General features: G+C 49.0%; 2 protein-coding genes and 5 non-coding genes across 12 annotated transcripts; all 7 read left to right on the top strand.

The window, feature by feature from the left end:
* The first annotated feature begins 36,040 nt into the window (after positions 1-36,040).
* On the top strand, positions 36,041-60,653 carry TBRG4 (transforming growth factor beta regulator 4). 4 transcript variants are annotated; one of them, XM_073551180.1, is made up of 12 exons: positions 36,042-36,196; positions 42,970-43,105; positions 53,656-54,113; positions 54,215-54,538; positions 55,432-55,603; positions 56,743-56,900; positions 57,869-57,979; positions 58,233-58,377; positions 58,458-58,706; positions 59,769-59,880; positions 60,188-60,302; positions 60,393-60,653. In XM_073551180.1, the coding sequence occupies exons 3-12, from the start codon at positions 53,721-53,723 to the stop codon at positions 60,492-60,494; spliced, it is 1,881 nt and encodes a 626-aa protein (XP_073407281.1). In that variant the 5' UTR covers positions 36,042-36,196; positions 42,970-43,105; positions 53,656-53,720; the 3' UTR covers positions 60,495-60,653. The 4 variants fall into 4 exon arrangements, with proteins under 4 accessions (XP_073407282.1, XP_073407281.1, XP_073407284.1 ...); XM_073551183.1 differs by having other exon boundaries at positions 58,233-58,365; XM_073551181.1 differs by lacking the exon at positions 42,970-43,105 and having other exon boundaries at positions 36,041-36,196.
* LOC141054079 (small nucleolar RNA SNORA5) lies at positions 55,633-55,770 on the top strand. The gene has a single exon (XR_012221351.1). It is a non-coding gene; the product is annotated as a small nucleolar RNA SNORA5 (small nucleolar RNA).
* LOC141054069 (small nucleolar RNA SNORA5) lies at positions 56,931-57,061 on the top strand. Its single transcript, XR_012221342.1, has one exon. It is a non-coding gene; the product is annotated as a small nucleolar RNA SNORA5 (small nucleolar RNA).
* LOC141054075 (small nucleolar RNA SNORA5) lies at positions 58,022-58,156 on the top strand. Its single transcript, XR_012221348.1, has one exon. It is a non-coding gene; the product is annotated as a small nucleolar RNA SNORA5 (small nucleolar RNA).
* Positions 58,817-58,949, top strand: LOC141054076 (small nucleolar RNA SNORA5). The gene has a single exon (XR_012221349.1). It is a non-coding gene; the product is annotated as a small nucleolar RNA SNORA5 (small nucleolar RNA).
* A 9,553-nt stretch (positions 60,654-70,206) lies between the features above and the next one.
* Positions 70,207-100,228, top strand: SMARCC1 (SWI/SNF related BAF chromatin remodeling complex subunit C1). 3 transcript variants are annotated; one of them, XM_073551184.1, is made up of 28 exons: positions 70,207-70,649; positions 75,887-76,006; positions 76,198-76,283; positions 76,829-76,910; positions 78,418-78,510; positions 78,592-78,661; positions 80,895-80,964; positions 81,612-81,687; positions 81,769-81,894; positions 82,018-82,133; positions 82,736-82,860; positions 83,005-83,064; positions 83,466-83,503; positions 83,616-83,737; positions 83,815-83,886; positions 83,991-84,104; positions 84,197-84,350; positions 84,432-84,545; positions 84,624-84,683; positions 85,395-85,653; positions 86,248-86,409; positions 88,242-88,303; positions 89,105-89,225; positions 89,493-89,638; positions 89,895-90,029; positions 90,429-90,696; positions 98,088-98,255; positions 98,378-100,228. In XM_073551184.1, the coding sequence occupies exons 1-28, from the start codon at positions 70,233-70,235 to the stop codon at positions 98,473-98,475; spliced, it is 3,534 nt and encodes a 1,177-aa protein (XP_073407285.1). In that variant the 5' UTR covers positions 70,207-70,232; the 3' UTR covers positions 98,476-100,228. The 3 variants fall into 3 exon arrangements, with proteins under 3 accessions (XP_073407285.1, XP_073407286.1, XP_073407287.1); XM_073551185.1 differs by having other exon boundaries at positions 98,088-98,249; XM_073551186.1 differs by lacking the exons at positions 98,088-98,255; positions 98,378-100,228 and adding an exon at positions 96,154-96,177 and having other exon boundaries at positions 90,429-90,725.
* LOC141054078 (small nucleolar RNA SNORA5) lies at positions 77,239-77,371 on the top strand. The gene has a single exon (XR_012221350.1). It is a non-coding gene; the product is annotated as a small nucleolar RNA SNORA5 (small nucleolar RNA).
* Positions 100,229-104,039: the final 3,811 nt, after the last annotated feature.

Raw genomic sequence — 104,039 nt, forward strand, 5'->3', positions numbered from 1 at the left:
ATCACACAGGATAGGATTAGATACAAGGCTCAGCAGTCAGTATCACACAGGATAGGATTAGATACACAGCTCAGCCAACAGTATCACACAGGAGAGGATTAGATACACGGCTCAGCAGTCAGTATCACACAGGAGAGGATTAGGTACATGGCTCAGCAGTCAGTATCACACAGGAGAGGATTAGATACACAGCTCAGCAGTCAGTATCACAGGATAGGATTAGATACACAGCTCAGCAGTCAGTATCACAGGATAGGATTAGATACACAGCTCAGCAGTCAGTATCACACATGATTGGATTGGATACAGCAGCACATCTGCCCAGGGTTCCAGGAAACGTGGAGAGCCGTCACTATTGTTTGGTGCCGTCGGGGATTTGTCCTCTTGACTACACTGAGATATTGACGGATCTTGTGTTTCCTGCGTTACTATGACAACTAATGACTGATTAACCCGGAGCAACGATCCAGAAGATCAGCCGGTCACTGCAGAGATCCCTGTGCCCCTCCGTCCCCATACACCCGCCATATACCCCCTGGTGCCGCCCTCCATAGCCGCGTACACACCTGTCTATGGCCTGGGGGGCAGCACTGCGGACAGACCCCTGAGTTAGCGGCCATCGGCTCACACAGGGGTATTAAGGGGCAACTCAGAAAACAGCTCCAACAGCTGAGGGTTTGCTACAATTGTATCCTGAATAGCTCGGACTGCAGACTGATACATTGTAACAAATTCTCAGTACAGGATGTATTCAGCTCCACAGAGAGCTGCCCACGCTGGACACATTGTAACAAACCCTCTGCTGTCAGAAATGGGTACTGGATAAAGAAAGGTTCCTGGTCACTGACAGCAAGTAGTGATCTGGGAAAGGTGAGAAAGTGATGTCCAAAGTGAAAATAGTGTCACGTGCATCTGGGGGTCATATGTGGGGGTGACTCACAGCGACCCATAAAGGGGAGCTAGGGAACTATAGGGGGAGTTCTTACAAGCAACATTCCCTTTAACACTACATGTAAGTCAATAGTGCAACTCTTAAAGGGGATGTTCATGGGTAAAAAACCAACAGCAACAACATGGCTGCTTGCTCCCATGTCAGTGGGATGTAGCACTCATAATGCGACTAGGGCAGATCTGCGGCACCACCCTGAGGACAACTGCACCAGGGATTCTGCAACTGAACATTGTAATGCCTCACTTCTCCTCTGGAGGCGCTGCAGTGGTTCTGAGAACTTGATGGTTTGGCTTCTCCAAAGACCTACAGATACTGTAGCTGGAGTACAGAAGACTGATTGAGGAGAGCAGATAGATGGATGACAGCAGATCTCTGGAGGACAGAGATAGATGGAGTACAGACCTACAGACAGATGGAGGACAGCAGATCGTTGGAGGACAGACCTCTGAGACTTCTTGTGTTCAGCTTGTTGATGGGACACCGACTGCCTCATTAGTAATTGCTACTTAAGCACTTGCCCCACCTAAGCAGGGCCGGCCCGAACATATAGGCGAACTAGGTGGCCGCCTAGGGAGCCGACCCAAAGGGGGCGCCAGAGAAAAAATAGTAAAAATTATAAAAAATCTTTTCAAAAGGCAAAAAGTTATAGGGATGGAAAGAAAAGTGTACATAAATTTTTTTACCATAAATTTAAAAGAAAAACCGTTGAGCTTCAATTTATGCACGGAAAGGAGGCGCTAAACTACGGACGTGAGTCGTTTGCATCGTCTGCTGACAGGTGTTTGATCCCGCGCATTTATTTTGCTCCTAAGTTTTCAAATGTTGGCAAAGCAAAGCAAACAACCAAAAATGCACACTTAGCACACACTACACTAAGGGGGCGCCCGAGAGGAAAAAAAAGGTAGGTGTACCATATGGCCTATTTATACGTAGTTTGGACTTTAGGTACTAGTTGGCGATTATATTGATAGATGTCATCAGCAGTCGATGCGGCTAGTGGGAGGAGTCTGTTTTGACGCATTGGCATAGACTGCCTGGCTGGACTGCTCCTAAGTTTATATCCCAAGTTTTCATCTACTGCCAAGAATAGTAGGGGCGCAACAAAATAGTTTCGCCTAGGGCGCCGTAATCTCTCGGGCCGGCCCTGCACATAAGCCTGTCCCTGCCCCCTCATTACAGTGGAGATCCTGCTCTTCTGATGGATCTGGTAACAGGATGATGTAATAAAGGTTTGTGTCCTCACAAAGCAGCAGAGCCCCAGATCTGATGCCCCTGCACTGGTACTAGGGCAATCATGGGGCCTTAATCGCACCTTACTGGTGTCCTCACTCAACTACCTGCTCATTATCATGTTGCCCTAAAATATCGGCCCATTAATTATAACAGAGTGCGGGGGAAGGGAACAAGGTAACGTGTGAGCGACACCGGACTGATCGGAGAACAGTAATGGTCCCACGTCCTCATCACTGAGCGCAGGCTTCTCATTCAGTCACAACCCCGGTGTAGAACAACCGGCCCCATTGTCCATACAGACATGGGGGGAGAACATGAGCGGCCGCACAGAGCCCAGACCCCTATAATGGAGATTGTGAATCTGGCCTCCCCCAACATCAGCGTCTGACCCCACAAATGGGCCAACATTTGCACAGACGCCTCCAAATCTTGCAGAAATCTTTCCCAGATGAGCGAGAGCCGATATACTGTATCTGCAAAGGATTATGTCTATGGGTGTAGGATGGGAGGTCAGACTATGGGGGGCACATACTTTTCTCTATATTATGTCTATGGGTGTAGGATGGGAGGTCAGACTATGAGGGGCACATACTTTTCTCTATATTATGTCTATGGGTGTAGGATGGGAGGTCAGACTATGGGGGGCACAGACTTTTCTCTATATTATGTCTATGGGTGTAGGATGGGAGGTCAGACTATGGGGGCCACATACTTTTCTCTATATTATGTCTATGGGTGTAGGATGGGAGGTCAGACTATGGGGGGCACAGACTTTTCTCTATATTTTGTCTATGGGTGTAGGATGGGAGGTCAGACTATGGGGGGCACATACTTTTCTCTATATTATGTCTATGGGTGTAGGATGGGAGGTCAGACTATGGGGGCCACATACTTTTCTCTATATTATGTCTATGAGTGTAGGATGGGAGGTCAGACTATGGGGGGCACAGACTTTTCTCTATATTATGTCTATGGGTGTAGGATGGGAGGTCAGACTATGGGGGGCACAGACATTTCTCTATATTATGTCTATGGGTGTAGGATGGGAGGTCAGACTATGGGGGGCACATACTTTTCTCTATATTATGTCTATGGGTGTAGGATGGGAGGTCAGACTATGGGGGGCACATACTTTTCTCTATATTATGTCTATGGGTGTAGGATGGGAGGTCAGACTATGGGGGGCACATACTTTTCTCTATATTATGTCTATGGGTGTAGGATGGGAGGTCAGACTATGAGGGGCACATACTTTTCTCTATATTATGTCTATGTGTGTAGGATGGGAGGTCAGACTATGGGGGGCACATACTTTTCTCTATATTATGTCTATGGGTGTAGGATGGGAGGTCAGACTATGGGGGCACAGACTTTTCTCTATATTATGTCTATGGGTGTAGGATGGGAGGTCAGATAATGGGGGCACAGACTTTTCTCTATATTATGTCTATGGGTGTAGGATGGGAGGTCAGATAATGGGGGGCACATACTTTACTCCATATAGTGTTGATAGATATGAGAGAGAGAAAGGTAAGAATATAGAAGACTAGCTGAAGAGCCCGGCGCTGCCGGGCATAGTAACTACGGTTAATTATAACAAATTATAATGATTATATCTATATATCTAAAGCTGAGTGTATAGCACCGCCCACTCCACATAGCTACATTCACTATAATATCCCTCATCATCCCGTCAGCCAGATCTACCGGACTACTACCCCTAATATCCCACATCCCATCAGCCAGAGCCACCGGACTACTGCCCCTAATATCCCACATCCCATCAGCCAGAGCTACCGGACTACTGCCCCTAATATCCCACATCATCCCGTCAGCCAGAGCCACCGGACTACTACCCCTAATATCACACATCAACCCATCAGCCAGAGCCGCCTGACTACTACCCCTAATATCACACATCAACCCATCAGCCAGAGCCGCCTGACCACTACCCCTAATATCCCACATCATCCCGTCAGCCAGAGCCGCTGGACCACTACCCCTAATATCCCACATCATCCCGTCAGCCAGAGCCACCGGACTACTACCCCTAATATCCCACATCATCCCTTCAGCCAGAGCCACCGGACTACTACCCCTAATATCCCACATCATCCCGTCAGCCAGAGCCACCGGACTACTACCCCTAATATCCCACATCATCCCGTCAGCCAGAGCCACCGGACTACTACCACTAATATCCCACATCATCCCGTCAGCCAGAGCCACCGGACTACTACCCCTAATATCCCACATCATCCCGTCAGCCAGAGACACCGGACTACTACCCCTAATATCCCACATCATCCCGTCAGCCAGAGCCACCGGACTACTACCCCTAATATCCCACATCATCCCATCAGAGACACCGGACTACTACCACTAATATCACACATCATCCCGTCAGCCAGAGCCACCGGACTACTACCCCTAATATCCCACATCATCCCGTCAGCCAGAGCCACTGGACTACTACCCCTAATATCCCACTTCATCCCATCAGCCAGAGCTACCGGACTACTACCCCTAATATCCCACATCATCCCGTCAGCCAGAGCCACCGGACTACTATCCCTAATATCCCACATCATCCCTTCAGCCAGAGCCACCGGACTACTACCCCTATTTTCCCACATCATCCCGTCAGCCAGAGCCACCGGACTACTATCCCTAATATCCCACATCATCCCTTCAGCCAGAGCCACCGGACTACTACCCCTAATATCCCACATCATCCCGTCAGCCAGAGCCACCGGACTACTACCCCTAATATCCCACATCATCCAATCAGCCAGAGCCACCGGACTACTGCCCCTAATATCCCACATCATCCAGTCAGCCAGAGCCACCAGACTACTACCCCTAATATCCCACATCATCCAATCAGCCAGAGCCACCAGACTACTACCCCTAATATCCCACATCATCCAGTCAGCCAGAGCCACCGGACTACTACCCCTAATATCCCACATCATCCAATCAGCCAGAGCCACCAGACTACTACCCCTAATATCCCACATCATCCAGTCAGCCAGAGCCACTGGACTACTACCCCTAATATCCCACATCATCCAATCAGCCAGAGCCACCGGACTACTACCCCTAATATCCCACATCATCCTGTCAGCCAGAGCCACCGGACTACTGCCCCTAATATCCCACATCATCCCGTCAGCCAGAGCCACTGGACTACTACCCCTAATATCCCTCATCATCCCGTCAGCCAGAGCCACCGGACTACTACCACTAATATCCCACATCATCCCGTCAGCCAGAGCCACCGGACTACTACCCCTAATATCCCACATCATCCAGTCAGCCAGAGCCACCGGACTACTACCCCTATTATCCCACATCATCCTGTCAGCCAGAGCCACCGGACTACTGCCCCTAATATCCCACATCATCCCGTCAGCCAGAGCCACTGGACTACTACCCTTAATATCCCACATCATCCAGTCAGCCAGAGCCACCGGACTACTACCCCTAATATCCCACATCATCCCGTCAGCCAGAGTCACCGGACTACTACCCCTAATATCCCACATCATCCCGTCAGCCAGAGCCACCGGACTACTACCCCTAATATCCCACATCAACCCGTCAGCCAGAGCCACCGGACTACTACCCCTAATATCCCACATCATCCCGTCAGCCAGAGTCACCGGACTACTACCCCTAATATCCCACATCATCCCGTCAGCCAGAGCCACCGGACTACTACCCCTAATATCCCACATCATCCCGTCAGCCAGAGCCACCGGACTACTACCACTAATATCCCACATCATCCCGTGAACCAGAGCTACCGGAGTACTACCCCTAATATCCCACATCATCCCGTCAGCCAGAGCCACCGGACTACTACCACTAATATCCCACATCATCCAGTCAGCCAGAGCCACCGGACTACTACCCCTAATATCCCACATCATCCCGTCAGCCAGAGCCACCGGACTACTACCACTAATATACCACATCCCATCAGCCAGAGCTACCGGACTACTACCCCTAATATCCCACATCATCCCGTCAGCCAGAGCCACCGGACTACTACCACTAATATACCACATCCCATCAGCCAGAGCCACCGGACTACTACCCCTAATATCCCACATCATCCCGTCAGCCAGAGCCACCGGACTACTACCCCTAATATCCCACATCATCCCATCAGCCAGAGCCACCGGACTACTACCACTAATATCCCACATCATCCCATCAGCCAGAGCTACCGGACTACTACCCCTAATATCCCACATCATCCCATCAGCCTGGGGTGAGAACCAGAGCGCTGAGTGGAACGGTCCTGACTTCCATACCAGGGATCCCTTTAATAGAAGCCTGGGGTGAGAATCAGAGTGCTGAGGGATTTACCCTAACTTCCATGCAGGAGATCCCTTTAAGAACCCTGGGGTGAGAACCAAAGCACTGGATGGATTTGCCCTGACTTCCATACCGGAGATCCCTTCAAGAGAGCCTGGGGTCAGTACCAAAGCGCTGAGCGGATTTGCCCTGACTTTCATACCAATGATCCCTTTAATAGAACCATGGGGTCAGAATCAGAGCGCCAAGGGATTTACCCTAACTTCCATGCAGGAGATCCCTTTAAGAGAGCCTGGGGTCAGAATTAAAGCGCTGGATGGATTTGCCGTGACTTCCATACCGGAGATCCCTTTAAGAAGGGCCTGGGGTCAGTACCAAAGCGCAGAGTGGATTTGCCCTAACTTCCATACCAATGATCCCTTTAAGAGACCCTGGGGTCAGAACCACAGAGCTGAGTGGAATGGTCCTAACTTCCATACTGGGGATCGCTTTAAGAGAGGCCTGGGGTCAAAACCAAAGCGCTGGATGGATTTGCTCTGACTTCCATACCAATGATCCCTTTAAGAGGAAAGATGTGCCTATAGGATGGAGAATGTGTGATGTGTGTATGGGCACAGGAGGGGGAATCATTTCTTCATTCCTGTTATGTGCTCTGTGCTCCTTTCAGGGGGGCAGACAATGGCTGGGAGCTTATGTTCCCGGGGATGCTAGATTTCTCCCACCAGTGTCTGCTAAGGTGTTGTCAAGTGGGAAAACTTGCTCATAGCAACCAATCACAGCTCAGCTTCTTTAAACCAGCTCTGGTGAAATTAGAGATGCTTAGTGATTGGTTGCAAGGAAAACTGTTGCTCATAGCAACCAATCACAGCTCAGCTTCTTTTGAACAGCTCTGGTGAAATGAAAGATGCTTCGTGATTGGTTGGTGATACACACACACACATTCAGTTTAATATATATAGATGATCCCACCACCCTATGAATAAACAGTAAATGAGAAATCTATGGAGATAATGAATAATCCAGTAATTGTGAATCTACGACACAAGTCACTGAAGGTGCTGATCAGTAAGGGACTGTTCACACAATGAGTTGTTGATTACTTTTTTTATGCTTTTATGTGCAGGAAAAAAGTTCGAATTTTACAATAACAGAAAAATTCATGAGATTTCTAACATCTCATTCACAGTGTGGATTTTATCTTTTGACCTGTGATATATTTTCTCATTAAAAAGCAGCAAGTGAATTATTTCAATGTTTTTCCCCATTAAGATCACAATTTGTTTTTAGGCAAAAAATGCCCCAAACCCCGCGCGGTTTCTGGTAACTCGCCTTATTCTGCATTTTTCTGGGGGGTTTTTTACAGTTTATTTTTTGGGGTGTCAGACATTTGGTCCACAACATAAAAAACATGTGAAAATGCAAACTGATTGTAATGGATCCATGATCTATCTGCAAAATCAATGCCGTGCCGAAAAGGTTGCTGTATCAGAGCCCGGGCTCCGGAGGGGTCCTGCTGCGATCGGGCTGTGTCAGAGCCGGGTCTCCGGCGGGGTCCTGCTGCTCTCGGGCTGTGTCAGAGCCCGGGCTCCGGAGGGGTCCTGCTGCTCTCGGGCTGTGTCAGAGCCCGGGCTCCGGCGGGGTCCTGCTGCTCTCGGGCTGTGTCAGAGCCCGGGCTCCGGAGGGGTCCTGCTGTGATCGGGCTGTGTCAGAGCCCGGGCTCCGGCGGTGTCCTGCTGCGATCGGGCTGTGTCAAAGCCCGGGCTTCGGCGGGGTCCTGCTGCGATCGGGCTGTGTCAGAGCTCGGGCTCCGGTGGGGTCCCGCTGCTCTCGGGCTGTGTCAGAGCCCGGGCCCAGGCGGTGTCCTGCTGCTCTCGGGCCGTGTCAGAGCCCCGGGCTCCGGCGGGGTCCTGCTGCTCTCGGGCCGTGTCAGAGCCCGGGCTCCGGCGGGGTCCTGCTGCTCTCGGGCTGGGGGGTTTTACGTTTTTTTTTGTTTGTGGCAATCTTTTTTTCCTGCTGATATTACGAGTTATTTTAATGCCTTTTTTCCGGCCATTTTTCCGCTTTCTCGCCATATTTCCATTTTTGATGCATTTTCACCCTTATTTTTGGTGCTTTAGCTACAGGTTTGACATAGGAGTTTTTTAATGTGTTTTTTTTTTTGTAGTGATGCTGGGATTCTGCACTTACAAGAACAATGGTGTTTTTTTCTTTCTCGCAGTTTTTCGGGTTCGCCATAAACGCCTTTAGGAAACTGTGACCATAAACCTGCAGATCTGAGCAGCGTCTCTAAAGCTATGTGCCCACATAAGCGTTTTTTTCGCGTTTTTTCCATGCAAAAACGCTTAAAAAACGCATACATTAAGCATCCCATTCTTGTAAAAAAACGCAGCATGTTCATTAATTTTGCGGTAAAAAACGCATTTCCAACTATATTCTATGAAAATGTGGATGATCCGGAAAAATAACCAAGTTTTTCCTGGGAAGGAGTCGGGTTTTTAGTCAGGAATTTTCTGCATACGTGTGCACGTAGCCTAAGGGTCGGAGGCCATCAGATCACAGCCGCTTAGTGCATCTACCCTGAGTGTGAACGCAGCCTCAACAGACGGAGCAGAAACTCCATCACGTCTGGCTCAGGGAATGACCCGGACCCTCGGTGCAGCCTCACTCATCTGTCTCCTGTCCTGAGGGTTTGTTACAATGTATCAGAGATTGGCCGCCAGGTGCCATCCGCCTGACACATCCCCCCGGAGAGCTGGGACCCCCTAACACATGGCATCTAGGAATGACCCCCCTGCCAGGACAAAAGTCACTGTACCTTGCCCTGTGTCCCGGGGGACAGACCCTGCGTCTGGGCAGGTGACATGCTGCTGCCGCCGCTGCTGCTGCTCCGCTTTGTGCTGCCCGCAGACAGAAGCCCCAGACGTCTCCTGGAGCCACACACTTCCTGCACAGGCCACACACACGGGGACAGCCGGGGGCCACAGACACCTGTCACACCGGATCGATCACATCCCGCACCTCTCCGTCATTAGCTGGTTGCTCTGGAGCCGAATTACTACATGAGGGACGATCGCCCCTAATTATAAGAGCTGCTCCGTGCAAAGTCACCGGAGGTCAAGCACGTCTAGGAGCAGCAATAGGCGTTTGTTACAATGTATCAGTGTAGAATGGGGAGTTTAGATTGGAAACATTTATAACAAGACCTCAGATGTTGCCATGAGTTGAATAGTTTGGAAACACATATGCCAGACCACTGCACTGCAGCAGAGCAGGACCCCCTTACTAGAGATAGAAGGTGGTCTCTGCAATATGTCCTCTCTCTCCTGTAGAGTGTAAGCTCTTATGGTCAGTGGGGTCCTCTCTCTCTCTCCTGTAGAGTGTAAACTCTTATGGTCAGTGGGGTCCTCTCTCTCTCCTGTAGAGTGTAAGCTCTTATGGTCAGTGGGGTCCTCTCTCCTGTAGAGTGTAATCTATTATGGTCAGTGGGGTCCTCTCTCTCCTGTAGATTGTAAGCTCTTATGGTCAGTGGGGTCCTCTCTCTCTCCTGTAGAGTGTAAGCTCTTATGGTCAGTGGGGTCCTCTCTCTCTCCTGTAGAGTGTAAGCTCTTATGGTCAGTGGGGTCCTCTCTCTCTCCTGTAGAGTGTAAGCTCTTATGATCAGCGGGGTCCTCTCTCCTGTAGAGTTTAAGCTCTTATGATCAGTGGGGTCCTCTCTTTCCTGTAGAGTGTAAGCTCTTATGATCAGTGGGGTCCTCTCTCCTGTAGAGTGTAAGCTCTTATGGTCAGTGGGTCCTCTCTCTCTCCTGTAGAGTGTAAGCTCTTATGATCAGTGGGGTCCTCTCTCTCTCCTGTAGAGTGTAAGCTCTTATACTCAGTGGGGTCCTCTCTCCTGTAGAGTGTAAGCTCTTATGGTCAGTGGGGTCCTCTCTCTCCTGTAGAGTGTAAGCTCTTATGGTCAGTGGGGTCCTCTCTCCTGTAAAGTGTAAGCTCTTATGGTCAGTGGGGTCCACTCTCTCTCCTGTAGAGTGTAAGCTCTTATGGTCAGTGGGGTCCTCTCTCCTGTAAAGTGTAAGCTCTTATGGTCAGTGGGGTCCTCTCTCTCTCCTGTAGAGTGTAAGCTCTTATACTCAGTGGGGTCCTCTCTCCTGTAGAGTGTAAGCTCTTATGGTCAGTGGGGTCATCTCTCTCCTGTAGAGTGTAACCTCTTATAGTTAGTGGGGTCCTCTCTCTCTCGTGTAGAGTGTAAGCTCTTATGGTCAGTGGGGTCCTCTCTCTCCTGTAGAGTGTAAGCTCTTATGGTCAGTGGGGTCCTCTCTCCTGTAAAGTGTAAGCTCTTATGGTCAGTGGGGTCCACTCTCTCTCCTGTAGAGTGTAAGCTCTTATGGTCAGTGGGGTCCTCTCTCTTTCCTGTAGAGTGTAAGCTCTTATGATCAGTGGGGTCCTCTCTTTCCTGTAGAGTGTAAGCTCTTATGGTCAGTGGGGTCCTCTCTCCTGTAGAGTGTAAGCTCTTATGATCAGTGGGGTCCTCTCTCCTGTAGAGTGTAAGCTCTTATGATCAGTGGGGTCCTCTCTCTCTCCTGTAGAGTGTAAGCTCTTATACTCAGTGGGGTCCTCTCTCCTGTAGAGTGTAAGCTCTTATGGTCAGTGGGGTCCTCTCTCTCCTGTAGAGTGTAACCTCTTATAGTTAGTGGGGTCCTCTCTCTCTCCTGTAGAGTGTAAGCTCTTATGGTCAGTGGGGTCCTCTCTCTCTCTCCTGTAGAGTGTAAGCTCTTATGGTCAGTGGGGTCCTCTCTCCTGTAAAGTGTAAGCTCTTATGGTCAGTGGGGTCCACTCTCTCTCCTGTAGAGTGTAAGCTCTTATGGTCAGTGGGGTCCTCTCTCTTTCCTGTAGAGTGTAAGCTCTTATGGTCAGTGGGGTCCTCTCTCTTTCCTGTAGAGTGGAAGCTCTTATGGTCAGTGGGGTCCTCTCTCTTTCCTGTAGAGTGGAAGCTCTTATGGTCAGTGGGGTCCTCTCTCTTTCCTGTAGAGTGTAAGCTCTTATGGTCAGTGGGGTCCTCTCTCTCTCCTGTAGAGTGTAAGCTCTTATGGTCAGTGGGGTCCTCTCTCTTTCCTGTAGAGTGTAAGCTCTTATGGTCAGTGGGGTCCTCTCTCTCTCCTGTAGATTGTAAGCTCTTATAATCAGTGGGATCATGGTCAGACACCTCTCACACAGCCAAACCAGATCCCACACTTTGCACTGATGAGGGGCAGTACCCCGAAACACAGTGTATGCAAATTGAGATTCTGGTTTGGCTTTTATCCTAAGTCATGTGACAAGGCTCCTTAAAGGGTTGACACTGACTTTTAGGATTGCTACTTCCAATAGGTGGCACTAAAGTTCTAGTCCTCTTCCTCTCTGAAGAGACTATTTGCAAAGTTAATTGGCAAAGCAAGGCAAAATTATGATTGCTACAATCTTATAATGACCGATGAACCTGGGATCCAGTTTCCAAGATGAAACCTTCAATTTAATGTCCTTTGAGGACAAAACCACACCAAGTCACCAACACACAGGTCCGCACCCACCAAACGTCTACGATCAGCCACACTTATATTTGGACCCTCAAATTATCCAGAACCTCGTGCCATACAGATGTAATAGATGATGAAAATAGTTCAGGTAATCCAGAAGAACAATACCTATTAAATGAGCTGAACTGAAGATGAAACCCATACGCCCTGAAGAAAGGGGACTTACCAGTAGACTCATGACAATGATTATTTGCCGCATATTAAGCTAGAGGTAAGTACGAAACCCAATTCTGTTTCTCAGACACAAAACACCTCAAGATTCTGGTTAACCTGTTCAGTTTGCCCATTAGACTGCGGGTGAAATGCTGAAGAGAAAGACATGGATCCCCAGACCGGTGCAAAACACCCTCTAAAACTTAAATAAACACGGTCAGGAACAATATCGGTAGGAATCCCATGTAATTTTACAATTTTCCCAATGAAATTCTGCCCTAACCACCCCTTTTTGTAGAAAAGGTGTGACACTAGTCAGTACTCACAGACAGGCTGTGAGGCAGAAGAGTCAAACGTTCCGGGGTCAATACCGAGAGAGTACGGAGATAACCAAGGAAAAGACAAAGGCGCAAGTCAGGTCACAGTCCAGGGTCAATAACAAGAGATAGCGGCTCAATAGCCGAAAGGACAAGACAAACGGGTAGTCAGAACACGGTCCAAAGGGTCAGACAACAGAAGATCACTTCAGAGCAACAGAATCAGGCTAACACTCACCAAGAAGCACAAACTACGTCTGGCAGGGATCAGGGGTAGACAGCTCAGTTAAGTAGCTATGCTCTTCTGAATTCCCTGGCTCAGGCTTCTGAGCCGAAGCTCCCCCTGCTCCCTTCGGTGGTTACTGGAGGTAGTGGAGCTGGCCAGATTGACAGAGGTCTGCCACCTTATGATGATGATGATGACGATTGGAGATCTGGGGTTACTGACTGGAGTATTTAAGTCTGCAGACTTCCTGAAATCCCTGCTGGTGATTGCTTTCCTGTGCATTCAGAGGTCTGATGTCTCCTGCCCTGATCCTGCATTGTCAGCTAAGTGGTTCATTTGCTAATTCTTTGCCTCTGATCTGGTTTTGTGTCTCTCTGCTTGTTGCAGGTTCAGCTTGCTCCTCTGGGGGCTGTGCTGGACCACCACTCCATATATTACAGCCTGTGTCAGTTTGTTCAGTCCCCTGTTATATTGGTCTCTTTTGCTTTGCTCCCAGTCCATACCGGAGTGCTGATATGGTGGGGGCGAAGTCGTGTGACTTCAGTGTTTTTTTGTACATCAAACGTGTTGGAATTTTGAGGGTTTTTGCGTGATTGCAGACAGTGTCTTTCCTTTCCTGTCCTGTCTAGTCAGTGTGGGCCCCATCGTTTGCTCAGTCTATTTTTCTGCCCGTGTTTGTGTTTCATCTTGTCTCACCGACAATATATGTTTGGGGGCTATCTATTCCTTTTGGGGTCTGCTCCGGGGCAGTTTAGATTTCGCCTTTCTTGCTTTAGGCTTAGTTAGCTTTCCGGCTGTGCCGAGACATCTAGGGCATCGTAGGTACGCCCCACGGCTACTGCTAGTTGTGTGGATAGGATCAGGTGTCTGCAATATGCTTAGTTACCAACCTTTCTGGATTTCTGGTGGCTTAGCCTGTTTCTGCCATCCTGCTCGGTGATGCATTCATAACACTATGCCATTACCAGAACACTGAACACCTGCAGATAGTCTCTCACACCCCAGTCACAGATTGGACAGCAGAGCTGTCAATCAAGGCACCGCCAGCCCAGCAAACCCATCCCAGTATTGGACAACCAAGCTGTCAATTAAGACACAGCTCAGCAAGATAGTTCCCATAGAACAGCATAGCAATCATTCACTGAGTGGAGCAATCATGACAGTACCCACTCTTCTAGGGGGGGGCCACCGGACCCCCAGGTTTCCCAGGAAACCTGCGATGGAAGGCCCTGACCAGATGATCGGCATTGACAGCTCAAGCAGGGACCCAAAATCTCTCTTGCGGTCTGCAACCTCTCCAATGAATGAGGTACTGGACAGTATTACGGACTTTCCGGGAATCAACAATCCTTTGAACGTCAAACTTAAAACTGTCATTGACAGAAACCGGTGGCAGTTGAGATGAAGGAGCCAAAACGGAAGGGAAAAACTCTTAGCAGTGATTTATGAAATACATTTGGAATGTGAAAAGATGTAGGGAGTTTTAATCTGAAAGTTACTGGGTTAACTAACTCCAAAATCACATATGGACCAATAAACTTAGGACCCAACTTGGCTGATGGCACTTTCAATTTAAAATTTTTGGAAGAAAGCCAGACCTTATCTGAATGTTTCCTATCGGCCTTCCATTTCTGGCGACTCTGGGCTACCTCAATATTCCTCTGAACCTCTCTCCAGACCTCCCCCAGTTTTTGTATAGCAACCTCTACTCCCGGACAATCAGAACTCATCCTTGAGAATTCACCAAAATGAGGATGAAAACCATAACTACAAAAAAACATTGAGGTTCCCATAGACTAGTTAACCCGACTGTTAAGGCGAATTCAGCAAGAGGTAAGAATGAGGACCAGTCTTTCTGCTGAGCCGTAACAAAACACCTTAGAATTTGCTCCAATGACTGATTTTGTCCTCTCGCTCTGACCGTTGATTTCAGGATGGTAAGCAGAGGAAAATGACAGGTCAATCCCCAATCTCTCCAGAATTTAGAGACAAACTGCGTCCCCTATCAGATACAATGTTCAGAGGAATGCCATGCAATCTCACCACATGATTGATGAATAACCTGGAAAGCTTCTCCGCATTAGGTAACCCAGATAACGGAACAAAGTGGGCTTGTTTACTGAATCGGTCAACCACCACCCAAATAATGGTTTTCCCGCTAGACTGAGGCACATTAGTGATGAAATCCATGGATAAATGAGTCTACGGTCTTTCTGGAATAGGCAATGAAGTCAATTCCCCGGACGGCCGGTTATGACAAACTTTAGCGCGTGCTCAATCCACACAAGTGGATACAAAACTTTTAATGACATGACGCATAGATGGTCACCAAAGAAGTCTACATATACCTTTCTGTGTAGCAGTGACCCCTGGGTGACCACTCAAGATAGAGTCATGAATTTCTTGCAACAGACGTAATCTGAGATACACGGGCACAAATAATTAAGCTCGAGGAGTAGCAGAAGGAGCCAAAGATAGGACTTGGCGAATCTCGGCTTCCAATTCTGAGGTTACCATAGAAATTACTATACCCTGAGGAAGAACGGAGGAAGGCTTGTCTGGAGGAGAAACTGAATCAAGGATGCGTGACAAAGCATCAGCCCTAACATTCTGAGACCCCAGCCTGAACGTGATGGAAAGATTGAATCTAGAAAAAAATAAGGACCACCTGGCCTGTCTAGGCGTTAAACATTTAGAAGATTCAATATAAGCTAAAATTTTATGATCAGTCACAACCGTGAGCTGATGTGTAGCTCTCTCCAAAAAATGCCTCCATTCCTCCAACGCTAACTTGACAGCAAGAAGTTCACAATTTCCAACATCATAGTTTCTCTCAGCAGATGAAAATTTCCTAGAAAAAAAATGAACATGGCCTTAAGTTCATCAGGGTTTTAGGACCTTGAGACAAAACAGCTCCCACCCCAACCTCTGATGCATCCACCTCTACGATAAACGGTTTCTGAAGATCAGATTGAATCAAAACTGGAGCAGACATGAAGCACTCTTTTAGTCTTCTAAAGGCCTTAATGGCATCTGACGACCAAACCTTTAGATTATTATTATTATTTTTTATTATAGCGCCATTTATTCCATGGCGCTTTACATGTGAGGAGGGGTATATATAATACATACATGTACAGTAATCTTAAACAATACAAGTCACGACTGGTACAGGATGAGAGAGGACCCTGCCCACGAGGGCTCACAATCTACAAGGGATGGGTGAGAATACAGTAGGCGAGGGTAGAGCTGGTCGTGCAGCGGTTTGGTGGATCGGTGGTTACTGCAAGTTGTAGGCTTGTCGGAAGAGGTAGGTCTTAAAGTTCTTTTTGAAGGTTTCCATGGTAGGCGAGAGTCTGATATGTTGTGGTAGAGAGTTCCAGAGTAGAGGGGATGCGCAGGAGAAATCTTGTATGCGATTGTGGGAAGAGGGGAGTACAGAGGGAGATCTTGTGAGGATCGGAGGTTTTGTGGAGGTAAGTACCGGGAGACTAGGTCACAGATGTACGGAGTACTCAGGTTGTGGATGGCTTTGTATGTCATGGTTAGGGTTTTGAACTGGAGTCTTTGGGTAATGGGGAGCCAGTGCAGGGATTGACAGAGGAGAGAGGCCAGGGAATAGCGGGGGGGACAGGTGGATTAGTCGGGCAGCAGAGTTAAGAATAGATTGGAGGGGTGCGAGAGTGTTAGAGGGGAGGCCACAGAGCAGGAGGTTGCAGTAGTAAAGGCGGGAGATGATGAGGACATGGACTAGGGTTTTTGCAGATTCTTGGTTGAGGAATGTACGGATCCGTGAAATATTTTTGAGTTGAAGTCGGCAGGAAGCGGAAAGGGCTTGGATATGTGGTTTGAAGGAGAGATCAGTGTCAAGGATAACCCCGAGGCAGCGAACTTGTGGGACTGGAGAGAGTGGGCAGCCGTTTACTTTAATGGATAGGTCTGTTGGGGGGTCACGTGAGATGGGCGAACGATGATTAATTCTGTTTTGTCCATATTAAGTTTTAGAAATCTAGCGGAGAAGAAGGATGAAATAGCAGACAGACATTGAGGGATTCTGTTCAGTAGGGAGGTGATATCTGGTCCAGAGATGTAGATCTGTGTGTCATCAGCATAGAGATAAAACTGAAAGCCATGAAATTCTATGAGCTGTCCGAGGCCGAAGGTGTAAACGGAGAAGAGCAGGGGCCCAAGGACTGAACCTTGCGGGACTCCGAAGGATAGGGGGCGAGGTGAGGAGGTGGTGTGCGAATGGGAGACGCTGAATGTCCGGTCTGCTAGGTATGATGCAATCCAAGATAGGGCCAAGTCTGTGATACCAAGAGATGAGAGGGTCTGTAGTAATAGGGAATGGTCCACTGTGTCAAAGGCAGAAGACAGGTCCAGGAGGAGGAGGACAGAGTAGTGTCGCTTGGCCTTGGCGGCTAGTAGGTGTCAGGATTCGTACCGGGGTCTAGTTTGTGTTCCACAGCAAGTCTCGCTGCCTTACTTGCTGTGCCACACAACCATTCTTTATATACAGTTTCTGATCAACTAGTTCTTTTTCGTTCATTGTTCTTCCTCCGTTCTGGTGATTGGCTGCTTCACTGTTTCCTGTGCTTATGTCCCGCCTTTTTCCTATTTAGCACTCCACAGGGCTCTCACTCCTTGCCGGTGATTCTTCTGTGGTACGGATTCCTGTCTTCCCTACAGCGCTGTCCGGTACAACCTCTGACAGCCTCCCGGTCTCTCTTTCGTTGAGTACCTCTGGGACTCCAGCTTTCCGCTTTGGTCTTTGCTGAAATCTTAGTATTTTTTGTGTTAGCTTGGGGTTTCGTGGTTTTACCCTTCAGGTCCATTCACTCTTTAGTTTCACTCTAGGAGTCCTCCTTGCTGCTGCTTGTCTCCCTTAGGTTGTCCTGCACTCATTCCACCCTCGGTTTACCCTCACTGTAGCTCCCTGCACTTACGCCGAGGTAGGGACCGCCACCCAGTTGTCGCCCACCGGCTAGGGTGGGACCGGCAAGTAGGTAGGGTCAGTGGTGGGTGGAGCTCAGTGGCACCCTCTTCCCCTGCCGTGTGGTGGAATCATAACAGAATCACCGGCCTTCCCTATGGACGCTATGACCTCTTTAGTCAATCAAATGCAGGGTCTTACTCAGCTGGTGCAAGATCTTGCTGCGCAGGTCCAGCGTCAGGAGCAAATTCAAGCAGCTGCCGTTGCAGGGACAACTAATTCTGAGCCTAGAGTTAACTTACCCGAGCCATTTTTCGGAGATAGAAGCCAATTTGCTTCTTTTAGAGAAAATTGTAAATTATATTTTCAATTACGACCTATTTCTTCTGGCCCCCCAGCTCAAAGAGTCCGTATCATAATCTCTCGCTTACGGGAGGGTCCCCAAGAGTGGGCCTTCTCTCTGCCGCCAGATTCAAATCTCCGTGATTCTGTAGACAACTTCTTTCAAGCCTTAGGGAATATTTATGATGAGCCTGACCAAGTCGCTCTGGCCGAGGCAAACCTTACCTCCCTGACCCAGGGTGATAAGGAGGTAGAGGTTTATTGCACCCAGTTTCGTAGATGGAGCTTAGCTACCCGTTGGAATGATCCCGCACTTCGGAATCAATTTCAGCGGGGCCTTTCACCAGCCCTAAAGGATGAATTGGTACACTACACTCTGCCCCAGTCCCTGGAGGAGCTGATGGCTTTAATGGTCAGAATAGATCGCAGGTTAAGGGCGAGGAGATCGGAGCAGGCAGCAGCACAAGTTTCCGTTTTCTCTAGGGTCACTCCGGCTGTTCCGAATCTGCCAGCTGCCAAACCTATGGAATTGGGAGCCATGCAAGCTACCACAGATCCAAGTCCTTACCGTCCACGCCACGCACTTGGAACCTGTTTTTACTGCGGAGATCCTCGGCACTGGATAAAGGATTGCCCGCGGCGCCCTGGCACTCCACAGGAATCTTCTCGGAATACACCACCTAGGCCTGTGGGTGGACAGGTAATTCCTTTAAGTTCTAAGAGACTCTTAGTGCCAATTTCTATTGCTTTCACCTCCTCTAAGGGAGAAGGAGTTGCCATGATTGATTCAGGGGCTACTGCTAATTTTATGTGTTATGAGTTTGCTGTCTCATTGGGTATTTCTTTAATTCCACTCGCTCACCCCACTAAATTAGTTGGTATTGATAACACCCCACTAGCAAATGGGGAGATTAGTCTCTGTACTCCATTGCTATCATTTCAGGTTGGTGTACTGCATGTGGAACAGCTGTCATTTTTGGTTATGCATGACCTCCCAACTAGTGTCATACTGGGGCTTCCATGGCTCCAGCTCCATAACCCCAACATTAACTGGGTTTCTGGTGAATTGGAGAAGTGGGGTGCAGATTGTTCACAGAAATGCTTGTTAACAAACGTTTGTGGTATCGTCTCCGTACAAGCTTCTCTTCAGAATCTTTTGGGCCAATTCGCAGATGTCTTTTCTATGAAGGAGTCTGAGCGGTTGCCACCTCATCGCTCCTATGACTGTACTATCAATTTGGTTCCCAATTGTAAATTCCCTAAGGGACGCCTATATAATTTATCACCTCCTGAAAGAGAAGCTTTACGTGAATATGTACAAGAGGCTCTAGGAAAGGGGCATATCCGTCCGTCCACCTCACAGAAATAACTGTCCGTAACCAATATCCTCTACCGTTGATTCCGGACCTGTTTAACCAGGTTCAGGGGGCTCGATGGTTCTCGAAGTTGGACCTGAGAGGGGCGTATAATCTCATTCGTGTAAAGGCTGGCGACGAGTGGAAGACCGCCTTCAATACCCCCGAGGGCCACTTCGAGTGTCTAGTTATGCCCTTTGGGCTGTGCAATGCTCCGGCGATTTTTCAAAATTTCACCAATGATATTTTCCAACATGCTATTGGCCGCTATGTAATTGTCTATCTGGATGATATTTTAGTGTTCTCTCCTGACTGGGACTCACATTTAAATCATGTAAGGGATGTTCTCCAGGTACTCCGCAATAACCAACTTTTCGCCAAGCAAGAAAAGTGTATTTTCGGGGTCCAAAGTCTATCTTTTTTGGGTCATATTTTGACACCCCAGGCCATCACAATGGAGCCGGAGAAGGTAAAAGCGGTTCTTAATTGGGCTCGTCCTGCATCTTTGAAAGCTCTTCAAAGATTTCTGGGGTTTGCCAATTTTTACCGCAAGTTTATAAAAAACTTCTCCATTGTGGTGAATCCTCTCACAGATCTTACTGTGAAAGGTTCCGACTTGGTAAACTGGAGTAAAGATGCTGTGGATGCCTTCACGTTTCTTAAGGAGAGCTTTGCCACTGCTCCTGTTCTTACCCAGCCCGATCAGGAGAGACCCTTTATTGTTGAGGTTGACGCCTCGGAGGCAGGGGTAGGGGCAGTACTTTCACAGGGGACTTCGTCTTTGACTCGTTTGAAACCCTGCGCGTTCTTCTCAAAGAAGTTTTCCCCAGCTGAAAAAAATTATGATATTGGGAATAGGGAACTGCTCGCTATAAAATTGGCCTTTGAGGAATGGCGACATTTCCTGGAGGGGGCCAAACATCCTGTTACTGTCCTCACCGACCATAAAAATCTTGAATATCTCAAAACGGCAAAACGGCTTAATCCAAGACAGGCAAGGTGGGCGTTGTTCTTTTCACGTTTTAATTTTGTGATTTCTTTCAGACCCGGCTGCAAAAACGCCAGAGCAGACGCGCTATCTAGAAGCTTCTTGCCTGAACAACCGTCAAACATCCCACCTGTTCCCATTTTACCTGATAAAGTATTTTTGGCTGCTAATTCCTCTGATTTGTTTGCTGAAGTTAATCAATTTCAACATTTGTCTCCGTCCGGCTCTCCTGATAATAAATGGTTCTTTCCCTGTCATTTGCGTTTGAGACTGCTGAATGAACACCACAACTCTCCTCTTTCAGGTCACCCTGGTATCTCTGGTACTATGGAGTCAATCTCCAGAAATTTTTGGTGGCCGACTTTACGCCGGGATGCCACTGCCTATGTCAAGGCGTGTGACATTTGTGCCCGGTCTAAGGTTAACCGCTCACGGCCTTGGGGTGAACTATGTCCTCTACCTGTTCCCTCCAAGCCATGGACCCATCTTTCCATGGACTTTGTTACTGATTTACCTTCCTCCCTGGGAATGACTACCTTGTGGGTTGTGGTGGATCGCTTTAGTAAGATGGCGCACTTTATTCCTTTACCCAAATTGCCATCCGCCAAGCAATTGGTCCCCTTGTTTCTAAATCATGTGGTGCGGCTGCATGGAATTCCTTCTAATATTGTGTCAGATAGGGGTACCCAATTTGTCTCCAAATTCTGGAGAGCTTTCTGTAGTAAAATTGGCGTTTCCCTTGCTTTCTCATCGGCCTTTCACCCGGAGACCAATGGGCAGACAGAACGGGCCAATCAAGCCCTTGAACAATTCTTACGTTGCTATGTGGCTGATAAGCAAGAGACCTGGGCATCTCCCTTCTTCTGCAACATGGGATTTCACCCTAAATCCAGCTCTTTCTCTGAGGACCCCTCGGACAATCCTGAGGTAGAGATTGTTTCCTCTGATCTGCGGTCAGTTTGGGAGCAAGTCCAAAGCAACATCAAAAAGGCTCATGAGTCACAATGCCACTTTGCTAATATGAAAAGGAGAAGTCCTTCCTTTGAAGTTGGGCAGAAAGTGTGGCTTTCTACTAAAAATCTGAAACTAAGAGTCCCCTCTGGTAAACTGGCTCCCCAGTACATTGGTCCTTTTAAAATATCTCAGATAATCAACTCTGTTTCTGTCAAATTGGATCTCCCCCAGGCGATGAGAGTGCATAAGGTATTCCATGTCTCTCTCCTAAAACCTTATGTACCTCCAGTTTGTCCGGCTGACACACCTCCTGCTCCTGTTGTTGTACTTGGTCACCCCGAGTTTGAGGTAAAAAAGATCTTGGATTCCAGGAAAGTTCGTGGGGTCCTGCAGTACCTGGTGGACTGGAAGGGGTATGGCCCTGAGGAGAGGTCGTGGGTGTCTCATTCTGAGGTTCATGCTCCCAGGTTATGTAAGAGGTTCCATATCAATTTTCCTGAGAAGCCTTCCCTGTGTGAGGGTCCAGGGGCCCCTCATAAAGGAGGGGGTAATGTCAGGATTCGTACCGGGGTCTAGTCTGTGTTCCACAGCAAGTCTCGCTGCCTTACTTGCTGTGCCACACAACCATTCTTTATATACAGTTTCTGATCAACTAGTTCTTTTTCGTTCATTGTTCTTCCTCCGTTCTGGTGATTGGCTGCTTCACTGTTTCCTGTGCTTATGTCCCGCCTTTTTCCTATTTAGCACTCCACAGGGCTCTCACTCCTTGCCGGTGATTCTTCTGTGGTACGGATTCCTGTCTTCCCTACAGCGCTGTCCGGTACAACCTCTGACAGCCTCCCGGTCTCTCTCTCGTTGAGTACCTCTGGAACTCCAGCTTTCCGCTTTGGTCTTTGCTGAAATCTTAGTACTTTTTGTGTTAGTTTGGGGTTTCGTGGTTTTACCCTTCAGGTCCATTCACTCTTTAGTTTCACTCTAGGAGTCCTCCTTGCTGCTGCTTGTCTCCCTTAGGTTGTCCTGCACTCATTCCACCCTCGGTTTACCCTCACTGTAGCTCCCTGCACTTACGCCGAGGTAGGGACCGCCGCCCAGTTGTCGCCCACCGGCTAGGGTGGGACCGGCAAGTAGGTAGGGTCAGTAGGGGGTGGAGCTCAGTGGCACCCTCTTCCCCTGCCGTGTGGTGGAATCATAACAGTAGGTCATTGGTGACCTTAGTTAGAGCAGTTTCAGTGGAGTGGTGTGGCCGGAAGCCGGATTGCAAGTGGTCAAGGAGGGAGCAAGAAGAGAGGTGGGAGGATAGTTCAAGATGGACGTGTTGTTCCAGTAGTTTTGAGGCATAGGGGAGAAGTGATATAGGGCGATAGCTAGATACAGAGGGTGGGTCAATAGAGGACTTTTTGAGGATAGTTGTGATTGAGGCATGTTTAAAGCTTGAGGGGAAAACATCAGTTGTTAGTGATAGGTTGAAGAGATGGGTTAGGGTTGGGATGAAGACTGTGGTGAGTTTTGGGATGAAGTGGGATGGGATCGGGTCAAGTGCACAGGTAGTGAGATGTGATCTTGAGAGTAGAGTGGAGAGTCGATCTTCTGTAATGGTGGAGAAGTTGGTTTTGGTGGAGGAGGGCAGGGCAGGTAGGAGGAAGGGCACTGGGGGTTGCTGACCAAAACTGTCTCTGATGTTATCAATCTTCTCCTTGAAAAATGAGGCAAAGTCTTCAGCTGAGATGAGTGGAGAGGGAGGAGGTGCTGGGGGGTGGAGGAGAGAATTGAAGGTGTTGAATAACTGTTTAGGGTTGCGAGACAGGGAGGATATGAGAGATGAGAAGTAGGTTTGTTTTGCTGCAGCGAGTGTGGCCTTGAAAGTAGTGAGGGACTGTTTGAATGTGATGAAGTCCTCATTGGAGTGGGATTTTTTCCATCTCCACTCAGCAGCCCTGGAAGCCCGCCTCAGTTCTTTGGTCAGACTGGTGTGCCAGGGCTGTCTGTTGATTTTGCGAGTTTTGGTATGTTTGAGAGGGGCAACTGATTTCAAAGCTACAGCTATTGTGGTGTTATATAGAGCGGCAGCGGCATCCGCATTGTGTAGGGAACTTATGTCTGTAAGAGGGAGGAGGGATTCAGACAGTGAGTGTAGATCGAGGTGTTGAAGATTTCTGCGAGGGTGTGCGAGTTTTTGAGGTGGGGATTGTGAACCTGAGGAGGAGAGGGAAGAGAATGTAAGTAGGTTGTGGTCAGAGAGAGGAAGAGGTGAGTTAGAGAGGCTAGATAGGGAGCAGAGGCAGGTGAAGATGAGGTCTAGTGTGTGGCCATCTTTGTGAGTGGCTGCAGAAGACCATTGAGTGAGGCCGAAGGAGGAAGTGAGAGACAGAAGTTAATGGCAGCTGAGAGGGAAGTGTCAATGGGGATGTTGAAGTTGTCCAAGATGATAGTGGGGATATCAGTGGAAAGGAAATGGAGTAGCCAGGTGGTGAAGTGGTCAAAGAAGGTGGTGGCTGACCCTGGAGGGCGGTATATGACAGCTAGTTGGAGGTTGGAGGGGGAGTAGATGCGCACAGAGTGCACCTCGAAGGAAGGGAGGGTAACAGAGGGCGGCAGTGGGATTGGGGTGAAGGAGCAGTTATCTGACAGGAGAAAACCAACTCCTCCACCATGCTTGCAGCTGGGGTGGGGGGTGTGGGAAAGATGGAATCCACCATATGAGAGTGCAGCAGGAGAGGCTGTGTCAGAGGAGGTGAGCCAGGTTTCGGTGATGGCGAGGAAGGAAAGTTTGTTAGCAATAAAAAGATCATGGATGAAAGAAAGTTTGTTGCAGACAGAGCGAGCGTTCCACAGAGCTCCTGTTAGTGGGACTGGGGAAGCTGGGGCTGGGCGAATGTGTATAAGGTTGGAGTGGTTACGGAAAGTTGTGATTGAGTGTGGATGGGAGGTAGAAATGACTGTAGGAATGTGGTGAGGAGGACCAGGATTTGGAGAGATATCGCCGGCAGTGTGGAGGAGCAGAGAGAGTGTTAGCAGGTGGGAGCAGGAGAGGGCATGAGGGGGCTGTCTGTGTTTGGAGACAGAGGATTGTATGTTGAGGAACAGATCTGAGGAAGAGGCGAGATGGATTGGAAGGAGTGAAGAAGAGATGAACAGTTCCTTACTAGGTGTAGGGATTAGTGGGGTTATCAGAAAGTGAAGGATTATAGGGGTTAGAGTGGAAACAAACAGAAACATTGTTTAAAGTGACTCTTTCCAGTTACCTTCTGTTCCAATTCTGGATTAATTCATATTTTCATATCATTTCACACTTTTAAGATACACACTCCTAGGATACACACTGCAGACTAAAGTCTTGGCAGACTTGTGCTATGCAATATATGTGCTACAAAGTGCATTCAGGTGTGAAGCTGAGAGGAGTGGTCTGTGCTCCTCTTGGTCAGATAATTAAGAGTGGAAAAGATGCATATGATCAAGCCAAAGTAAACAAGGTCATAAATAATACTGGGGTAAAGCAGGGGGTTAGTTGAGAGACATACCAAGTGAATGCTATGTGCAGAGGTAAGAAGTCTTTGTGGAAAGCTGAGTGACGTACCAAGTGAATGCTATGTGCAGAGGTAAGAAGTCTTTGTGGAAAGCTGAGTGACGTACCAAGTGAATGATATGTGCAGAGGTAAGAAGTCTTTGTGGAAAGCTGAGTGACGTACCAAGTGAATGCTATGTGCAGAGGTAAGAAGTCTTTGTGGAAAGCTGAGTGACGTACCAAGTGAATGCTATGTGCAGAGGTAAGAAGTCTTTGTGGAAAGCTGAGTGACGTACCTGTAAGGAGAATAGATAGACATGCTGGTTAGAGTGCGATGGTGGCAGATGAGAGGGCACAGTCTGTATGCATCATTCTGGATTAATTCATATTTTCATATCTCACACTTTTAAGATACACACTTCTAGGATACACACTGCAGACAGATCAGCCCCCTTACATGTGAGATCAGTAAGAGGTTTAACGATCTGTGGAAAAACCCCTAATAAATTTTCTATAATAATTGGAGAATCCTAAAAAACGCTGTAATGCTTTAAGGTCATGAAGTTGAACGCAATCAATTATAACTTGCACCTTCCCAGGATCCATCTTAAACCCTTCAGCAGATATGATGAACCCCAGAAATGATATTACCTGAACAGAGAAAATACATTTTTTTCTAATTTGGCAAGGAATTTTCCCTGAGTATTTGTAAAACATAACAAACATGCTCATAGTCCGAATCCAGATCAGATGAAAAAATTAGAATTTCATCTAGGTATACCACAATAAACCTTCCAATGATATCAGAAGAAATGTCATTCATAAAGTTCAGAAAGACAGCACGTGCATTGGTTAAACCAAAAAGCATGCCAAGGTTTTCGAATAAAACCTCAGATGTTAAAAACGCTGTCTTCCACTCATCACCCTTCCAGATCCGTATCATTATATGCCCACTAAGGTCAAGATTAGAAAACCATTTGGTCCCAGTAAGCTGATTATATAGGTCGGGGATGAGTGGAAGTGGGTAAGTATTTTTAACAGTAATTTTGTTTAGTTCACGGAAATCGAGGCAAGGGCGGAACCCCCCCATCCTTTTTCATATGAAAGAATCCAGCCGCTACAGGCGAGGAGGAGGGACGGATATGACCCTTCCGTAAACTTTCATTGTCATATATTCTTTCATATAGATCCGTTCTGGCCCTGACAAGTTGTATAGGCGAGCTTTAGACAATTTGGCATTAGGAACAAGATCGATAATACACGATGGGGAGGGAGTATCTCTGCCTCTTTTTCAGAGAACACATCTCCAAAGTCCTTCAGGTATGCCGGCAGACCCTCCAGACTAGCGGAGAAAATTTGCACAGAATGAAGACACTTTTTATGACAGTTGGAGCACCACTTAACAATATCCTTTTGCCACAAATCAATTACAGGATTATGAACATGCAGCCAAGGAAACCCCAACACCAACCCAGCAGGTAAATTATTCAAGACATAACAGGAGATGGACTGAGAGTGAAGTATTCCCTCTTTCAATGTGAATTCCACCGTTACCAGCTGGTCAAAGTTCTGGAGTAACGGTGTTTTGTCAATAGCAACGATCTGAATGGGACTTTCCAAACTAACTGTCTCTAATCCTAATTTAAGAACCAGTCCAGAATCAATAAAGTTCGCTGCAGACCCACAGTCAATGAAAGTAAGAGCAGATAACTACAGGTTTTGAAAATATAGTTCCACATTCAACAGCACTTTATCTGAGGAGTAAAAGTGTGCCTGGAAGTCTGGGTGACCTCCTCGAATATCACCCAGACTTAAGTGTTTTCTGATGGCTTGTTTGCTTGAGGGCAAATCGAGCAGTCCTTGAGACAGTGTCCAGCGCAACCACCGTAGAGGCAGAGTCCCAGGTCATACCGATGTCTCCTCTCCATGGCCCAAGAGCTAACGGTTCCAACCTCCACTGGTACCGTCTCAGGTAAGGAAACCGACTCGGGAAGAATGAATGAAGCCCCTTGTCGCTTATCACTTCTCTCCCAAATTCTATGATAAATACGAATGGGCTCAGTCATGGCCTCCCCCAAAGAACAGGGTGGAGAATGCAAAGCCCGAGCGCCTTAAGAGTATCAGAGCAGCATCGTTCCATAGAACCTCAGATGACAATTTCCGGAACTCTGAACTATAATCTTCAGCAGTGTGGCCCCTCTGCATCAGGTTCATGATTATAACCTCTGCGAACTGGACCTTATCAGGTTCATCATCTATCATCCCTAAAGCGTCAAAAAAAGCGTCAACAGAACAGCGTTCTGGGGCTAGTGGGGACAAAGATAATGCCCAAGTCTGAATACCCCCCACACAATAGGGACATAATTATACCCACCCTCTGGGACTCATCTCCAGAAGACCAGGGTCGTATAGTAAAAAATAATTTAAAGCTCTCCTTAAATACCCTAAATTGACCCCCCCCCTGAAATTTGTCAGGAAGTGACACAACTGGTTCGGGGGAGGTCAACTGTATGTGAGAGAGTCCAGGAGACATAACTACTGCTGATAGAGGAGCACTTTGGGAGCTGCCCAGAGTAATAAACTGACCCTGTATTTGGGACTGGGATGATTCTAGTCTCTGGTGATCCCTGGCCCGATCCTGAACCATCTGGGTCAGATCCGTCAACTGATGACAGAGTGCACGAACTGGATCCATTGTTCAGGAAAAAAAAAAGGTATAGGGCCAGATGTAATGTGACGCCAGTCACTACTCACAGACAGGCTGTGAGGCAGAAGAGTCAAACATTCCGGGGTCAATACCGAGAGAGTATGGAGATAACCAATGGAAAAGACAAAGGCGCAAGTCAGGTCACAGTCCAGGGTCAATAACAAGAGATAGCGGATCAAAAGCTGAAGGACAAGACAAATGGGTAGACATAACACAGTCCAAAGGATCAGGCAGCAGAAGATCAGAACTCAGAGCACCAGAATCAGGCTAACACTCACCAAAAAGCACAAGCTACATCTGGCAGGCATCAGGGGCAGACAGCTCAGTTAAGTAGCTATGCAATTACCAGAACACTGAACACCTGCAGAAAGTCCCACACACCCCAGTCACAGATTAGACAGCAGAACTGTCAAGCAAGGCACCGAGAGCCCAGCAAGCCCATCCCAATATTGGACAACTAAGCTGTCGATCAAGACAGACAGCTCAGCAAGACAATTTCCATCGAACAGTATAGCAATCATTCACTGAGAGAAGCAATCGTGACAATGGTTACCGATTCACACTTATCTCCTTTCCCAGGAAAACAACGAGATAAGGCATCCACCTTAATATTCTTGTCCCGCAGCCTATATGTGACAAAAAAGGTAAACCTGGTAAAGAACAATGCCCATCTTGCCTGACGAGCTGTTACACGTTGCACAGATTCTAAATATACTATATTCTTATGATCTGTGATTACCATAACAGGATGAACCGCTCCCTCCAGAAAATGACGCCACTCTTCAAAAGCCCACTTGATTGGCAAGAGTTCCCTGTTACCAATGTCATACTTTATTTCCGAAGATGACAGTTTCTTATAGAAATAAGCACATGGTTGCCATTTACCAAGAAATGCACTCTGTGACATCGCAGCCCCCACTCCCACCTCAGACGCATCGACCTCAATGATAAAAGGCTGAGAGACGTCAGACTGTATAAGGATCGGCGCAGAAGAAAAACACCTCTTCAACTTATCAAATGCCTCCCTGGCAGGACTGGACCACTTGGACAAGTCCGTCCCCTTCTTGGTCATATCTGTGAGAGGTTTATCTACTACTGAAAAGTTTTTGATGAACTTCCGGTAGTAGTTGGCGAAACCTAAAAACTTTTGTAACGCCTTCAAATCCTCAGGATGATCCCACTCAAATACCGCCCGGACTTTTGCCGGATCCATGCGAAAACTGGTGGACAATAACACATATCCTAGGAAAGGGATCTCCTCAACCGAGAACATACTCTTCTCTGGTTTGACATATAATTTATTGTCGCTGAGTATCTGTAAGACCTGCCTGACATGTACCTGATGGGACTCAAGGTCAGGTGAATAAATTAATGTCATCCAGATAGATAACCACAAATCTGCCTACCAGGTAACTAAAGACGTCATTTATAAAGTGCTGAAAGACGGCGGGAGCGTTTGTCAACCTAAATAATAATAATAAATTTTATTTTTATAGTGCCGACATATTCCGCAGCACTTTACATTTCAGAGGGGATTTGTACAGACAATAGACATTACAACATAACAATAATCACATACAGTAGATTATAACAAATACCAAGAGGAATGAGGGCCCTGCTCGCAAGCTTACAGTCTATGAGGAAAGAGGTAGACACGAAAGGTGGGTGGTAACAGTTGCCCTGATTGTATGGACCAGCCATAATGTTAAGTGTGTAACAGTACAGACACAGAGGGCTAATGGATGCATACAGCATGTGGGAACATGATGCGGGAAATCTGGTTATGGTAAAACTTTTGGCTCTGCCACACAGGGATAGATTAGGTTAATGTGTTGAGGCGGTAGGCCAGTCTGAATAAATGTGTTTTCAGGGCACGCTTAAAATTGTGGGGATTGGGGACTAATCGTATTGACCTGGGAAGTGCATTCCAAAGAATTGGCACGGCACGTGTAAAGTCTTGGAGACGGGAGTGGGAGGTTCTGACTATTGAGGATACTAACCTCAGGTCATCAGCAGAACGGAGGGTGCGGGTAGGGTGGTATACTGAAACAAGGGAGGAGATGTAGGGTGGTGCTGAGCCATGGAGGGCTTTGTGGGTGAGGGTAATAAGTTTATACTGAATTCTGGAGTGGATGGGTAGCCAGTGTAATGACTGGCACAAGGTAGAGGCATCGGTGTAACGATTGGTGAGGAATATGATCCTGGCTGCAGCATTCAAGACAGATTGGAGAGGGGAGAGTTTGGTAAGAGGGAGACCGATTAGAAGAGAGTTACAATAGTCGAGGCGAGAATGAATAAGAGAAACAGTAAGAGTTTTTGCAGAGTCAAAAGTAAGGAAAGGTCGAATTCTAGAAATGGCATCACCCGGTTCTCATAGTGTCCCTCGGGCATATTGAACACCTTCTTCCACTCATCCCCCTCTTTAATATGGATGAGGTTACACACACCCCTAAGGTCCATCTTAGAAAACCATTTTGCCCCTACAATTTGATTAAAGCGGTCAGGGATGAGAGGGAGCGGAAAAGGATCATGGACAGTGATTGCATTGAGTTCATGGAAATCCAGGCAAGGGTGTGACCCCCCATCTTTTTTCTGTACAAAAAGAACCCCGCAGCAATGGGGGATGAGGATGGTCTGATATGACCCTTAGCCAGACTTCCCGTGATATAGTCCTTCATGGGCTGCCTCTCTGGACCTGAGATATTATAGAGTCTGCTCTTGGGCAGCTTGGCACCAGGAAGGAGATTAATGGCGCAATCATAAAGATGATAGGGAGGGAGTTCTTGGTTCCCCTGCTCCGAGAACACATCCCCAAAGTCTGACAAGTAACTAGGCACAGACTGGGTATCCACCCTAACAAACTGGGTACCCAAACAGTGTCCTTGACAATACACATTACATTTTACTAATAATAATAATACATTTTATTTCTATAGCGCCGACATATTCCGCAGCACTTTACATTTCAGAGGGGACTTGTACAGACAATAGACATTACAGCATAACAATAATCACATAGATCATAATAATAATAATAAATTTTATTTTTATAGCGCCGACATATTCCGCAGCACTTTACATTTCAGAGGGGAATTGTACAGACAATAGACATTACAGCATAACAATAATCACATACAGTAGATTATAACAAATACCAAGAGGAATGAGGGCCCTGCTCGCAAGCTTACAGTCTATGAGGAAAGAGGTAGACACGGAAGGTGGGTGGTAACAGTTGCCCTGATTGTATGGACCAGCCATAATGTTAAGTGTGTAACAGTACAGACACAAAGGGCTAATGGATGCATAAAGCATGTGGGAACATGATGCTGGGAACCTGGTTATGGTAAAACTTTTGGCTCTGCCACACAGGGATAGGTTAGGTTAATGTGTTGAGGCGATAGGCCAGTCTGAATAAATGCGTTTTCAGGACACGCTTAAAATTGTGGGGATTGGGGACTAATCGTATTGACCTGGGAAGTGCATTCCAAAGAATTGGCGCGGCACGTGTAAAGTCTTGGAGACGGGAGTGGGAGGTTCTGACTATTGAGGATACTAACCTCAGGTCATCAGCAGAACGGAGGGCGCGGGTAGGGTGGTATACTGAAACAAGGGAGGAGATGTAGGGTGGTGCTGAGCCATGGAGGGCTTTGTGGGTGAGGGTAATAAGTTTATACTGGATTCTGGAGTGGATGGGTAGCCAGTGTAATGACTGGCACAAGGTAGAGGCATCGGTGTAACGATTGGTGAGGAATATGATCCTGGCTGCAGCATTCAAGACAGATTGGAGAGGGGAGAGTTTGGTAAGAGGGAGACCGATTAGAAGAGAGTTACAATAGTCGAGGCGAGAATGAATAAGAGAAACAGTAAGAGTTTTTGCAGAGTCAAAAGTAAGGAAAGGTCGAATTCTAGAAATGGCATCACCCGGTTCTCATAGTGTCCCTCGGGCATATTGAACACCTTCTTCCACTCATCCCCCTCTTTAATATGGATGAGGTTACACACACCCCTAAGGTCCATCTTAGAAAACCATTTTGCCCCTACAATTTGATTAAAGCGGTCAGGGATGAGAGGGAGCGGAAAAGGATCATGGACAGTGATTGCATTGAGTTCATGGAAATCCAGGCAAGGGTGTGACCCCCCATCTTTTTTCTGTACAAAAAGAACCCCGCAGCAATGGGGGATGAGGATGGTCTGATATGACCCTTAGCCAGACTTCCCGTGATATAGTCCTTCATGGGCTGCCTCTCTGGACCTGAGATATTATAGAGTCTGCTCTTGGGCAGCTTGGCACCAGGAAGGAGATTAATGGCGCAATCATAAAGATGATAGGGAGGGAGTTCTTGGTTCCCCTGCTCCGAGAACACATCCCCAAAGTCTGACAAGTAACTAGGCACAGACTGGGTATCCACCCTAACAAACTGGGTACCCAAACAGTGTCCTTGACAATACACATTACATTTTACTAATAATAATAATACATTTTATTTCTATAGCGCCGACATATTCCGCAGCACTTTACATTTCAGAGGGGACTTGTACAGACAATAGACATTACAGCATAACAATAATCACATAGATCATAATAATAATAATAAATTTTATTTTTATAGCGCCGACATATTCCGCAGCACTTTACATTTCAGAGGGGAATTGTACAGACAATAGACATTACAGCATAACAATAATCACATACAGTAGATTATAACAAATACCAAGAGGAATGAGGGCCCTGCTCGCAAGCTTACAGTCTATGAGGAAAGAGGTAGACACGGAAGGTGGGTGGTAACAGTTGCCCTGATTGTATGGACCAGCCATAATGTTAAGTGTGTAACAGTACAGACACAAAGGGCTAATGGATGCATAAAGCATGTGGGAACATGATGCTGGGAACCTGGTTATGGTAAAACTTTTGGCTCTGCCACACAGGGATAGATTAGGTTAATGTGTTGAGGCGATAGGCCAGTCTGAATAAATGCGTTTTCAGGACACGCTTAAAATTGTGGGGATTGGGGACTAATCGTATTGACCTGGGAAGTGCATTCCAAAGAATTGGCGCGGCACGTGTAAAGTCTTGGAGACGGGAGTGGGAGGTTCTGACTATTGAGGATACTAACCTCAGGTCATCAGCAGAACGGAGGGCGCGGGTAGGGTGGTATACTGAAACAAGGGAGGAGATGTAGGGTGGTGCTGAGCCATGGAGGGCTTTGTGGGTGAGGGTAATAAGTTTATACTGGATTCTGGAGTGGATGGGTAGCCAGTGTAATGACTGGCACAAGGTAGAGGCATCGGTGTAACGATTGGTGAGGAATATGATCCTGGCTGCAGCATTCAAGACAGATTGGAGAGGGGAGAGTTTGGTAAGAGGGAGACCGATTAGAAGAGAGTTACAATAGTCGAGGCGAGAATGAATAAGAGAAACAGTAAGAGTTTTTGCGGAGTCAAAAGTAAGTAAAGGTCGAATTCTAGAAATGTTTTTGAGGTGCAGATGACAAGAGCGAGCCAGTGATCGGATGTGGGGGACAAAGGAAAGCTCAGAGTCAAGTATGACCCCAAGACAGCGGGCATGTTGCTGGGGATTAATAGCGGAACCACACACAGAAATGGCAATGTCGGGTATAGGTACATTAGTAGCGGGAGGAAACACAAGGAGATCAGTCTTTGACAGGTTCAGTTTCAGATATAGTGAGGACATGATGTTAGACACAGCGTTTAGACAATCGCCGGTGTTTTCTAGAAAGGCAGGCGTGATGTCAGGAGAAGAAGCGTATAATTGGGTGCCGTCAGCATAGAGATGGTACTGGAAACCAAATCTACTGATTGTTTGACCAATAGAGGCAGTATACAAAGAGAAGAGGAGGAGGCCTAGAACCGATCCTTGAGGAACCCCAACAGTAAGGGGAAGGTAAGAGGAGGAGGAACCGGCAAAAGATACAGTAAAGGAGCGGTCAGAGAGATAGGAGGAGAACCAGGAGAGAACGGTGCCCTTGAGGCCAATGGAATGGAGCATAGTGAGGAGGAGCTGATGATCCACAGTGTCGATTGCTGCAGAGAGATCCAAGAGAATTAGCATGGAGTAATGACCATTTGATTTAGCTGTTAGTAGATCATTAGAGACTTTAGTGAGGGCAGTTTCAGTAGAGTGTAAAGAGTGGAAACCAGATTGGAGAGGGTCGAGAAGAGAGTTATTAAAGAGATAGAGGAAAAGACGGGAGTGGACCAGGCATTCCAGGAGTTTAGAGATGAAGGGAAGATTAGAGACAGGTCTATAGTTAGCGGCACAGTTTTGGTCGAGGGATGGTTTTTTAAGTAGTGGATGTATGATGGCATGCTTAAATGAGGAGGGAAAGATACCAGAAGAGAGAGAGAGGTTAAATATTTTAGTTAGGTGAGGGGTCACAGCAGGGGAAAGGGACTGGAGGAGATGTGACGGAAATGGGTCACTGGTGGAAGTGGTTGGGCGAGAAGATGCAAGGAGCCTGCTTACTTCTTCGTCTGTGACTGGTTCAAAATCAGAGTGAGCTAGATGCAGTGGGGGAGGGAGGACAGTGCATGGTGTGAGGGGATTGGGAGATAATTTCCTGTCGAATCTGGTCAATTTTTTCTTCGAAGTAATTGGCCAGATCGTCAGTTCGGAGCTCCGTGGCTGGGGTCTGTACTCTTGGGTTGAGTAGAGAATGAAAAGTGTCAAAGAGACGTTTCGGGTTATTGGACAGTGAAGTGATGAGGGTGGTGAAATAGGTTTGTTTGGAGAGGTGAAGGGCAGTGTTGTATGTTCTAAGCATAAACTTATAATGGATGAAATCTTTGGGTAGATTGGATTTTCTCCACAGACGTTCGGCGCACCTGGAGCACCGCTGCAGGAAACGTGTTTGCACCGTGTGCCAGGGTTGTCGCCGTCTGTGTTGTGGTGTTCTATGTATAGGAGGAGCAAATTCATCCAGGGCAGTTTGAAGTGTTTCATTGTAATGCTTCAATGCAGAATCAGGACATGAGAGGGAGGAGATAGGGGTCAATGAAGACTGCAAGTTCTTCATAAGTTTCTGGGTGTTAATGGCCTGTATGTTTCTATAAGTCTGGACAGTGGGGGTGACCTGAGCAGCCTGGCAGTTCTTGATAGAGAATGAAAGAAGATTGTGGTCAGAGAGCGGGAGAGGGGAGTTTGCAAAATCATTCACTGCACAAAGCCGAGAGAAGACCAAGTCGAGGGAGTTCCCGTCTTTACTACTTACTGAGTCTGCTAATCTACTACATGATTGTGCAGAGCGAGCCAGGGAATTTCCAGTAACACAGGAGAGCACAGACCCTCCGGCCACAGGCGAGGACAGACCCTCTGGTCACAGGTGAGGGCAGACCCTCTGGTCACAGGTGAGGGCAGACCCTCTGGTCACAGGTGAGGGCAGACCCTCTGGTCACAGGTGAGGGCAGACCCTCTGGTCACAGGTGAGGGCAGACCCTCTGGTCACAGGCGAGGGCAGACCCTCCGGCCACAGGCGAGGGCAGACCCTCCGGCCACAGGCGAGTGCAGACCCTCCAGCCACAGGCGAGTGCAGACCCTCCAGCCACAGGCGAGTGCAGACCCTCCAGCCACAGGCGAGTGCAGACCCTCCAGCCACAGGCGAGTGCAGACCCTCCAGCCACAGGCGAGGGCAGACCCTCCAGCCACAGGCGAGTGCAGACCCTCCAGCCACAGGCGAGTGCAGACCCTCCAGCCACAGGCGAGGGCAGACCCTCCAGCCACAGGCGAGTGCAGACCCTCCAGCCACAGGCGAGTGCAGACCCTCCAGCCACAGGCGAGTGCAGACCCTCCAGCCACAGGCGAGGGCAGACCCTCCAGCCACAGGTGAGGGCAGACCCTCTGGCACATAACAGTCCAGCACCTCAGTGTGCATGGTCCCCACCTGAAGCCGCAAGTGTCGGACGACTACAGTAAAGTGCCCCTGTCTCCGGGGAGTGGAGTGGATGGCGATTATGGGTCTGGACAGAGTATGTGGGATGAGGCCTTGGACCTGGAGGAAGCTAGCGTCGATCAGATTACACCTCGCCTCACTGGGCAGAAATGCAGACACTTCTACCTTAATTCCAGCCACGTGGATTACGACTGGTAGAAAAACCTGTGTCCTTCCCATAGAGGAGACGTTATGCCTGTAATATATGTGGAATTGTGTTACACCCCGTTTTTCGCACTTGGCATTTTATTCCCGTTTTTCAGCACAATATGTGGTAAAATAATCATCCAACACTGAAACTCGTGACGACATGAAAAAGGAAAAAAATGAAAAATCACCCTGTCCTGATATAGAAATATCAACACAGAAAATAGAAAACGCCAGAAATGATAAGAAATCTGTTCATTTATACAGCAGGAGATCCCTGCAGTCGCCTGTAGCAACCATGGCGGGAGCCTGGCTATAGGTCACACGTGTTATCTCTGTGATAACGCTGTCACTAGAGGCCGCGCCCCCTCAGCATTGTGCCCTCAGCTATCATGGCCGCGCCTCACCCGCTGCCAGCGGCGGACATTTTCCCGTAGTCCTGTGACGCGACCGGGGATTTGGTAGCAGATCGGAAGTGACGTCAGAGGAGACAACGACTTCCTTCTCGCTTTGGAGGTCACACCGGTGGAGCCGCACGCTGCAAGGTAAGAAGCGGAGGAGCCGGGGCCACAGCGGGGACTGGGGCCACAGACGGGAGCTGCGCATATAAGCGCCAGTCACTGTCCACAGCGCAGGGTGCTGAGCCCAGGAAGGAATGGTCTGCAGCGGGGAGGAGGGAATAACGTGTGAGTGCTCAGTGCACACCCCTATATACAGTATATGTCTACAGTACGCACACCCCTATATACAGTATATGTCTACAGTACGCACACCCCTATATACAGTATGTCTACAGTATGCACACCCCTATATACAGTGCATACCCCTATATACAGTATGTCTACAGTACGCACACCCCATATACAGTATGTCTACAGTATGCACACCCCTATATACAGTGCACACCCCTATATACAGTATATGTCTACAGTATGCACACCCACCCCATATACAGTGCACACCCCTATATACAGTATGTCTACAGTATGCACACCCCTATATACAGTATGTCTACAGTATGCACACCCCTATATACAGTGCACACCCCTATATACAGTATGTCTACAGTACGCACACCCCATATACAGTATATGTCTACAGTACGCACACCCCTATATACAGTGCACACCCCTATATACAGTATATGTCTACAGTATGCACACCCACCCCATATACAGTGCACACCCCTATATACAGTATGTCTACAGTATGCACACCCCTATATACAGTATGTCTACAGTATGCACACCCCTATATACAGTATGTCTACAGTATGCACACCCCTATATACAGTATGTCTACAGTATGCACACCCCATATACAGTATGTCTACAGTACGCACACCCCATATACAGTATGTCTACAGTATGCACACCCCTATATACAGTGCACACCCCTATATACAGTATGTCTACAGTATGCACACCCACCCCATATACAGTGCACACCCCTATATACAGTATATGTCTACAGTATGCACACCCCTATATACAGTGCACACCCCTATATACAGTGCACACCCCTATATACAGTGCACACCCCTATATACAGTATGTCTACAGTACGCACACCCCATATACAGTATGTCTACAGTATGCACACCCCTATATACAGTGCACACCCCTATATACAGTATGTCTACAGTATGCACACCCACCCCATATACAGTGCACACCCCTATATACAGTATACGTCTACAGTATGCACACCCCTATATACAGTGCACACCCCTATATACAGTATACGTCTACAGTATGCACACCCCTATATACAGTATACGTCTACAGTATGCACACCCCTATATACAGTATACGTCTACAGTATGCACACCCCTATATACAGTATACATCTACAGTATGCACACCCCTATATACAGTACACGTCTACAGTATGCACACCCCTATATACAGTACACGTCTACATTATGCACACCCCTATATACAGTACACGTCTACAGTATGCACACCCCTATATACAGTATACGTCTACAGTATGCACACCCCTATATACAGTATACGTCTACAGTATGCACACCCCTATATACAGTATACGTCTACAGTATGCACACCCCTATATACAGTACACGTCTACAGTATGCACACCCCTATATACAGTACACGTCTACAGTATGCACACCCCTATATACAGTACACGTCTACAGTATGCACACCCCTATATACAGTACACGTCTACAGTATGCACACCCCTATATACAGTACACGTCTACAGTATGCACACCCCTATATACAGTATACGTCTACAGTATGCACACCCCTATATACAGTATACGTCTACAGTATGCACACCCCTATATACAGTATACGTCTACAGTATGCACACCCCTATATACAGTACACGTCTACAGTATGCACACCCCTATATACAGTACACGTCTACAGTATGCACACCCCTATATACAGTACACGTCTACAGTATGCACACCCCTATATACAGTACACGTCTACAGTATGCACACCCCTATATACAGTACACGTCTACAGTATGCACACCCCTATATACAGTACACGTCTACAGTATGCACACCCCTATATACAGTGCACACCCCTATATACAGTATATGTCTACAGTATGCACAGCACAAACAAGAAGTATTCAGCTCACCCCTCTTCACTCCTGATCACACCTCCGACGCACGGAACCACCCTGACCCGGGTGTATAGTGCATGCATAAAATAAAGAAGGATTTTTCCAGCGTCTCCAGGAGATAAAATAGCAGTTGCTTTATTGAGAATATAAAATCTTCTTACCATCAGGTAAAAGCGACATACGAAGAGGCGTATGAAGGGGAGCAATTTCCTACGTGTTTCACCCTAAGAGGGCTTAATCATGGAGTGCGTAAGAAAGGTCCCCAAGCAAATATTTAAACACATCAAGAAAACAGGTGAATCAATTAGGTGAAAAACACACCCATTCATTTAACATGAACAAAACCAAATTAAATCAACTGTGCAAAAGATGGAGACCAACACACAAAAAAAATTGTAATGACGAAAAAAAATTCAAAAAAAGAGGGAGGAAAAAAGAAAGAAAAAAAAAAAGAAAAATTTTAAAAAAATACTAGTGTATAATATAAAACAATTAAAAAACACACATTGATGTTGTAAAGAAGCCAAAGTATATTTTGATGGTGTTATAATAAAAGTCTTGCGATTTACAAACAATTTATATATAACTTATTGACAGGAAAAAAAAAAAAATTCTAAAACATTTTCTTTTTCTTTTTCCCTGTTTCTTCTTCCTGCTTTTGTTTCCCTCTTCCTGCTTATATTCCCTTTTCTTTTATAATGGGGAAAATGGGGTAACATGGAAGAGAAGGAGATGCCTAAGAATACTGCATGATTAGATCTCTCCTCTTATTCATACCATGCGGCATTCTAGTACCCAATTTGTAGATCCAGAAAGACTCTGGATTGAGAATCTTTCTGCGGTGGTCCCCTCCCCTAGTTGGTTTGTAGACTTTTTCAATGCCAATGAATGTAAGGGAATCCAGGCACCTATTATGAATAGTAATGAAGTGCCTCGAGACTGCAGAAACATTCACTGCGGAAGGATTTAGTGTATCAGACATGTGTCTGCGTATCCGCTGTTTAAGAGGACAAGTCGTGCAACCTACATATTGAATTGAGCAAGAAGTACATTCAATAAGATAAACAACATTAGGGGTATTACAATTAATAAAATCCCTAATGTTGTAAGTTAAACCAGTAAACATAGAAGTGAATGATTTGCATTTCTTGACATGTTTACATGAAATGCAAAAATTATGCCCACAGCCAAAAAAGCCAATACATGATAATCAATTTTTGGAATTACTTTTTTTATTATTAATTTTTCCCATTATAAAAGAAAAGGGAATATAAGCAGGAAGAGGGAAACAAAAGCAGGAAGAAGAAACAGGGAAAAAGAAAAAGAAAATGTTTTAGAATTTTTTTTTTTTTTCCCTGTCAATAAGTTATATATAAATTGTTTGTAAATCGCAAGACTTTTGCTATAACACCATCAAAATATACTTTGGCTTCTTTACAAAATCAATGTGTGTTTTTTAATTGTTTTATATTATACACCAGTATTTTTTTAAATTTTTCTTTTTCTTTCTTTTTTCCTCCCTCTTTTTTTGAATTTTTTTTCGTCATTACAATTTTTTTTGTGTGTTGGTCTCCATCTTTTGCACAGTTGATTTAATTTGGTTTTGTTCATGTTAAATGAATGGGTGTGTTTTTCACCTAATTGATTCACCTGTTTTCTTGATGTGTTTAAATATTTGCTTGGAGACCTTTCTTACGCACTCCATGATTAAGCCCTCTTAGGGTGAAACACGTAGGAAATTGCTCCCCTTCATATGCCTCTTTATGTCGTTTTTACCTGATGGTAAGAAGATTTTATATTATCAATAAAGCAATTGTTATTTTAACTCCTGCAGACGCTGGAAAAATCCTTCTTTATTTTGTGCATACAGTATGCACACACCTATATACAGTATGTCTACAGTATGCACACCCCTATATAGAGTGCACACCCCTATATACAGTATGTCTACAGTATGCACACCCCTATATAGAGTGCACACCCCTATATACAGTATGTCTACAGTATGCACACCCCTATATACAGTATACGTCTACAGTATGCACACCCCAATATACAGTGCACACCCCTAGATGCAGTATACGTCCTCACAGTACGCAAACCCTTATGCAGTATACGTCTTTACAGCACGAACACCCCTATATGCAGTGTGCGTCTTTACGGTGCCCACACACCTATATGGAGTGTACGTCTTTACAGTACGCACACCCCTATATACAGTATACATCTTTACAGTACGCACACCCCTATATGCAGTATACATCTTTACAGTACGCAAACCCTTATATGCAGTATACGTCTTTACAGCACGCACACCCTTATATGCAGTATACGTCTTTACAGTACGCACACCCCTATATGCAGTATACATCTTTACAGTACGCAAACCCTTATATGCAGTATACGTCTTTACAGCACGCACACCCTTATATGCAGTATACGTCTTTACAGTACGAACACCCCTATATGCAGTGTGCGTCTTTACGGTGCCCACACACCTATATGGAGTGTACGTCTTTACAGTACGCACACCCCTATATACAGTATACATCTTTACAGTACGCACACCCCTATATGCAGTATACATCTTTACAGTACGCAAACCCTTATATGCAGTATACGTCTTTACAGCACGCACACCCTTATATGCAGTATACGTCTTTACAGTACGCACACCCCTATATGCAGTGTGCGTCTTTACGGTGCCCGCACACCTATATGGAGTGTACGTCTTTACAGTACGCACACCCCTATATACAGTATACATCTTTACAGTACGCACACCCCTATATGCAGTATACATCTTTACAGTACACACACCCCTATATGCAGTATACGTCTTTACGGTACGCACACCCCTATATGCAGTATACGTCTTTACGGTACGCACACCCCTATATGCAGTATATGTCTTTACGGTACGCACACCCCTATATGCAGTATATGTCTTTACGGTACGCACACCCCTATATGCAGTATACGTCTTTACGGTATGCACACCCCTATATGCAATATACGTCTTTACGGTACGCACACCCCTATATGCAGTATACGTCTTTACGGTACGCACACCCCTATATGCAGTATACGTCTTTACAGTACGCACACCCCTATATGCAGTATACGTCTTTACGGTACGCACACCCCTATATGCAGTATACGCACCCCATGTACAGTACACTCTCTATTATGCTTTACTTGTACAGCGCCATCTTACTCCATAGCGTTGGACAGGCAGAAAATTCCTTGTAGTTTGCAATACAAAGGTGATTAACTGGCGACAGACATGTGTTCCCGTCCCGACTGAAGCACGAGTCTTGTGATGTCGCTCAGTATCTGCTCCACATTCATTACGAGTCCGCCTTACTCCATGGACACTTCGTCAAGACGAGCAAGGAAAATGGCAGCACTGATACCGAAGGGTTGGGCTGCAGTGCTGCACGGCTGTCTGAGCAGAGATCATGGACCATTACCGAACTGAGCAGATGCTGCACATAGGTGGATGGTGCTCAGGTCACCGCCCCTTGTTGGCTGTTGTTTTTTTTATATGCAACAATAGTTTCGGAGTTTTGTCTTCCATTTGCTGATATATACACTGCTCAAAAACATTTAGCTACATACTGAATACACATGCACATTTGTGGCCTGCTGGAGGTCATTTTGCAGGGATCTGGCAGTGCTCCTCCTGTTCCTCCTTGCACAAAGGCGGAGGTAGCAGTCCTGCTGCTGGGTTGTTGCCCTCCCATGGCCCCCTCCACGTCTCCTGGTGTACTGGCCTGTCTCTTGGTAGCGCCTCCAGCCACTACGCTGACAGACATAGCAAACCTTGCCACAGCTCACATTGATGTGCCATCCTGGATGAGCTGCACTACCTGAGCCACTTGTGTGGGTTGTAGAGTCTGTCTCATGCTACCACGAGTGTGAAAGCACAAAACATTCAAAAGTGACCAAAACATCAGCCAGAAAGCATTGGTACTGAGATGTGGTCTGTGGTCCCCACCTGCAGAACCACTCCTTTATTGAGGGTGTCTTGATAATTGCCAATAATTTCCATCTGTTGTCTATTCCATTTACACAACAGCATGTGAAATTGATTGTCAGTCAGTGTTGCTTCCTAAGTGGACAGTTTGATTTCACAGAAGTTTGGAGTTACTTGGAGTTAGATTCTGTTCCCTCTATTTTTTTTGAGCAGTGTATGTAGTATTTATGTGAATGTTATTTTATTCAGTAGTGAGGTGGGATTTATTCTTTGGTAGTCACAGTGTGGTCTCCCTAGCCCCCTATGTAGCTATAGAGTAAAATGACTGAAGCCAAGCACGGATGACCCTGAGCACAGCCCAGCGTTGTTTTCCATCGGTCTCTGCTCTCTCGTCTGTGATTGACAGCTGAGTCATTCTGAGTCAGAGGAGCACGGGGACTGATGGAAAACAAGAAGCACTGCTCGGGCCGTGTGAGCGGCTGTGCTTGGTATGAACAGTGCTCTTTATGCTGACAGACTCCCCTTGAAGAAGCAATCCCAGGAAAATATAGATCTTAGTCCCTTAGCAATTTGTGTATTGTTCATGTGTCCCTATGCTTCCCCATCGCCTCCTGATATCAGCGCCGTTCTGGTCGCCTCTCTCTTGTGACCATAATTCAGAGGAGCCAGATCACACAGCGACTTCTCTATGAACCAGAAGTTAATTTTTTTTTTTTCAATGCAATCCTATAGACCCAGATATCAGATCTCATAGGATTACACTGGAAAAGTGACTTCTGCTCCACACAATCAATGCTGCAGCTAGTCTGAACAGCGGCCATGTGAAGAGGAGGATCAGAGCGTCACTGGGGTCACGAGAAGGAAAAGGGTAATTTAATCATTTTAACTTCATACCGAGCCGTCTGTCCTCTCCAACAATCCCATGTAAATCATGTTCAATGTCAACCCCCTCCAAAAGACACATGTTATAAATATATATATATTTATTTGTTTCTATACTATATTTTAGACTTGAGCAAAATGATCTGCAAGACCCTGGTCTGTCAGGCAATTCACTTGTCTGTTGCCGCCGGTCCAGACCCGTCCAAGCCTCTCATTTCAGCATGATGACGCTTCCAGCCTACTAATCATAGGAGCACCCAGGAATGCCAGCAAGTAGGAGGAGGGTCTCAGGCCCCTGCTCTGGTGGCGACAGACTTCTAATGTGGCTGCTGGACCAGTGTCTGGCAATTGGTTTTGCTCTGCCCTCCTTCCTCCAGGCCCCTTCAAAGTACAGTGACATGTTACAAAAAATAAGCAGTCCTCTCTTGGGGGCGCACCTTTTTTTCAGCCGTACATCACTCCTGTCAGTCCTTTACATAAAGCCCTATCCTGCATTATATCACTGTTCTGAGCTCCTCTACATAGAGCCCTATCCTGCAGTATATCACTTCTCTCAGCCCCTCTATGTAGAGACCTATCCTGCAGTATATCCCTCCTCTATAATCATCACTCCTCTATATTCAGCCCTATCCACAGTATATCACTCCTCTCATCCCCAATATGTAGAGACTTATCGTACAGTATATCCCTCCTCTATAATAATCACTCCTCTATATTCAGCCCTATCCACAGTATATCACTCCTCTCAGCCCCACTATGTAGAGACTTATCGTACAGTATATCCCTCCTCTATTTAGCGCCCTGTCATGCAGTATATTACTCCTCTATATTGTGCTCTCCTATTCTGCATTATATCACTCCTCTATATACAGCCCTTTACTGCAGCACTTCACTCCTCTATGACGAGTTCTATTCTGCAGTATATTACTCTTTATACTGCAGTATATCGCTCCTCTCTATACAGTCCTATACTGCAGTATATCGCTCCTCTCTATACAGTCCTATACTGCAGTATATCGCTCCTCTCTATACAGTCCTATACTGCAGTATATCGCTCCTCTCTATACAGTCCTATACTGCAGTATATCGCTCCTCTCTATACAGTCCTATACTGCAGTATATCGCTCCTCTCTATACAGTCCTATACTGCAGTATATCGCTCCTCTCTATACAGTCCTATACTGCAGTATATCGCTCCTCTCTATACAGTCCTTTACTGCAGTATATCGCTCCTCTCTATACAGTCCTATACTGCAGTATATCGCTCCTCTCTATACAGTCCTATACTGCAGTATATCGCTCCTCTCTATACAGTCCTATACTGTAGTATATCGCTCCTCTCTATACAGTCCTATACTGCAGTATATCGCTCCTCTCTATACAGTCCTATACTGCAGTATATCGCTCCTCTCTATACAGTCCTATACTGCAGTATATCGCTCCTCTCTATACAGTCCTATACTGCAGTATATCGCTCCTCTCTATACAGTCCTATACTGCAGTATATCGCTCCTCTCTATACAGTCCTATACTGCAGTATATCGCTCCTCTCTATACAGTCCTATACTGCAGTATATCGCTCCTCTCTATACAGTCCTATACTGCAGTATATCGCTCCTCTCTATACAGTCCTATACTGCAGTATATCGCTCCTCTCTATACAGTCCTATACTGCAGTATATCGCTCCTCTCTATACAGTCCTATACTGCAGTATATCGCTCCTCTCTATACAGTCCTATACTGCAGTATATCGCTCCTCTCTATACAGTCCTATACTGCAGTATATCGCTCCTCTCTATACAGTCCTATACTGCAGTATATCGCTCCTCTCTATACAGTCCTATACTGCAGTATATCGCTCCTCTCTATACAGTCCTATACTGCAGTATATCGCTCCTCTCTATTCAGTCCTATACTGCAGTATATCGCTCCTCTCTATACAGTCCTATACTGCAGTATATCGCTCCTCTCTATATAGTCCTATACTGCAGTATATCGCTCCTCTCTATACAGTCCTATACTGCAGTATATCGCTCCTCTCTATACAACCCTGCACTAAAGTATATCGCTCCTCTCTATACAACCCTGTACTGAAGTATATCGTTCCTCTCTATACAGTCCTATACTGAAGTATATCGCTCCTCTCTATACAGCCCGATACTGCAGTATATCACGCCTCTATACAGTCCTATACTGCAGTATATCACTCCTCTCTGTACAGTCCTATACTGCAGTATATCACTCCTCTCTATACAGTCCTATACTTCAGTATATCGCTCCTCTCTATACAACCCTGTACTGAAGTATATCGTTCCTCTCTATACAGTCCTGTACTGAAGTATATCGTTCCTCTCTATACAGTCCTATACTTCAGTATATCGCTCCTCTCTATACAGTCCTATACTTCAGTATATCGCTCCTCTCTATTCAGCCCTGTACTGCAGTATATCACTCCTCTCTATACAGCCCTGTACTGCAGTATATCACTCCTCTCTATACAGCCCTATACTGCAGTATATTATTCCTCTCTGTACAGCCCTGTACTGCAGTATATCACTCCTCTCTATACAGCCCTGTACTGAAGTATATCACTCCTCTCTATACAGCCCTGTACTGAAGTATATCACTCCTCTCTATACAGCCCTGTACTGAAGTATATCACTCCTCTTTATACAGTCCTATACTTCAGTATATCGCTCCGCTCTATACAGCCCTATACTGCAGTATATCACTCCTCTTCCTCTCTTTACAGTCCTATACTGCAGTATATCGCTCCTCTCTATTCAGCACTATACTGCAGTATAGCATTCCTCTCTATACAGCCCTGTACTGCAGTATATCACTCCTCTCTATACAGCCCTGTACTGAAGTACTGTATATCACTCCTCTCTATACAGTCCTATACTTCAGTATATCGCTCCCTTCCTTCTCCCATGTACAGCTCCCACACACTCCTCACCTTCCTGAGAAACCTCAGCCCATCTTGCCCAAACACATCGCAGAAAAAAACTACTTACAATTCCAACAACTATTGGCTCTTTATCTTCCTTCTCCTTCTGATTTCAGGGGACATCTCCCCCAACCCTGGTCCACCATCCCCCAACCTCAACCCCTACCCTACCTCATATCGAAACCACAATAATCTGATTAACATTACTTGCACTCCCTCATCTCAATCTTTTAATTGTGCCCTCTGGAATCCACGGTCTGCTTGTAACAAGCTTCCTTTCCTACACAACTACTTTCTGAACAACTCTCTTAATCTGTTGGCCCTCACTGAAACCTGGATTCAGTATTCTGACACTGTCTCTCCTGCTGCCATTTCCTACGGTGGCTTACAATTCTCTCACTCCCCGAGACCCACAAACAGACCTGGTGGTGGAGTTGGCATACTCCTGTCCCCACAATGCACTTTCCAGGTCATCCCCCCAGTCCCATCACTCTTATTCCCTTCTTTTGAGGTCCACACCATCAGGCTCTTCCGTCCCCTCTCCCTCAGGGTAGCGGTTATATACCAACCCCCAGGCTCACCCACCCACTTCCTTGACCACTTTTCAGCCTGGCTGCCACACTTCATGTCCTCAGAACTACCAACCCTCATCCTGGGAGACTTCAACATCCCCATTAACAGCCCTAATTCCACATCTGCATCCCAGTTCAATGTCAACCCCCTCCAAAAGACACATGTTATAAATATATATATATATTTATTTGTTTCTATACTATATTTTAGACTTGAGCAAAATGATCTGCAAGACCCTGGTCTGTCAGGCAATTCACTTGTCTGTGGCCGCCGGTCCAGACCCGTCCAAGCCTCTCATTTCAGCATGATGACGCTTCCAGCCTACTAATCATAGGAGCACCCAGGAATGCCAGCAAGTAGGAGGAGGGTCTCAGTCCCCTGCTCTGGTGGCGACAGACTTCTAATGTGGCTGCTGGACCAGTGTCTGGCAATTGGTTTTGCTCTGCCCTCCTTCCTCCAGGCCCCTTCAAAGTACAGTGACATGTTACAAAAAATAAGCAGTCCTCTCTTGGGGGCGCACCTTTTTTTCAGCCGTACATCGCTCCTGTCAGTCCTTTACATAAAGCCCTATCCTGCATTATATCACTGTTCTGAGCTCCTCTACATAGAGCCATATCCAGCAGTATATCACTTCTCTCAGCCCCTCTATGTAGAGACCTATCCTGCAGTATATCCCTCCTCTATAATCATCACTCCTCTATATTCAGCCCTATCCACAGTATATCACTCCTCTCATCCCCAATATGTAGAGACTTATCGTACAGTATATCCCTCCTCTATAATCATCACTCCTCTATATTCAGCCCTATCCACAGTATATCACTCCTCTCAGCCCCACTATGTAGAGACTTATCGTACAGTATATCCCTCCTCTATTTAGCGCCCTGTCATGCAGTATATTACTCCTCTATATTGTGCTCTCCTATTCTGCATTATATCACTCCTCTATATACAGCCCTTTACTGCAGCACTTCACTCCTCTATGACGAGTTCTATTCTGCAGTATATTACTCTTTATACTGCAGTATATCGCTCCTCTCTATACAGTCCTATACTGCAGTATATCGCTCCTCTCTATACAGTCCTATACTGCAGTATATCGCTCCTCTCTATACAGTCCTATACTGCAGTATATCGCTCCTCTCTATACAGTCCTATACTGCAGTATATCGCTCCTCTCTATACAGTCCTATACTGCAGTATATCGCTCCTCTCTATACAGTCCTATACTGCAGTATATCGCTCCTCTCTATACAGTCCTATACTGCAGTATATCGCTCCTCTCTATACAGTCCTATACTGCAGTATATCGCTCCTCTCTATACAGTCCTATACTGCAGTATATCGCTCCTCTCTATACAGTCCTATACTGCAGTATATCGCTCCTCTCTATACAGTCCTATACTGCAGTATATCGCTCCTCTCTATACAGTCCTATACTGCAGTATATCGCTCCTCTCTATACAGTCCTATACTGCAGTATATCGCTCCTCTCTATACAGTCCTATACTGCAGTATATCGCTCCTCTCTATACAGTCCTATACTGCAGTATATCGCTCCTCTCTATACAGTCCTATACTGCAGTATATCGCTCCTCTCTATACAGTCCTATACTGCAGTATATCGCTCCTCTCTATACAGTCCTATACTGCAGTATATCGCTCCTCTCTATACAGTCCTATACTGCAGTATATCGCTCCTCTCTATACAGTCCTATACTGCAGTATATCGCTCCTCTCTATACAGTCCTATACTGCAGTATATCGCTCCTCTCTATACAGTCCTATACTGCAGTATATCGCTCCTCTCTATACAGTCCTATACTGCAGTATATCGCTCCTCTCTATACAGTCCTATACTGCAGTATATCGCTCCTCTCTATACAGTCCTATACTGCAGTATATCGCTCCTCTCTATACAGTCCTATACTGCAGTATATCGCTCCTCTCTGTACAGTCCTATACTGCAGTATATCGTTCCACTCTATACATCCCTATACTGCAGTATATCACGCCTCTCTATACAGTCCTATACTGCAGTATATCGCTCCTCTCTATACAACCCTGTACTGAAGTATATCGTTCCTCTCTATACAACCCTGTACTGAAGTATATCGTTCCTCTTTATACAGTCCTATACTTCAGTATATCGCTCCTCTCTATACAGTCCTGTACTGCAGTATATCACTCCTCTCTATACAGTCCTATACTGCAGTATATCACTCCTCTCTGTACACTCCTATACTGCAGTATATCACGCCTCTTTATACAGTCCTATACTGCAGTATATCGCTCCTCTCTATACAGCCCTATACTGCAGTATATCGCTCCTCTCTATTCAGCCCTGTACTGCAGTATATCACTCCTCTCTATACAGCCCTGTACTGCAGTATATTACTCCTCTCTATACAGCCCTGTACTGCAGTATATCACTGCTCTCTATACAGCCCTATACTGCAGTATATTATTCCTCTCTGTACAGCCCTGTACTGCAGTATATCACTCCTCTCTATACAGCCCTGTACTGAAGTATATCACTCCTCTCTATACAGCCCTGTACTGAAGTATATCACTCCTCTCTATACAGCCCTGTACTGAAGTATATCACTCCTCTCTATACAGCCCTGTACTGAAGTATATCACTCCTCTTTATACAGTCCTATACTTCAGTATATCGCTCCGCTCTATACAGCCCTATACTGCAGTATATCACGCCTCTATACAGTCCTATACTGCAGTATATCACTCCTCTTCCTCTCTGTACAGTCCTATACTGCAGTATATCGCTCCTCTCTATTCAGCCCTATACTGCAGTATAGCATTCCTCTCTATACAGCCCTGTACTGCAGTATATCACTCCTCTCTATACAGCCCTGTACTGAAGTATATCACTCCTCTTTATGCAGCAGTCCTATACTGCAGTATATCACTCCTCTCTATACAGCCCTGTGCTGAAGTACTGTATATCACTCCTCTCTATACAGTCCTATACTTCAGTATATCGCTCCCTTCCTTCTCCCATGTACAGCTCCCACACACTCCTCACCTTCCTGAGAAACCTCAGCCCATCTTGCCCAAACACATCGCAGAAAAAAACTACTTACAATTCCAACAACTATTGGCTCTTTATCTTCCTTCTCCTTCTGATTTCAGGGGACATCTCCCCCAACCCTGGTCCACCATCCCCCAACCTCAACCCCTACCCTACCTCATATCGAAACCACAATAATCTGATTAACATTACTTGCACTCCCTCATCTCAATCTTTTAATTGTGCCCTCTGGAATCCACGGTCTGCTTGTAACAAGCTTCCTTTCCTACACAACTACTTTCTGAACAACTCTCTTAATCTGTTGGCCCTCACTGAAACCTGGATTCAGTATTCTGACACTGTCTCTCCTGCTGCCATTTCCTACGGTGGCTTACAATTCTCTCACTCCCCGAGACCCACAAACAGACCTGGTGGTGGAGTTGGCATACTCCTGTCCCCACAATGCACTTTCCAGGTCATCCCCCCAGTCCCATCACTCTTATTCCCTTCTTTTGAGGTCCACACCATCAGGCTCTTCCGTCCCCTCTCCCTCAGGGTAGCGGTTATATACCAACCCCCAGGCTCACCCACCCACTTCCTTGACCACTTTTCAGCCTGGCTGCCACACTTCATGTCCTCAGAACTACCAACCCTCATCCTGGGAGACTTCAACATCCCCATTAACAGCCCTAATTCCACATCTGCATCCCAGCTTCTATCACTAACCACCTCTCTAGGCCTCTCACAGCTTTCAACCTCTGAGACACATAAGGACGGTAACACCCTTGATCTGGTCTTCTGCTGGCTCTGTTCAATCTCCCACCTAAACAACTCACCGCTTCCACTCTCTGACCACAACATTCTCTCCTTCACGCTCACAAATCCTCGCCCACCCCAGCTCATTCCTACCTACCACACAGTCAGAAATCTACAAGCTATTAACCCTCAGACACTTTCAGATTCCCTACACTCATCTCTGTCCCCAATCTCCTCTCTTTCCTGTCCTAATCTGGCTGTTCATCACTACAATGACACTCTTAGAAGCACCCTTGACCAAGTAGCTCCCCTCACCCTCAGAACCTCCAAACACAGAGTAAAACAGCCCCGGCTCACATTGCAAACTCAACTTCTCCAGCGATGCTCCAGGAGTGCTGAACGCCTATGGAGAAAAACCCGCACACCAGAAGACTTCATACACTTCAAATTTATGTTAAGAACCTATAACGCTGCCCTTCACCTTGCCAAACAGACCTACTTCACCACCCTGATCTCCTCACTAGCCAACAACCCCAAGAAACTTTTTGACACTTTTCACTCCCTCCTCAGGCCAAAAGCACAAGCCCCTATCACAGACATTTGTGCTGATGACCTGGCCTCCCACTTTACAGAAAAAATAGATAATATCCGTCAAGAAATCTGCTCCCAACCACCAAGTGCTGTGACTCCCATCCCTTCCTGCATCTCCCCTGGCTCACTCTCCACATTTGATCCCATCACAGAAGAAGAAGTCTCCAGACTCCTCTCTTCTTCTCGTCCGACTACATGCACTACCGACCCCATTCCCTCACATCTCCTCCAGTCTCTCTCTCCAGTCGTCACAACCCACCTAACTACAATCTTTAATCTCTCCCTCTCCTCGGGCATTTTCCCATCCTCCTTCAAACACGCCATCGTTACTCCATTACTAAAGAAACCTGCTCTCGACCCATCCTGCACAAACTACAGACCAGTCTCCAATCTCCCCTTCATCTCTAAACTTTTGGAACGCCTAGTTTACTCCCGCCTTACCCGTTACCTCTCCATTCACTCCCTTCTAGACCCTTCACAGTCCGGCTTCCGCCCCCTACATTCGACTGAAACTGCACTCATCAAAGTGACCAATGACCTTCTGACAGCAAAACGTAACGGTGACCACTCTCTGCTCATTCTTCTTGACCTATCTGCAGCTTACGATACTGTTGACCACCATCTCCTACTCTCTAGGCTCCAGTCACTAGGCATTAAGGACACTGCACTCTCCTGGTTCTCTTCCTATCTCTCTGACCGCTCCTTCAGTGTTTTGTTCTCTGGCTCCACGTCATCTCCTCTTCCTCTTGCTGTCGGGGTACCTCAGGGCTCAGTCCTTGGCCCCCTTCTTTTCTCTCTCTCTACACGGCCCCAATTGGACAGACCATCAGCAGATTTGGCTTTCAGTACCATCTTTATGCTGATGACACACAACTATACACGTCTTCCCCCGACCTTACCCCCGCTGTACTACGGAACGCCAGTGACTGTCTGTCCGCAGTCTCCAATATCATGTCCGCTCTCTATCTGAAACTCAACCTCTCCAAAACTGAACTTCTTCTGCTGCCGCCGTCTACTAACCTCCCTAAATCTGACATTTCCCTCTCCGTGGGTGGTACCACAATAACACCCCGGCAGCAGGCACGCTGTCTGGGTGTTTTGTTTGACACCAATCTCTCCTTCACATCCCATATACAATCCCTTGCCTGCTCTTGCCGCTTACACCTAAAGAACATCTCTAGAATCCGCCCTTTTCTCACTATGGAAACAACAAAAACCCTCACTGTTGCATTGATCCACTCTCGCCTGGATTACTGCAACGCTCTATTAATTGGCCTCCCCGTCACTCGACTATCCCCTCTCCAGTCCATACTTAATGCAGCGGTCAGGATCGTCCATCTGGGTAATCGGTACTCGGACGCGTCCGCTCTTCGCCAGCCCTTACATTGGCTGCCCATTCATTATAGGATCCAATTCAAAGTACTTGTTCTCACCCACAAAGCTCTCCACGGTGCGGCACCCCCCTAGATCTCCTCTCTCATTTCTGTCTATCGGCCTAGCCGATCGCTGCGCTCTGCAAACGACTTTCGACTAACCTCTGCACTAATCCGTACCTCCCACTCCCGACTCCAAGACTTCTCCCGTGCTGCTCCTATCCTCTGGAATGCTCTACCCCAAGAAATCAGGACTATCCACAATTTGCATAGTTTTAGGCGCTCCCTCAAAACACACCTGTTCAGAGCGGCCTATCACATTCACTAATCAAAGTCATTCTCTGTGTAAGTGTGCTTGTGTAGCCCATTCACTATCTCCATCCATCCTTCACTCCCGCAAGATGGCTGGACCTTCATTATAAATACACCATTGTAAATACACACCTGTACTCTGTATCTCCCTCACCTCATTGTAGATTGTAAGCTCTCACGAGCAGGGGCGGCTTATTTCATCTTATTTTGCTTTAATTATTGTATTGTTAGCGTTGTTACTTATGACTTGTGTTTTGAAACTGTTAAACTGTAAAGCGCTGCGGAATATGTTGGCGCTATATAAATAAAGATTATTATTATTATTATATCGCTCCTCTCTATACAGCCCTGTACTGCAGTATATCACTCCTCTCTATACAGCCCTATACTGAAGTATATCATTCCTCTCTATACAGCCCTATACTGCAGTATATCACTCCTCTCTATACAGCCCTGTACTGCAGTATATCACTCCTCTCTATACAGCCCTATACTACAGTATATCAATCCTCTCTATACAGTCCTATACTGCAGTATATCACTCCTCTCTATACAACCCTGTACTGCAGTATATCACTCCTCTCTATACAGCCCTGTACTGCAGTATATCACTCCTCTCTATACAGTCCTATACTACAGTATATCAATCCTCTCTATACAGTCCTATACTGCAGTATATCACTCCTCTCTATACAACCCTGTACTGCAGTATATCACTCCTCTCTATACAGCCCTGTACTGCAGTAGTCACTCCTCTCAGCCCCTCTATGTAGAGACCTATCTTGCAGTACATCACTCCTCTATATTATGCTCCCCTATCCAGCATTGTATCACTCCCCTCTATACTCCAGTTTATCACTTCTCTCAGCCCCTCATCCTCAGTACTCCTATAGTGCAGAAAGTCTAGTCCCTCTAGATTTTACTCTTTATTTTATATAATTATTTCCAGATGTTAAGATGACCCCCTCCTCTTCCTGGGGTTTCTGGTGAAGTGAGCGGCACAACACCAAAGACATGGCGGCCCGTCTAATCCAGCGTTGTTCCCGTCTGCTGGCGTCTTCATCCTCCTTCCAGACCTCATCTTCCTCCATCCCCTCAGAATGTGTCAGAGCCGTTCATCTTGTCCAGGTTCCACATCCCCAGCACCTCCCCGTCCTCTGCAGGTACACGCACAGCCTCCCCGCACTGCAGCAGAAGGTGAACGGGCAGAACGAGAAGGATTTCCTAGCAATGATCCAGTCTATGTCGGTGGCGGAGGAACTGCTGCAGATCTCTCATGAGCACAGTAGGAACGGGAACAGGGCGGCCGCCATCATCAATCAGATCGCCAAAGTGACGGAAGCAAATAGGGAGGAAGTGGTGAACGACAAGCGGTTCGGGGAGCTCCTGAGTGCAGTGAACAGACAGGTGAGGGCTGAGAGTGACCGATGGGGGTTGTTTTACCAGAATTCAGAGCTGATAGTTTGCAGCAATGTATCAGTTTTCATTTCCATTCCTGTCCCCTCCAGATCCAGATGATATGGCACGCTCGGCTCATCAGTCTGCTCCGGAGTCTGTACGTGCTCCGCATGGACGGGAAGAACCATTACTTGCGCTCCACGGAGACAGAAGTGCGTTGGCGTCTCAGAAAGTTTAGTATTGAATTATTGGGGCGGCTGGCGCGTGTCCTAGTACCGCACGCTCAGACCGAGGAGCAGAAATTGCTGGTTCTGGATTTAGCGCGAAGCGTGGAACTGCGGTGGACAGAAGTGAAGGACACCAAGACTTTAGTGAATGTGATTCACAGCCTCAGCCAAGTATCCAGGACGCTGCTGGAGAGAATGGAGGACAAGGTAGAGGGCCGACAACGCGTTTTGGGAGTTATAGTGTATTCAAAAGCCTCTTTACTGGAGTCTGATATTAAGTCTGATATCTTATGATGGTGGTTCGGCCGCGCTCCTCTCCACTGCCTTCTGGTCCCCCAGCACGCGAGAAGCATGGACGAAGTGAAGGACACCAATACTTCAGATAAACGGCAAAGTCACCCCAAGCTGTGCGCTGTCCGATGCTGCAAGCGGCCACCTCTGTCTGCAGCATCCGAGGACAGACACTGAAGCTGGCAGTGTTCAGAGATCTGGGCGGCTACAGAGCGGCACTTCCCATCACTGTACAAAGAATTTGCAAACACAAAGCCCTTTTCCTAGGAGATCGGCCACTGCTGATAACCTGAAGAGGTGGACGGTGACCTAGGCAATAATCAGTACATATTGGTATTAATAATCCCTGTCTTATAGACAAGAGGTTTTATAAAAAAGTCTTCAGTTTCAAGACTACAAGTTTTATCAGCGCTTTGCAGTTTTATCCATTTATGTTAATTTGTAGCTGCATAGTGATTTTGAGGGTTGATCCAACACCTCTCATGCCATTGTCTGCGCTGGCACTTGTAGTACAAGTATTCAGGTAATTTGAATAGGACCGTGCACCATGTGTTCAGATACTTGGCAAATGGCGGCAGACCCGAAGTCATCAGCACTTCTGCGGGTATTTGGGAACAGTAGAACTGCTCATGGCAGCAGCTGCAGATGTCAGCCAGAGAACGGACAGGAAGCCCCTCAGATCTGGTTCCTATGTCTTACATACTGACCCCCCAGGTATTTGCTGCTGGTGACCAGTCTCTGGCCTCATCTCCTCCCTCTCTCTTGGTGACAACCCTGCTGATGTCTGATGCCGTTCATTTCTTTCTCAGGTGCTTGAATATGCAGAAGTCTTCAGCCCCGAGGAATCTCGGACCATCACCATGGCTCTGGCCGCCCAGAACTGCCGCTCTCTGCCCATCCTGAGGGCGCTGTCTTTCCACCTGGTTCAGCGGAATAAGGAGCTCAGCCCGTCCGTCGTTGTAGATTTGGTGTACGCCTATGGTAAGTCAGTAATCACACTGCGATTCTACCGCAGCCTCGTCAAATTCAGAATTGCCCCTTTATGGTGACTCCTGGCCAGTGGGCTGCCACAAAAACCTGTAGCTCATAAGCCTCACGTTCTAATGCACTGAACATGGGGAGAAGATACAATTCTGCTACGGACAATCCGACCATTGTTCTTCTACAACTTCACTTCTCAGGGAGCCAGACAAGGATGAGGGTTTGCTACAGTGTGTCAGTGTAGACAGTGCCCTGAGCAAGCGGACTGATGCGTTGTAGCAGGATTTAGCTCACAGAGGATTGTGTACACTGGATACATATGTGGCTGCTGTACATGTTCTAAGCCTCCAGATGTAAACTATTCAAATTCATTGACTGCAAGCAGAGATCTTAAATATGAGAAATGCCTACAATGTTAAGTTGTCCTTACGAGTTGCAGAGTAAAGGCCCCGTCTCACTAAGTGACTTACCAGCGATCCCGACACCGATATGAAGGTGTCAGGATCGCTAGTAAGTCGCTATGTGATCGCTGGTGAGCTGTCACACAGACAGCTTCACCAGCGATCAGCACAGCGATGCCGAGCGCCTGGCATCGCTGGCCATCGCTGAAAAAAATAGAATCAAAATAAAAAATATAGTTATTCTCACCATCCGATGTCCCGCGCAGTCTTCCGGCCTCTCTCCACGCTCCGGTCCCAGTGATCCTTTGCATGAATGACCGCGAGATGTCACGGTCTCGCGGGATAACAAAGTCTCGCGGTCATTCGTGCAAAGGATCACTGGGACCGGAGCGTGGAGAGAGGCGGGATGGCTGAACGGGACGTCGGAAGGTGAGAATAACTATATTTTTTATTTTTTTTATTATTTTTTACACCTGATCGCTGGTCTCCCGCCTGTCACACACAGCGATGCGTGCTGGCCAGTGGGAGACCAGCGACCAAAGAAATGTCCAGAGATTTCTTGCAGCGATCAGCGATACCGGCAGGGGGGCCGCTCGCTGATCTCTGTCACACACAGCAATCTTGCTGGTGAGATCGCTGTTACGTCACAAAAGTTGTGACTCAGCAGCGATCTCGCTACCGAGATTGCTTAGTGAGACGGGGCCTTTACCCTCTTTGTGTCATCCCCTTGTCTTCCAGCAAAGCTGAACTTCAGTCAACATCAAGTGTTACAGAAGATGGCATCAGAGCTGCTGCCCAAGATTTCTGAGCTGAGCAGTAAGGAGATGAGCGGCTGCATCCGATCCTTCTCCACCCTCCGATTCTTCCACCTTCCGCTATGCGAGGCCATCGCACAGGTTCGTTCCAGTCTTCATTCCCCAGCCCTATGCAGCTCTGTCAAATTCAGCAATTCCTGCTCAGTGGTGTCTGCTGGCCGTGAAAGCTGCAACAGAAGCAGGCGGCCGTGGACCCCGATCCCTGCACGTGGACCCTGGGATAAACGGCGCAGCCGACATAACCAGCTGATCTACGCAGGCCCCGCTCATCTCTGGCAATAGGTTGGATATTTAGTGAAACCTTGGCTGCTCGGCCATCTCCCTTCCACAGTGAATACAGGATAAAAGTAATATTACATGGCGGTCATTCAGGTGAATGGTTGTCCACTTAGATGGGGGGTTGAGACCAGCGCAGCTCCGAACATCGCCCCGTGCTCGTTTTCATAACTTCATCTCAGCTCCTATCAAAGCGAATGTGATCGGAGCTGATATTGCTGATTGGTTGTGAAACCACGATCAGTCCGATAATGATGACTAGAGGTGGTGTGAATGGATTTTCAGGCCCCAGTCCAGAAGCTCCACCCGAGTAATCTGCAGTCATCGGTCGGGAGCTCTGAGGACCATCTCCTACCTTCCAGCATCCACCGATCTGGTGCAACATCACATGTACATCACGCGCTGCAATGATGACTTCTCGCCAAGCCGATAAATGAAAACGGGAGTTGTGGATGCTGGAAGAAGGTAAGAGCCGGTTACTGGGGGCTCCCTCTGGCGGCAGGTTACTGATGTGGCAGCTTCATTGGACACAATTCTACTAATGACCTAAGGTCGGCCATCGACACTCCAGTCCTGGGGGCACCCTCCGCCGGCGGCAGGTTACTGATGTGGCGGCTTCATTGGGCACAACTCTACTAATGGCCAAGGTCGGCCATCGACACCCCAGTCCTGGACAATTCCTGTTAAGCAGTAACCTTCTCTTGCATCCTCTCCAGCAGCGCTTTGTCTATATCATGTCTGCAGTGTGATGTTTTGTGATCCCTCTATTACAGGCCTGTGTAGAGCGAAGCAGCTCGATGACTCCGGCCCAGCTCTCAAGCCTCATCCTGTCCTTCGCACATCTGAACTTCCTGCCAAGCCAGCAGGAGGAATTCTTCAGCATGGTAAGTCTTCTGTCCACATGCTGCTATGTAAGGGTTAATGTCTGCAGCCTCGTCAAATTCAGGACTGCCCCTTCCACGGCGACTCCTGGCCAATGGGCTGCTACAAAAACCTGTTGGGTCATGAACCTCCCATTCTTCTGCACTGAGTATGGGGATACAGTGGCTCTACTGACATGTGATGACATCAGTTCATACGTGATGTCACTAATGCAGGCATCGGCCGCGTGATGTGACTTGCTTACACTTTCTGCAGGTGGTGCAGCGTCTGAGCTCGGAGCTAGATTCGCTGAGCCTCCCGATGCTGGTGGATTTGGTGTGGTCGTTGTGTGTCCTGCAGCTCGTTACTCCGGCTTTCCTCCAGAAGGTGCTGGATCCTAAGATCTACGGCAAGTTCATGGGTATGCTCCTTCTGAATCCAGCTGTGACTGTAGATAAGCCCTACCGTGCATTAACAGTCTGTGTCTTTGTGTCCTCGTAGGTGACGCCTCCAACAAATCCACTAACCTCAGCCTCAAATTAGCCCAGATCAATGCCACGGCGCAGCTGGAGTGTCCGGAGTACCGGGGGCCTCTGCTGCCCCTCAGCCTGGTCAGTACTGCAGCTCCCCCCACTGCAGGCAGCAATCTGTCTCCTCTGCAGACAGAACTGAGGAAGGCGCTGCGGGACGTCCTTCATGACAAAGACGCGTGTAACTTCAGTGTGAAGACGATATACGGCCATCAGATCGGTGAGACGCTGCCACCTCCTGCTCTGCTTACAGGGTCACATAAAATAAAACCAAAGTGCAAATACCGGGCGTGCGATAACCTGCTGCTCCCCCTGTAGAGCGGTTATATCTGCAGCTTAGTCAAATTCAGGACCACCGGTGACGTGGTGACTCCTGGCCAATGGGCTGCCACAGAATCATGTAGTTAGTGAGCCTCACGTCCTCTCCTGTGGAAAATGGGGACTCATTGTGCTACAGACACCAGCGTTATAGTGAGTGCAGCTCTGGAGTATAATGCAACATGTAACTCAAGATCAGTAATGTAAGTACACAGTGACTGCAACAGCAGAATAGAGAGTGCAGCTCTGGAGTATAATACAGGAGGTAACTCAGGATCAGTAATGTAATGTATGTACACAGTGACTGCACCAGCAGAATAGTGAGTGCAGCTCTGGAGTATAATACAGGAGGTAACTCAGGATCAGTAATGTAATGTATGTACACAGTGACTGCACCAGCAGAATAGTGAGTGCAGCTCTGGAGTTTAATACAGGAGGCAACTCAGGATCAGTAATGTCTGTACACCGTGACTGCACCAGCAGAATAGTGAGTGCAGCTCTGGGGTATAATACAGGATGTAACTCAGGATCAGTAATGTAATGTATGTACACAGTGACTGCACCAGCAGAATAGTGAGTGCAGCTCTGGGGTATAATACAGGATGTAACTCCGGATCAGTAATGTATGTACACAGTGACTGCACCAGCAGAATAGTGAGTGCAGCTCTGGGGTATAATACAGGATGTAACTCAGGATCAGTAATGTAATGTATGTACACAGTGACTGCACCAGCAGAATAGTGAGTGCAGCTCTGGGGTATAATATAGGATGTAACTCAGGATCAGTAATGTAATGTATGTACACAGTGACTGCACCAGCAGAATAGTGAGTGCAGCTCTGGAGTATAATACTCGAGGTAACTCAGGATCAGTACAGGAAAAGTTAGTTCATCTGGTTGTCCTGTATGTGCGTGTGTCTTCATTGCATTATTATCTGTCATATACTTTCTTGTTTCCTCCTCAGATGCTGAGTTTATTTTAGACTCTGAAAGTAATCCCCTGGTTTTAAGTAATTTTGCAGATTGTCATGTTTTGCACAGCAGTGGAACTAAACCTTTACCGGATGGGGTAAGAAGGTGAGGACGGCACTGAAGGTGTGGAAAGCACCTCTCTCCGTACCCCATTAGAGCAAAACAATGATGTAGAGGGTGGTCTTGTCAACCTGGGGACTTCTCCCACTGCAGAGGGGAGAGATGCCGCTGTGTACAGCATGGTCCATCCAGTGGTGTGTAATCCTTCATCTGCACTTCTGGTGATATTGGCGCTCTGTAGTACTCTCCCAGCTGCGGCACCCCTGGAATTAGTCATTGACTTTCTCACTGAGGACTGTGATGTGTACACAGCCCTCTTGTCACTCACTATATTGTCTTGTCCTCTTGTCAGGTTTGCTGTGAAGAGCTGGGAATTCTCTAACTTCTGTTTACGCACTAAGGACCTGACGGGCTCGCATGCTCTGTGCCGCAGACACCTGCGGGCCGCCGGCTTCCTGGTGCTGGAGGTGAGTGTCGTAGCCTTGTAGTTTCGGGGGAATGAGGGTGTCGGCAGTCGCTGTGGGTTAGGTTATGACCCTGTCGCTCTCCCTTTGCAGGTGCCTCATTACGAGTGGCAGGAACTGAAGTCTGAGTGGCAGAAGGTGGCGTTCCTGAAGGACCACATTAAGAAAGTGGTGGCCGAGGCCATGTCTGTGTGATGGGCGCTGGCGCCGGGATGATAAGGGCAAAACCTGTACATATATATATATATTGCGCCCTCTTCACTGGTGCGGGAGGGAGTATAATATTTTCAGATGATCAATATTTTAATGTGAGAGGTGCGGAGATGGAAACATAAAAACTCTAACTCTATCAGATCATTATGGAGTCATTCGGTATGTTTACAATGTAAAGCAAGTCCTGTCCACAGGAGCTTACACTCTATAGATACAGGAGGAAGAGTCCTGACCACAGGATCTTACACTCTATAGATACAGGAGGAGGAGTCCTGACCATAGGAGCTTATACTCTATAGATACAAGAGGAAGAGTCCTGACCACAGGAGCTTACACTCTATAGATACAGGAGGAAGAGTCCTGACCACAGGAGCTTACACTCTATAGATACAGGAGGAAGAGTCCTGACCATAGGAGCTTATACTCTATAGATACAAGAGGAAGAGTCCTGACCACAGGAGCTTACACTCTATAGATACAGGAGGAAGAGTCCTGACCACAGGAGCTTACACTCTATAGATACAGGAGGAAGAGTCCTGACCACAGGAGCTTACACTCTATAGATACAGGAGGAAGAGTCCTGACCACAGGAGCTTACACTCTATAGATACAAGAGGAGGATGAAGAGTCCTGACCACAAGAGCTTACACTGTATAGATACAGGAGGAGGACTCCTGACCACAGGAGCTTACACTGTATAGATACAGGAGGAGGACTCCTGACCACAGGAGCTTACACTGTATAGATACAGGAGGAGGACTCCTGACCACAGGAGCTTACACTCTATAGATACAGGAGGAGGACTCCTGACCACAGGAGCTTACACTCTATAGATACAGGAGGAGGACTCCTGACCACAGGAGCTTACAATATATAGCAGGGGTCCTCAAACTAACGGGGTCAGTTCACTGTCCCTCAGACCATTGGAGGGCTGGAATATAGTTTAAAAAAAAACGATGAACAAATTCCTATGCACACTGCACATATCTTATTTTGAAGTAAAAAAAAAAAAACAAGAACAAATACAATATTTAACATGAAGAACAAGTAAAGTTAAATCAACAAACTTACTGGTATTGGCCTGCTTTTGGCTAATGAGATGGTCCATGTCCGGTCCATATTTGTCACTACTAGTCCGTAACAAGTGATGCAAGTGTGCATCAGTTAGTCTAGATCTGGTTGGAGATTTCAAATGTTTCATTCTGGAAAAAGTCTGGTCACAGACATAAGTGCTGCCAAAGATGGTTTCCATTTTGAGTGCATGTTCATAACAGCTGGCAAGTCGCGGCTTTGAGGTGGGCTAAAAGTAAGGCCGAAAAAAGACGTTAGTCCATCTAGTTCAGCCTATAAAACTCTGTCAGAATAAATCCCCAGATCTACGTCCTTCTAAAGAACCTAACAATAACTGTAAGATACAATATTATTACGCTCCAGGAAGACGTCCAGGCCTCTCTTGAACCCTTCGACTGAGTTCGCCATCACCACCTCCTCAGGCAGGGAATTCCAGATTCTCACTGCCCTAACAGTAAAGAATCCTCTTCTATGTTGGTGGAAAAACCTTTTCTCCTCCAGACGCAGAGAATGCCCCCCTTGTGACCGTCACATTCCTTGGTATAAACAGATCCTCGGAGAGATATTTGTATTGTCCCCTTATATACTTGGTTATTAGATCGCCCCTCAGTCGTCTTTTATCTAGACTAAATAATCCTAATTTTGCTAATCACTCTAGTTTCCCCATCTAGTTTCCCCAGTATTGTAGTTTCCCCATCCCCTTTATTAATTTTCTTGCCCTCCTTTGTACCCGCTCTAGTTCCATTATATCCTTCCTGAGCACCGGTGCCCAAAACTGTACACAGTACTCCATGTGCGGTCTAACCAGAGATTTGTACAGAGGCAGTATAATGCTCTCATCATGTGTATCCAGACCTCTTTTAATGCACTCCATGATCCTGTTTGCCTTGGCAGCTGCTGCCTGTGGCTGCTCCAGGTAAGTTTATCATTAACTAGGATCCCCCAAGTCCTTCTCCATGTCAGATTTACCCAGTGGTTTCCCGTTCAGTGTGTAATGGTGATATCGATTCCTTCTTCCCATGTGTATAACCTTACATTTATCATTGTTAAACCCCATCTGCCACCTTTCGGCCCAAGTTCCCAACTTATCCTGATCCATCTGTAGCAGAATACTATCTTCTCTTGTACTGACTGCTTTACATAGTTTTGTATCATCTGCAAATATCGATATTTTACTGTGTAAACCTTCTACCAGATCGTTAATAAATATGTTGAAGAGAATAGGTCCCAACACCGACCCCTGCGGTCCCCCACTGGTCACAGCGACCCAGTTGGAGAATATACTATTTATAACCACCCTCTGCTTTCTATCACTCAGCCAGTTACTTACCCATTTACACACATTTTCCCCCAGACCCAGCATTCTCATTGTGTACCAACCTCTTGTGTGGCACGGTATCAAACACTTTGGAAAAATCAAGATTTACCACATCCAATGACTCACCTTGGTCCAGTCTATAGCTTACCTCTTCATAAAAACTGATTAGATTGGTTTGACAGGAGCGATTCCTCATAAACCCATGGTGATATGGCGTTAAACAATTATTCTCATTTAGATAATCCAGAATAACGTCCCTCAGAAACCCTTCAAATATTTTACCAACTATAGAGGTTAGACTTACTGGCCTATAATTTCCAGGTCACTTTTAGAGCCTTTTTGAATATTGGTACCACATTTGCTATGCGCCAGTCCTGTGGAACAGACCCTGTCGCTATAGAGTCTCTAAATATAAGAAATAATGGCTTGTCTATTACATTGTTCTCGTGGGTGTTTGCCATCCGGACCCGGAGATTTATCTATTTTAATCTTATTTAGCCGGTTTCGCACCTCTTCTTGGGTTAGATTGGTGACCCTTAATATCTGGTTTTCTTTGTCTCTTGGCATTTCATTTTCCACCATGAATACCGTGGAGAAGGTGTTTAATATATTAGCTTTTTCCTCATCATCTACAACCATACTTTCCTCACAATTTTTTAATGGGCCTACACTTTCACTTTTGATTCTTTTTACTATTGATATAATTGAAGAACAGCTTGGGATTAGTTTTACTCTCCTTAGCAATGTGTTTCTCATAACTATCCTCTCCTGTAGTTGTTCCTTTGCAGTGCAACAAGCTATTCTGTGACTTTGAAATAGTCATTCGTCCCACGAATAAAAATTAGAAGTTGTGCAGAATCACGAATATCGTTACTTTCGTTGAGTGCCAAGGAAACAGGAAATTTTTTTTGCGGAGTTTTGCAAATGCTGATGCAAAGTGTCCCCCATTTCTTCAATCCTTTGTGTAATTGTAGGTCCTGAAAGACTCACTGTACAAAATAAATCGACCTTCTCTGGACACATCTCTTTGGCAACAGAAAGAAGGCATACCTTAACAAATTCTCCCTCCACGAATGGTCTGCCAGTGCATGCTATTGGCAACTTGAAATCTTGCTCACGGTGATCAAATATTTAGCTGCTTCTGCTTCACAAAAGTATTTTGCTGAGTTGTCAATGTATTTTTCAGTTTTAATATTTTATCTTTTCTCACTTTTCCTACCAATCATATTTATCTTTATGTTGAGTTTGATAGTGTCGACGCAAATTGTATTCTTTGAACACACACTATATTCTAGTTTATCAAACACACAGCTCTTGTACTGCATGAAAAAGTAACCATAAGTCCATTGTTCTTTGAATATCCTACACTCCTGAGTCAATTTTTCTCTTTCTTGATATCATTGTTACCTAGGGATTCCAAACTGCTATTAGTAAAATACATATATAGCGCTAAAAAAAACCAGCAAAAAAAATTGCCCATACAGACTGCACTGCCCATCAATACATTTTGATCAGTGCCCATTAATGCAGAGTTGCCAGTCCATATCTCATTTCAGCCTCACCAGTGCTCATATTAGTGGAACTCTGCATTTACCTCCGGCTCAGACAGGTGTGGTGCGAGAGTCCCCAATAGGCAGCATAAGGTCCGCAAGAGGCAGGTAAATGTCCCTAATAGGCAGCATAAGTCCCCAGTACTTACCTGTGTCCCCCGCTGTTCTGAAGAGGCGCCCGCTCGACTCCGTTTTCTGTCATCAGGCCGTGCAGTGCTGCATACGGAGGGCCACTTGTCACCTTTCCTCATCGTTCCGCCTGCGATTACAGGGCTCGCCGACATTGAACTGTAGTGAAGTTCAATGTCGGCCGGGCCCAGGGGGTGGCTGCGGAACTTAACTACCGGTGTAGCAGAGGTAGGAGGAACAGCTGCTCTGGGTCCCTTGAGACCATGGGCCCTGAAGAACAAGTCGGCTGCTAAGCAAGACAGGCAGCAGTGGCAAAAACACCCGGTGGGCCGGATAAATGTCCTTGGTGGGCCGCATGTGGCCCGCGGACGGTATTTTGAGGACCCCTGCTCTACAATTACAGGAAGAGGAGTCCTGACCACAGGAGCTTACACTCTATAGATACAGGCGGATGAGTCCTGACCACAAGAGCTTTCACTCTATAGATACAGGAGGAGGAAGAGTCTTGACCACAAGCGCTTACACTCTTATAGATACAAGTGAACGCACGGCCCATTGGCCCCCTGTGGCACAAACAGGTTGTCACAGCTGTTGAGGGGCTGCTATGTGAATACTCCTGTGTCGTAATTCAGCAAATAGAAAAAGTGATCAACTGCAGGTTCATGTCATCCAAGAAGAAAAAAAAAGTATATGAACATTAGATTCAGACTGTTTACTAACTAAAAATAAAACATTTGGTATTATGTCTGTAAAACTGAAGTATAACATTTAATATTAGTTTATTTGTTTAGGTTGCATCAACACTATCAAAAAGTGCAATAAGAAGCGATCTAAACATTAGATGCAACAGAAAAATGGTGTCAAGAAAAACCACAGGTCAACAAGCAAAAAATAAACAACCAAGCCATACATTGTCAGAAAATGGAAATGTTACCGGTCTCCGAAAATAACAGTCCAATTTGTCTTATTTCTTTTTTTACATGTTTGGCACCTCTGATTGTACTGAGCTGGAGAATCTCATAACCAGGTCATTTTACTGCACAATGAATGGTGTAAAGCCAAAACCTATAAAACAAGTCTCATCAGGGCTCAAGGCTTTGATCTCCTAGGTCCAGGACACTGACAGGAGGCTACATTGGATATAAAAGTCTAAGCACCCTATTAAAATCCCAGGTTTTGGCCATGTTAAAAATCCCACCAAGAAGAATAATGAAAACTTTAATGTCATCCAAAATCTGAACAAATCCATTGAGAAAGTGAAATAAAAGCAGGGGGAGAAAAATGAAACTACAATAATGTGGTTGCATAAGTTTGAGCACCCCCTGATAATGGAGGATGTGGTTGTGCTCAGAATTAGCCACATTTACAAAGTAGTCAGTTCTTGTTCGTTGTCATTTATAGCAATTCTGATTCTCCACATAGAAAGTGTCGCTGTTCTAGGACATTTGTCCTGACATTTTCTGGTCCATAAACAGCTGACAAGACAGCAAAGGGATCTTGTTGTGGAAAGTTGTCAGTGAGGAGAAGGTACAAAAACCTTTCCCAGGCATCAGATCTACCATGGAGCGCTGTGAAAACGTTAAGAGGAAGAGCCTTACATTTGGCACAGTAGTGAAATTACCTAAAACTGGACTTCCCCAAAAAACTGCTGAAAAAAAGCAAGAAAACTGTTCCAGGATCTGCTAAGAAGCCAATAGTAGTAATAAAGGAGCTGCAGGAATTTCTGACCCATCCTGATTGTGTCCTGCATGCGAGAACAACGTTCTGTATTCTTCATATGTCGGGCCTGTGGGGTCGGGGGAAAGACGGATCCTTATCTAAGGGTGGTTTCACATTAGCGTTTCAGGGTGCAGCAACGGCCGCTGCTAAGCCCCGCCTCCAGTAGCTCCGCCTTCCGGCACATGACGCTGCATGCGTCCCCTATCTTTATCACTGGGGACGCAGGCCGTGCGCAGTATGCGTTTGGCGGCGCATGCATCCTTTTGACGGTGCGCCAAACGCAACCTGTTGCAATTTGGTTGCGCTCGGCGCACCGTCAAAAGGACGCATGCGTTGCCAAACGCATACTGCGCACGGCCTGCATCCCCAGTGATAAAGATAGGGGACGCAAAACGCGTCATGCGTCGGTAGGCGTAGCTACCTGAGGGGGCGGGGCTTAGCAGCGGCCGTGCGCAAGCCGTCGCTGTGCCCTGAAATGCCAATGTGAAACCACCCTTGCAAAGAAAATCATGTAAGCTCGGCAATGTGTTATCAGAACCTACATCGCTTGTGCCAGAAGGAAATGTGTTTTGTCTGATGAGGCTGAACGAAAACTTTGTGGCCATAATTCCAAAAGGTGCAAAGCCAACACTGGACATTACCCGAAGATCACCATCCCCGCAGTGAGGTATGGAGGCAGCATTGAGCTCTGGGCTGTTTTTCAGCAGCTGGAACTGGAGCTTTAGCCAAGATGGAGGGAATTATGGACAGAACGAATGTCAGTCACCTTTACATGCAGACTGCAGGGCCGGAGTGGCTGCATGTAACATCCGCGGCGGTAATCACCTACTCACACAGGAGTGCAGCCTGAACGCACTCGGGAGCCATCATCAGGACCGTCTGCACAGAACAATAATCCCGCTATACGCTGCCGTACAGAGGTGATGACTCATACAGAACCAGCAAAATTAAATGAAAAAGTTACATAAAAAATTTAAAGCTTTTTTTTTTTTGGCAATAAAAAAAAATCTAAATAAAAAGTGATCAAACAAGGGAGATCAATAAAACCGACCCTCACACAGCGCCATCATAGAAACGTGAGTCACTAACATGAGAAAATTACTGACCGACGACTGCCTAAAAAGAAAACCTGAAAAAACATGGAAGAATTGTTATTTTAAAAAATACATTTTTCACCAGACACTTGACCAGTATAAATAATAAAGGCCACCAGCCTCCATGTGCCACCTGAGGTAATCTGCTGCACCGTGACGCCTCGCGCCGAGGTAATCTGCTGCACCGTGACGCCTCGCGCCGAGGTAATCTGCTGCACCGTGACGCCTCGCGCCGAGGTAATCTGCTGCACCGTGACGCCTCGCGCCGAGGTAATCTGCTGCACCGTGACGCCTCGCGCCGAGGTAATCTGCTGCACCGTGACGCCTCGCGCCGAGGTAATCTGCTGCACCGTGACGCCTCGCGCCGAGGTAATCTGCTGCACCGTGACGCCTCGCGCCGAGGTAATCTGCTGCACCGTGACGCCTCGCGCCGAGGTAATCTGCTGCACCGTGACGCCTCGCGCCGAGGTAATCTGCTGCACCGTGACGCCTCGCGCCGAGGTAATCTGCTGCACCGTGACGCCTCGCGCCGAGGTAATCTGCTGCACCGTGACGCCTCGCGCCGAGGTAATCTGCTGCACCGTGACGCCTCGCGCCGAGGTAATCTGCTGCACCGTGACGCCTCGCGCCGAGGTAATCTGCTGCACCGTGACGCCTCGCGCCGAGGTAATCTGCTGCACCGTGACGCCTCGCGCCGAGGTAATCTGCTGCACCGTGACGCCTCGCGCCGAGGTAATCTGCTGCACCGTGACGCCTCGCGCCGAGGTAATCTGCTGCACCGTGACGCCTCGCGCCGAGGTAATCTGCTGCACCGTGACGCCTCGCGCCGAGGTAATCTGCTGCACCGTGACGCCTCGCGCCGAGGTAATCTGCTGCACCGTGACGCCTCGCGCCGAGGTAATCTGCTGCACCGTGACGCCTCGCGCCGAGGTAATCTGCTGCACCGTGACGCCTCGCGCCGAGGTAATCTGCTGCACCGTGACGCCTCGCGCCGAGGTAATCTGCTGCACCGTGACGCCTCGCGCCGAGGTAATCTGCTGCACCGTGACGCCTCGCGCCGAGGTAATCTGCTGCACCGTGACGCCTCGCGCCGAGGTAATCTGCTGCACCGTGACGCCTCGCGCCGAGGTAATCTGCTGCACCGTGACGCCTCGCGCCGAGGTAATCTGCTGCACCGTGACGCCTCGCGCCGAGGTAATCTGCTGCACCGTGACGCCTCGCGCCGAGGTAATCTGCTGCACCGTGACGCCTCGCGCCGAGGTAATCTGCTGCACCGTGACGCCTCGCGCCGAGGTAATCTGCTGCACCGTGACGCCTCGCGCCGAGGTAATCTGCTGCACCGTGACGCCTCGCGCCGAGGTAATCTGCTGCACCGTGACGCCTCGCGCCGAGGTAATCTGCTGCACCGTGACGCCTCGCGCCGAGGTAATCTGCTGCACCGTGACGCCTCGCGCCGAGGTAATCTGCTGCACCGTGACGCCTCGCGCCGAGGTAATCTGCTGCACCGTGACGCCTCACACTGGAGGTAATCTACTGCACCGTGACACCTCACACTGGAGGTAATCTTCTGCACCGTGACACCTCACACTGGAGGTAATCTACTGCACCGTGACACCTCACACTGGAGGTAATCTACTGCACCGTGACACCTCACACTGGAGGTAATCTACTGCACCGTGACACCTCACACTGAGGTAATCTACTGCACCGTGACACCTCACACTGGAGGTAATCTACTGCACCGTGACACCTCACACTGAGGTAATCTACTGCACCGTGACACCTCACACTGAGGTAATCTACTGCACCGTGACACCTCACACTGGAGGTAATCTACTGCACCGTGACACCTCACACTGGAGGTAATCTACTGCACCGTGACGTCTCACACTGAGGTAATCTACTGCACCGTGACACCTCACACTGGAGGTAATCTACTGCACCGTGACACCTCACACTGGAGGTAATCTACTGCACCGTGACGTCTCACACTGAGGTAATCTACTGCACCGTGACGTCTCACACTGAGGTAATCTACTGCACCGTGACACCTCACACTGAGGTAATCTACTGCACCGTGACACCTCACACTGGAGGTAATCTACTGCACCGTGACACCTCACACTGAGGTAATCTACTGCACCGTGACACCTCACACTGGAGGTAATCTACTGCACCGTGACACCTCACACTGGAGGTAATCTACTGCACCGTGACACCTCATACTACACTCGCCTTCCCGCGCTTTTCTACAGATTGGCACTGCGCATGCTTCCTTCCCTACTACGCAATCTTGTCAATAAAGTTTATTTTGTTGACAGAAAAACGTCGCTTTGTGCCCGAATGCTCGAGCGTGCTGACGTTGCCGTACGTGTTCAGGAGGGGCGTGGCTGGAGAATAGACGCGCTCTGGTGGGCTGGGACTGTTTGGAATAAACAAGACTCATAAAGGCGTGGTCACCCTAGTGGGCGTGCATTAAAAGCGCTACAAACCAATCACTGACCTGCCTCGGCAATGATTGACAGCTGATAGAAATAGGGGAAGCATTAGGTGGGTGGAGCACGTTTTATGATACCTATGAGGGGAGGAGCTTGGAATTTGATGGACACCTGGCGGGTGTGGTCGTTGTGGTTGGGGGTGTGTCCTAGGCTGAGTTTTTCCAATGAGGAGGCGTGTATATCAGTTAGTATAGGCGTGGCTTTGTGATTGGCAGGCTATGCGGCCGGATGCCTCCGCGGAGTAGGCGTGTCCTCCGCCTGATTGGCAGTCGGAGGGGGAGGGTCTCCCGCTCTGCACAGGCCGCAGCAGCATTGCCCGGCAGGCAGCGAGTGTGGCGGCGATGAAACAAAGGCAGGTCGGGCTCGGCGTCCCCGGCGGCTGTAACGGCAGCAGCAGCGGAGGAGACGGCAGGCTGGCGGGCCCCCGGCAGAGGAGAAGGCGCCGCCGGGGAGGCGGAGCGGCTGCCGGGGAGGAAGGCAGCCCTGCCACACGCCAGTACCAGCAGGCCGGGCCCCGCCGGGAGGAGCCCCGGAGGGATCCCGAGGAGGAAGAGGACGGAGAGGAGGAGGACGAAGAAGAGGAGGAAGAGGAGGAGTGTGAGGGGGAGGACGACGACGGTGACGGGGACTCCATGGCCGCCCCGCTGGTCCAGGCCCGGAGGAAGGACGGAGGCCCGGCCGCCAAGTTCTGGGAGAGTCCGGACACCGTGTCCCAGCTGGACGGCGTGCGGGTGTGGATCGGGAAGAACTACAAGAAGGTGAGGGAGACCCGGGGAGGAGGAGAGGGAGACCCGGGGAGGAGGAGGAGGAGAGGGAGACCCGGGGAGGAGGAGGAGGAGAGGGAGACCCGGAGGAGGAGGAGGAGGAGAGGGAGACCCGGAGGAGGAGGAGGAGAGGGAGACCCGGGGAAGGAGGAGGAGAGGGAGACCCGGGGAAGGAGGAGGAGAGGGAGACCCGGGGAAGGAGGAGGAGAGGGAGACCCGGGGAAGGAGGAGGAGAGGGAGACCCGGGGAAGGAGGAGGAGAGGGAGACCCGGGGAAGGAGGAGGAGAGGGAGACCCGGGGAAGGAGGAGGAGAGGGAGACCCGGGGAAGGAGGAGGAGAGGGAGACCCGGGGAAGGAGGAGGAGAGGGAGACCCGGGGAAGGAGGAGGAGAGGGAGACCCGGGGAAGGAGGAGGAGAGGGAGAGGGAGACCCGGGGAAGGAGGAGGAGAGGGAGAGGGAGACCCGGGGAAGGAGGAGGAGAGGGAGAGGGAGACCCGGGGAAGGAGGAGGAGAGGGAGAGGGAGACCCGGGGAAGGAGGAGGAGAGGGAGAGGGAGACCCGGGGAAGGAGGAGGAGGAGGAGAGGGAGACCCGGGGAAGGAGGAGGAGGAGGAGAGGGAGACCCGGGGAAGGAGGAGGAGAGGGAGACCCGGGGAAGGAGGAGGAGAGGGAGACCCGGGGAAGGAGAAGGAGGAGGAGAGGGAGACCCGGGGAAGGAGAAGGAGGAGGAGAGGGAGACCCGGGGAAGGAGAAGGAGGAGGAGAGGGAGACCCGGGGAAGGAGAAGGAGGAGGAGAGGGAGACCCGGGGAAGGAGAAGGAGGAGGAGAGGGAGACCCGGGGAAGGAGAAGGAGGAGGAGAGGGAGACCCGGGGAAGGAGAAGGAGGAGGAGAGGGAGACCCGGGGAAGGAGAAGGAGGAGGAGAGGGAGACCCGGGGAAGGAGAAGGAGGAGGAGAGGGAGACCCGGGGAAGGAGAAGGAGGAGGAGAGGGAGACCCGGGGAAGGAGAAGGAGGAGGAGAGGGAGACCCGGGGAAGGAGAAGGAGGAGGAGAGGGAGACCCGGGGAAGGAGAAGGAGGAGGAGAGGGAGACCCGGGGAAGGAGAAGGAGGAGGAGAGGGAGACCCGGGGAAGGAGAAGGAGAGGGAGACCCGGGAAGGAGGAGGAGAGGGAGACCCGGGGAAGGAGAAGGAGGAGGAGAGGGAGACCCGGGGAAGGAGAAGGAGGAGGAGAGGGAGACCCGGGGAAGGAGGAGGAGGAGAGGGAGACCCGGGGAAGGAGGAGGAGAGGGAGACCCGGGGAAGGAGGAGGAGAGGGAGACCCGGGGAAGGAGGAGGAGGAGAGGGAGAGGGAGACCGGGGGAGGAGGGGGAGAGGGAGACCGGGGAAGGAGGGGGAGGAGGGGAGAGGGAGACCGGGGGAGGAGGGGGAGAGGGAGACCGGGGGAGGAGGGGGAGGAGGGGAGAGGGAGACCGGGGGAGGAGGGGGAGAGGGAGACCGGGGGAGGAGGGGGAGAGGGGGAGAGGGAGACCGGGGGAGGAGGGGGAGAGGGAGACCGGGGGAGGAGGGGGAGAGGGAGACCGGGGGAGGAGGGGGAGAGGGAGACCGGGGGAGGAGGGGGAGAGGGAGACCCGGGGAGGAGGGGGAGAGGGAGACCCGGGAAGTGGAGACCCGGGGAGGAGGAGAGGGAGACCCTGTGGTGGAGGAGAAGAGTAAAGTGCTGCGGAATATGTCGGCGCTATAAAAATAAAATTTATTATTATTATAGGGAGACCTGGGGAGTGGAGGCCCGGGGAGGAGGAGAGGGAGACCTGGGGAGTGGAGGCCCCGAGAGGAGGAGGAGAGAGGCTCGGGGAGTGGGGGCCCCGAGAGGAGGAGGAGAGGGAGGCCCTGAGAGGAGAGGTTTGGGGGGCAGAGAAGGCTAGGAGATGTAGGTTTGGGGATAAGGAGGCCTAGGCAGCGCAAGGGGGTTCAGAGGGAAGAGAGTAAGGGAGGCCTGAGAAATCAGAGTCTGAGGAGATGAGGGGGTTTGGGCAATGGGCGAGAAAGAGGCTGGGTGGAGGAGGATGCATGTAATGGGGCAGAGGCCGGTGCCTGCGGTAGAGAGGGGACAGGAGGGCTGAGCTGGGGGGGGAGGGGTGCTGTAGGTGCCTGCCGCTCGTCTCTGCGCTCCCCGGTGCCTGCCGCTCGTCTTTGCGCTCCCCCGGTGCCGCTCTGTTGCAGGTTGCCTGCAGTCTCTTGCGCTCCAGCGACGCCCGTGGTGCTGACATTGGGGGGATCCTCATCACGTGCAGCAGATTCCCGGCCCCGTAGTCCTCTCTGATATTGTGCCACCATTCTGCACAGTTTCCACCATGGCTTCTTGCTGTCAGTGAATATGAACTTTTCTTATTTATAATCAAAAGCTAAGAACCTCTGTGTGCGCTCAGCTGTCGGTGCGGACAATCCCTGATGTCGGACCCCCTTTGTCACTGTGTTCTCTGCCCCTTCTGGGCACAATTGCGGAGACCCAGATCTGTTGTGTATTGCTGGAGGAGCGCTGCCCCCCATTGCGAACACCAGATGTGGGGGGCGGTGATGTAGGAATACGATCTTATGCGATCAGCGACAGACAGCGGGGGAGCCGGTCGGAGGGAAGTATCACACATAGCGATATCGCTGCTGCGTCACCAAATCGGCGATGCTTTAGCGATATCGCTTTGTGTAAAGCCCCCTTCAGTCTTCCAGGTTTCTGATGAACTTTCGGAGGGTGAACAGGAGACGCTACAAGTAGCAAAAATCCCCCCTCACCTACAACAGCAGCAATTCTGCAGCCCTACAACCTGCGTGTGGGGCACTCTGGTATTGAACAGGTTAAAATCCAGGCCCACTGAGCCGTGCTGGATTGATTGGTCATGCCTGTCTGTATGTGAGCAGACAGGAGCAATCACTGCTGGAGGCGGCACCTGTAAACGTCAGCAGCTGAGCTACAAGCAGAGCCGACATCACACAGATGCAGAATCAGAAGCTGAGACATTGCCGCCCTGCATCACCCCTGTGCCTGACGATCGTTTCCATCACCCTTACCCCTGGCCGGTGCGTGGCAGTGACCAGCTCATGCTTCTCATCGCTACAGAAATGCCCAACATGTGGGCGCTAAATGTTGTTTAGACACATTGGGGCTCAGAAGGGGGGGGGGCATTTGGAATTGGGAGCGCAGAATTTGCTGAATTTGTTTTGGGGGGGGGGCGAGGAGCCATTTGGCTTCTCCAGAGCCTTTGTGCTACCAGTAACGTGGAGGCCCCTATATTTCCGTTAACAGGTCAGCCCGGAGTGGGTCCCCCTTGCTTTTTTGTGGATTCAGTTGAAGCTTTTATTGGGAACTTTCTGGATAACGTTTGGGATCAGGCGACTTTTTATTCTTCGGCTCGGTGCAATTACAGCGATATCTGATTTATGGCGGGTTTTATGTTTGGCGGCTGTCACACGCTTAAAGACGCTTTTATTGCAAAAAGTTATTTTTGCATCACCACATATTGAGAGCTATAATTTTTCCATATTTTGACCCACTGAGTCATGTGAGGTCTTATTTTTTTGCGGTACGAGTTGTCGTTTTTATTGGTACCATTTTTGGGCACGTTACATTTTTTTATCGCGTTTTATTGCACTTTTTGTTCGGCGGTGTGATGGTAAAGCATTGTTTTTCCTCGTGTTTTTATTTTTACGGTGTCCACTGAAGGGGTTAACTAGTGGGACAGTTTGTGTACTTTTTGTTTTTTAGATAAATGTATTTATTGCAATAATATTTTCGTTCTTTATTTGGGGGTTTTTCAAAAATATTTTTGCACATTTTAATAACTTTGGTTTACTTTTTACATTGTCCCAGGAAGGGACCTCACTGTACAGTAACACATGACTGATCTGATACTCTGCAATGCTTCTGCGCTGCAGATCATCAGCAGCATCTGACAGGCAGGGAGGAGGCGCTCACAAGCTGCCTTCCCTGAAGGACCCCGTGGCCATATTTGTTAACCCCTTAAGCCCCGGAGGTTTTTACATTTTTGTTTTTCACTCCCCCTCTTCCCAGAGCCATAACTTTTTTTTATATCAGTACTGAAGCGTTATAAGAGGGGCTGATATCCGTAACATATGGTGTAATGTCTGGAGGTTATATCCGTACTGGAGCGTTGTAAGAGCGCTGTATAGCGCTTATCAGATGTTGTGGTGCGTGTAGCTCGTATTCTCAGATTTCATCCATCCTTTATTTTTGCTCTGGATTTTCCCACCTGCAAACAATTCTCTTATTCCGGTTGTATCCTCCATGGATGATCCTCAGCAGCAAACTCAATATAATTGTAACAAACCCTCAGCAGAGAAGTAAATGCCAAAGAATGAGGACATCCTCACCGCCAGCAGAGATCTGGTCCATGATGAGGGGCTGGTGGTGCTGGGCTGTGTAGTCAGGTGGATGATGAGTGGCTGGTGGTGCTGGGCTGCGTAGTCACGTGGATGATGAGGGACTGGTGGTGCTGCGATGCGTGGACTGGTGGTGCTGCGATGCGTAGTCAGGTGGATGATGAGGGACTGGTGGTGCTGCGATGCGTAGTCAGGTGGATGATGAGGGACTGGTGGTGCTGGGATGCGTAGTCAGGTGGATGATGAGGGACTGGTGGTGCTGGGATGCGTAGTCAGGTGGATGATGAGGGACTGGTGGTGCTGGGATGCGTAGTCAGGTGGATGATGAGGGACTGGTGGTGCTGGGATGCGTAGTCAGGTGGATGATGAGGGACTGGTGGTGCTGCGATGCGTAGTCAGGTGGATGATGAGGGACTGGTGGTGCTGCGATGCGTAGTCAGGTGGATGATGAGGGATTGGTGCTACGATGCGTAGTCAGGTGGATGATGAGGGGCTGGTGGTGCTGGGATGCGTAGTCAGGTGGATGATGAGGGGCTGGTGGTGCTGGGATGCGTAGTCAGGTGGGTGATGAGGGGCTGGTGGTGCTGGGATGCGTAGTCGATGAGGGGCTGGTGGTGCTGGGCTGCGTAGTCAGGTGGATGATGAGGGGCTGGTGGTGCTGGGCTGCGTAGTCGATGAGGGGCTGGTGGTGCTGGGCTGCGTAGTCGATGAGGGGCTAGTGGTGCTGGGCTGCGTAGTCGATGAGGGGCTGGTGGTGCTGGGCAGCGTAGTCAGGTGGATGATGAGGGGCTGCGTAGTCTTTCATGTGGGCTGTTGTTAACCCTTTGTTTTCCACCCCAGTACGTGCAGGCCGACTCTCCCACCAATAAAGCGCTGGCCGTTCTCGTCTCTCAGCTCCTCCAGTTTCAGGAAGATGCATTTGGACGACACGTTACCAACCCGGCCTTCACCAAACTGCCTGTAAGTGTCTGGTGTCTTCGGGGGCACACTATGCGGGAGACCCCAGTCCTTCCTGACCCTCACGTGTCAGAAATCCATGGCGGACCCATAGTGGTGGATTCACAGCTGGACTCGGACAGCGGGTCACCCTGTCTTTGGCTTTGAGGGTCTCCTGAGCTTTATCTTGTAATTCTGTGTTGTGCATTTTGCAGATTAAATGCTTCTTGGACTTTAAAGCTGGCGGTGCCCTGTGTCACATACTGGGAGCTGCGTACAAGCACCGAAGCGACCAAGGAGGGTAAGAGCTAAAAAGCCGCCATATAGGGGTTATAAAATGTCACTCGTCGTACCCCGCACCTCTCAACCATCCTGTCCCTATAGTGCCCAAGTCCTGGAGGTGATGGTGTGAACTGAGCATATACCGTGGATGTCTACAACTGGGAATATCCCTTCTAAAGCGTTAAAGGGGTTAAAAGATGGGTCATCCGGCACCCCCGATCACCTGATTGTAAGACCCCTGGTGGCCAGAAGTGGACGTGTACAGAGCAGGGGAGCACAGCTCCGTGCCGGAGTGGTGGTCGTTCTCGGTACTACAGCTCTTCTCATATTGAAGTGCGTGGGATCTGCGCTGCAGTCCTGAGAATGGCCACAGCACGGTGTGCGGCGCTGCACTGTCTGAGCTCTGTACACTGTTTACACCTCCCTCTTTGGCAGAGATAAACAGCTGATGGGTGAGGTGCCAGGTGTCGGACCCCCATCCATCTGACATTGGTGGCACAAGTCCCTGGCAGACCCTGCTCTGGATTTCAGTGATCTCTGATTTTCCTTTTCTTTTTCCCACAGGAGGAGATTCGATTTGCAGAATCCATCGCGGATGGATCGCAATGTGGAGATGTTCATGGCTATCGAGAAGACTCTGATGCAGGTGGGGCTGCTATTCTGACTGTCACTTGGTCACATCCATTTACGTGTCATCCATGTGAGACGAGGGCTCGTCAGTGAGGGTCTGTAGCCGGAGATCCCACCAATCACTTGGACATTGATGTGCGTGTAGTACCTGAGCGAGCTGTGCTGTTCTGCAATGTGAGGGTGCAGTCAGTGTCTCTGCTCATGGGAGCCCCCAGCCCTGGCATACAGTATGGGGTCTTGGAGATCGGCCCATCTGATACAGAGCTCCGCCATCTGCTGTATGTAATTGAACTGTATACCATGCACCCCTCCGCTGACCGCTCCTCCTTCATGGGGTTAATATACGCAGCTTGGTCAAATTCAGGACCACCGGTGCAGTGGTGACTCCTGGCCAATGGGCTGCCACAGGATCTTGTAGCTCAGGAGCCCCCTATCCTCTCTAGTGGAACATGGGGGCACATTGTGCTGCAGACACTTGATGACCTCACATATCGAGGCTTCATATACACCCGCATACACATCTAACCACCCATCAGCGCGGCCGTGAAGTGCCGATGTGCTGCTGGGGCTCTGCCGAAGACCCCTGGGACTGTCATGCTCCTCTGACACTCAGTCCAGGGCTGTTGTTGATAGGAGAACCTGATTTTTGCTATACAGTACAGACGATCACAGATTCAGGACCTGTCAGGGCTATAGAATAAAGTTAGAAAAAAAAAAAGTTACAAAAAAAAATGGAAGTTCGAATCTCCACCATTTCCCCCATTAAAGTTTAAGAAATAAAAAAAATACACATCGTATCTCCTTGTCCGTGAAAGTCCAATCAATCAAAATATTATTGAAAACAAATTAACCCGACCGATAAAAGGCGTAATGAGAAAAAAATGCCATAAGAGGCGATCAGAACATTGTATCCTCCCAGAGAGGCATCAATGTAAACCTTGTCTTGGGGGTCCTCGCACAGCCCACCGACCAAGAGTAAAAAACGTCACGAGTCTCGGAAAATGGTGACACAAGCGGAAATGTATTTATTTTTTTTTCACCATCTAAATAGAGCTGCATGTTTGGTGTCATCTTAATCCTGACCTGGATTCATGGCTGGGAACCTTTACCATGTAATGAACACTGTAAATTAAAAAAAACAATTGTAGATTTGCTCCTTTATCGCTGTTTGGTGCATTCAAAAACTTTTGCTCCTGATTTCTGGTACTTCATATCATAACAAGGAATGGTGTCATGGAAAAGAACAACTTGTGCCGCAAAAAAAAATGGGGAACCGTCATATCATGTACCCTGTGGTCTGATGGTGCGGCGGGAGCCGCGGAGTACAGGACTAGTCCTTTCCCTCCTGTTCTGCATGCGATAGTCCGGAACGGATCTGGGTTCCCCCTCACAGGCTGGTTGTATGTACGATCAGTGACCACCTCCTCTCAGGTCCATTATTGCCAGATTATTGGACGTCTCCGTTGTGGCGACTTCACTTTCTTTATCCGCTCTTTACCTTCTTGCGTTTTGCTTCCCTGTAGAACAACTGTCTGAGCCGACCGACCGTCTACCTCGTCCCCGAAATAGAGCTGAAGCTCGGCAATAAACTGAAAGACATTGTGAAGCGCCACCAGGTGAGCGCCGTGGGGGCGACAAGCGGCCGCCCCTGCTAAGTACGTGACACACAGGCTCATCAGTCGTTCTTTCTGTTCTAGGGTACAATCACGGAAGAGAAGACAAAAGCCTCGCACCATGTACACCCCGTTCCTACCTCACTGGACGACGGTAAGAAAGACCTCATCCCCTGCAGGTGCAGAGATCGTATGGGGGCTCTGGTGGGGGGGGGGGGGGGGGAGAGGAAGCCGAATACAGCAAATGTATGTGCCATGGGAAGAGAGTGGGGGCGTGTGTGCCATGGGGAGAGGGGTTGGCCCCTCCTGTGTGCGATGGGGAGAGGGGTTGCCCCCCCCTGTGTGCCATGGGTAGAGGGGTTGGCCCCCCTGTGTGCCATGGGTAGAGGGGTTGGCCCCCCCGTGTGTGCCATGGGGAGAGAGGTTGCCCCCCCATGTGTGCCATGGGTAGAGGGGTTGCCCCCCCCCATGTGTGCCATGGGGAGAGGGGTTGGCCCCCCCGTGTGTGCCATGGGGAGAGGGGTTGGCCCCCCCCGTGTGTGCCATGGGGAGAGGGGTTGGCCCCCCCCATGTGTGCCATGGGGAGAGGGGTTGCCCCCCCCCATGTGTGCCATGGGGAGAGGGGTTGGCCCCCCCATGTGTGCCATGGGGAGAGGGGTTGGCCCCCCCATGTGTGCCATGGGGAGAGGGGTTGGCCCCCCCATGTGTGCCATGGGGAGAGGGGTTGGCCCCCCCATGTGTGCCATGGGGAGAGGGGTTGGCCCCCCCGTGTGTGCCATGGGGAGAGGGGTTGGCCCCCCCGTGTGTGCCATGGGGAGAGGGGTTGGCCCCCCCGTGTGTGCCATGGGGAGAGGGGTTGGCCCCCCCCCATGTGTGCCATGGGGAGAGGGGTTGGCCCCCTCGTGTGTGCCATGGGGAGAGAGGGGTTGGCCCCCTCGTGTGTGCCATGGGGAGAGAGGGGTTGGCCCCCTCGTGTGTGCCATGGGGAGAGAGGGGTTGGCCCCCTCGTGTGTGCCATGGGGAGAGAGGGGTTGGCCCCCTCGTGTGTGCCATGGGGAGAGAGGGGTTGGCCCCCTCGTGTGTGCCATGGGGAGAGAGGGGTTGGCCCCCTCGTGTGTGCCATGGGGAGAGAGGGGTTGGCCCCCTCGTGTGTGCCATGGGGAGAGAGGGGTTGGCCCCCTCGTGTGTGCCATGGGGAGAGAGGGGTTGGCCCCCTCGTGTGTGCCATGGGGAGAGGGGTTGGCCCCCCCCCCGTGTGTGCCATGGGGAGAGGGGTTGGCCCCCCCCCCCCGTGTGTGCCATGGGGAGAGGGGTTGGCCCCCCCCCGTGTGTGCCATGGGGAGAGGGGTTGCCCCCCCCCCGTGTGTGCCATGGGGAGAGGGGTTGGCCCCCCCCGTGTGTGCCATGGGGAGAGGGGTTGGCCCCCCCCGTGTGTGCCATGGGGAGAGGGGTTGGCCCCCCCCCGTGTGTGCCATGGGGAGAGGGGTTGGCCCCCCCCCGTGTGTGCCATGGGGAGAGGGGTTGGCCCCCCCCCGTGTGTGCCATGGGGAGGGGGGGACCCCCCCCATATGCCAGGTACTGAGAGCAGTAACCACTTGCCTAAAGGCCCCGTCTCACTAAGCGATCTCGGTAGCGAGATCGCTGCTGAGTCACAACTTTTGTGACGTAACAGCGATCTCACCAGCGAGATCGCTGTGTGTGACAGCAATCAGCGAGCGGCCCCCCTGCCGGTATCGCTGATCGCTGGAAGAAACCTCTGGACATTTCTTTGGTCGCTGGTCTCCCGCTGGCCAGCACGCATCGCTGTGTGTGACAGCGGGAGACCAGCGATCAGGTGTAAAAAAATAATTAAAAAAAATATAGTTATTTTCACCTTCCGATGTCCCGTTCAGCCATCCCGCCTCTCTCCACGCTCCGGTGCCAGTGATCCTTTGCACGAATGACCGCGAGACTTTGTTATCCCTCGAGACCGTGACATCTCGCGGTCATTCGTGCAAAGGATCACTGGGACCGGAGCGTGGAGAGAGGCAGGATGGCTGAACGGGACGTCGGAAGGTGAGAATAACTATATTTTTTATTTTGATACTATTTTCTACAGCGATAGCCAGCGATGCCGGGCGCTCGGCATCGCTGTGCTGATCGCTGGTGAAGCTGTCTGTGTGACAGCTCACCAGCGATCACATAGCAACTTACCAGCGATACTGACACCTTCATATCGGTGTCGGGATCGCTGGTGAGTCGCTTAGTGTGACGGGGCCTTTACAGTCTGACCGATCTGAGGACAGAAGTCTTTACATGTTAGGACGGAGGGTCTGCTGGGCTATTTGGGCATTTTCTGCCACAATCTCATATAACCACTAACCTACTATATATTTTTTTTTCCCCAGAGGAGTGGCTGAGACCCCTTGTGAAGAAAGATAAACAAGTTCTCGTGCATTGGGGTTATCACCCGGACAGGTGAGAAGGCTGGGCCCATAAAAGAATGGGTTGTTGTCGTCCCCTTTCCTCCCCTGTGCGGCGTCACCGTCCCATTCACAAAAGCGAGCCACCCCTGCGGTTTCATCTCCGTCCCCTTTCTTCCACGTGCACTTGCTGCCTCTTTCACCACCCCGCTCGCTCTAGTCTCCCCGCAACCTTTACCCCCCGCACTATTGTCTCTCGCCTACAACCATCCCCCCGCACGCTCTCTTCTTGCCCACAACCCCCCCGCAGCCTCGTCGCTGTCCCCTTTTCCCCACGTGCGCTTTCCACCACTTTCACCACCCCCACTCGTTCTCGTCCCCCGCAACTTTCACCCCCCTCTCAAGCTCTCGTCTCCTGCCTCCCCCCTGCACAGCCTCGTCATCGTCTCCCACATTCGCTTGCCGCCTCTTTCACTGTCCCACTCCCCGCTCGTTCTCGTCCCCCGCGACCCCCCCCCCCACCGCACGCTCTATTCTCTCGCCCGCAACACTCCCGCGCGGCCTTGTCGCCTTTTTCCCCCACGTGTGCTTGCTGCCTCTTTCACCACCCCTCCCCCGCACACTCGTCCTCCGCCCCTTTCACCCCCCCACAATTTTCACCCCCCTACGCCCCCCCCAACTGCTGACTGTGTTTTTGTCCAGCTACGATTCCTGGATTCCTGTCTCAGACCTGGATGTGGATATCGAGGATCCGCCAATTGCTGAGAAGCCTTGGAAAGTGAGTGACTCGGCGCAATCACGTGTCCGGATCAGAGGGCGCACGCTTCTCCGCTAATCCGCAGACTTTCTATCCTTCTAGGTTCATGCAAAATGGCTGCTGGACACGGACGTGTTTAACGAGTGGATGAACGAGGAGGACTACGAGGTCGACGAGAATAAGAAGGTGACCAGCTTCCGGCAGAGGATCTCCCTGAAGAGCGACGAGGTGCGGAGTGACCAGATCCACGTGCCTACATGCTTAGTGATCGCCTGACGCTGCCATCACGTGTGTGAACCATGTGGCCGTCAGCTGCTCGTATGCTTATATGCTTCATCTCTAATATTTCAGGCCGTGCGGAGCCCCGAGAGGAAAGACCGGAAGTCTGCGGGTGCCCCCAAGAAGAGGAAACGCTCGCCGTCCCCGCAGACGCCTTCAGAATCCCGCAAGAAGCCTGGAAAGAAGGGGTAAGGTGACAGCGCGAGACCCGCAGATATGTACTACTACTCCCACAGCAGGGGGCAGTCCTGAGCTGAATTATTCCAGTTAATGTTCCCAGATGTGCCACCGAGCACGGATCACCGCTATGACGTCATGGGCAGTGCGAGACCCCGGAGATCGCAATCCGCTGATTTATAGATTTGGACCAATTATCAAATTACAGTGGACTAAGAAGTGTCCAGAACGGGCGAATGGTTGTTTTATGTGCGTCTGTACTAGTCATCACTGCTTTTGCCTCGTCCTCTGTGTCTGGAAGTGAAGAGCGACCTAGACTGGGTGTAATTGTAGCAGAAGCCCAGCTGTTAGAACAGGTAGCTCTGCAAAAGTGATAAGTCTCAGCACGTAAACCTCCAGGGACCGCAAACGCCGAGACCTCGTTACATTCGGCAGCCTAATAAGGTATCACTAAAAGGGACACAATGGAGGTGAAGATCTGTCTCTGGCGATTCCGGCTGTGTGCTTGTTACACGGATGGTCACCTACAATGTCTTCCCGTCCGTGACCAAGCTGAAGAGAGAAAATGGGGGGGAAAAAAAACCCCTGATCATAAATTCTGCTTTATCTCTAGCCAAGGAGGACTATACGGCAAGCGGAGATGGCAGAAGGAAGAGGACGAGCAGGAGGATCTGACTAAAGACATGGAGGACCCCACACCAGTGCCCAACATGGAGGAGGTCATCCTCCCCAAAAATGGTGAGTTTACATCCCTACTAGTTGATGTGGCTGCTGGCTGGCGCTGCCTTCCCCTGCTGGCTGGCGCTGCCTTCCCCTGCTGGCTGGCGCCGCCTTCCCCTGCTGGCTGGCACCTCATTTTTTTTTATTTTTTTTTCTGTCTAGTAAATCCAAAGAAGGACAGCGAGCACACACCTGTCAAGGGAGGAGTAGTGGCTGACTTGGGTAAGTCTTTGGCACAGGAGCACACCGTGGCCTGATGGTTATTTTTCAGTTTTCCTTCATTCGGTGCAGAGTTCTGATGTTTCCTCACATAGTGCAGCGCCACCTGGTCTTCAGTGTACCGCAGTGTGCCCGTCCATCAGATGGTGGTCGCATTTGCTCGGACACCTCCTCACTGCACCGTCTCTGTATATCTGTCTAGTATTATAGCTTTCTGCCTGCTCATCAGGAGAGGAGCAGAGATCCTGCAGATTAGCTGTGGAGTCTCCTTCCCCCTCTGGCAGTTGACAGTCTAGTCCTTCTGACTCTTCTGAGCCATCCATAGCAGCTCGGCTCAGTCTCTGCATTATAACACATTCTCTCTCTCACATTCACAGTTGGGTAAATGACTTTGTTTTTGGCAGATGAGCAGGAGGAGGAAGCGGTGACTGCAAGCGGCAAGGTGAGTGGACACCACCTATAGACCGTGGTCCTGTCTCATGATCCAAGCTGTGATGGGATCATCTAATAAAGTTTCTGGTCCTGGTGATTGAGGAGTTTTGCTTTGCTTTTAGGAAGATGAAGATCCCAGTCGAGGAGATCAGAGCCGGATGATGGACAATGGGGAAGACAACGTGACGGAGCAGACGAACCACATCATCATTCCCAGCTACGCTGCGTGGTTCGACTACAACAGGTGAGGATCGGGGTGACGCAAGGAACCATTGTTTAACCCATCGTGCTCGGAGGTAATGAGCATCTCATCTCTTGCAGTATTCACGTCATCGAGCGTCGGGCTCTCCCAGAATTCTTCAATGGGAAAAACAAATCCAAGACCCCAGAGATGTAAGTGTCAGGGGGCCCGATGGTAAAGATGGCTGCAGTGATCGGCTGTGGGTATTGGGTGCAGAACTGATGCGTGAGGCGGACATTGACTTTTCTTTCTATAGATACCTGGCGTACCGCAATTTCATCATAGACACGTACAGACTGAACCCTCAGGAGTATCTGACCAGCACCGCGTGTCGGAGGAACCTGACCGGAGATGTCTGTGCTGTCATGAGGTGAGACGTGGCTCCTGTGGGATGTGGAAGGTAGTTTGGATTAAAGTGGTGGTGTTAGAACTACAATGGTCGCTTGTTTCTCCCCTCTGCAGGGTGCATGCCTTTCTGGAGCAGTGGGGGCTTGTGAATTACCAGGTGGATGCAGAGTCCCGGCCAATGGCCATGGGACCGCCCCCGACACCCCATTTTAACGTGCTGGCAGATACTCCATCTGGTCTGGTGCCTCTCCACATGAGGACCCCACAGGTATGGTGCACTTTCTTAAGACCACCATGGTCAGGGGTGACCGTCGGGGCGCAGTGATGATTTCGTGTCTCGTACCTCCAGGTGCCGGCTGCTCAGCAAATGTTAAACTTCCCGGAGAAAAACAAAGACAAGCCGAGCGACCTGCAGAACTTCGGCCTCAGAACGGACGTTTACTCCAAGAAGACGCTGGCAAAGGTCGGGCTGGGGGTTATGGCTGTGGTAGGAATTTGTGGCTTCTAATAAAGGCGACTCATGAGGTTTCTTCACGCACAGAGCAAATCTGCCAGCGCTGGGAGGGAGTGGACGGAGCAAGAGACTCTGCTTCTCTTAGAGGTGAGTGGCGGGCAGGCCTGGTTTTAGACAAAGTGGGGCCCTGAGTGCTCACATATTGCACCATCACCCAGAAACATTTCTGTTGTATTTACATGCGCCAAGTTCAGGCCATCAAACAAGCGATCGACAATATTGAAGTTGTTCGCTTTTTCCTGAGTTTCTCTACACCGGCTGAGGAAGAATGATGGGGTCAGATAGTCCTTGATATAGTATAATACATTCCCCGTGGTCCTCCCTCTTCAGAATATAATGGAGGAGCCCCACACACACAGTATAATGCAGCTCCTGCACACAGTATAATGCAGCCCCCCACATAGAGTACAATTACACACACCCTTAGCTCTCCTCCATCAGCTCCACTGCTTGCACACGCTGAGGTAGAGAGGTAGTGATGTTAGAGGAATCATCATCTGATGTTCTCTCTTTCATCACTGATTTCAAATGTATCGACACCTATGATGCTGGTAAGTTGAATACGGGGGGTGAGGAGCAGCGCTGGGCCGCTCTTATGGGCCACATAGCGGCAGCCTGGTGTGCCACTGTTAGCGGTATGCCACTGGCTGGGGATCCTAGGCGACTGCCTGGTCTGCCTGCCCCTAACGCAGGCCCTGCTTGGCAGCCACGTCTGGCCTTGTGGCGGCCACGTCTGGGCTTGTGTGCATTGGGTCCAGACACGTTGGGGCTGACGCTCTTTCCTATCACTTTTCTCAGGCTCTGGAAATGTACAAAGATGACTGGAACAAGGTGTCGGAGCACGTGGGAAGCCGCACTCAGGACGAATGCATCCTTCACTTCCTCAGACTTCCCATCGAGGACCCTTACCTCGAGAACTCGGACGCTTCCCTCGGACCTCTGGCCTATCAGCCCGTACCTTTCAGCCAGTCTGGTAACCCAGTTATGAGCACAGTTGCCTTCCTGGCCTCGGTGGTGGACCCCAGAGTTGCGGCAGCAGCCGCCAAAGCCGCCTTAGGTAATTATTGATGCAGGCTTTGTGTTACGGGTTAGAAAACAAAAGGTGGAAAGCGTTAAGGCCTTTCCAAGATATCTGCTTGCTGTCAGAGAAATGATTATTGGCTGCTGGGTTCTGACACACTGTAACGATCCTTGCACCGGTGATACGTTGGGGAAGGACATAATTTAATAATCGGGATTATTATTATTATTATAGCGCCATTTATTCCATGGCGCTTTACATGTGAGGAGGGGTGTACATAATACATACAAGTACAGCAATCTTAAACGATACAAGTCACGACTGGTCCAGGAGGAGAGAGGACCCTGCCCGCGAGGGCTCACAATCTACAAGGGATGGGTGATAATACAGTAGGTGAGGGTAGAGCTGGTCGTGCAGCGGTTTGGTGGATCGGTGGTTACTGCAGGTTGTAGGCTTGTCGGAAGAGGTCGGTCTTCAGGCTCTTTTTGAAGGTTTCCATGGTAGGCGAGAGTCTAATTTGTTGTGGTAGAGAGTTCCAGAGTAGAGGGGATGCGCGGGAGAAATCTTGTATGCGATTGTGGTACAACCCTGTTCACACCACATTTTCCACGTTCTGTGTTCTCATCTCAGAGGAATTCTCCCGGGTGCGTGAAGAGGTTCCCCTGGAGCTGGTGGAGGCGCACATCAAGAAGGTTCAAGAAGCAGCCAAGGCCCTGGGTAAAGTGGATCCTACCTATGGGCTGGAGAGCAGCTGTATAGCAGGAACCGGCCCAGACGAACCAGAGAAACCCGGTGAGTTCAGCCACCTGCACCGAGTACTGATCCATCAACTTAAAGGGGTCGTCCGGCATCACTCGCTGTCACATCAGGAGGTGATTGGCACTGACCGCGTCACGTCCTTGCTGTGGTGCAAGTGGGCATGGCCAGAAAACCCAGCTTAATTGCATAAAGTGTTGGCATCCATGATGGGAATATTACTCCAAGCTTGACTTGTGCTCAGTACTGCTGCCGCCTTGTGGCTGCTATCTGATGCATCACTAGATCCTGCTGTAGATCACTTGATCCTGCTATAGTTAAATATTCACTTTAGGATCATTTCTGTAATTTCACATTACTGCGTTACTTGCTCCTGGTTGGCTCCAGTCTGTTGTATCTCTGCAGTCTGAGAGCGTGCACGTTCCGGCTCCAGTCTGTTGCACCTCTGCTGTCTGAGAGCGTGCACGTTCCGGCTCCAGTCTGTTGTATCTCTGCAGTCTGAGAGCATGCACGTGCCGGCTCCAGTCTGTTGTATCTCTGCCGTCTGAGAGCGTGCACGTGCCGGCTCCAGTCTGTTGCACCTCTGCTGTCTTGAGAGCGTGCATGTGCCGGCTCCAGTCTGTTGCACCTCTGCTGTCTTGAGAGCGTGCACCTTCCGTCTCCAGTCTGTTGCACCTCTGCTGTCTTGAGAGCGTGCACGTTCCGGCTCCAGTCTGTTGCACCTCTGCTGTCTTGAGAGCGTGCACGTTCCGGCTCCAGTCTGTTGCACCTCTGCTGTCTTGAGAGCGTGCACCTTCCGGCTCCAGTCTGTTGCACCTCTGCTGTCTTGAGAGCGTGCACGTGCCGGCTCCAGTCTGTTGCACCTCTGCTGTCTTGAGAGCGTGCACCTTCCGGCTCCAGTCTGTTGCACCTCTGCAGTCTGAGAGCGTGCACGTGCCGGCTCCAGTCTGTTGTATCTCTGCAGTCTGAGAGCGTGCACGTGCCGGCTCCAGTCTGTTGCACCTCTGCTGTCTTGAGAGCGTGCACGTGCCGGCTCCAGTCTGTTGCACCTCTGCTGTCTTGAGAGCGTGCACGTGCCGGCTCCAGTCTGTTGCACCTCTGCTGTCTTGAGAGCGTGCACGTGCCTGCTCCAGTCTGTTGCACCTCTGCCGTCTTGAGAGCGTGCACGTGCCGGCTCCAGTCTGTTGCACCTCTGCCGTCTTGAGAGCGTGCACGTGCCGGCTCCAGTCTGTTGCACCTCTGCCGTCTTGAGAGCGTGCACGTGCCGGCTCCAGTCTGTTGCACCTCTGCCGTCTTGAGAGCGTGCACGTGCCGGCTCCAGTCTGTTGCACCTCTGCCGTCTTGAGAGCGTGCACGTGCCGGCTCCAGTCTGTTGCACCTCTGCCGTCTTGAGAGCGTGCACGTGCCGGCTCCAGTCTGTTGCACCTCTGCCGTCTTGAGAGCGTGCACGTGCCGGCTCCAGTCTGTTGCACCTCTGCCGTCTTGAGAGCGTGCACGTGCCGGCTCCAGTCTGTTGCACCTCTGCTGTCTTGAGAGCGTGCACGTGCTGGCTCGAGTCTGTTGTATCTCTGCAGTGTGAGAGCATGCACGTGCCGGCTCCAGTCTGTTGCACCTCTGCTGTCTTGAGAGCATGCACGTGCTGGCTCGAGTCTGTTGTATCTCTGCAGTGTGAGAGCGTGCACGTGCCGGCTCCAGTCTGTTGCACCTCTGCAGTCTGAGAGCGTGCACGTGCTGGCTTCTGTCTGTTGTATCTTTGCAGTCTGAGAGCGTGCACGTGCCGGCTCCAGAGATTAATATACACACTCTGTAAAGACCGGGCACATTCGTTTATGGAGCAGTTTATTAACCCAAAATAACTTTCACCAAAGGTGAAACTACAGAGGAAGAGAAGATGGAAACCGAGACCTCTGAAGCCCCTCAGACAGAGAAGGTAAGTGGTCCTCTGCCCTCCAAATAACATGTGGGTGATTGCAATTATTGATTGGGGGGGTTCTGGGCAGAAGGGTGGTGGCTCGGCCACTTTTATATTGATGACCTCGACTATCAATATCGGATCAGTGGGGTCCGGCAACTGGCTCCAACCGATCAGCTAATCTCATTGTCGGCTGGATGTTTCCACGACTGCTAGCCATCTGCCAGCACGGAGCGCAGCTGATGAATCGATTGGGGTCCTCAGCATCGATCCTCATTATAACAGTTGGGGTCTAGTCCTGGAGGCCGGCCTGGGTCTGTCCATCCCCTTCTGATTCACTTTTTGTCTCCTCCTGACTTTCTTTTCCCATCTGATGAGTGACACTTGGTATGAGACCCCAAATACGACCAGGCGTAAACTATGGAATACCAAGGAAGGTGATGGTCACAAGTCGGCGTTCTCTGCATCTGGAGGAGAGAAGGTTTCTCCACCAACATAGAAGAGGATTCTTTACTGTTAGGGCAGTGAGAGTCTGGAATTCCCTGCCTGAGGAGGAGGTGATGGAGAACTCAGTCGAAGGGTTCAAGAGAGGCCTGGATGTCTGCCTGGAGCATAACAATATTGTATCTTACAGTGATTAGGTTCTTTAGAAGGACGTAGATCTGGGGATTTATTCTGGCGGAATATAGGCTGAACTGGATGGACAAATGTCTTTTTTTGGTCTTGCTGTTACTATGTAACAGGAGTGGGGGGGGCACTTATGAATAGTGCTGAACCCCGACCCCCGACAGCCTCTGACAACTTTGTGAATTATTTCAGAGCGAAGTTAAGAGCGAGAAGGAAAGTGAAACGGAGTCGTGTGAGAAGCCGGAGTCATCGGCAGAGAAGAAACTGGAGGAAGAGGAGGAGAGCGAGGCAGGTCCAGAGGAGAAGACGACCGGTGAGGCGCAGTCTGCTGCACGGCTCGTGGGCTCGGGCCTGGGGAAGTGTATCTTGTGGGGTGGGGGGGTGGGAGTGCACCTTGTGGGCTCGGGGGGGGGGGGGGGTTGTCTACTTGTGAGCTTGGGGAGGGTGGGCGTCTTGTGGGCCCTTGCCGGTGGGGCTGCTTGTGGGCCCAGGGGCGGGATTGGGTGGGGGGGTGAGGCCTCAGCCCGGGGCATCTTGGGAAGACATGAGGATTGTTAAGTTTGTCTCTCCCTCTATGTAGAAGAAGATTCTGAAGAAACAAAGGAGAATGCCGACTCTACAAAAGATCCCGACCCCGCCAAGAAGAAGATGGAGAACGATATGAATGAGAGCAATGTAGCAATGGCTGCTGCTGCTGCTCTGGCCTCTGCGGCCACCAAAGCTAAGGTACAGCCCCTGACTGACTCCTCCATTATCTTGCAGACACCGATGGCGTAGACCTGACTAATGGATCTTATAGATGCCTTAAATGTCGCCGTCCTCAGACATAGTGCAGAAGGCCTGACCCTGATCTGTTCACTTTCCTGTATCTCGCTCTGCCTGCCCCCGACACGTCTCTCGGACCCCAGAGGAGGACAGTGAAGCTTGACATCTGCCGCCTGCTTGTCCTCTGTAGTAATCTGTTCGTTCCCCCTCATTTCAGCACCTGGCTGCGGTGGAGGAACGTAAAATCAAGTCGCTGGTGGCGCTGCTGGTGGAGACGCAGATGAAGAAACTGGAGATCAAACTGCGTCATTTTGAGGAACTGGAGACCATAATGGATCGGGAAAAGGAAGCGGTGAGTGGTCTACGGAGGGGATGCCTGTGACTGATGCCGTTTATGTGACCTCTTCCCGCTCTGTGCGAGGCTCTGCGGCCCCCTCCTCACGTGTCGCCCTGCGTTACCTCTGCTTTGTATTTCTGGCCCCCGGCACTTTCTCCTCCCGGACTCCTGATATCTGTCATGTCTTGCATCTGATTAGTCCTGACTATCCCCAGCCCCCCCCAATCTCCGCTGTCTCGCATCACTGCTCACACCAGCTATCTGAACACTGAAATTGTGGTTAATAATTCCCCTCCCCAATCTGAGATGGGCTGCACATCTTAAAGTAAATGGCAGGAGGGGGATGCAGCTGCAGCTCCTCACATGATGACCCCTATGGGGATGGTGGATCCTGATGGACATCTCTGATTTCAGCTGGAGCAGCAGCGTCAGCAACTCCTCAACGAGCGCCAGAACTTCCATATGGAGCAGCTGAAGTACGCGGAGATGAGGGCACGACAGCAGATGGAGCAGCAGCACGGACAGAACGCGCAGCACCCCGCCGGGCCCACCAGTGCAGGAATGGGCCACATACAACCCCCCACACACTCTGGAATGATGGGTCACCAACAGCAGCCGCCAACACAGCCCCCTCCATACGGTCTACACCACCAGATGCCCCCTGCCCACCCGCCACAGACAGGCATGTATTCTGGGCATATGCGGGGAGGGGTAAGTTTGATTGTGTGACCTAAGAGGAGGGTCTCGCACGGTGCACACATCATCCTCGGCTTTTCACATTTTTTTGTTCTTAGATTGTGAAATATTTAGTGACAAGGGGGGACGATTAGGCACCAAATTGTAAAAAAGAAGTATGGAAACGGTGTGATCACCGAAATAAGGAAATGCTTTATTAGATACAATGACAAATGTAGACTGACAATAAAAGCATCTAAAAACCAAAAGGCAACACAGAAAATCTAGATCCCAACGCCTCATCGTGTGCCCGGAAGAAACCCCTTATACCAAATGTAACACTGTATAGCAAAATCCAATATCCGCAATATCGGAGTTATTTACAAATGTAATTCTGGTCAGTAAGAAATGACCAAAAGTCTCACCCTTGTAGGAAAATAATAATCAAAGAAATGCAGCAAATGTGGAGCAATGCTATAAAGCATATGATCTAATAAACGCAGATGTGAGATATGGGGAAATTATATCTAATTGATATCATTTTGATATCTGATGGAGTTCTCTATCAAATACAGTCTGGCCTAAAAATACTTGCTCCAAACTCAGCCCCCACCCTTTGCATTCCCCCCCAGGTCCAAATGGAAGTCAAATACAACTCAAACATTGGGACCTCATTAACCAGCAAAGGTTCTTGGACAGAGCAGACCAATGTTTTTGTTTAATTACCTCAAGCAACCAGGCCTTTGAAACTCTTTCTAGGGGGCAGTAATGCTTAGAGCCTGTGTCCCCAGCATCAAGTCCTGCAATTATCACAGGGGTGTGATCTGTTGTGCAGTTACCAGCCCAATGGCTTCCGATGTTACCCTCTGGCTGACACGCAGACATCTTAGCAACGCAGATTCCAGGTTCAGCAGCCCAAGGCTCTGAGATATTGAGTCTAGAAAATGACTAAACATAAAAGAATGCAATGTCTCTGAGCCTAGCCGAGCACATAATTGGAATCTGCATTCCTTTGCTCACAAGCCTATACTATGCAGCCACCTCTAGAACTCTACGTTACTGAGCTATAAAGCCTAGCTACCAGAAATTAAATACAGTAGCCGTATTTGGTCTCCCTGCACAGATAAAATCCAGCAGAACCTAGTGGTGCCGCCATCGTATTTGGAGCTTTGGGTGTAAAATTATGAACATTCACGATTCTGGCCAGAAAATCATGCACTCACATATGGGAGGAGAGCAGTTGCACCGCCCAGGGGTTGGCGTAGCGTATGGGAGGGAGCAGCGAAGGTGGATAATAGGCAGCTCCTCATTTTGATCTCAGTTTTTCTGCCCCGGGGTCTGTTCCTGACGGGGCTTATAGCGAAGGAGGAACTGGTGGCAGCATACCGTACTGGTAGACTAGTTTCACACTAGCGTTTCCTGGAGCTGCGTCGAGCTGCGCACGGCCGCAGCTAAGCTCCACCCCTGCCACGCCTCCTCCGGTCAGCTCCGCCTATGGGCACAAGACACGGCATGCGTACCCTTTCTTTAGCATTGGGAAAGCAGGCCGTGTGCAGGTATGTGTTTGCCAGCGCATGCGTCCTTTTGACGGTGCGCCGATCGTACCAAAATGCAATAGGGTGCGTTTGGCGCAGGTCGGCGCACCGTCAAAGGGACACATGCGCTGGCAAACGCATACCTGCGCACGGCCTGTGTACCCAATGCTAAAGATAGGGTACGCTGGTCGCATGCAGCGTCATGTGCCCATAGGCGGAACTGACTGGAAGAGTCGCTGCAGGGGGCGGAGCTTAGCGGCGGCTGTGCGCAGCCCGACGAAGCTCCAGGAAACGCTAGTGTGAAACTAGCCTTAGTGAGGAGCCCTGACAGTGGCGGCCGGGAGGTTTATATATGTACAGTTGTGCCCAAAAGTATTGACACCCCTGCAATTCTGTCAGATAATACTCAGTTTCTTCCTGAAAATGATTGTCAAAATAAATTCTTTGGTATTATTATCTTCATTTAATTTGTCTTAAATGAAAAAAACACAAAAGGGAATGAAGCAAAAAGAAAAACATTGATCATTTCACACAAAACTCCAAAAATGGGCCAGACAAAAGTATTGGCACCCTAATACTTGGTTGCACAACCTTTAGCCAAAATAACTGCGACCAACCGCTTCCGGTAACCATCAATGAGTTTCTTACAATGCTCTGCTGGAATTTTAGACCAATCTTCTTTGGCAAACTGCTCCAGGTCCCTGATATTTGAAGGGTGCCTTCTCCAAACTGCCATTTTTAGATCTCTCCACAGGTGTTCTATGGGATTCAGGTCTGGACTCATTGCTGGACACCTTAGAAGTCTCCAGTGCTTTCTCTCAAACCATTTTCTAGTGCTTTTTGAAGTGTGTTTTGGGTCATTGTCCTGCTGGAAGACCCATGACCTCTGAGGGAGACCCAGCTTTCTCACACTGGGCCCTATATTATGCTGCAAAATTTGTTGGTAGTCTTCAGACTTCATAATGCCATGCACACGGTCAAGCAGTCCAGTGCCAGAGGCAGCAAAGCAACCCCAAAACATCAGGGAACCTCTGCCATGTTTGACTGTAGGGACCGTGTTCTTTTCTTTGAATGCCTCTTTTTTTCTCCTGTAAACTCTATGTTGATGCCTTTGCCCAAAAAGCTCTACTTTTGTCTCATCTGACCAGAGAGCATTCTTCCAAAACGTTTTAGGCTTTTTCAGGTAAGTTTTGGCAAACTCCAGCCTGGCTTTTTTATGTCTCGGGGTAAGAAGTGGGGTCTTCCTGGGTCTCCTACCATACAGTCCCTTTTCATTCAGACGCCGACGGATAGTACGGGTTGACACTGTTGTACCCTCGGACTGCAGGGCAGCTTGAACTTGTTTGGATGTTAGTCGAGGTTCTTTATCCAACATCCGCACAATCTTGCGTTGAAATCTCTTGTCAATTTTTCTTTTCCGTCCACATCTAGGGAGGTTAGCCACAGTGCCATGGGCTTTACACTTCTTGATAACACTGCGCACTAGGGTGACCAGATCTCTAATGGGGGGGAAAAAAACGTCAGAATCTTCGTCTGGACCCCACAAAACTATTCCCCTTTCCAGATATTGAGAGCGCTAAAATTTGAGCTCGATCAAACGACGTTAACCCGTGCCGCTCGTCGCTCAAAGTTTGAAAAAATCCAAATTGAGGTATTTTAAGATTTAGGTGAGTTGGTGCAGAGTTGGTGGGATTATCGTTTTTTGATCCCACCATTACAGACAATGAAAAGTTGTTAATGGCTAATAAATTGCTCAGTAGCACAGATGAACCATCAGAGCACGCTAACCTACATGAGTTGATAATTTTACATAGTTATCTAATCTATTCTAGAGCTTTTGTTAAAGTAGTTTTTGAAACGTCAGAATATAATGCTCGGCATTTGCTTACAACTTGCAGGACATATTGCTTTTGTTCTTCATCTTTTGTCAGAAGGTCGTTAAAGTCGGTTACTTCCTACCTCTTTTAATTTTTCTTTCCTAACTTTTGGATTTACAACCCTAGCGTGCTCTGATGGTTCATCTGTGCTACTGAACAATTTATTAGCCATTAACAACTTTCATTGATCAAAAAACGATAATCCCACCAACTCTGCATTCAAATACCACAAATGGTTCGAAAATTTGGTCAGGGCTATTTCTGCAATGTTGTTGTCACATTCTTTATAGCCTAACAGACTATGCAAAATACCTAAATTGTAAAATACCTCAATTTGGATTTTTTCAAACTTTGAGCGACGAGCGGCACGGGTTAACGTCGTTTGATCGAGCTCAAATTTTGGCTATCTCAATATCTGGAAAGGGGAATCGTTTTGTGGGGTCCAGACGGACAAAATTCCGACATCGATTTTTTGCGGTCACCCTACTGCGCACGGTAGACACAGGAACATTCTGGTCTTTGGAGATGGACTTGTAGCCTTGAGATTGCTCATGCTTCCTCACAATTTGGTTTCTCAAGTCCTCAGACAGTTCTTTGGTCTTCTTTCTTTTCTCCATGCTCAATGTGGTACACACAAGGACACAGGACAGAGGTTGAGTCAACTTTAATCCATGTCAACTGGCTGCAAGTGTGATTTAGTTATTGCCAACACCTGTTAGGTGCCACAGGTAAGTTACAGGTGCTGTTAATTACACAAATTAAAGAAGCATCACATGATTTTTCGAACAGTGCCAATACTTTTGTCCACCCTCTTTTTTATGTTTGGTGTGGAATTATATCCAATTTGGCTTTAGGACAATTCTTTTTGTGTTTTTTCATTTAAGACAAATTAAATGAAGATAATAATAACAAAGAATTTGTGTTTGCAATCATTTTCAGGAAGAAACTGAGTATTATCTGACAGAATTTCAGGGGTGTCAATACTTTTGGCCACAACTGTATCCCCAGCCTGGACTGGTGTTATACAGCTCTGGCAAAAATTAAGAGACCACTGCAAAATGTTCATATTGTCTGATTTTCCTCTTTATATTTTTGAGTGAAATGTAAATTGCTCTTTTATTCTATAAACTTCTGACAACATGTCTCCGAATTTCCAAGCAATAAATTTTGTATTTATTTTTAGAAGATGAGAAATGGTCAAAAGAACAAAAAAATGCAGACCTCAAATAATAATAATGCTAAGAAAACAAGTTCATAATCATGTACAAACAACAATACTAATGTTTTACCTCAGGAAGAGTTCAGAAATCAATATTCTGTGGGATCTCCATGATTGTTAATCCCAGCTTTCCCGCGTCTTGGCTGCTTTCCTCCAGTCTCTCACACGGCTTTTGGGTGACCTTATGCCGCTCCTGGGACACACATGTCAGCAGTTCTTCTTTGTCTGATGGCTTGTGACTCTCCATCTTCATCTTGATTACATTCCAGAGGTTCTCAGTGGGGTTCAGGGCTGGAGATTGGGCGGCCATGACAGGGATTGGATGTGGTGGTCCTTCATCCACACATTGACTGACCTAGCTGTGTGGCATGGCGCATTGTCCTCAGAGTTGGGGAACATTGCCTGAGCAGAAGGAATCCGCTGTTTTTCCAGGATAACCTTGTATGTGGCTTGATTCATACGTCCTTCACAAAGATTAACCTGCCCAATTCCAGCCTTGCTGAAGCATCCCCAGATCATCACCGATCCTCCACCAAATATCACACTGGGTGCAAGACACTGTGGCTTGTACGCCTCTCCAGGTCTCCGTCTAACCCTTAGACGACCAGGTGTTGGGCAAAGCTGAAAATTAGACTCATCAGAGAAGATTACCTTACTCCGGTCCTCTAGGGTCCAATCCTTATGGTGTTTGGTAAACTTCAGCCTGGCTCTCCTTTGCTTCTCATTGATGAAAGGCTTTTTTCTAGCTTTACATGACTTGAGCCCTGCCTCTAGGAGCCTGTTACGGACTGTTCTTGCTGTGCACTTCACCCCAGCTGCCATTTCTTTTGTAGGTCACTTGATGTCATTCTGCGGTTGCTGAGTGAGATTCGAATAAGATGACGGTCATGCCGGTCAGTGGAGAGTCGTTTTCGCCCTCTGCAAGTCTGTAGCTTTGTTGTCCCCAATGTCTGCTGCTTGACATTGTTGTAATGGACTGCCGACTTAGAAATTTTAAGGATGGAGGCAACATGACGCTCTCTGTATCCCTCTGCTAGTAACGCCAGAATTGAGCCCTTCTTTGCCTCACTCAATACTTTTCTTTTCAACTCCTTTGGCATGGTTCAAAGTTATTTTTTTCATTCCTATTACTTTTGGGATATTACTAGCACTTGTTTTGCCATCCAGCTTGTCCTATTGCAGGAGGATTGTGGACACCACAGCAGGGTTTTTATACTTTCCTTCATTAAATAAGATTTGGTTCAGGTGATCACCTAATCAGAAGCACATTAAGTAGAATGAGGTGGACTCCGGTTGGAATTCAGCTGACACTGGAATGGAATGGCTGTCAGACATGGAAAGAAGCTGATTCTTATACAACTGTGCAGTGGGCTCTTAATTTTTCCTAAGCTGTATATCCCCCCTCACTGGGAGCTCATCAATAACTTGTACCTATAAGGGAAGCCTCTCCAGGGTTTATTTGCCCTTAGCGCAACTCCCTGACTGACCCCGGGAAAGTGGTGGCGCTGGAGAGCTGATCCCTGCTGGGTCCTTCTCTCCCCTCTGCAGAGGTGAGTGAAGTCAGCACACCCCTTCCCCTGAGTGATCCGTCACAGCAGAGAGTAAGGAAATGATCAGAGAAATCCCAGAGCTCCGGCTGCTATGAAATATGTACAAAGTCACTTCTACCCCTGAGGAAGCCATAGCTCGGGTGGCGATACACGTCGGTGGCTTTTTCTCCTCCGTCACACCTTGCCCCTGGGATTTGTCTGATCGTTTCCTTAACTCTCCGCGTTTATTAGGTCATTTCCTTTATAACATTGCTCCACATTCGCTGCATTTCTTGGATGATTATTTTCCTACAAGAATGAGATTTTTATTACATGTTCTAGTTGTTTATATATTGATCAGTGATACATTTCATTCATTATTTTCTATTTGTAAATAATCCAGATATTGCGGATATTGGCTTTTTTATATGGCCTTACATTTGGTATTAGTGGCTTCTTGTCTATTGACCCCCTCGGGGGCACAGTATGAGGCATTGACCCCCCTCGGGGGCACAGTATGAGGCTTTGACCCCCCTCGGGGGCACAGTATGAGGCTTTGACCCCCCTCGGGGGCACAGTATGAGGCTTTGACCCCCCTCGGGGGCACAGTATGAGGCTTTGACCCCCCTCGGGGGCACAGTATGAGGCATTGACCCCCTCGGGGGCACAGTATGAGGCATTGACCCCCCCTCGTGGGCACAGTATGAGGCATTGACCCCCCCTCGTGGGCACAGTATGAGGCATTGACCCCCCCCTCGTGGGCACAGTATGAGGCATTGACCCCCCCCTCGTGGGCACAATATGAGGCATTGACCCCCACGTGGACGTACCTAGGTTTTCATAGTTGGCCTTTTAGATGTTTTTATTGTCGGTCTAGATCTGTCCTTGTATCTAATAAAGCAGATTTCCTTACTATGGTGAAGCACCATTTACAAGCTGCTTTTTTTTTTTTTCATGGTTTGATTATAGTGTGTGCTTGTTTAGTCCCATTATATATATATATATTATGTATGTGTGTGTGTATATAGTGCCCTCAGGTTTCTTGTCCTAAGCATCAGCTTGTCAGACACATGGACTATTAGGGGGTCTCGCCTGCTGGGAGTTTTTAGACTCTTTCCCCATTGTTTCCTGGGTTCGTCCTGTGCCCGGAGATGATGGGAGTGATGGTTTGTGACCGTCGGCCTCCGCCTTACCCTGATCCACGTCTCTAATCTTGTCTCCTCTTGTATCTCCTGCAGCTCAGATGCCTGGACCAAGCTCTCTGATATCAGGACCACCCATATCTGGGCGAATAATGCCGAACATGCATCCAGCCGGACCTCCGCACCCCCCACCTCAGTCAGCAATTCCCCCGATGCCAAGCGGCATGATGGGACCACGGCCTCCTATGGCTCCAAATGGCATGTGTAAGCTGTTAACCCGCCATACCCAAGCCTGAACCCCGTACACCGCATCGCCTGTAACCCAGCTCTCTCCGGGTATGTGCTAATCCTGCAGCTCTGTAAACTGATATCTTTTCTCCCCACAGACCCAGCGGCTCAACCTCCACCGCAGCAGCAGCCGCCTCCACCCAGCGACGGACAGACGCCACCACCCATGGTGCCGCCGGCACCATCTGCACCATAGAAGGTCCAGCGAGCCCCCCGCATCCCCAGTCTCTGCATTTGTTTCTCAGAGTGACATCGTGGTTTTAATCTAAAAATTCATTCATGTACGCGCCCGGCTGTACGTGACCAATGATGCGCGGCCAGCGGCTCCGCGCGGCCAGCGGCTCCGCGCGGCCAGCGGCTCCGCACGGCCAGCGGCTCCGCACGGCCAGCGGCTCCGCACGGCTCTGCGCTCCTCCAACACTATTTATTGCACAGCGGCCATCCCAGACTAACACTTCAGGTTATCTCCCAGGTTTTAGTTTCTCCCTGTAGCAGAGCGCATCTTGGCGGGGGTTTGTTGCATGTTCATTGTTTTGGGGGGTTTTTGTAATTTTTTTTTTTTTTTCTGCTATTTTATGTTTGTAATAAAAGTTCTTAAGTGAATGGTGAGCGGCTGTCCTGCCGGCCCGGGGCTGTCCTGCCGTCCCGGGGCTGTCCTGCCATTAATTGGCCACTAGGGGGCAGCTCCATGTAGTTCATAAGACAGAGGAGTGCGGTATGTTACTCGATGGGTCTCGCTTTACTTTTCATAATCTTTCCAGACTGTATTGTGCATTTACTCCAGTCACATCCAAACCTGCAGTTACTAATCTTCCACAGAATTGTGTTTATAGAAAAAGATACAGCAGTGTGTTTATACACTAGTCACCACCAGAGCTGCAGTTTCAGCTCTACATGGGTCCCTTACCTGGGTAGTGTTGTATGTGGTGCACGGTGGGAACTGGAGTCGCATCCTCTGTACTTCCCTTCGATCGGCTGGTACAGAGTAGCAAAACTTCCTGTAGATGTAACCTGTGTTATGCTGGACTCTCGGGTGGTGATGGTAATCTGTCGGCAGAGCGTCTGTCCTCCTGCAGCGGCCCCACCACACTACGACCCGCACTTTTCCTCCCTCTGGTGTCGGTTCCCTCCTTATTCTGGGCTTTCTCCTTGTTAGTGGACTCTGCTCTGGGCACATTAGCAGTTCTCTGTGGTGGTGCCTTGTACGCCGAGGTCTGTTTCACAAACTGGTTCTCGTCCACTTGGTTGGCTGTGAGCTCTGCTGTGCACTGCTTGCCCATATCCGTGTGGCCTGGAGGCTCTGTTGCACCCCCCTGATCTGTGTGACCTGGAGGCTCTGCTACCTCCGATCCGTGTGACCTGGAGGCTCCGCTGCACTCTGCTACCACTGATCCGTGTGACCCGGAGGCTCTGCTACCTCCGATCCGTGTGACCTGGAGGCTCCGCTGCGCTCTGCTACCACTGATCCGTGTGACCCGGAGGCTCTGCTACCTCCGATCCATGTGACCTGGAGGCTCCGCTGCGCTCTGCTACCACTGATCCGTGTGACCCGGAGGCTCTGCTACCTCCGATCCGTGTGACCTGGAGGCTCCGCTGCGCTCTGCTACCCCTGATCCGTGTGACCCGGAGGCTCCGCTGCACTCTGCTACCACTGATCCGTGTGACCCGGAGGCTCTGCTACCTCCGATCCGTGTGACCTGGAGGCTCCGCTGCGCTCTGCTACCCCTGATCCGTGTGACCCGGAGGCTCTGCTACCCCTGATCCGTGTGACCCGGAGGCTCTGCTACCCCTGATCTGTGTGACCTGGAGACTCCGCCGCGCTCTGCCACCCCCTGATCCGCGTGACCTGGAGGCTCCGCTGCGCTCTGCTACCCCTGATCCATGTGACCTGGAGGCTCCGCCGTGATTGGCCACAACCATTTGTTTAATAAAATCCGGTTTCTTTTGTAGACCTTTGTGATTGTTGTTCATCTACAGGTTTCATATTTGTAAGAAGTCTGCAATCCCCGTGCGTGTGTGAGGAGACGTCCGAGGCTGCGGGCCAGAGAGGCTCCAGTGTACGATGTGAGCGCAGCGGGCCAGAGAGGCTCCAGTGTACGATGTGAGCGCAGCGCTGGGCTGTGGTTACTGGGGCTCCGCAGATGGCGGCTGCGTCTGGTCTACTGATCGCATGAGCTTTACATGGAAACGATCAGAAATCGTCCTAGTTGTCTAGGAATGTTGTCTAGATAGCACAGTAGTCACGGGGGTGAGGGTCGCATGGGGTGATGTTACGGTAGTGGAGTGGGGGTGATCGTATGGTAGTGGGGTGAGACTCCGCTGGAGTGGGGTGAGGTGGGGTCAGCTTGGGTGGTGTCATGGTACTTTTGTGGGGGGGATGGCATGCCGGTGGGGTCAGCTGAGCTGCAGGCAGGTGCTGCCACTAGGGGTGATGTACCGATAGTTGGGGAATTAGTTTGGATACTGTTTTGGGGTGTCCGCTCTGAGGTTGGCCATTTAACCCCTTTGGTTAGTGTGCTCACTGGTGACCCCGGCATAAGTCTTATGAACCCCAAAATGATCAATGGGCTTGCAAAGAACAAATCTGCACCCGTGATGTTACCAGAAGCAGTAACTGATTTCAGGTGCAGAGAAGGAAGATCAGACTCTGCCCCGAGCGTCGCGTTCTGCCGCGTCGCCTCTTCTGCAGTCCTTGAGCTGTCCTCTGCGCATCTCTTCCCTGTTATGTCATGCTGCCGTGCCGAGGTGCAGCGCCAGTGTCGTGTGGCGTCCCAGCCTCCTCCGGGACGGGCTCGTGGTTTTGGCTCTGCTCTGCAGGAAACGAAGACGCATCTCCTGACTGCAGAGAACAAGATCCGACTGCAGACGGCGGACACCAAGTAAACTGCGGAGGATAAGAAGTCTCCAGACCGCACTATAGACCTTCACATCACATCTGTCCTCCATACTGAGTGCAGCTCTGGAGTATAATACAGGATGTAACTCGGGATCAGTAATGTATGTATGCAGTGACTGCACCAGCAGAATAGTGAGTGTAGCTCTGGAGTAATACAGGATGTAACTCAGGATCAGTAATGTATGTACACAGTGACTGCACCAGCAGAATAGTGAGTGCAGCTCTGGAGTATAATACAGGAGGTAACTCAGGATCAGTGATGTATGTACACAGTGACTGCACCAGCAGAATAGTGAGTGCAGCTCTGGAGTATAATACAGGATGTAACTCAGGATCAGTGATGTATGTACACAGTGACTGCACCAGCAGAATAGTGAGTAGCTCTGGAGTATAATACAGGATGTAACTCAGGATCAGTAATGTATGTACACAGTGACTGCACCAGCAGAATAGTGAGTGTAGCTCTGGAGTATAATACAGGATGTAACTCAGGATCAGTAATGTATGTACACAGTGACTGCACCAGCAGAATAGTGAGTGCAGCTCTGGAGTATAATACAGGATGTAACTCAGGATCAGTAATGTATGTACACAGTGACTGCACCAGCAGAATAGTGAGTGCAGCTCTGGGGTATAATACAGGATGTAACTCAGGATCAGTGATGTATGTACACAGTGACTGCACCAGCAGAATAGTGAGTGCAGCTCTGGGGTATAATACAGGATGTAACTCAGGATCAGTGATGTATGTACACAGTGACTGCACCAGCAGAATAGTGAGTGCAGCTCTGGAGTATAATACAGGATGTAACTCAGGATCAGTAATGTATGTACACAGTGACTGCACCAGCAGAATAGTGAGTGCAGCTCTGGAGTATAATACAGGATGTAACTCAGGATCAGTAATGTATGTACACTGTGACTGCACCAGCAGAATAGTGAGTGCAGCTCTGGAGTATAATACAGGAGGTAACTCAGGATCAGTGATGTATGTACACAGTGACTGCACCAGCAGAATAGTGAGTGCAGCTCTGGAGTATAATACAGGATGTAACTCAGGATCAGTAATGTATGTACACAGTGACTGCACCAGCAGAATAGTGAGTGCAGCTCTGGGGTATAATACAGGATGTAACTCAGGATCAGTAATGTATGTACACAGTGACTGCACCAGCAGAATAGTGAGTGCAGCTCTGGAGTATAATACAGGAGGTAACTCAGGATCAGTGATGTATGTACACAGTGACTGCACCAGCAGAATAGTGAGTGCAGCTCTGCAGTATAATACAGGATATAACTCGGGATCAGTGATGTATGTACACAGTGACTGCACCAGCAGAATAGTGAGTGCAGCTCTGGAGTATAATACAGGATGTAACTCAGGATCAGTAATGTATGTACACTGTGACTGCACCAGCAGAATAGTGAGTGCAGCTCTGGAGTATAATACAGGAGGTAACTCAGGATCAGTGATGTATGTACACAGTGACTGCACCAGCAGAATAGTGAGTGCAGCTCTGGAGTATAATACAGGATGTAACTCAGGATCAGTAATGTATGTACACAGTGACTGCACCAGCAGAATAGTGAGTGCAGCTCTGGGGTATAATACAGGATGTAACTCAGGATCAGTAATGTATGAACTCAGTGATTCCACCAGCAGAATAGTGAGTGCAGCTCTGGAGTACAGTTGTGGCCAAAAGTATTGACACCCCTGCAATTCTGTCAGATAATACTCAGTTTCTTCCTGAAAATTATTGCAAACACAAATTCTTTGGTATTATTATCTTCATTTAATTTGTCTTAAGTGAAAAAACACAAAAAGAATTGTCCTAAAGCCAAATTGGATATAATTCCACACCAAACATAAAAAAGAGGGTGGACAAAAGTATTGGCACTGTTCCAAAAATCATGTGATGCTTCTCTAATTTGTGTAATTAACAGCACCTGTAACTTACCTGTGGCACCTAACAGGAGTTGGCAATAACTAAATCCCACTTGCAGCCAGTTGACATGGATTAAAGTTGACTCAACCTCTGTCCTGTGTCCTTGTGTGCACCACATTGAGCATGGAGAAAAGAAAGAAGACCAAAGAACTGTCTGAGGACTTGAGAAACCAAATAGTGAGGAAGCATGAGCAATCTCAAGGCTACAAGTCCATCTCCAAAGACCTGAATGTTCCTGTGTCTACCGTGCGCAGTGTCATCAAGAAGTGTAAAGCCCATGGCACTGTGGCTAGCCTCCCTAGATGTGGACGGAAAAGAAAAATTGACAAGAGATTTCAACGCAAGATTGTGCGGATGTTGGATAAAGAACCTCGACTAACATCCAAACAAGTTCAAGCTGCCCTGCAGTCCGAGGGGACAACAGTGTCAACCCGTACTATCCGTCGGCGTCTGAATGAAAAGGGACTGTATGGTAGGAGACCCAGGAAGACCCCACTTCTTACCCCGAGACATAAAAAAGCCAGGCTGGAGTTTGCCAAAACTTACCTGAAAAAGCCTAAAACGTTTTGGAAGAATGTTCTCTGGTCAGATGAGACAAAAGTAGAGCTTTTTGGGCAAAGGCATCAACATAGAGTTTACAGGAGAAAAAAAGAGGCATTCAAAGAAAAGAACACGGTCCCTACAGTCAAACATGGCAGAGGTTCCCTGATGTTTTGGGGTTGCTTTGCTGCCTCTGGCACTGGACTGCTTGACCGTGTGCATGGCATTATGAAGTCTGAAGACTACCAACAAATTTTGCAGCATAATGTAGGGCCCAGTGTGAGAAAGCTGGGTCTCCCTCAGAGGTCATGGGTCTTCCAGCAGGACAATGACCCAAAACACACTTCAAAAAGCACTAGAAAATGGTTTGAGAGAAAG

This window comes from Dendrobates tinctorius, unplaced genomic scaffold (assembly GCF_039654945.1).
Source record: "Dendrobates tinctorius isolate UK_male_01 unplaced genomic scaffold, ASM3965494v1 ptg000173l, whole genome shotgun sequence".
Taxonomy (NCBI): domain Eukaryota; kingdom Metazoa; phylum Chordata; class Amphibia; order Anura; family Dendrobatidae; genus Dendrobates; species Dendrobates tinctorius.

Excerpts from the sequence above, each read along its gene's own strand:
- TBRG4 (XM_073551181.1), top strand. The coding sequence starts at position 53,721 with ATGGCGGCCCGTCTAATCCAGCGTTGTTCCCGTCTGCTGGCGTCTTCA. Across the intron at positions 58,378-58,457 it reads GATCTACGGCAAGTTCATGG|GTGACGCCTCCAACAAATCC; the intron begins GTATGCTCCTTC and ends GTGTCCTCGTAG. Across the intron at positions 60,303-60,392 it reads CCGGCTTCCTGGTGCTGGAG|GTGCCTCATTACGAGTGGCA; the intron begins GTGAGTGTCGTA and ends CTCCCTTTGCAG.
- SMARCC1 (XM_073551184.1), top strand. The coding sequence starts at position 70,233 with ATGAAACAAAGGCAGGTCGGGCTCGGCGTCCCCGGCGGCTGTAACGGC. Across the intron at positions 84,684-85,394 it reads AGACTCTGCTTCTCTTAGAG|GCTCTGGAAATGTACAAAGA; the intron begins GTGAGTGGCGGG and ends CACTTTTCTCAG. Across the intron at positions 90,030-90,428 it reads TGGATCGGGAAAAGGAAGCG|CTGGAGCAGCAGCGTCAGCA; the intron begins GTGAGTGGTCTA and ends CTCTGATTTCAG.